Genomic DNA, 110,000 nt, shown 5'->3' on the forward strand with positions numbered 1-110,000 from the left:
TCTCTGACTTACCCATAAGCTGCTATTTTTTGTAACACACAAGCGTGTGTGCTCTAGCTCTGAGGTGTGTCCCTAACACCCCCATGCGTAACACTTAATTCGAGAGAGCTATGTAACCCTGTGACCCCTCATGCAAATCAGTGAGAGTGAAAGGTCAAGAAAGTTCAGACAAATGACCGTGTTGGTGAACTCATCACAGAGTTGGCCTTAAACAAGTCCTGAAAGTTTCACATAGTGCAAACTAACTTGGCTGTTATATAACAGCTGAATAACACTCACTGAGCCATGCATGTCATTCTGGTAAGGAACTGGGTTCAATAAGTTCCACTAGTGTGTGCACTTGACACTGCAAGTTGGTTTAATTATGGTGTTTTTTTTTGCGTGAGTTCAAAGGTCATACCTTTGTGTGTGTGTGTGTGTGTGTGTGTGTGTGTGTGCAGGTGTGTGTGTGTGTGTGTGTGTGTGTGTGTGTGTGCATGTGTGCATATCTGTGTTTGAATTGACAGGCTCTGTTAAAATACCCCTCTTACAGACTGCAGGCTTACACTGTGGCCTAATTATTCTTGCACTGATGCAGCAGCAGTCTGTGAGTGTGTGCGCTTGTGTATGTGTGGGTTCACTTAGTCAGTACTCCACGGAGCCACTACACTAAAACATCAGCATCTTTGCCACTAAAGCACATAAATTGGAAGTAGCGCTGCACTAACGGGAGAAAATATTACTTGGCATAATTCATTTGCAAAAATTTAATTGCTATATTAAGAGTGTCTGGTCCCCACCAACAAGTGCAGTGCCCCTGATAAGAGATTTCTATTAAGTTTACTTGTTTCCATCTTAATCAATTTAGCCAGCCTATTGTCTTGTGGGAAAAGCAGAGAGTACAGGAGGTGAGCCAGACAGCTGGTTGCAGCTTTGCTAATCACAATCACAACCTGCCTGCAGATAAACAAAATGTTGCTCCTATAATAACAAGGTCTTTGGGGTACCGGGCTCTGACCCTTGTCATGATGTTGCTTTTCATATTTAAGACTGGCTCTGTTGTGCTTCAGGATACATGTGGGTTTGTATGTGTGTGTCCATAATGTTTTGATGGTGGTTATGTATCTGGACTGTATTGGATTTCTGTAGTCACTGATGCTGTGAGTGACAAACTCCTATGCTCAGTCACTCTGTCGCTCTTCATGTGAAAGTGTTATATAGCGCTGTCAGACTTTATCTGAGGTGAGCTGCAAAACTCCTGACAGAAGGAATACACCACTGTGCACATATACACACACAATCTTGCTGGCAAAAAGACAATCGTACCGGCTGGGTATATGTGTGTGAGTACAAAGCTCTGGATTCTGAAGCTCTTTCAGGGTGATTTCTGCTGTTTACAGACATGAGAGAAACTGATCTATCACTCCGAAAGTGTTGTATACACTTCACATCCACTGCTGTCTTGTTGGCAGTGTTTACAGTCAGGGCTTGTGTGTGTGTGTGTGTGTGTGTGTGTGTGTGTGTGTGTGTGTGTGTGTGTGTGTGTGTGTGTGTGCGTGTCTTTCTTTTTCAATTGTACATTCCTGTCACTGAAAACCATTCAAAAACACATGTAATTTCAGAAACACTGAGGCTTTTTTAAGAGTTAATCTGAGAAACTCAAAACATTTCATGTTACACTGTGTGTCTGTCTCTGTGTCTGTGTCTGTGTCTGTGTCTGTGTGTGTGTGTGTGTGGGGGGGGGGGGGGTAGATGGGTATGTATGTAAAAAAAACATCTCTCCCGCACCAATGCTGAACTCAAAACAGCACACGAAATACTTTCCCAATACAGTTTCTGTTGCTTACAGTTACACAAAACTCATTTATGTTTTATAGTCTTTGTAAGTGATAAATATATAATTGGATTATGCATAATTTATGATAATAGTAACAAGCAATTCTATAAATTATGTAGGCAGTCAGGCTGAAGGTACTGACACAATGGAATTTTTCTGTCTGAACAGATTTGGTTTGTGTTCTTATGAGATGCTTGGCTCAGAAAAAGTTGCACTGATGAGCATACCTTATATTAATGCATACATAATGATTTTAATATACCATAACCTAACCCTAACCCTAACCCTAACATTAACCCCAACCCTAACCCTAGCCCTAAATAACCCCAACCCTAACCATAACTCTAACCCTAACCCCAATCCTAACCCTAACTCTAACCCCAACCCCAACCCTAACCCTAACCCTAACCCTAACCCCAACCCCAACCCTAACCCTAACCCCAACCCTAACCACAACCCCAACCCTAACTCTAACTCTAATCCCAACCCTAATCCTATCCCTAACTCTAACCCTAACCCTAAATCTAACCCTAACCCCAACCCTAACAATATCCCTAACTCTAACCCTACGACTTTTATATCTTTTTATGGTATTTCTTACTTTGTGTCTAATTAACTCTCATCCCTGTAACAGCAGCAACAGAAGATTTTGGAGAGCTTTTCGCGACTCCAGTATTTGAAAGATACATAAAAATTTTATTGTTGATTTTCCTTTGTAGACTTGTGAAAAATAGGTAGCTAAATTTTTACTCAGGGGAATACTTTGCTAAACATTAAAAAATAAAACATATTTTGCTAGGTTAGGCAAACTGTGGGCATGATTTATTATCTATCTTAGATTAAATAAATGTGATAACATGCATAGGCTATACCTTTTATTGATGGTAGCAAGATTTTTTATTCTTTTTTTTTTTTTTATTCTATTCTACAATAATCACTGAGCCTACATTATAGTTATATCTATTAGGTTACTGCTGGCTTTAACCCATTTTCTGTAGCGTGTCTAATCCAGGCTTTCCTCCTTGTACGCATATACTGAAATAGCAAGCTCTACCACGCCTAACACTATATGATTCCCTACAGCCTAAACAAAAATCGCGAACATTTACATCATACTTTTCAACGTAGCTTGAGGACATGCTAGGTTGAAAAGCCTGGCAACGAAAAGGCAACGAAATAAGAATATGTATCTCTCTCCTGTCTGCTCATCGTGTAATAGGAATGGGGTTTTACCTCACACGGAATTTGCTTGTGCGACCTCGTAGAAACGGAAGCGGTGCTATTTTAGCCGCGCTACAGCTCCTGCTGCAGTCTCTCTCTCTGCAGGTCTTTCTCTGTTATTGCTATCATTGCTCTCATCTCCTCTCGTAGACTGTGTGAAGGACAACTTTTTCTCTTCACATTCAGCCTGGCTCGCCCTATTGCATGATGTAATATATATATATATATATATAGATAGATATATATATATATATATATATATATATATAGATATAGATATAGATATATATATATATATATATATATATATATATATATATATATATATAGATAGATAGATAGATAGATAGATAGATAGATAGATAGATAGATAGATAGATAGATAGATAGATAGATAAAATGATTTCCTTCTCTCTCTTTCTATCTCTCTGTTTCTTACGCATGCACACACACACACACACACACACACACACACACACACAGGCAAACTTTTTGCTCATAGTCTCCAAGCAATAAAAAACTTTGGTAATGTATCTGTTTTAATAAGGCCCTTAGCCACTGTCAAACTGCTTATAACATAAGAAGCAAAAATGCACTGCTGATCAGGGACAGGGTGATAAAACAGGATTTATGTAGCGATTACTGAGTCCCACAGCTGATAGCATCAGTGGTGTCTGATACAAGCTTCTTGTATACAGCTCTGTCCACAACTCAGGTACACATTTCTCATGGTCTGTGGTTCATCTGCAATGATCAATAAATCAACCCAACAGAAAAACTAGCTAACAGTAATTGTTTGTGACTAATGTCTGACTACAGACTCGTTTAAAAACGTAGACAGTGCATTTAGATAGAGTTTAGCAGTTTTCTCTGTCACTTTCTTCAATGCCACCCTCTGGAGATATGCTGTGAATGTTCAAAATGCGTCTGATTTTTCATAATGAGCCCTTCTGGGGGGTTTTATTTGCCAAGAACAGCGTCCTTTTCTCCATTTTGTCAAACCAATCAGAATGATGCCTCATTCTTTCAAAAAAAAAAAAAGTGTTAGAAAAAACTTTTAAGATACAAATATAAAGTTCAAATTCCCTTAATGCCACTCATCTATCAAACATTTGCTACAAGGGTGAGGTGGATATGCTCATTGTCTTCTTTGGGTTAATTAACAAACCGTTTTAGGCAATCACCAAGTAAAATAAACTGTTCTACTTCCAACACTGATACTTCATACTCTTTTTCACACATGGAAGAACCATGATATCAAAGGTCAAATTTAGAAACTATGGAAACAGTGGTCTCAGTAGAGACCTGATGCATGCAGAATATAGAGGTTGCATTGTGATTAGTTGTAATTACTGAAAGAGTACTCACATTTTGTCATAGAATTACTGCAAAAAGTGCTTATTGAATTAATTTCTCATGTCCAGCAACACAAACAAAATCTAAACAATGTAGGAGAGAGAGTGAGAAAGAAAGAGAATCCCAAATATTTCAAATGTATCCTTTCAAAGAAAGAACCTAAAAATCTTTGGTGTCACTGCACAAGCTGTGTGTCTGGATACTGCACATGGGTGTGTGTGGGTGTAAAGGTAATCATGACATTCATGAGGTGTGACATTTGGAGTATTTTCATTTACTGGCATTTCCTCTGACATTTCTGGAGCAGTTGGGGAAGCCTAGTACTGTGTGTTTGTGTGTGTGTGTGTGTGTGTGTGTGTGTGTGTGTATGTGCGTGTGTGTGTAGGTGTGTGCATACAAGATGCATGCCTGTATATGTGTGTGGGGCTGTTAATACACTATGACTATGTTAGACCACCTGTATTAGACCACAGTATAGCCTGTGCCTGTCAGCTGTCCAGATATAACTGACCTCTCAGTGCTACCTCCAAAAAAATGCCCTTCAAGACAATTCCGAGGCAGTGCGTTTTAGTCAGAGCTTTGGCATATATTGTGTAAGACCATTATTAGGAAAGTTTGCTATTTAGAATTTGTAATGTGATGAAACCAGCATGTGATTTATGGGGAAGTGCACAAAATCATTCTGTCATTTTTGCTGATGCCGAATATCTCTGTTTCTCTTTTTCAGCAGTTTCTAAATGGCATGACGTATCCTTCCGATTCCTCCAATCACTGTTCAAATTGCCAGTTGTTCCTGAAACTCCTTGGAGTGTTTAAGTGTCCCCATTGGTCTGGGTTAGTAGTACAGTTAACATGGCTAGACAGGGGGGAGTAGGACTACTGGTGGTACTGTCCCTTCTTCTTGGGGGCTTCGTAGCAGCCCAGAATGGGATCAAACCGGGAACCTGTAGAATTGTATGTGACCCCTTCCAAGCCTGCACACATGGCATGGGTGCCAATGGCTTGGTCATTCCACTCTCTTCCTCTGGAGGGGGTGCACCAGGTCCAGCAGGGCCACCCGGTAAGGCAGGCCCTCCCGGCCTCCCAGGTCCCAAGGGCGAGGGCTCCATAGCGCAGGAGGCTGTTGCCTTTTACGCAGCCCTGAAGGGAGACTTTGGGAAGGACGACGTGCTGAAGTTCACCAACGTCGTGACGAATGTGGGCAGCCGTTACAACCCCTCCACTGGCACTTTCACCTGCCGCTCAAACGGAGTGTACCACTTCAGCTACCACATAGTGAAGACTGGACTCAGCCTAAGGGCTGACCTAGTGGTAAATGACAACATGGTAAGTTAAAGTGGTGACCATTGAGCTCACTTAGCCACCAAACTGCATGTGAGTGTACTATAGAGAAGAACAAGCTCGTGACTAAGAACTTGACTAACTCAGAGCCAGCAAACCAATAATTCATTCAACTGAAAAATGTGTATCAAGAAATCCTGAGATATAATTGCAGAAACGTTTGCTTAAGAACTGAGAGACTGTGTGTGTGTGTGTGTGTTCGTGTGTCAGATTGTGGCCAGTGCAGTGGCCGTAGATGCTCTCCATACAGACACAGCCAGTAACAGTGCAGTGCTGAGGCTGACAACTGGAGATCGGGTCTACATACGCCTGAACAAGAGCGACAGCACCCTCAAAGACACCCAGAACCTCTTCAGCACCTTCTCTGGCTACCTGCTCTACGAACTCTGAGGTGTGCACTGAATAGTTTGCCACACTACCACAGGTTTCATTACACACTCCACCAGAAACCCTAAACATTTCAAAACCTGTCTCTGCAACCTTCATTCACCACAGATGCATGGAGGCACATGTGAGAATAATTTATATGTATTAAGGTTTTCTGACAATTCACATCCATGGTTAGGTCCGTCACTGTATTGTGAGATCTTTTCATGTCTGTATCGAACTGTCCTGTCCCTTGTATGCAATACACCCGGTGCCGTTTTACAATCAGTCTATGAGGTTCGCACTGAATAAAAGAATGCTCTGGTACCAAGTGCCTGACCAAGACTTTCTATTGCCACAGTAGAATCAATTTTCAATTCAGCATTGAGGCTAAGTCTTTGACGTCACTCTTCACAGGACATTGCAAGAGATGTCACACGCTGGCTACAGCACTAGCACAGGGAGCAATTTGACTCTCCCTGGCTTTCACTCACACAAACACTGGCTGAATTGTTAGTAACGGCTTCAAGCACGATTCATTGATATGTTTTGCATGAGGAAGTAAGATCATCAAGTCCATTCCAGGTCTTGGGAAGCAGCCTGCAGGCTCTAGTTTGAACAATCTACTTAGTACAGTATTTGACAATGCTAATCAACAAATGGGTGCTCCACTGACACTGGCTTTTAGAAGTACAACCCAGCTCAGCTACTGCTAGTTTCCTCCAAACTACTCTCCAATATCTATAATGTGTCATTTTCTAGATGGATTAACAATGGTTACAAAAGTTTATCGATGATCTTAAATGAATTCCAATGGGATTCATAGTTCAGGTTAATGTAATAGCTTGTTCCTGAAACCCAAAATTGGGTCTTGAGTATTTATTATTTTGCATATCCTGCTTGTTATGTATCATATTAAGACTGGCTCTACTGTACTTGTGATAGTTTCTACTTAATTCCAGATGGCTAGGACTGTGTTCACTAAGGGTTATAGAGGCTGTACCTTTGGACAGTGTCTGCCTTTGCACCCAGTACTATATAAACAACTTTGCCAATCATTTTTGAATTTCTGAACCTGAAAATGCTGCCTGTGGTCTACATTTGTATAAACTATTACTTTGTGATACTGAATACAGAAATGTCAAATGTGCTTCCATTTAATTACGAGTATTTCTCTAAAAAGAAATCTATTATCTCAATGGTATAATCTTGGAATAATCTAAGTACAATATCATAAACCACATGATTCGTTTTTTGGTTGAATTCACACAAAAGGTTTTTTTTTTATTTTGTGCTCCTAAAAAAGTAATAATGTTACATTTCACACAAAAACAGCTAAGAAAGCAGTGACAAGTTTATGAAGAATTCTGGAAGATTTGTTATGATGGCTTTCTGGCAAAGGATAAATTGCCTCACGCTTACATGTTACAAGATCAGATTTGGCATGGTGCACTTCAAAAAATGTTTATGACCTACAGGATCCAGTGTTCCTGCTTTTAAATTGTATTGAGCAATTAACAAAGAATAAACCCCCATTCTGATAAAAAGGATATAACGTCAAAACTAACACCTTTGGGTTAGGGTTTGGAGAACCCATTAGTGATTAAAAGAACCTCCATGCAAGGATTTTATTAAAACACCAGGAAGATATTAACACCAGCTTCCCCTATAGTGACAAGCTGAAGAAACTCAAAATAGTTCCAAAACATGTCTCTGAAAGCTTTAAATTCATTTTAACTGTTTAATATTAAAAAATGAAGCTAGTTTTAGTACTAGTAAAAAGTAGACATAGATGCTTAGAAGCTGGACTTTTTTGGCTTGAAGCCTACAGTAGAAATGCAATATCATGAACAGTATTACCAGTGTTTCTAAGGTCAAATGGCATCTGCTTGGCCAGGTCCATCCAAAACACTGTGATGTCACTCTATCTCTGTTAGGGGCTGTTTGGCACCCTCTCATTGTGTCTTGTCAAACATGTCATTTTTATTGTACAGAACAGAAATTAGTGATAAGAGCAACATGTACACATTTTCTACATACAAAAATAGTGTTCATCACTTTCTCTGTGAAAGGACCACAGTAGTATATAAATGCAGTAGTACGTGCAACAGCACAACAATCATAAGTACTGTCCAAAATAAAATACGTGCAAGCACACACACACACACACACACACACACACATACACACACAAACATGGACATACATTTTAATCTGAATGGAGCAGTTTTTCACCTCAAGCACCACTCTTAGACAGAGCATGATTAAAAAGCTCCAGGTAGTTACACATTAGGCTTCAGAGTGCTGGTGACAGATTCCAGTGGCTAGTGAGCCAGTGTATCTGCCTCTCTCTCCCTTTCATCTCAAGACAGACAGGCCAGTTCTTACGACTACTAAAACTGATCTCAAGTCATTTCTCACGTTGCCTCGCCCCCCTCAGCCTGCATCTCACTGCCCACGCCTCACCGTTTTGCTCGTGCAGACATCAGCGAGTGTCCTGAATTTGGGGCCAAGCGTATCGAGGAAGTCCAGCGTATCTTGGTCACTGATTATGCTACAGCACCCGACAGACCCTGCAGGAGAGCCCACTCCCTCGTACCCATAAGGCTTCAGTACATCAGCCGCAAACCGCCTGTCGTCCTCCTCATTGAAGTACAACAGTTTCTGCCACAGAGGAAGAGCCAAGAAATCAGAAATTAAATTAGTTGATTACATCAGACATTTAGGACAGACAAAGCTGTAAAGAATGCCAGTAAGATGCCCCAGGCAGAGGAAAAGAATGTTCAGCAATATGTGAAGAGCAGAGGAAGCTGTGAGGCCAGGCCCACTGCACCAAGGCATCACGGCTCAAACGGAATTGTTAAGATAAGATATTCGAGCGCAAGCTCAGGGTGCAGTGCCTACAACCTGGGTAGGGGCGAGCCGAAGAGAAAGGAACTGTGGCCTCTTTTTGCTTTGGTCTATAAGAGCGCCGATATGTCACAAAGTCACCGGCTCCACTTACATTGTCCAAGTAAACTTCGTTGGTCTGCCATGTTTCCATAGTAGCCATGTCAGAGTATTTCTGGAAGGAGTTTCCGAACTGTCCGGTGCCATACATGCCTTGGGAGCCAATGGTGTTCTGCTGCCCATACCCGCCTCTAAAAGAGCGAATCGTCTGATAGTCCAGCGTGCCGCCGCCCTTAGTACCGCTTCCATCCGCCTTGCTCCCAGGTGTTATTAACAGAGGAGTTTCTTTCTGTTGGGGGTATAACATGACCATCAGATTCACGTCAGCCACAGGGGCATTTGGTGCAGGGCTTCTTACCCCTTTTCCTCAGGACCTCCAGCCAACCCTTGTTTTCATTCAGTTTAAGCACCACATGTAATCAAGCTTGTGCTGCATACTAGTGTTTGCCCTGGGCTGATGGAAGTGATCAAAAACGCCGACTCGCTGGAGGATGCTAAGGCTTTGGTTGAGTGTCACCACCGCAGGCAATGCACTGACAGCCTGCAGTTAGGACCCGTGTTTGCATCCTGAGCAAAACATTTTATTCCAATGTTCCCTTATGGCTAAAGGGTGAGGCCTCTAACCACTCTTACCACTTCCTCCCCCGGAGCCTCGGTGTTGGACTTGAGCAGCATGCCGCCGCTTCCATCGTCGTCGGTCATGCGTAGTTTCTCTCCCTTCGTGGTGCAAACAAACAGAAGCAGAAGACCTGCCACAGGAAGCAAGGCCATTACTCAGGCCAGCAGATAAAATCACTATGCGCGTTTAATGGGACTGCTCATATGCCTCACTGACAAATATGAACAGTCGTGATGTTTAAAACTCTGTGTTGATTTAGGACTTTTCTGCCTGTAAAAATGTCAGTGTCATCATGACTCAATAATATCAAAGGTGTGTGTGTGTGTATAACTCAAGAAATCAGTTGGAATCTGCTAAGTTTACAACAGAAAAGGCTTTTCGCAGTAGTCCTTTTTTTCAACCAAGACACCGAGTTTCAATGAAAGTCTGAACTGGGGTGAGAACAGTAAGTTATTCAAGGACTTTGGCAGGATATATATGTTTAAGTAAAGCTATGTGCATGTAAAGCCTAAGACAAACAGCTGCTAGTTAAAGAAACAGATGCTGGAAAGCTATGGCAAATGCCTGACTGCATACGCTGACTATCCATGTGCCAGAAGAGAAGGGTTTGTAATTCAGGCCATGGCCAGGAGTAGGTGCTTACAGAGCAACAGGATCAGCAGCAGGGAGAGCAGCATGGCGAGGATGCCCCAGGCTCCCAGTCTGGCAGAAACACCCTGACCTGAACACACTCCATCGCTGTCACAGTCACAAACTCGGACGGACACCATCTGCTCCTGCCCTACCCCCTGGAGGTCCTTTATTAGCAGAGGGACCTGGTAGACGCCGTTGGGCATGTCCTCAGCCTGCTCCAAGATGATGGAGGTACCTAGAGAAGCAAGACGGGCTGCGTTAGCATTACGATTGGACGTTTAACCTGATTGGACATTAGACATTGAACATGAGGAACTGAAAAACACTCCAATTTCTCGGTCTCACTGTCATCCTGCAGCAACTGAGAAAATCATCCATTTAACAACATGTGCCTTAAGGGATCTCTATACACCAACATACTTTCACTTACTACAAAAACACTAGAAAAAATGTTCATAAAAACTTTAAAGATGGACCGTAAGCATTCCTGTAGCCTCTGTGTACCATTAACATACCTGTGGCATTCTTTAGCTTCCATTTCCCAGTAACCCCGCTGGCCAGTTCAAAAGTGAAAGGTCCCGAGTATGGTGTTTGGTCATAGTCTACAGCATCGACTAGAGTGGAGCTTCGTTTACCATCCATGGTACACACTACCCGGTTCGATTCTGGCACCACAGGAACGTTGTCATTGACATCCTCGATCAGGATCATTACTGTGCCAGTACCTGTCTTCTGACCTGGGGGGGAGCATGAGATTATTCTTTGATTGTCTTCATTCTATTACAAGCATTAATGACTTTCACAACTTCTGCATACTAATGTTAAAGTGATATGGTCACTTTGATTGGACAGTCATGTCAATGGTAAAAGCAGAACAGCTGTATGAATGCTGTATAAATGAATACATCAAATGGTTTGCTCCTTTCATCACAGAATGCGAGTTCTCACTGAGACCTAATGCTTTTGTATCACCTAAAGGGTTTGCCAAACAAATGTGCAGTTATAAGGACAATTAATCATAAAGACAATGTGGTCTGGACACTAAGAAGTTTCTTTTTTTCTAAGTGGTCATAAGGCTGAAAGAAGACAGCTCATTTAGGAATGCAATTCTACAACATTCTGTGGTGCTGAGTTTCACTCTTAGATACTAACCAAAGATATGACCCATTAACCGAATATGAGCAACTCTTAGAGCTGGGTCATGCCCTCGGTAAGCATGTTGAATCAGAGCAGCCAGACTGGAATGAGTGGAAAACACCACCACTTTTTTAAAGGCTTTTTAAAAAAATTTGGCATTATACCTTTTTGCAAGCCCATGTTCTGCTTCTTGGACATTTCATATAAAAACTATTACAGCTTCATTACACGCACCATACATTATATTAAAAACACATTTGTGTAGTATAAAATCATTTAGGTGTCAAATAAAATGCTATAAGAGGATATTATATGAAAAATGTTATTTTATATGATGGGGACATCATGCATGCAAAACAAAATAATATGTTATATTTATAACCAGCATATACGATTTCATGATCTTAGACTTGACTAGAATCATGTCAGCACACTCACTCTGATCCACAGCTTTCACTGTGATGTTGTACGTATTATTTATGACAAGATGTGACTCTCGGTCAATAGTGTTTATAGTCTTCAGCTGGCCAGTGCTCTCCTCTACTTTGATCCAGGAGCCCGGGTCTGACAGAGGGATCTTATAGTATCTGAGAAAGGAAAACAATGGGTTATTTCCCCTTGGAGCACTCACTACCAAGACTACGTAATGGCCCTCAAAATCACCGGCATTGCAAGCTTCATTATTTCTTCAGCTTATTAAAATCAGCTCAAGCTGGTGTATAAGCCTAAATATATCCTTACCTGATACCATTGCTGCTTTTGGTCTCTGGATCAGTGGCTGTGTAGGTTCCAATGAGTGTTCCGTTGGGCACGTTCTCCTTGACTTTAAGCCGCAAGATGGGCGCCGCGAACTCTGGCCCTTCGTCCACATCTCCCACATTCAGCTCCACCAAAGCCGTCTGCCAGGTGCCAGTGGTTGACACCAGGGGAGCCTGGTTACGGGCCGTCACCTCCAGGTTTAACTTCTCCTGCTTCTCCCGATCCAAAGGCTAAGGAGAGGAGAGGAGAGGAGAGGAGAGGAGAGGAGAGGAGAGGAGAAAAAAAAGGTGAGAAAACTTATCACTGTGGAATTTCTGCTGAAGGCATAGATAATGAATACATAGCTGAATGATACGTGCATTTTATATTTATATATATTTATATTTACGTGCATTTTATATTTGTCTCATTCGTGGTCTTCAAAAAAACATTTCTCATTGCTCCATTTTCGTGTTTTTTCCCCTTTGATAGTATAGGAATATGGCTTTGTTCACAATGGGACACACTAAAGAGACCTAATAACTCAGTAAGAGTCTCTGTTAAAATCAGTGCACAATAGCAACCTATACAGAGTGCCAAGCTTGACAGGGAAGCAGTAATGATTAGCATAATTCCACTTTCATTTTCTGGTTTACAATCAGCATGTGTTCTGCAAGTAGAAACATGGTTGATCTGATTTATTCGGTGCCGACGTCTTAGTGCTTTCAGACATGAGATACTGTCGATTTTTCTCTTAGAGCAGAGAAACCGCCTTCAGGAAATTCTACCTGTGTTAGCTTGCTGGTCTTAGGCAAGGGCGTGCCTGCAGACACACACAAACATGTCAGACAGGCCGACACTAGCCTGTGTCTCTTTCCCTCTCTGCTTACAGATAAGAGGCCAACAATGTAACGCTGCTATAAATAATACACACCTTAGCAAAGATACAGCGCCCGCCACAGCAGATTCAGGATAATGCCACTGTATATTGAAAGCAAATGAATTGCAGGTAAATATATCTGTAAACAGCATCAAAATACTGACTGAGGAAAACCAGTCTTTAATTGGACCTGCAATTTTTCACAAAAAAAACCAAAACAAAACAAAAAAAAACCCCAAAATATTTGTTTTTTGTTCTGGTTTTTTTTTTTTCTAAAATCTTTCTAACCCTAATTAAAATGATTCATATTGGGAAACTGAAGTCATTTCTCTTGGTGTTTAGCACTTTCTCGAGGCATTATTACGCACAGCACAACAGGGCAGCGCGGAATGCTGCACACATGTGCTGTATTCTCTCACTGATGTCCGAGGCTCAGAGAGGCGAGGCGCTTAAAGGCAGCACTGAGGCGGGCGCTTGCCATCAGTGTCTTTCAGCGCACCATCTCCTCCTTTTCTGTCCCTACCTTTGCGACGTAGAGCAGGCCTTCATTGGTGACGGGGTCTGTCGTCATCCAGAAATTGCCGCTCTCGTTGCCCTTGGTGATCTCATACACCGCATTCCAGTTGGGCGTTCCCTTTAGGTCCTTGTCATCCACTGGGATACGAAGGACCAGCACACTTGCCTGGTTCTCCAGCACCTGAGCCTTGAACTGTTCCACAAAACATAATGCCAGACTGTGAGTGGCAGGATACATACTGTGGCCAGGGGACAGAGCTGTCGGTCGGATGGGGACACAAAGCCCTTGCATGTACTGCTCACATTCTGGCATTGACGGATTCTTGATAGCACGAAGTGAGTGGACTGAGCCTTATGCGACACGATAATGGTTTGCCACAGGACATCTGACATCTTATGCTGTGTATAATTACTTGATTTAGAACAGGATGCTACGTTGAGAATATGTAAATATTTCCCTAACCTGTGTTATGGGTACAATAACCCTTTGCTGCAGCTGGAACAGAAAGAAGGACTGCATTTTGACATATTTGACCCTCATGGTCATTTCACAGATCAGTAACTACATGATAATTGCAGATGAGAATTTGAAAAAGTCACCTTTGATTCCACTCTAAGAAATAATTTGGGGGTACAGTAGTGGCTTGGTACTGAAAGAGAAAGATACTTCCAAACCAACCGTTGATTGACGGAATGTTGGTGGATTGTCGTTGATGTCGGTCAGAGAAACAATGGCGACCCCCCTCGCTGACAGACCATCCATGGCTCCATCCATGTCTCTAATCTCTATATTAACAAAGAACCTCTCTTGTGTCTGTGGGGAAAAGGCCAGACTTGTAATCTTTTTAATACCACTACCAAACATCTTCATTTATTCAAATATATAAGAGTTAGAGAGGTATGGATCAAATATGTCTAGCTATACACCAAAGTGCATACAGACTCATACCTGATACATGTAGTGAGGTAAATGTGAAGGGGGAAATTGCTAGACACTACATACCTCTCTATCCAGCTGTTTGTTTACAGTTCTTATAACTCCATTAGATGGGTCAATGGTGAACAGGTCGGTGTAGTTCTGTAGAATGAATTTGATCTTGGTGTGAAGGGTGTTGGGCTCATCCTTATCTGTGGCATTCACTTTCCCTACATAAGTGCCTTGACATGGCCCAGAAACAGAAAAAGAGATCATTCCTGGACATAGGGTAACACCAAATACAGATAACTCAGTGTACCAGCTGCACGTTTCACTGGACCCAGTTTTCTCCCAATTTAGTCAATGCCAATTCATGCTCATCTCATTGTGGTTCATGCAGGTCTCCTCCATCACATGACAACAACCAACCTGGGAGCAGGACAGCTAACAAATACTTCCACAAGCCCTGTGAAGCTGACTGTGGCGTCTTTTTTTTTTTTTTTTGAGCTGCTGCTCACACAATGAGGCGAGAGTGCTGGAAACAACCTGAGGAGAGGACCAAGTGCTCATTTCTGTGTGCGTGACCTAACACGTGCCCCAGTGGTTCGTAGTATCACACTGAGTATCACACTGAAAGAGGGAGAGAGGAAAACGAGGACATCTTTCCCACCCAACAAGCAAAAGGCTTCAGGTTCTCTTGCTACGAACGGCTATTGCATTGCATGAGTAAACTTGTATTCTGTGAATCTGTTCGTTAAGAATCCCTACAATTTAGTTTAGTGAGTGTTTCTATTTTATTTATGACTTTGACTGCTTTAAAGCCTCAGCAACAATCTAACCTGAAAATGGATTTGTGAAAATAATGTGCTGGCAGCAGGTACTACATTTGTGGTTCAACTGAAATCATGCAACTGTAACATGCAACTCTCTTTCTCACCTTGTTTGCTCTGTTCCGTCACAACAAATAACAGAGGATCGGAGAACTCTGGAGCATTGTCATTCAAATCCAGTACATTCACAATGATTGGCAGAGGGTCATCTGACTCAGTTTTCGTGAACTTGTCGTATACGTGAGCCATGAACTGAGGAAAAAGAGCAACGAGTGAGCAGCAGGAGAGGTGAACTCTCTCATGGAGCACCATAAAGAATTTTATAGCAATGTTCCCACCTAAAATACAGAGGAGCCTCTGAATATTAGAGATGGCTGAGATTTAAGTTTTCATACGACTTGCACCATTGCTTTTAGTTATATGAATAGACAAAAATTCAGTGTAGGACAGTTCAATTGAACTCTGTCCACTTTTTTAGTACCTGGCCCTGAGTACAAGAACGGAGGAGAATAATTAGAAGAACTCACTTCAAATTTAGGGTACTGCTCACGATCGACGGTCTTGAGCACTCGCACCAAGCCGGAGTCTGGAATGACTTGAAATACGTTCTCAGGCTCAGTGTCAACGCCCATCCCTCGGATGCTGTAATAAACCGTACGATCTACAGAGGAATCCGACGCAATCTGGCCCAAGAGAGAAGCAGAGCAGCATTGATGTGAGCAGTATTAACCATGGATGAAAGACTCCAGGCATAAAGCATGGCAGAAGGGAAACAGTGGTGGAGTCCACCACCAGAGTGCTAAGAAACAGATGGCCAGTATTGTTAGGGCAGAGGCTGGGACCGATGCAGGATCGAGTGACATCCAGAAAGACCAATGTGAGCTCGTGACTAAAAATGAAAACGTCTGGTGGTCTTACAAGCTCCACATCCTTAGGGAAAGGTCCTTTATCGTTCTCAGTGACAGAGAAAGGCAGAGGTCTCCATCGTCTCTTAAAGCGCTTCAGAACTGCATTGCTGGACTTCTGAGACACCTGCAGTCCCAAGCAACAAAAATATTGTCTGTAAATCTTTTGGCTGAGGGAAAAGCCATTCATCTCATTAGTTTATCTCCAGATTTTGTAGGGATGTTAGAGAAGGAAAATCAGCAAACTGTGTTCGACTCTGGTCATCCCTGACTTAAGTATTACACCCATAATGTAGACTTTGTTTCCTAGGGAGAAATCTTCTCTAACACTGCTAACAATCTTAACACTATGGTATGCATCACTCACTCTGCAGCATTACCTGATCAGCCAAGGAAAGGGTAACGTCGACCTTCCACATTTCACCTGTCGCATCCTCCACCCATATCCAGAATGATTTGCCATCATCTGGTACTGTGGTAAGATGGGAAGTGAAAATGGTGCCGTCTGTCTGCACAGTGAAGTCTGGGTCACTGCAGGTCAAATACGTATGCCTCCCGCAATCAACCAGATTCACTATAAAAAGAACATGAGAGAATGCCGGAAATTACTGGTCATTCCTCAGCATCAGTAATTATGGTGATACATTCTGAAGAAAAAACATAAACAAAAGTGTAAATCCCAGAAGAAAAAAACATGAAAGTGCACAACAGAAAAGGTTGCCAGCTACAGATCTTATTTATGTGTGCATGTTTTTGTTTGACAGGCTGTGTAAGCAATCCCTTTACCTTTAGAGATGACATAACCTGCCTGCAGCTTCTGAGGAACTCGCACTTGGACATGCCTCTGAACACATGACTCTGCAGAACTGCACAGGAGCTGAAGGAGCAGAGAGAAGACTCAGTACCAGCCAATATTTATTTTTGCGACAACTGTCACAGTGCAAACTCCACACAGTACGCAAAACAATTTCAGTGAAAGTGCCTCCCACTTACAAGCACACATACTGTATGTTTCCCCTTAAATCAACGCTGTTATCATTCATTCAGCACTAGTGCTAATGCTATGTAAAAGCAGAATGTAGCACAGGAATCAAAAAGCAACAGATGCAGCCAAAAAGCAACAGATGCACAGTTAAGTGGGTGAAGCTGCTGTTTCGTAAGCACATATTTTTATGAAGGGAGAACCTTCTTTATTTGGTTTTGAATTTTTTTGTTTTGTTCTTGGCACCCATATTGTGGTTTCAAAGGATGGGATGATTTTTTTTTTTTTTTCATCCTAATGAGAAGCAGATGTTGAAAGTGGAAGCTGCTACTCCCAGTGTCAGCAGAAGTCATGCACGTCCTCCCTGCTCCCAAATGACCTGTTGACACCGTGTGTTCTCTGTATGACCTGCTTCTACAGGGGGGTCTAGCAGTCATGAGACTGTTGCACAGGAGACGACAGTGATACACTTCCAGTTTAACCTTTTATCAGTTGTTTGCCTAAGAATACACATCACTCATAGAACATAAACTTCTCACGACTGGGTAATCATGATACATCCCACAAGCTGTAAAAAAAATTCCCATGCAGAAGCTTTCTGTCTTGAGAAGTCCAACAAAAATTAGCTACAATAATAATCAAATGAAACAAGAAAACGCTGTATCATAGCACAGAGGCTTTGCCCAATTTTTCACTTGCTGTTGTGCATTGATCTTAAGGTGAAAGAATGCTGTGTAAATGCACTGGCACTGTGAGTATATTCACTTAAATGAAGGTGCAATCAGAAATCTTAGCTGTGACGTCCTGCCTTCAGACTTCCACTGGCAGATTCCCTTTCGGAATTTTATGAACCTCTTATTCCTTATTATGATTCGGTCTTTTCTTATTGAGTTTGTCTGAGACAAAGTTTACTGATAATAAAGCATACACAGAATACAAAGAATGTGCAACCACAGAAAACTGATTGCATGTTGTACTCACAATAATACATTTATTGTATTGAACACACAAAAAAAAAAATCCAAAAGGAGGGAAGACAGTAATATTAATAATGTGGGACCCTTTTATTTCACTTGTACATAAAATGCTTACTGTCTCTATGCTGTTTGTCAGTCATTGACCAGGATTCAGTTAAAAGTGTTTAGAGGTGTCTCTAGTGTGTCTAATCGCTCAGAAATTAAATTCACTGACAGCTCAGAGCCTCTTCCCCCCCGAGCTTTGGTTCTGACGTTTCTGTAGTTTATGGCAAGATCATTATTTGGTGCCTCGCCTTTTCGGAACACAAAGCAACGTGCTACTGAATGCAGAAAGACTATCTAACTACAACTAGGAAGGTACCTTGTACAATCATTAACCTAGCATAGTCGAAAGGGTGCCAATGGCTAAGGTCTTGCTAAATAATAAATATGTGAATTGCATGTGGATTTATTTGTTAATCCGCCCACGATCGTGAAGGTTGACGGTTTTATAATAGTCTTGTAGATTTAAAATGCGCGCTGTTGTTATCCGATCGCCACATTCCGCAACTGACACTGTAAACTGGTAGAGCTTTGCAAAACCCACCATGCCACCGAACAAAAAGAGTTTGAGGATGTTTTGTCGTTACCAAACCCAGGTTAATATATACATATTATATCGCTAGAATGATTTAGGCAGATCGGAAGATAGCGATAGGTACAGATAGCTTAACCTCCTGACGAAAGGTAATGGCCTAATAAACCACACATGCACTAGACATTATCAAAACTAAACAGTATTTTCGGTTTTAAAGTTTAAAAAAAAAAGTTAGAGCAGACTTACCACAAGGAGCAGGCAAACAGAGACTAGTTCGTTCTGGGACATGTTTATAACTCGGTTTCTTTAGCCCGTTAAAAAGCAGCGTACCGCAGAGCCGTAAACTGTTGCGGTAGCCAGGATAAAGTCCTTGGGCGCGGTATAGCGGAGAGGAGGCGGCCAACTTTCAAACCATTGTAATTTGTACTATGGGTGTGACGGGGCGTTAGCTGCTCTGCCGGGGTAAACGTGCGGGTAGTGTACTCAGTGGGGGCTACCTTTTATTGCTTGCGTGTTGCAGCGAACTCAGGAGTGCGTGTAAGAGAGAGAAACGGTGGGAAATGGTGTGCAGACAGTCGTTATAGGCAACAAATCTTCCGACACAGTTAAGGGAAAAAGCAGGCGGGGTGCGCACTGAAAGGGAAGTGTGGTTTGGTTCACACGGGCCAGTGTGTGCGCTGTTTCGCTGGCCACTAGACTGATGATAGAAGGTGTTGACTCACGATTGAAAACTTTGCGAAACTACAGATCAAACGTGTTTAAATTTACAAGGATAGAAGTACTAAACACCTTAAATTGGGAATATTACAACGTTACCGTAGAAAACGAATGTAATTAAAGTACGTGACCCTTTGTGAAAGTGTACACACCAGGAATGATGTTATTTTAAGCATTTTATGTTTCATGTTTCTACTAGCATCTCAGACTAGTTGGGATGGATTATCTAACAGGCCTGGCTGCTGCTTGTCTCCTGCAATTAATTTAACTATTATATGACAGAAAGAAAATGGTAATGTACTGTGTCTAGAAAGACAACACTGCCATTGTATTTTGTAATCCCAAAAGTACATCGAATTATTGAGCCCCCCAGAACAGAGCAGAGCAGGAGAGACAGTAAAGAGTTGCTGTAGTGTCTAGATTATTAGCCATAGGTGACTCAGCTTTGGTCCTTCCTCTGTCTCTCTCTCTCTCTCTCTCTCTCTCTCTCTCTCTCTCTCTCTCTCTCTCTCTCTCTCTCTCTCTCTCTCTCTGTGTGTGTGTGTGTGTGTGTGTGCTGATAAGTGATATTATTCATCATTATATATCTGTGTCTGAAAACCTTAATGGAAAAGGATGTTTTCATGTTTACACCTGAGGTTTAGCATGTTAAACATTTCTGCCATAAAGTTAGGAAAACGTGCTTAGCCTAAGGAGGTCTTGCATTTCAAGACATACCCACTTAGTTCCCATAATTCAGAGCTATGAATGTTTGGGCATAGTGCAACTTCACACATCAACACTGATTAGTACTGACAGGCAGCAACATACATGAGTTGGGCAGAGTGTAGTCAGGGTTCAGTGGGGGGCAATTTCAAGAAAGGAAGGAGAGGTGAGGCAGTAACTGCACCTAAAATAAAGAGTTGACAAGGACTAATATATCACACTGGTGGCAGAACGCTGTTAAAACACAGTGGACATTTGACACACTCAGTCAGGCCCATGGAATGGGACTGTAGAATTTGGAATGTCAGTGTGAGTGACTCAAAACCTTTTTCCCCTGAAGATCTGGCCACGCTTCAGACTGACCACAGCATATTCAGTTTAGATAGATAGATAGATAGATAGATAGATAGATAGATAGATAGATAGATAGATAGATAGATAGATAGATAGATAGATAGATAGATAGATAGATAGATAGATAGATAGATAGATAGATAGATAGATAGATAGAGATATTTACACATACACCATTTATAGTCTTTGTGCTAAAACAATGCCCATAATTATTACCTTCACCTTTCTCATATACACAGGACAGTGCCATACAAAAACAGTGAGACGAGGTGTATAATCCTGGGTGACTTTCCCATGGCTTCAGACACACCTGGTTAACACCCAAACACCTGAGGTTCCATGTGTTCTCTTTCAGTTCACAGGTAGATTATCATAGCTGAATCACTTGAAACCTGTGTGTGTGTGTGCGTATGTGTGTGTATGAGAGCGAGAGAGAGAGAAAGAGAGAGAGAGAGAGAGAGAGAGAACATGAGTGAAAGTATTGCACAAGACTGCTGTTCACACATTTGCCCTGTTGCTCATCAGTGTGCACCTGCCCCCTAGAGTTTACACTGCAGTAATTCAACATTCAGCAAAACACATAAAACAAAACATTACTCTGTAAGGCTGTCATATAGGCCATGTAGTCTTAGAGAAGTTTAATAATGGATTCTTAGCCTGCTATCTTATGACCTGGCCACTAATGTGCAGTGGTAATTCTAGAGCTGTGACCTCAACAGACTGTCTCACCGTATTTTCTCACTCGGCCTTCTTTCTGAGCTCAGGTAACAAGGACTGCTTGCATGACTGACTTTACTGGATTACCACCTGCCTCTCTCTCTCTCTCTCTCTCTCTCTCCCTCTCTCTCTCTCTCTCTCTCTCTCTCCCTCTCTCTCTCTCTCTCTCTCTCTCTTTCTCTCTTGGATTGCTTCCCTCCTTCCTCACTGTGTTGCGTGTGTGTGTATACTTGGTATTAAGCCAAACTTGACAGATGTAATGTGCACCTTACTATGCTTTTTTGATGGTATGTTTTCAAGACCTTCGAGTTAAAGTGGTTATGTTGAACAACAGTGTGACCCTGTGATAAGGAGCCACACTTCACAAGCCACTCTTATACGAAAAGTTCAAAGAAGTTCACCTGTCAGCTACATTTTGAACTGATGAAGTTGAAAGGTGTACCCTTAACCTGATTAACCTGCATCCATGTCTATGTCCCAGTAACTCTAAAGTCTCTACAGTTAATAGAGCTTGAATTAGACACCAGTGGTGAAGGCAGTCCTGCCCAGTCAGGGAAATTTAATCATAGGAAAACAATCACAGTTACTGCTAATTTGCTAATTATGTTGTTTATAATGGGATATTAAACAGGCAATAATTACATAAAACCTGAGTTTATTAATTTAAATCTTAACTGTACAAATATACAGACATAATGACTACTAAGCTTTCATTACTGCCCAACACTCAAAAATCTTACACATGTTGTTGTGGTACTGAAACAATACTGCCATTGGTCTATGTATTTAAAGTGTGTGTTTGCATGCAGGCATGTGTGTGTGTGTGTGTGTGTGTGTGTGTGTGTGTGTGTGTGTGTGTGTGTGTGTGTGTGTGTGTGTGTGTGTGTCAAAGAGTGAACAGTTGTGATGCTAGGTATACCCTGCAGGTATATGACAAATATCACATTATGTGCTTTAACTTATGCGTACAAACACTCTCACATTCACAATGCAAGCATTTCCTCTCTGACTACCTCACATTCCTAATGACGCATTGTCTGAAAAAGCCTGGTCATAGTTTGGTGTCAGTATTGTGTAGTCACCGTCTTGTGTTTGCTAGACCCCGCATAATAGATCCCGCAGGCTTCTGAGACCAAAGACAAAACCCACACAGTTTCTGAGAACTAATAATCACCTTCAACATAATTACTGTAATTTCTTAATAAAACGCACACACACAAAACACTTTCATGTATGCTTTTCTTAGTCACTGATCATCATTCCCATTAAATTCCCATTCTCTAATGAAATATATACTCCATTTGCATTTCTTTTACCTGTGGACTATTCGAGCAACATGTCAATGTAGGCAGCTGCAGCCATCAGTGACAGCAGCCAGTAATGAAGACCAGCGTTACTACAGTAAAGCCTGAGACCAGTGTTACTACAGTAAAGCCTGAGACCCATGTTACTACAGTAAAGTCTGAGACCCATGTTACTACAGTAAAGCCTGAGACCCATGTTACTACAATAAAGCCTGAGACCAGTGTTACTACAATAAAGCCTGAGACCAGTGTTACTACAGTAAAGCCTGAGACCCGTGTTACTACAGTAAAGCCTGAGACCAGTGTAACTACAATAAAGCCTGAGACCAGTGTTACTACAGTATTGTTACTACAATAAAGCCTGAGACCAGTGTTACTACAATAAAGCCTGAGACCAGTGTTACGACAGTAAAGCCTGAGACCAGTGTTACTACAGTAAAGCCTGAGACCCGTGTTACTACAGTAAAGCCTGAGACCAGTGTTAGTACAGTAAAGCCTGAGACCCGTGTAACTACAATAAAGCCTGAGACCAGTGTTACTACAGTAAAGCCTGAGACCCATGTTACTACAATAAAGCCTGAGACCCATGTTACTACAATAAAGCCTGAGACCAGTGTTACTACAGTAAAGCCTGAGACCCATGTTACTACAGTAAAGCCTGAGACCAGTGTTACTACAGTAAAGCCTGAGACCCGTGTTACTACAGTAAAGCCTGAGACCAGTGTAACTACAATAAAGCCTGAGACCAGTGTTACTACAGTAAAGCCTGAGACCCATGTTACTACAATAAAGCCTGAGACCAGTGTTACTACAATAAAGCCTGAGACCAGTGTTACTACAGTAAAGCCTGAGACCCGTGTTACTACAGTAAAGCCTGAGACCAGTGTTACGACAGTAAAGCCTGAGACCAGTGTTACTACAGTAAAGCCTGAGACCCGTGTTAGTACAGTAAAGCCTGAGACCAGTGTTACTACAGTAAAGCCTGAGACCAGTGTTACTACAGTAAAGCCTGAGACCAGTGTTACGACAGTAAAGCCTGAGATAAACGGGCTGCTCTGCTGAAACTATTCATACTACACAAGTCAGGTAAAGAGCTGTAACATTTATTTAAAGAAACACTATATATATACAACATATAGTTCCTATTGCAAACCTGCCAACTGTCCGAAGCATAATTAAATTGAATGATCCCCTATAACTGAAACTTTAATACACCCTTAAAAGTAAAAAAAAAAAAAAAAATTACCTTTTAAATAACTTTTAATTTTAAAATTAGAGTGCTAAAATGTCTTTAAATTGCATTTTTTATGTGACCCTGAGAAAAAAATGTGACCCCCAGCCAATCTGTTTCTCTTTCTCTCTGACTCCCTTTCTCTCTCTCTCTCTCTCTCTCTCTCTCTCTCTCTCTCTCTCACTCGCTTATCTGTCTGCTCAAGTTTCACTCACTGCCGTTGCTATGGAGGCTGGGGTTGTTGTTTTTTGTTGAATGGTGCTGTTAAAGAGCCACACACACATTGAGAACGTCTGAGTGTGTGGAGGAGGGGCGTGGCAGAGGTGTGGAACAGAAAGGGAGAGTGAGAGTGGAGGAGAGAGAAAGGGAGAGAAAAGGAGAGAGACGCAGAGATTGATTGCCAAGGAGGGCAAGGTGTCAAAGAGAAAGACACAGGAATGTCGAGGAAGGCGCTGCGCCAGCAAGGCCGTTGAAGGCGTTCCTGTGGAGCTCACGGAGAGACAGAGCAGCTGGTATTCTGGAGCTTCAGTCCTCTGCCAGGCCCTTATGAACAGCCAGACAGAAGGCTGCACACTCACAAATTTAAAGCAAAGGAGGGTCTCTTTGTTTTGTTTTGGGGTTTTTTTTTGTTGTTGTTTGTTTGCTTGTTTCACCCTTGATAAGCAAAGGGGCAGGGGACTGAATTCATGTGCTTGACTTGTTTCTCTCAATGCTGAATGACACAATATGCAGCGATGGGACAGCAGATGGCGGTAATGCACAGACAACCTAATGTTCAGTTGCAACAGTATACAAACTGCACAGCACAGTGACCCATAGACGTAGTGCTTTTTTTCTTCTTCGCTGCTCCCAATTTTCACAGTAACCTACAGCATCTCCATTGCCTAAGTAAAGTGGTGATTAAAACCAAAAATCAAATCCAAACACCAAACCCTAGCAGAACTCCCTCTAATAGACATGTAAAATGCTTTGAAAGTCACACCCTCCATGGGTGTGAACTTTTTTAATTGCAGTGCTGTGCAAAATGCATAAATCTAGGGTTAGCTGACTATGCGGTTAGCGACATAGTAAAACTGTTCATAACTGACATGTCACCACAGGAGAACTGGGTGCTGTCTAGTGTGCTATTCGAGCCCCACCCAACAGATATCACACCCATCTCCCCCCTTCCATTCTTTCCACATGTGATCTGTCTTTGAGTCATCCGTATGTCCGTAAACACATTAAAGGCATGTTCATACAATGAAATCAACAGCAAACATGGCCATATTTGTGTCTGTTTACCATTCAAACATGGGAGGTTCCTGCAAGACTGGTTCTCTCCATGTGTTGCATTTCTGTGTACTTTTCCCTCATCTCTAATTCTTTTTCCATGCTCTGCTCAGAGGTCAGGCTTTGGGGGCTGATTTGTGGTGGCGCAGCCACTGGTAAAGTCTAGTTAACATGCAGGTCTCATTCTGCCTGTCCTCCCCAAACCAGCCCCTCACTGCAATAAGTGCTGTGCTTTGCCTTTCCCTTTGTAAAAACAAAGGTATTTTTAAAAGTTGCCTTTTATCTTACTTAATGAACTTATATACTTTGAACAAGATCTCATGTATTCCATTGGCTAAGTTGGAGAAGAAAGCGAGAGAGAGAGAGAGAGAGCAAAACAAAAAGAGAGGGAAATGTAGAAAGAAACAATATTGTCTGGTGCAGCATGCCTCAGGGTTGGGTATGATAAGTGACTCATTCCTTTTTTGACTGCTTTCGTCTCTTTCTCTCCCTCCTTTATGTTCTTACCAGTCACCTGCCTCCAGCAACCAGACAGCACCTAAAAACAGAGAGCCACACCTGAGTCAGAGAGACACACCCTCTGCCTCACCCATAGTTCCCAGTTTCAGCACTTGACCATTGGCCTGAACTCTCCTTATATAGCAATTCAAGTGTGTCCAGATTTTGATAATGGATTTAAACAGAAATTAAATTATAAAATATAACATCTCAACTCACACATAGCTTTATTTTGTACCCCCACCCACCAGACATTTGCAAGTAAATGTTATTTTCTGGAAATGTGCATATAAAGTTTAAAAAAAAAAAAGTTTGTGTGAGAGTATGCATTGCCCCTAGGAACATCTATGAAAACAAATCCGACTAACATTGCACACAGACATGAGGCACTCTTTAAATTCAAGCCTGCAGGATCCTTAATGCCCCGAACACAGTAACTCCTAAACCTCCACGTGTGCTAATGCAAATATCTGCATGCTTGCAATTGTAACAGAACTGTCTTATGGAGGATATTGTACGAATTTGCTCATGAAGAACTTTAGACATGAAGGGAGACTTCTAGAACTATGCAACATTGTCTACTTATTTATGAATTTTTTTTATAATAAAAGCTGACTCATGTGGCAGGCTCTAAAATCTAAAATGCCCTGACAAATAGTACACCAAGAAACCTTTAATCAGAAATTATTTAGGCACACCTGACTGAGGTTTTTGGGTGTGTCTGAACTCTAACCTCAGTTTTACACCACCTGGGCAGTTATGCGACATACCAAACCGAGCTTACTGGAAAAATACCAATTTATCTGGTATACCCTTATCATTTCCTGTCGTATTATTTTTGAAATATTGAGAGAGACAATATTTGATTTGGTGTGTGTCGAAGTACAACTGCGTTTCGCCTCACTGATCATGAAAAAAGAATTATAGCCATTGCCAATTTTTCTTCACAGTGCGTTACAATACAACCCGAAAGGTCCATGAAATCATGTACAGTAGCTAAAACATAGGATGAATTGTTTCTTTTAATGTTGTTTTCTGAAGTTATTCTCCCTCACTTTAAAACACACACACACACACACACACCTTTCTCTCTGACGTGAAGGTCCTCCTCTAAACCTAAGTGAGGGTGTGTGGCCACGGTGAAAGTCTTAATCTGAGTCTGACTTTCATAATCTGTTATCACTGAGCATTTGACTCGGACGTCTTCTGTCGTTTGAATCCTAAAATATTTGTAATAAGTGGTTGGTGGATTCTATCGCGGGTGTGTAGGAACTAAGATCGTTCTTCCGGATATGGCCCGGCGTCTATCGCCAGTTGTGTGTCTGTTTTGTTTTGTTTTATGGGTAAGTTTATTTTATTGTTGTTCTTATTGTTGAATCAGATATTTTCCTTATCTTTTCTAACTACCCGATTACTGCCTGTTTAAGAACGCGTACGTCTGTGAAAGTTGCAAGGTTTGAAATATATGCTTTATTTCCTTGCCTATGGTAAATTGTCCCTTTAAGGTGTATATTTGAGCAGTTTATAATTGCATGGCCAGCCATCAAAATTTGTGAATTATTTAATGCGTTTTAAAATAGGCTGTAGCATATAGATATCGGTATTTTGTCGGTAGAACAAATCGACACAACGCCGGCTAGCTCTGTAGACGGATAACTTGTTTTCACTCATGCGTATTGTGACTATACTATGGATGACAATCCGTATTTGATCATATGTAGTGTTGTACTCCAATTATTTGTGACCTGTGCAGATGTCTATCTCAGTCTCATAGCAACAAGGCTAGAAAAAAAAAAACTTTTAAATGTTGCTTATTTCAAATGGAATTGACTGAAGTCTCCCATTCATATTTAATTCACCATTCCCAGTTGTGCAGTTATTGTATAGTAGTAAAGGGTGCTGGCCTAAACTGTCTTGCGCATTTTTGTGGTTTACTGAGCATTCTGTGTAGCATTTTGTTTTCTCTAATTTACATGTCTAATTCGACCTAAGAGGTAATAATCATGACCTTCATAACAAGTGTATTAACTGAGATTTTGGAAAGTATTTATTCCATTAATATGTCATATACGTGGACCCTTCAGTACTAGGGTGCGTGGATGCATGCTTTATTTAGCTTGTAGGAGTAAACATTTTTATTTTTTTTGAGAAATTCTAAAGGAACCTTGAAAACGTATTACAAGACAAGTTCTAAGAGGTTTCTATGATATGACTAAATTATTCATGTGTTGCAATAAACTGTTTTTCAATCCTACAGTGTTGTATGACAAGATCTTGATGTTTGTGTTTCCATTAATGGGGTTTTATAGTCATATAGTCACCTTTTGTCTGAATTGCCGTATAATTTATGGCATAAAAGTGCATGTATTCCATGTTACGTGCTTGTTTATGCCTTATCCATCTGTAACGGGGTCTGAATAAGGTAATTTTGAATTAGATGGCATGTCTGGCCCTAATGAGTCTGATGGTATGTTGGTAGGTGGAATGTTTAACAATATAATTACTGGCAAGCTAAATATGTAAATTAACTGTTGTTACCATTCTCAATAAAGGTAAACAAATAAATAAGTAAAACAAAAATTTCACCACAGTAGCCATTAATACCCATAGTAAAATATGCTAAGAACCAGCAAATTACAAAACCAATCATTTCAAACATTAACCATTTAAGCATTTCATCAAAATGACATATTTGGTTGTTACTGTCTTCACTACCAGACACATTACCTTTGTTGTTTTTTATAATGCAGAACATTAAGACAATTTTATTCACTTGTTCTTATCAGCACGAAAAACTCTGCTTAGTAATCTCTGTGGCTGTCAAGTCTGCCAGCAGGCATCTGCAAGACTTCTCGAATAGCACACGGGCTGAAAGGGTCTCCATGGGCGACCAGTACATCCGAACTGGTTGTTTGTACCGCAGTAATGCTGCTTCAGCAGTTCCTCAGTAGGGATTCAGTCACACTGGTCCTTGAACATGTCAGTGTGCCGTGTTCATATTAGCTGAGGGAAAAGTTTGGATGGGAGGAGCTAATATTGCCGTAGTTTCTTACCTGTGGGTTTTTCCCACAGGCCCGTGCAAGCTCTCAGGACGGCCGCCATTTTGTAACTTCCCTGTTGTATCAGCAGAGGTGTGAAATGTGTGCTGTTGCAAATAGAAAGAGTTCTTCCCATGATATGAGTCAATGTTTACTTTTGCAGCATAGAGCTTGATTCTAAATTAGGAGCATATTGATTTTTCTTTTGAACTACTTTGTGTTTAGTAGATGCAGGATGATCAGTTCCTATATTATTGCCTCAGACGGCAGAAAAAAAGAACACTGTAAACATGCATGATTGATCTGCATGATGGTTTCACAGATTTATGTGTGTGTGTATATATATATATATATATATATATATATATATATATATATATATATATATATATATATATATATATATATATATATATATATATATATATATATATATATGTGTGTGTGTGTGTGTGTATGTAAACCAGTCATACAAAACTATATAAAACTGATTTAAAACTACATAAGCTGCATTAATAAGCTGGTCTTTCTTTGTGTCTTTCCCCAGAGTGTGTTTAAAGCAGCAGATGTTTCTGTAGCTCTACACAGGCAGAAGAGAGAATGGGTTGTCCCACCTAAAATTCTGGAGGAGAATGTGGACTATACCAAAAGCGGACCTATTGCTAGAGTGAGAATGCTCTCATTATGTAATTCTTGCTTTCTGCTGTTTGACTATTATGTAGCAAAATACACTGTTGAGTAGGTAACAACTATTCTCCTGTCCAGTGACTTTATTTTGTAGATTTGGTCAAGCCTGACAACATTAATTTTGACAGATGTTATCGCAAATATTTTTGAATGTGCATTTCAGATTCGCTCAGACAAGGAGGAGATTGGCAGGTTGAGATACTCCCTATCGGGTATTGGAGCTGACATGACACCCTACAACTTGTTTGTAGTGGACGCTTCCACAGGCGAAGTGCGAATAACTGGGATCCTGGATCGAGAGGAAATTGCCCAGTACAATGTAATTTTAATCAGGGTTAAGAATCACTGTGAACTATTAACAGAGGTATTTGACATGATCGCAGTGCTGATAATGACAGTAACTGTTTCATTGACTTTTGCAGATCTCTGGAAAGGCTACATTCGTTAATCGTACTGAGGCAGAGAATATTATTCAGTTGAGGATAAAGGTGAAAGATCAGAATGACAATTCACCCATCTTCCCCACGGATATTTCACCAGGCTCTGTGTATGAACTCTCTGCTTCAGGCAAGTCCCTAACACATTAACCCCTCAGTACTCTGTAAGTACTACCCAAATGTCCTAAATATCTAAGGGGATAAAGCGGAGAAATGAATACTGATAGCTATGATTGTTAGTAACTCTAATGAAATCTTCAGACTCCTCCGTGATGACTATACGAGCAACTGATAGGGATGAGCCTGGGAACATCAACTCTCAGATTTTATATGAAATTATCAACCAGGAGCCTGCAGGGAAGAGGATGTTCAAGATCAATCGTAACGGTGAAATACGGGTTAGTGGCTCTAACCTAGACCGAGAGGTGAGAAAACACATGCAGTCCTACCAAATTTTGGTGTACAAACTCACCTAGGAGTTCAATGTATAAAAAGATAATAAAAGAGATCATTCAGATGTTTGACTGTTGTTAATGCTATAAAAACAAAGTAAAGAAACGACCGTGCTGTATTGTATTCACACAATTATAATTTCATGATGAAACCTACTTAGGTGAACCTTATTTGAATATTGCAGATCTAATTAATTAGTGCAGCCTGTGCTATGATTATGTAGTCGTACGGAATTTCAACAAAACCTTCAGTTCCACAAATGACTATTAAATAAACCAAAGTACAGAAGTCAGTGGAATATCTCATTAGAGAAAACAATTTCTCTGCAGGCTAATGACCGGTATGCACTCACTATAAAAGCTTCAGATCTCAATGGGGCGCCAGGGTGCCTCACAGGAACGGCGAGAGTCATCATCAACATCCTAGATGTCAACGACAACATTCCAACACTGGAGAGAGAATCTGTAAGCAAGGCCGAGTCCAACAGCTAGATTCCTATTAATGCATTTATTGCTATCGTGAAGGCAGCCTAAGACCTTATGTGAGACATGGAAACGCAGGACACGGAAACGCAGATAACAAAGCCATTTTTTCCATTCCATGTCTGTTTTTTCCTTGTATGCAGTACGAATGCAGCATTGAGGAGAACACAGAAGACTTAGAGGTGATGAGAATTAAAGCCAAGGATCTGGATTTGGTAGGCACGGAAAACTGGCTAGCCAAGTTCTTCATTGTCACAGGCAACGAAGCAGGACATTTTAGCATTTACACTGACCCAAACACCAATGAGGGAGTCCTGGTGCTCAACAAGGTAGAGAGATCCCCCCCCACCACACTCCTCCAAATTGTCTCTATACTCATCTGTGAGATTATCTCACTAATGGACGACGAATATGCCAATTTTCAAGACATTATTGACTGTATTATAGACATTTTTATTTCTTGCACCCCAATAATCAACAGCAGTCTGCCCCAGCATTAAGCTATACATTGGAGTCACAGAGCAAGAGTGACCTGTTCCTTTTGCTTTCAGGCTGTGGATTATGAGGAAATCAAAAATATGAATCTGGGCCTTGCTGTGTCCAATGTGGCACCTTATCACCCCTCAGTGGAGGGGGGTGCAGGGACAGTCTCAGTGGTGGTGTCACCAGGAGGAGCCGGAGATGGTACTGGTGCTGGTGGAGGAGCTGGAGCAGGGGCAGGTGGAGGTGGTGGAGCAGGGGCAGGTGGAGGTGGAGGTGGAGGTGGAGGTGGAGGTGGAGGTGGAAGTGGAAGTGGAAGTGGTGGAGCAGTGCCAGGAGCGGCTGTTGTAGGTATCCCAGGAAGTCCAGGACATCCAGGAAGCCCAGGAAGTCCAGGTGGTAAACTTTACAATGTGAATGTCAATGTAAAGAACCAACCTGAGGGACCTGTTTTCAAACCCAAAGTGAAAGCAATTCCCATTTCTGAAGATGGAAAGATGTTTGACATAACAAAGATTATTGCTAAGTACCCTGCTATCGATGGGGATACAAAGTTGCCTGCTGAGAATGTCAGGTAAGTTCATGTTAGAAGTTGTTCCATAGCTTGTACTAGTAGGTCTTTTTTCTGTCATACAGTTTAATATACAACTGATTCTTCTTTTTTCCAGATATGTTAAAGGCGCTGATCCAGACAACTGGTTGTCCATTGATGATAAAACTGGTGACATTAGATTGAACAAACTTCCAGATCGAGAATCCCCACACCTGAAGAATGGAACATACACTGCCAAGATCCTCTGTATTACTCAAGGTAATCTAGCTCTTTATATGCAGTAGTAATTCAGAAAAAAATGTCATACTTTTATTCCCTTTACCATCTACCCTCTTACACATATACCTTTCTACTTTTCACATATACCTTTTCTATATGCTTTTCTATTAACATATATTCAATCAGTAACACACCAAACTAGTTACATTGTACATATATGAAAAAATAAGTGTGGAAAATATCAGTGATTAATGAATTAATGCTTTGATTTTTATACTTTTATATTTGGACTAAAAGTATATTCAGCTTCATACTCTGTTCCAGTGAAATAAAGCTGTTTGTGGCTGTTTTAAATAAGCCAATGTTGAGGACACACAAATTTGGGCACACCATTTTTAGAAAAACTGTGGCAGTACAGTTATAGGTTCACTAGGGGGAGATATAGTTCTGTTCTCTGCTAGTACTGTTGAATTTGGTTGCAAATGCAGATAAAGGGCTATTGCAGAGACACAACTTGCAATGCAGGGGAAGTCATTCTTAAAATTCAAAAAAGGATTATAATAGGAAGGAGAACAGATCAGGCAATAAATACATTTTTAAAATCAAATTATATATTTACATCCCATTACAATTCCATTTTCACAAGCTGTCTACACTATAAAATGTATTGATAGACTGTAGGAACACTGGAGTTATTAACAGGCAGCAGAAATGGAGACAAAAACATCAAAACGTATCTTGTTACAAATTACAAATATTTGCTGTAATGTGACATTTGCAAATATCAAATGTATCAAAATAAAATACAGAATACTGGTATGAGAAATATTTAGTTGAAATAGTTTATAATTTGAAAGATGAGTTCTGTTAATTTCCCACATTATAGTTATCTGAAGTGGCCAATCAGGATTTCTTGGTGGTGGCAGGCTGCAAATTCGGGGTTCTGGGTCGTTTCACGGACTTTTTGAATGAACAGTCATGTGACATGCAACTGAACGGAACAGTTAGGCCACAGTGATGCAATAGTACTTTCTGATGACTGTAAGACTGGGATCAGGCAGATGCCTTTTATGAGCGATAAATATAAGTGAAATGAATGGAGTAACAAGCATCTAAGATCTTCAACAGTACAAGAAACCATTTGAACGAGTGCAAAAGATACAAAACTGTAACGCGTGTGGCCCGAGTGCCGAAGGGTGTGGAGCAGGACGCACAGACTTCCTCGACAAGGACGAACATTTAATCGAAACCTATAAACACAACGGCACTCGCACGTATTACAAACAAGGAACATGAAACGGTGAACAATCAGCAGACACGATAAACAGGAATACATGTAATAACAACGAGGCTACATTAACAATAAGCAGCAATCCTCCACATTATGACGAGGGTTTAAATACATAGACAAGACGAGGTACAGGTGTGTGTAGGCGTGGCCACACACGAGGATCCTCCCACTTTACGTGGCGGGCCAAACCACGTGTCTCGCGGGAGGCGAGTGCACACAATTTGTTTTCAAATTATTTTGTTACAAATGACTTCTTAATTTTTTTTTGTCCAAAATGGAAATGACAAAATACCCAAAAGTACTACATATTTTAAATACATTTAATTGAAATGCTGCCCATCTGTCAGGTGGAGACTAGTTGCTAGTTGCTCTTACAAATAAATCTTTCCGGACATTATTGCATTATTTGTCGAGTGATTTTGTATCCAAGTTAATATATATATATATATATATATATATATATATATATATATATATATATATATATATATATATATATATATATATATATAAATTAAATAGGTAATAATAAAAATATCAATTGTTCTTACACATCATTCCTGACATTTTGTCAGTGTTAATGCTTGGGCTTTTCACCCATTATAAATAGATTTTTTCTAACTAAAAGACCACAAATAAACGATTCCTTTTGATCTCTTATCATAGACATTCCCTCAAAGACTGCTACAGGCACCATCGCCATCCAGGTTGAGGATTTTAATGACCACTGCCCAAGACTGACCAGCCTTGTACAGGACATGTGCACCATACAGGGAGCGCTGTATGTTTCTGCCATGGATGAAGACCCTCCACCCAATGGCATTCCTTTCACCTTCTCCATTGTTCCAGAAAAAACCCAGGGAAAATGGAGCATTGAGCACTTAAATGGTATGTGGTGGTCTGACCAAGCATTCAGGGAAAGGGGTTATAGTTCAGTTTAGGGAAGAATTTAGTAAGTCTTTACTTACCAAAATTTTCTTCTTCAGAACGTTTGTCCAGTATTCAAATGCGCAAGTTGCTAATCGAGACAAATCTGTTTAGGCAACTTGCCCCTTTCTGATATATAGTTACACATGTACTTACAGTGATGCTGTTGTCGACAATGTTACTGTAGATACAACAGCCATTTTGAGGACCCAAGAGACTCTGTGGCCAGGGCCTAAGGAAGTGACAGTGCAGGTGCATGACCAGCAGGGGCTGTCATGTCCAGAGCCACAGGTGCTAAAGGTGGACGTGTGCACCTGTGATATCAGTGGCCATTGCTCTCCGGATGTACGTAAACTGAAGGGCTCAGTACTTGGTGGTGCAGGGATCAGTCTGATCCTCCTGGGACTTCTCATGCTATTACGTGAGTTTCGCTTTATGTCTGGTTGTTTACAGTAGAGGATACTGAACCTACAGATTTTAAAATAGGTGATATTTTAGTATATCTAACAAAGTGAAGTTCTTTAGCCTAAGTAAAGTGAAGAATATGCAGAATGTAATAAAAGTCTGTATTATTTCTCAGGGAACGCGTAAGATGCTGGACACTTGAATTTATTCCTGTATCACTTTGTTCGTGTGCTGATCTACTCCCATAGTACAAATAACTGATTGGAAATGTAATTACACAGTTACTTGTCACCATGCTTTAGCTCAGATGTATGAATCTGCTTGCCTCTACAGTCATCCCACTCTTGCTGTTGTCCTGCCAATGTGGAAAAGCTGGTTTCGGAGGAGGCTTTGCCGATATGCCCTTTGACACCAAAGAGCACCTGATCTCCTACAATACAGAAGGGCAGGGAGAAGACCGGGTAAGACTGCAAACTCAGCTTCTCCTGGTCACCCTCAGTCCCAATCAGTTACTCCCATTTGTGGGATGAATAATGAAACTGCTAAACTCCTAAGCCATGTGCAGTCTAATCTATGGCCAAACATCCTTCTAACTGCTTTTGATCTTTCTTTTGACAGGATGTGCCTTTATACATCAGACCAGGAACTGATGCAACAGATGTAGGTGGCTGCACAGAGAATGGCCATTGGATGAATGGCCAATTCATGAATAACCAATGGGTGACTAACCATTTGGGGATTAACCAAACGGTGACTGACAGGACAAATATGGCCTGGAAAGATGATGGATTGGCCCTTTCTGAACAATTCTTGAATCATTACTACTCAGGGGTAAGTTGATATTTATGAGCAAGGAGCCAATACATAACCAGAGTCTTACATTCTCCAAGGCAAGAAAGTTAACATAGGAGCTGGAGGAAGACAGCATTGCACGGCTTTATATTTCATACAGTTGTAATGTATCAGTCATACAGTTGCAATTCATTGAAGCAGAATGCTATGTCCCTTCCAGACGAGTTTGACACCTCTAGAGTTTTATATATGGTAAAGGACAATGTAGAGTGCATCCTCCATTCTAAGTTAGATCATTTATTTTTAAATAAAGTTTTAAAGTTTATTTTTCTTTATGTGTTCTGCAGAAGTGTCAGGAGCTAGATAGCACTGCCATGAACTCGTTGCTGGTGTACAACGAGGAAGGTCGTGGGTCCCCTGCAGGTTCTGTGAGCAGCTTGAGCTTCCTTGACTCTGGCAATGATCTGGAGTTCCTTAATGACCTCGAGTCAAAGTTTACCACTCTTGCTGAGATATGTGGAGGGACAAAGTTCATGACAGCCATCTCAGCTCCTGCTCCTGCTGCTGCTGCTGCTGCTGCTCCTACTCCTACTCCTGCTCCTGTTCTTGCACCTCCTCGTCCAAGACCTACTATAGAAGCAGTCTCTACAAACATCAACACCATCAATGCTGTTAACACCACCAGCACTGTCAACACTGCCAGCGCTATTAGCGCACATGCCAGACCCGCCCAGCCTTCATCTGTGCATGTGGAGAGGAATGTGGTGGTTAACGACAGCCATACTTCGATAGTGACCGATGCGACACCGGCCCAGACTGTGCTGGTGCAACAGCAGCCTTTGTACTACGTGGTGGAGCCACAGGTCCCCAGCACCGTCCTGCTGACCGAGAGGCCTGCCGTCGGCCTGGGGCAGGGCATGTATGTGCTGAACGGGGCCGAGGGGGTTCTGGTTCAGGGCTCTGTTGGAGCCCAGAACACAGGCCTGCTGCGGTCAGCTAACCTGTCTGGATCGCAAGTGCTGTTGGTGGAGAGGGGTGCACAAGGTGGACAGATCCTCCAGGGCACACTGCAGCGAGGAGGGCCCACTAGCTCTCAAGGTCTGCTGCTAGTGGAGGCGCAGGGTGGCTCTGTGATAGATGGAGCCTTGAAGAGAGGTTTTACTACAGCTGGTGGGTTGCACGTGGAAGGGGCGGGGGGGTCATCGGGAATTGTTCATGGCTCGCAGCAGAGGGGCATGACCACCAGCTCATGGTCACAGAGTGAGACTGTGGGATTGAATGGAAATTCGTACCAGGTAAGCGGACTTCCAACCTCACGGAAAGTTGTCATCCAAGAAAAGAAGGTTGTATCAAGTCAAGGCAATCTGTAATGATATGTATAACATCTTGAAAAAGAGAATACAGTAACTCCAGTTGTTTGAGGTAATGTTGTAAATGCATTACTATAAGATTCAATTTTTTATGTTCAGAGGGGTTTTTTAGCTTTGTCTACCTTGATTACACTGCAAACATTATATACACTTGTCTACCACTGGAAAACAACATTCAAGACTTTGGTTTGAAAACAATACATCCTAAGTGTTTATTTGTAACACTTTCACATAATTGATATAGGTTCTGATTATAGTTTTGTTTTGTTTTGTTTTTTTGGAATGATTTGTTACAATTTGTTCTTGAATTTAGCTTTTTTTGGGTTGGTTGTAATTTAGTCTATGCGATTTTGCAAATGTCATACTGCAAGTAATAGGGATTAACTTTAAAAAGGTTATATGTAGACTACCTTGGAAATTATTACATTTTCTACTTCCTCCAAATGATCTGCAGTGTCAGTATTCAGCTCTTTGATCCACAGTAACAGAGGTGTTTTCAGGTAAAATTCAGAAACATGTCAAAAGGCAGAAAAATTGACTAGGCAATGTTAGTATTTGAGTTTAGTCCAGCACGTATGAGCTCTACTACTGTGTACAGACAGAACATAGCAAGTCCTGTGTGTTTTAAAACAGAGAAATCCTACCATTGTATGATGACTCTCATCCCCCATGCACTTTGTGAAAGACACAAGCGCTTTCATTATTGTTTTGCTTACATTTGCTATTATGAGGAATAGGTGACTGTCTTTTAGTTGTTGTTTTTTAGGTTTCTTATGAATTTGGGTGTGGTTCTTCTGTAATTAAGTGAAATGAAAAGTGGAGTCATGAAAGGGTATGGAAACACCAAACATTATTTGGATATCTCACTAATGCAGTAGTGGGAGTAACAAAAATACAGTTTCATGTCAAAGTATTTTAAAGGCTCGGCAGGGCTTAAAGATGTTTTACAACTAATTCACTGCAGAGCTTCATTCTTTCAGACACTGTTCAAATGTTTTGATGTTTTTGTGGTGTATTAAACCACTCTTCAACAACAGCAGATCTCCCCATTTGTTGACCTGGTGGGAGCTGATAATGAGGACTCTCAAAAGAAGAAACCCTTCAAGATGTAAAAAATTACGATCACATCATGTTATGTTTGTTCATTCCTCCAGCAACTAACATTTGCACGCATTACATAATGTGCTTTTTAATTATAATTTTGTTTACAGGTGGCTTCTGAGTTGTAGCCCTATTCTAAACATTATCAATCTGACGATGAATGGTTTTGAATTTAAATGGGTCTTAAAAGTAATTCTGAGGTCAATTTATAAACCAAGGTTAAGTGTTTTTACAGACTCTATTTTTGATGTCTTTCATTATATTGTAGCATGTCCCACTAATACTTAAAATTCTTTTGTTTGTTTGTTTTTTGCTTGTTTTTGTCCACCACCTGGTTAGATCCTAAGCTATTCGGTCTTTTTTTACAGTGTTAATTTGTTTTAAATATTAGATTTTACTGAGTTATTTTACACTTTGTCTTGGTTTTGCCATGCCCCATGGTTAAATTAGAACTGGATTATCTGGATTCCAAAGCCTGTTGCTGTTTCTAAACCACATTCAACTGTTACACGCCAAAAGTCAAGCAATGCTAAACTTGAAACACAAAGACATGTGAAAATCAGATTTAATGGCTTAGCTGATCCATAGGTGATTAATGAAGATTCAAACTGTGGAGAAATTGGTATTCATGTATTAAATTAAACAAAACACAAGAGTAATGTATGGTTTATCATTTTTATGCTTTAGTTCTTGTTTTTGTAGCACTGCAAAACATTCTGTCAAGATAATGACGTTTCCATTTTAAGGGACTGGATGTGCTCTTTAAGCAGCCATTTTTCTACCAGAGCGCCAAAAGTGTGGCTGTTGGACTTGTTCCACATAGATAATTATTTTTTCTCATTTACTCAAATGTATAACACCAAAAACAATAAAGTATGATTGAAATAAGATCTTGTTGATACAGTAATATTGGCTTTATTAATCTACTTATGCCTTCTGGCTAATTAGATGGGCTTGACAGATTTCGCTTTTGATTGCATTTGTTTAGACATGTATTTTTATTTAGACATGGGCTGGGTAATGAAAATAGGCCTTTCATGCTGGTTAAACAAACTATGCTAATACAGTGAGTCTTCTAAAGAGTTTTCTACTAATACATTTTACATTACATAGTTGGTTCTAACCAACAGCCAGACAAAATCACAAAATAAAGGTAGATTATAGCACCCTAGACATCGCCAGGCTTTAGTGATAATGTTTCCTTTCTTTATTAACTTCTAGTAGGTTTTGATACAAATTTGAGGCCACACAAATTTGTATTTTTCCATACAAATTCTTTTTTAGTGTACTCATTATATACATCTGACTTCTAGTGCAATAATAAGTGCAATAATTCTAAATACTAGGACATATTAATCATTATAAATAAATTTCCAGATGTAAGGTTTATGATTTTATTTTTTTATTTATTTTGACCTAGTTAAAACAGAGTTTCTATATAAATCAGTCATGACAAAACACCCATCGTATACCTTATATGTACTGGGGAAAAATCGGATACACTGCTGGTCAAAACCAATTCAGCTTTGTTCTTCTGAGTTCTGTGGCGAATGCCGAAGGGCGTGGAACAGGCCGCACAGACTCCCGTGAATGTGAAATACATTTATTAACGCGCAACGTAACTGTGGCACTCACATATAAGAGTAACGGATAACATGACTTCTACAGTTAACACGGACAACTCACACGTAACCGAAGACAATATACACAGGCACAACAGCTAAACAAACATTAACAAGGGCTACACGAATATGTACATTAGCATTATGCGCAGACGCTAACAAACAATGACCAGCAGTGAGGGGTTTAAGTAGCCCAGCGACCACTGACGCTTAACCCTGTACAGGTGCGTGGCCACAAGCAAGCGTAAACCCCTACCACGTGAGGGGGGGGGGGGGGGGGGGGGGGGGAGCGTCCTGTGACAAGTTCACAATATTTCAAATTATGAGAAATTTTAACTTTTACTACCTTAACTATAGAAAAAACGCATTTCTCTGAGTACAAAGCATATTTTTCTTTATTTATAAAATAAAGATTTCTTAGTTTACTCCCTTGTGAGGATAAAATTGGAGGTGACCATAATATCTGTTGCTTGTATTTATAATTTACTTTATTTTATTTCCCTGGCATGATTTACAGAGCAGGTGTCTACACACAATTCTCTTAAATTAAATGTTAAAAAGGCTGAATAATATTTAACTAATTCCACAATCACACAAGTATAATTCATTCAAATGTTTACCTGCTCATCACCTGAGATGAAATGGTGCAATGCTTGCTATTCCGGTGTGAGCCAAAACTAAACATGCATTTGACCAAACTAATTAACAACATCCGCTCACATTGTAAGTAGTATATAATTATGGAACGCATACTTCAAGACTAAGAAACCTACTGGTAAAGCATTTCTGTTGAACTGTTCCCTGGAATGTGGTTTAGTCAGGGCTGTAGTGCCACATACACTTCTCTAGAATAACCTTTCATCATTAAAATGTTTTAGGTGTAACCCTTCGTTTTTGTTTTATACATCAAAGCACAGTATAGGCAGTTTGTGTAGAATTATTAAAAATATATATATATATGCAGTGGGAAAAAAGAGCTGAGCTTTGAATGAGGAATGTAAAGGAGAGTGGTGAAGAGATTGTGTCCCATAACCTGGGGAACATGACACTGAGAGATGCACCTTCAGCGGTGACCAATATGAATTTTGGGAAAGGCAAAAGACTTCAGAGGGCCTGGGTGTTCTGGACAAGGATGGAAGTACAGCCATTAATGTGAGGTTTGGAAGAAAGTGTGCCTAGGTTACAGACTGCTGCTGAAGATTTTTACAGTGACACCATCTAAGCTGATTGAGAAGTGAGTGAAATTTGTAATGTAGGCTAATTAATACAATTTCGGTTTTAGCAGTGTTTAGTTTCAGAAAGTTACTCTTCACCCATTGTCCGAGGTCTTGAATACAAAATATTAGGGTAGAGGTTGACAAGGTAGAGATGGGGCTGACATAGATCTGAAAGGCTATTTTTTAAATAATTCAGTTTTTTAATTTTGGTAAAAATTTGGTAAAAAGTTAAATTAATATTTAATATTAGTGCCCTATGCAAACTTGCACAGAGCAACTTTAACTCCAAGACTATGAAGTAGTTTTTATACTCAGACTATTTGTCCTTTGGTACATATGAACTTTGTCTCATTTTATTGCTGCCATTTCCTAATATGTTTATTGTGCTCTAACTTATGTTTACTGAACTCATGCGCTTGTTACAGTGAAGAAAAACAATACCTGCCATACACTTTTATTTTGGGCATTTCTCTGTCTGTTTATGTACTGGAGAACAAGCACTTCCTCATACCAAATCAATTCCTAAGAAGTTCCAGAGAAAATATAAAGGTGCCTTTATATAGTTACCAAGAAACACACACCTGCACCATACCCATACGCACGGACGGGACATTACAGGTCATGCAATAGTTCGAATGCCACATGGGTTACATATATACACGATCTTTTTGAGGGCTCCAGTCATAACTGTTTTGTCTTAGCTTGGTTTTCTTTTAGCTTGTTTCTGGAACACTAATGTGGATGATGTCCTGCTCTTCACTGAGCCAGGTTCTGATCCTCTTCTTGGCTGTAAAGGTAAGAGAAAATTTACACAACTCATGATTTTGATGTCAGGATTAGGATCTTCACAAAGTAAATACACTTTGTGTACAACTGATATGCAGTGTTATCTGTACAGTCTTTTTCCTTGGTAAAATCTAATCTAAAATCTAATATTTTATAACAATACAACTACTTTTTTTGCAAAGATGCAGAATACAAAGAATATTTTTGTGAACATTCGACATTCCAACATCTGGACTTTTGAACCCTCATTTCTTACATAGTCTAAATTGTTCCAAAAGTTGAAATTATTTAGTCTTCTTCCATTTACAAATAGAAACCAATCCATGTGACTGCTGTTGCTGTGGGGGTTTTGTGTCAATTGTACATGTGAATTCCATTTACATTTACAATTACGGCATTTGGCAGACGCTCTTATCCCCGAGTGACTTACAAAAGTGCTTTGTTATTCATCATTAAGTCAATAAATAACAATACCTGAAAACAGATATTCAATCCTTTTTCCTGCAAGATGCTTACCCTGCATTACTCCAGTTTTGCATTACGTACCACCACAACCTGGGAACAGACGCGTGAATATTTAGAGGCAGAAACAAAGCTGAAAATGTGACAATGATCGCAATATTGCTTTTATTCCAGTCACAATTGCTCTTTGAAACAAGACTGGTGCTGGGATACCGCCAGTCACCTCGGGAAACTAGCTGCAGCAGACTACACAGTGTACGGACTCACACTGATTGTGTGGGGTTATTTTATGGGTTTTCAACATTTATGTATGTTGTATACTATGTCTGTTTGTTCCATTTGGGAATAACTAGATGGATCCTAGTTTTACATTGTAACAGTCAGACTAGAACAGAACTAGAACAGAATGTGTATTGACTTGGCATGTATCGCAACAGGGAGCCTTTAGTCATACTGCAGCATGTGGCCATGTGTCATTTTTCCATACTTATGTCCAAGTGGTAATCAGGGTTTTTAAAACCATCTACAAAACCACAAATTCACACTGCCTGATATCTGAACTAATACATTTAAATATACAAGTTACAGTTAATAGGAGGGGCAAGTCCCTGTTATCAGTTTGTTATCAGTGCGCAAGGTTTCCAGAGGAACAGAAAGTTCCAGACAGAGATCCTTAATCAAAGTACTTAAACAAATATAGTGTCCGTGTGAGTGTAATATACAGACATTAATCCATATACAGTGCTTTTAACAGTTTTAACAGAATGCAAAACATGATGATTATACCTCAGATATAATGGAGTTAAATAGGCAATAACCAAGCTGAAACAGTCCTTAACAATTTGTTTTGTCTCAGGTCCTGATTGCTCCAGTACACTGCCAGAAGCAGAGAAGGAGCCAGCGACTCAGGCGGGAATGGGTGATCCCTTCCATCAAGCTTTGGGAGAATAAGAGATACACTTTAGATGATAACATTGGCAGAGTAAGACAACCACGATCTGTAGTATGGTCTGTGTCCAGGTGTGGCTTACCACTGATCACGGAAGTGTTGTTACAGAACAGCTGGATAGTTCAGTTTCCAGGTTAAAAAATTATAAAACAAAATAAATATCCCTAGAATTTTGGCCTAAGCACCAAACTTTGCTTATTAGGGTGGCATCTTGGTGACACAAAATTGTGGCAAGACTTTTACTTTTTGGGCCAGAATCTCTTACCACAGTTAATGATTTCACAAGTACTATCACAGTTACAGGTATTATTTCTAGTATTAACAAAGAATATAGGAATGTAAATTAAAACTGTAAATCTTTATTGTAGATTTTTACATCTAAAATGTAAATCTAAATCTAAAATGTAAATCTTTGCACAGATATATGTTTTACTGTGTAATTGTGTTTCCATGGAATCTCTTTTAGATCCTCTCAGATATGAGTGTTGACCTGTACTACACACTGAAGGGTCCAGGCGCTGACCAGCCACCCTATAATTTATTTCTGGTGGACAAAAACGGAAATGTTCACGTTACAGGCATTCTGGATAGAGAGGAAATACCAGAGTACAATGTGAGGACAGTACACAAGAAAACACATGCACACTCAAAACAGACACACAATACGCACACCTAGCTTCAGTTATAACCATGGTTCTTTCTTTTCACAGCTTGTCGCAAATGCTTGGTTTAGAAATAACACCATCGCTGAAAAAAACATGAATTTATTCTTTAAAGTACTTGATGAGAATGATAACCCACCAGTGTTTACTGAGCCAGAGCCAGTGAGCATTTATGAAGGCAGTCCTGGTGGTGAGTGCACTTCTCCTAGTACCATTTACGCACCTGGAAACGACTTAGGTACAGCACAAACGTTTGATGGTGCCACCATCTCCTACAACACTGAAGGATGTGGGGAACAAATAACACACAAGTTTCCTTGACAATTCCAAATTTTTATTTATTTTTTATGGGGAGAATGTCCATTGAGAGTGTTTGACCTTGATTTTATAGTTCATGTTTCTTTACTCACAGGTACGTTTGTAACTCGCATAATTGCGACAGATGCAGATTTGCCGGGATCTCTTCACACAAAGATATCTTACAAAATAATCAACCAGGATCCAGATAATGGGAAGCTCTTCTTTACCATTAATAAACACTCTGGAAATATCTACGTAAAGGACTCATCACTTGATAGAGAGGTATTTATTTTTAATCATTTTGTGTATGTAACTGCACTCTTTCTGCAAGCACACTGAGGTGCCATTACACTAACAACCTGCTTGTAAACACACTTAAATGTGCTTATAGATGTTCCTGCCATGTATGCTAGCCTTTTTATCCCATTCTAGCACTTAACCTATATTCAATGTTTCTCATCAGACCCAAAATTCTTATGTTCTGACCGTGAAGGCCACTGATATGGATGGTGATGAAAATGGCAACTCTGCAACAACCACAGTACAGATCAATCTCTTAGACATTAATGACAACATGCCCACTTTGGACAAGGATGAGGTTGATTATTTTTCATATTGTTAGCAGTTTCAGATTTTGATACTATTACAATCTCTTGCAATCTCTACAATCTCTAGCAAATCACCACTGTTTTTGTTATATTCTTTCTTATACAATATACATTCTCTATTTCTGCTTACAATTATGAATATATGTATATGTATAAAGTTATTTTATTTATATATTTTTCAACTGATTATACCGTAAGAAAAAAAAATTATTTGAACAAAAGATGTTGAAATCAGGTGCCATCTCACAAATTCCCGTTATCACAAATGGAAGTGGGTATAATAGGTGATATTTTCTTATTAAGTATGTAGTGTCTGTCGATGAGAACATGGCTGATGCAGAAGTTCTGCGTATCCCGGCTATGGACAAAGATGAGGAGAGGACAGACAACTGGTATGCCATATTTCAGATTGTCTCAGGAAATGAGGATGGATATTTTGCCTTTAAAACGGACCCAAACACAAATGAGGGAATCCTGTATGTAGTCAAGGTTTGTCCATACCTTCATCCTTGAGTTGAGGTCTTTTAAAAAAGACAATGGCCGAAAGTATGAGCAGAATTAAGGAATGTTAAAAAATGCTATTTTCAGTCATTACTGAATAAATGTTACATTATGTACTGACAATTTAAACTTACCATGTATTATCAATTTTGTCTTGATCTCTTCTGTAGCCTATTGACTTTGAGACTGCCCCTAATCTGCAGTTGGGTGTGATGGTTGAAAATAAAGCCCCTCCAGGGCTAGGAGGAGGGGTGGGATCAGGGGGCGGGGATGGTGCTGGAGGAGGAGCTCCTGGTACAGGAACAGGCAGTGGAGTGGAAGGAGCAGGTGGTTCAGGAAGCAGACCTGGAAAACCTAGCACTGGATTTACCAACACAGGCCTATTAAAGCAGAAGATATATTCTTTGAAAGTCAACGTGAACAATAAGCTGGAGGGACCTAAATACAATCCAAAAACTAAACATCTATCTATGTCAGAGAACAATAAGGGCAATTCCATTCCAAGGGTTATTGCCACTTACCCTGCCATAGATGGTGACACGGGCAGAAATGCAGAAAATGTCAGGTTAGAATTTATCTGAATTCTAGATTTTCAGGAATTTACTTTATGCATCAAAATTCAAATAAATGCACTAGACCATTTCAATGAATGGAACCAGTTCAGATTATTCAAAAGTAACTCTAATTTACATAATAGCAACACAGCTTGCTATAGTTTATTATACCATATCTTGCCTATGAATTTTTTAACATGTACCTAATTTATTTTTAGATATGCTAAAGGTTATGATCCTGCAAACTGGCTAGCCATTGATGAACAAACAGCTGAAATCACACTGACTAAGGAACCAGACCGAGAATCAACTTATCTCATCAATGGAACCTACTATGCAAAGATCCTCTGTCTAACAAATGGTAAATGGTGACTGTAAAATTCTAAGCATTTGAAGCACTAATCCTTAGGGTAATGTAAAAGAAAATTAAGATTGGATAAAGTTTATCTAAAGATAATAAATACATTTTTCTCTTTGATCTCTTATCATAGACATTCCCTCAAAGACTGCTACAGGCACCATCGCCATCCAGGTTGAGGATTTTAATGACCACTGCCCAAGACTGACCAGCCTTGTACAGGACATGTGCACCATACAGGGAGCGCTGTATGTTTCTGCCATGGATGAAGACCCTCCACCCAATGGCATTCCTTTCACCTTCTCCATTGTTCCAGAAAAAACCCAGGGAAAATGGAGCATTGAGCACTTAAATGGTATGTGGTGGTCTGACCAAGCATTCAGGGAAAGGGGTTATAGTTCAGTTTAGGGAAGAATTTAGTAAGTCTTTACTTACCAAAATTTTCTTCTTCAGAACGTTTGTCCAGTATTCAAATGCGCAAGTTGCTAATCGAGACAAATCTGTTTAGGCAACTTGCCCCTTTCTGATATATAGTTACACATGTACTTACAGTGATGCTGTTGTCGACAATGTTACTGTAGATACAACAGCCATTTTGAGGACCCAAGAGACTCTGTGGCCAGGGCCTAAGGAAGTGACAGTGCAGGTGCATGACCAGCAGGGGCTGTCATGTCCGGAGCCACAGGTGCTAAAGGTGGACGTGTGCACCTGTGATATCAGTGGCCATTGCTCTCCGGATGTACGTAAACTGAAGGGCTCAGTACTTGGTGGTGCAGGGATCAGTCTGATCCTCCTGGGACTTCTCATGCTATTACGTGAGTTTCGCTTTATGTCTGGTTGTTTACAGTAGAGGATACTGAACCTACAGATTTTAAAATAGGTGATATTTTAGTATATCTAACAAAGTGAAGTTCTTTAGCCTAAGTAAAGTGAAGAATATGCAGAATGTAATAAAAGTCTGTATTATTTCTCAGGGAACGCGTAAGATGCTGGACACTTGAATTTATTCCTGTATCACTTTGTTCGTGTGCTGATCTACTCCCATAGTACAAATAACTGATTGGAAATGTAATTACACAGTTACTTGTCACCATGCTTTAGCTCAGATGTATGAATCTGCTTGCCTCTACAGTCATCCCACTCTTGCTGTTGTCCTGCCAATGTGGAAAAGCTGGTTTCGGAGGAGACTTTGTCGATATGCCCTTTGACACCAAAGAGCACCTGATCACCTACAATACAGAAGGGCTGGGAGAAGACCGGGTAAGACTGCAAACTCAACTTCTCCTGGTCACCCTCAGTCCCAATCAGTTACTCCCATTTGTGAATAATGTTACTCCCATTAGATGAATAATGAAACTGCTAAACTCCTAAGCCATGTGCAGTCTAATCTATGGCCAAACATCCTTCTAAATGCTTTTGATCTTTCTTTTGACAGGATGTGCCTTTATACATCAAACCAGGAACTGATGCAACAGATGTAGGTGGCTGCACAGAGAATGGCCATTGGATGAATGGCCAATTCATGAATAACCAATGGGTGACTAACCATTTGGGGAATAGCCAAACGGTGACTGACAGGACAAATATGGCCTGGAAAGATGATGGATTGGCCCTTTCTGAACAATTCTTGAATCATTACTACTCAGGGGTAAGTTGATATTTATGAGCAAGGAGCCAATACATAACCAGAGTCTTGCATTCTCCAAGGCAAGAAAGTTAACATAGGAGCTGGAGGAAGACAGCATTGCACGGCTTTATATTTTATACAGTTGTAATGTATCAGTCATACAGTTGCAATTCATTGAAGCAGAATGCTATGTCCCTTCCAGACGAGTTTGACACCTCTAGAGTTTTATATATGGTAAAGGACAACGTAGAGTGCATCCTCCATTCTAAGTTAGATCATTTATTTTTAAATAAAGTTTTAAAGTTTATTTTTCTTTATGTGTTCTGCAGAAGTGTCAGGAGCTAGATAGCACTGCCATGAACTCGTTGCTGGTGTACAACGAGGAAGGTCGTGGGTCCCCTGCAGGTTCTGTGAGCAGCTTGAGCTTCCTTGACTCTGGCAATGATCTGGAGTTCCTTAATGACCTCGAGTCAAAGTTTACCACTCTTGCTGAGATATGTGGAGGGACAAAGTTCATGACAGCCATCTCAGCTCCTGCTCCTGCTGCTGCTGCTGCTGCTGCTCCTACTCCTACTCCTGCTCCTGTTCTTGCACCTCCTCGTCCAAGACCTACTATAGAAGCAGTCTCTACAAACATCAACACCATCAATGCTGTTAACACCACCAGCACTGTCAACACTGCCAGCGCTATTAGCGCACATGCCAGACCCGCCCAGCCTTCATCTGTGCATGTGGAGAGGAATGTGGTGGTTAACGACAGCCATACTTCGATAGTGACCGATGCGACACCGGCCCAGACTGTGTTGGTGCAACAGCAGCCTTTGTACTACGTGGTGGAGCCACAGGTCCCCAGCACCGTCCTGCTGACCGAGAGGCCTGCCGTCGGCCTGGGGCAGGGCATGTATGTGCTGAACGGGGCCGAGGGGGTTCTGGTTCAGGGCTCTGTTGGAGCCAAGAACACAGGCCTGCTGCGGTCAGCTAACCAGTCTGGATCGCAGGTGCTGTTGGTGGAGAGGGGTGCACAAGGTGGACAGATCCTCCAGGGCACACTGCAGCGAGGAGGGCCCACTAGCTCTCAAGGTCTGCTGCTAGTGGAGGCGCAGGGTGGCTCTGTGATAGATGGAGCCTTCAAGAGAGGTTTTACTACAGCTGGTGGGTTGCACGTGGAAGGGGCGGGGGGGTCATCGGGAATTGTTCATGGCTCGCAGCAGAGGGGCATGACCACCAGCTCATGGTCACAGAGTGAGACTGTGGGATTGAATAGAAATTCTTACCAGGTAAGCGGACTTCCAACCTCACGGAAAGTTGTCATCCAAGAAAAGAAGGTTGTATCAAGTCAAGGCAATCTGTAATGATATGTATAACATCTTGAAAAAGAGAATACGGTAACTCCAGTTGTTTGAGGTAATGTTGTAAATGCATTACTATAAGATTCAATTTTTTATGTTCAGAGGGGTTTTTTAGCTTTGTCTACCTTGATTACACTGCAAACATTATATACACTTGTCTACCACTGGAAAACAACATTCAAGACTTTGGTTTGAACACAATACATCCTAAGTTTTCATTTTTAATACTTTCACATAATTGATATAGGTTCTGATTTATGGTTTTTTGTTTTTTGTTTTGTTTTGGGTTTTTTTGGAATGTTTTACAATTTGTTCTTGAATTTAGCTTTTTTATGGGTTGGTTGTATTTCAGTCTATGCGATTTTGCAAATGTCATACTGCAAGTAAAAGGCGCAGGGTGCCTCTGTGATAGATGGAGCCTTCAAGATAGGTGTCACTATAGCTGGAAGGTTGCACGTGGAAGGGGCGGGGGGGTCATCGGGAATTGTTCATGGCTCGCAGCAGAGGGGCATGACTTCCAGCTCATGAGTAAGGGATTTAATGAAAATTTGATTCAGGTAAATGGACTACAAACCTCAAGGAAGGTTGACAGCCAAGATAAGAAAATTGTCTCTAGTCAAGACAATTTGTAATGATCTGTGAACATCTCTTTTACTGCATACATTATATACACTTAACTTTGGAAAACAACATTTGTATTTTTTGTACATTTGAAAATAATTTTTTTGCTTTATACTTTTACATATTGGTATTCATTAATGCTTTTATAAATGTTTTAGCAATTATTCTTGAATTTAGAATTCTTTTTACGGTTGGTTCTGTGTTAGCCTATGTGAGACCTTAACATTTTCAAGGTTATATGTAGACACCCTTGTAAATTATAAATGTTCTACTTCTTCCAAATCATAATTTGCTGTGGTAGCATTTAACTCATTGATCCACAGTAACAGAGGTTTTTTCAGGTAAAATTCATGTACATGTCAAGAGGCAGAAAATGTGAATACTGAATGTTAGCATTTGACTTTAATCCAGCAAGGCTGAGCAATACCTAACTTGGTTATGGTTAACAACGCATGTTCAATGGAGATTTAACTCACCTAATGACAAAACTTATTTGTGCTAAAGCAGTGAAGGGTGGATAAATCAGGGATCCTTCTCCAGTAAGAGTGGATCAGAAGTTGTAGTTGTTACTAATGTTTATTCTGTGCACACCTGGTTTTCAGAGTGGAACCTTATGTAAGGACGAGTATGGCTTCCCCGTGGAGAATGCAGCCTCGTCTTGATAAAGAAATCCTGGGAAACTATTATAATATAACAAATTGAAGGGGCATCTCATACCTTTAACTGTTCATCATCCTTTCCTTTCATCCTTTTCTTGCATCTTAGTCCCTTAGAAACAAGGATGTGAGGAAAAGATGCGAGGACGAAGGAATCAACGTTAAAGGGATTTACGAATTGAGCTGTTCTTGTTCACTCCATTGTCACTATCATCACCTGCTGATGACTCGATGCACGGCTGTATCTGGACTTTTACGGATCTGCCGAAACCCAAAGAGCTTATTTTGTTCTTTTGATCACACACCCACCACACACCCATACGGTTCTGTTGCACTGAGAAACACATACACACGAAAAGGACATGCTTAATGTGTGCATTTACAAACTTGCACATGAAAACCTAAATGGTAGTTATTATATCCATATGACATACAGAACAAAAAATTGAAATGCAAAATAAAGTTGACAATAAAAAAATTGAGCTAGAGACTTGGGGTGGCGATTGTGTAACCTGTCGTGAGCATACATCACACATGTGATGTGGCACACACCTGTGCCTCCTCGCTCTGCAAGCCTGCTGTCGTGGTCTCCTCGAGTTGACCAAGTGCGTTTACAGAATCGATACGTCCTTAAGCATGGTGGAGCGCGATGGATATCTGGGTCGTGACGTAGGACAGAGCAAGAAGTTACAAGATATGCCCTGAGTGCGTTGCTGTGGATAAGTAACTTACTGCACCAGTTTGTAGTTCAATTAAAATCGAAATAACGGTGCAAAGTGCAGTTATATTACCTTTTTATATATATTGGAATTATTTAAGTAATTTTACTATATTTAGGCAGATAAGATAACCAAATAACAAATAGTTGCCATACTCACTGCAGGTAAGTGAGGTTGTATTTCGTTATATTTGTTCTTCTATTTGTGCTCTCATTGTAGAGTAAACTCAACATTGTCCACAAGTGAGTGTCCATGTCTTTTTGTGAGAGGAATACCACAATAGGCTACACTAATACAGTGGTTTTTAATAAAATGGAGAGTGAAGGTATATGCATTTTGAATGCTGGAAATGAATCTATATAACATGTATGTTGAAATGCTTTCCTTATTCATGTCCTGCATGTTGTTCTTGTAAATCTAAGATGTATGAAGATGTACTTCTAATCTTTGTTGTAAATTTGAATAAAAGGCTTTATTTGAACAAATCACACTGTGTGTTTCATGATGATCCATCATGAAAGGATTAAGAAAGGGAGAAGGGTTTTGTGTGTGTGTGTGTGTGTGTGTGTGTGTGTGTGTGTGTGTGTGTGTGTGTGTGTGTGTGTGTGTGTGTTCTTTTATTGACTGTAAATAGTACTTCAGTACTGCTATTTGGAAGAGGGCACCCTGTGTTTGGATGAAAGGTTTTGTTTATGGTTTGTACCTTCTTGTTTTTCACAACAACAACAAAAAAACATTCTTAAAGTATGAAAATAGATTTCTAATGTGGTAAGGAAAATGTTTTTTATAATTGGCAATTTTTCATTCAGTATAAAATAACTGTAAAATATAACAATTTGTCCATCGTAATTATGAAATTTGTCCTTATGTATGTTGATTGGTAATTATTTTATTATGTGGGGTCAGCAGTATTAGCAGACACTATATAACTCAATCACTCCTGTAGGGCTACAAACAGAAAGCTTCTCTTCACCAGGGAAGAACTGGTGCACTGTGGTTAAAATTAATCACAGGTCACAGGTTACTTTTTCATGTTCATACAAGCACTCAGCAGCAGTTTCTTTCTCCTACTTACCAAAAGTTCAAACAATTAAGAACTATTTCTTCACATTTATATAGTACTTGTTTTCTGTTACTGCTTTGAATAGAAGTGGAAGTGTAAAATTTGAATATGACATGTAACTGACATAGTTTCTAAGAATAGTCTTCAATATTACGTTTTATATTATTATAAATTATATATATATATATCTTGGATAAATCTGTAGTTTAGCAGCTAAGCTCATTTTTGCATAAGAATTATTTACAATAAATATTTATATCAGTGTCAGTAGTAAACCCATTAACATCCTCCAGCCAGTGCTGCGTCTTGCAACTGTGTGTGGCGTTTGGCACTATAGACCCAAACATTCTACTAGACTAGCAAGAAAGTAATGTGGCGATAATGGTCTGATACTCTCCTGCTTCCTGTCTGACTGACCTCTGAAAACAGGAAACACAAAACAGAAACAGTTCACTGACCTTAAGACGTTAAACACAGCGCAAAGGTTACAAATAAACAGAACTCCATGAGTTGTATATAAGTGCAATAATGTACGATATACTGAGCTTGTCATTTTGAAATGAATGTTGGAAGCAGATGTTTTAAAAAAATAAGCCTAGCAAAAACGTTTAAGATTTGTGCTGTATTTACCTATAATTGTTACATACATTGCGTTGTATTCTATAGTAGAATCTTACATTTAGGTGAGAAAACACTTTTTCTTTTAAATATAAAAACAAAATACAATTGTTAAAACATATAAATGTGTAGCCATTATGCACTTTTTAATATTTTTAATGTTTAATCTGTTTAATGTTTAAATAATGTTGTGTCTATTTTCTAAGGCAAAGAAAAAATAAGAAAATAATTGAGGATGAGTAAGAATAAGTGAGTCAAAGACTGAACCTGTGGAGACCTGTAGCTCACTAAGCTCACTAAGTGTGTGTGTGTGTGTGTGTGTGTGTGTGAGAGAGAGATAAAAAGACATAAAGAAGAGAGTCACAGAGAAAGTGACATTTTTCTTCTTAGCAAAAAACACTTGTGAAACAAAGTTAATAAAACTATTTGTTTTCATTATTATGAAACTTGAACATTAGAAAATAATTAGACCAAAATTTCTAAGGGCTCATGACCAGATAACGATAGCAGATTTCACATAAAAGAAATATAGACAATATATCAAAAATAAATACTCAGTTTTAATATGCAATAACCACTGAGTAGACAGATATTGATTTTGTTGTAACATTATTTTTTTTTAATCTCACATTTGAATCCAAACAGAAATGTAATCCATGCAAAGGAACAAATATTCAGCTCACAGAACAATATACTGCAAAATTTACAGAAAACTGTAGGGCAATAATACCAACATGCCAGGTTTTTTCTACATATTGGGTATTTATACTACCACAAAATATGAAAAACCAGACAGTCCACTTTTTTAGCCTGTATGTCCAGTTGTCCGATATCAGGTGGAGTTCTTGAACAAGGAATACAATCATATTGATCAGTTTATTTGTCCCTACATAGGCCAGTCAAAATTTGGCAGGCAAATGAAGGATGCAGGTGGAAGAAACATTAGTGGTGAGTTTAACAGAATGGAGCTTCTGGTTTGGGCTTGTTGACGAGCCTAACCTCGTGACAATGTTTGGTGGAAGCCTAATATCATTTGAGGTTGATCTATGTATGTGTCAATGTATCCAGGAATCCAAATGATTTCACACACCATGGGAACTCTTTAAGCATTTAGTAAGGAAAGGCACACTGCATTTCTCACATTCATATGTTGTACATTTATCACATCTATGTCTACATCTATAGAAAGGTTCCCCTGTGTTTACAGACCAGTGAAATGTATCATACCTTGCTGTGCATTGATTGGCAGCTATAAGCAAAAATCTCCTTCCTGACCAATTTTCAATTTTTTTTCAATCGCTCTGTGTCATATGCACTTAACAGGTCAAGCTCAATGAAAATAAATGTCACCACCAACGTCTTCTCTGTTAAAAACCCAGCTATTCACCACTGCATTGCAAAGAAACCATGAGAAGATTGGCCAACACCGCTTTGTGAATTGTAAAAGAATTGTGGCTTTGTACATTGACCCCTGGAGATTATGTATATCCACACCACCTACTTTTTGATTGTATTTGAATATGCACACAGGCTGCTGAATTCTGTATAGACTAGCTTTTCCTTGTTCCACCTGTTTACATACGCACCAGAGTACTTAATCAACAGTGCTGTTGCCATTGGAACAACATTGTTATCCTTCTTGTGCACTAAGAGGAGTTTCTCTTTCGCGTTTGTGAAAGGGAGAGCACACAAGCAGTAACTGCGGAGGGTTCTGCTACTCTCACAACCTCGCTTTGCCGTTCTATCCAGTAGACTAAAGTAGTGAAAGTAAAAGGTTGCGATGTGCACTCTTGAACTGGTGAGGCTCCTCTGCTAGCGTGGCCAGACCAGGCAGTACACTTGAGTCCTACCTTAAGTCACTCACAGTGACTAGCATGTGCACTCCACCATATAGATACATACAATACTTATAGCCTTCTTCACACTGGCTCCCAGCCAAGGGCCGGGGGGAGGTATCTCCTGAATATCAGCGCTGTGATCTCCCCCCATTATCTTCCATGTGTTTCATCTGTGCCTTCTTCGTTTTCCCACCCTTGCATGTATTTAAGCCTTATGCGCCCCAGCTCCCTTCGTGGAGTCTTGCCAATCTGCGAGTGTGTCCATCTCGGCGTGTTTACCATGTGTTTAGACTTCCGTGTTTTCACCTGTTTTTGCGATCGGTGATGGCCTCACCGTGGCCACGTCATCCTTATTCAGGTTTAGCTTCTTAGCTTTGGTTTGTATGGCATAAGGGTTTGATATTTCAATTTGATCTCTCTCAGTGAAGACGGGTACAGCAGGCACCACACAGTGAGTCGGGTTTAGTTAGCTTAAAGCAACTTGCTGCTGTGGTGCCATAAGTAATAGATTCTGGAATCTCGAATGACTGTGTTTGCTTTTGACTTGCATCTGATGGACTTAACGAATAACAAAATTTGGCAGGCTTCAAATCGTCGACAGCAAACATGCGCATCCTTTATTATGTAGAGCATTACAAATATAAGTGCTACACCCATGATGGGATATTTTATTTAGACTATTTAATCATTTCACTACATTTACACAATAAATAAAACATGAAACATAACTTTTAACAAAGTCATGGAAAATAAAAACAATATTAAAATATTTTTAAGTCATAACATTGATAGCAGATAAATCGACTACAACTTTAAATATATATATATATATATATATATATATATATATATATATATATATATATATATATATATATATATATATAACATGTAAAATATCAAATGAATAGAATAAATAATAAGTGTGTAAGCACAGATGTAGGGGAGGGGCCGACAGGGAACATACTGCAGGAGGGGTGCTTGAGATGGGGGGCCCCACCGGGGGGCCCCACCCGCCCAAGAGGGGATCGTCAAGGGAAAATGAGCATTATAAAAGGGCCTACACCCTGCCACTTGCGGTGGGGCCCCAGAATTTTGTGCTACATCACTGAGTATAAGTAACTTCATCTTACCTATATAAAGCAAAAGCACTAGTGCTAGCACAAGTAGTAGGAAGAAGAAGAAGAAGAAGAAGAAGAAGAAGAAGAAGAAGAAGAAGAAGAAGAAGCCGACGACGGCAAAGAAGAAACGGTCTCAGTACATTAAATTAAATTTCGGCTTTTCAGTTGCATCAATGGAAAAACAAGCCTAACAAAAACAGTTAAAGGTTAGAGATCATAAAGTACTTACCTACAGTTCTTACTTATTATTATGGATAAGTTTTCTAGAATGAAATAATGAAATATTTGATAACTGATTTTTGCATGCCTTTTGTGGTGTTGTCCTGTGCATGTCCTAAATTATTGTGTGTATTTCTTATATTTAACCTGATATGCTGTGATGTCAAGCATGAATAGAAAATGCACATGCACACACACTGTGAGGCAGGCCTAGAGGTAGCCTCTCTCTTACCTAAAACAGGCAAGTCAGAACATTAGTTTTTCAGTACATCTGCTGATTTGTATGTACAGTGTATGAAGGCCTCTCATTATACTGCCTTCCAGTTTCTATGTGTGTTTTCTAACAGATGCCATATAGCACATTTCAGACTAGGTTTAGGGTGCACATCTGCATTATTGTGCAATTTGTGAGATACTAGCTAGGAAATGGTACTCTGCTTTTTTATATTGGTTTAGTCAGTGACAGTTTAGAAGAGGCAGGTAGTCAGAGGCGGCACTTACATTTCCTATTATGCAGCTCAGTTATAACACATTGTCCAACTGACTACATCTGCAGAAACAGACGTTTAGCTGACCTATTTCACATAAAGAGAAAATGAAGGCTGAAAGTAAAAGAGAGAGAGAGAGAGAGAGACAGAGAGAGAGAGAGAGAGAGAGAGAGAGAGAGAGAGAGAGAGAGAGAGAGAGAGAGAGAGAGAGACAGAGAGAGAGAGAGAGAAGTGGAGGAATAGTATAGGAACACTATAGAGGGGAGTGGTACGGGGAGCCTATAGAAATATTTCAGTACCTGTGGGTGTGTCTAGTGCAAGTGTCTAGAACAAGTTCAACTGCAAGATGGTCAGCATCTCTTCTACTGACTAACAGACACATAACCAGGTCTGATCATCAAGAGTAAAAGAGCAGAGGAGCAAAGCACCGTGACTTCCGCCTGCCAGCCTGCGCAATCATGGCTGTCCAGCTTGGGAGACTCTGTTTGATCCTGCTATTGTGCATGACTGTGGTGGGTAATATTAATCAGCTTGCTGAAATGTTCCTACTTTTATTTAGTATGGTTTGATTTCTTCTCAATTGGCTCATGGTCATTTGCTTTAATTTCAGAGCTCTTTTTGATTCAAAAATTAAAGTGCATTTTGTGTGAACAAGAAATTGTAAAAATATAAGTAAATAATTGCGCAAATTATCCAGAAAGAGTATATACACATATATTCATATAACTGTAAGGATTGTTTATATATATATATAAAAGCCTGGTTCTTGATTTGTGTCAATGGGGGAAAGCCAGTTCTAAACAATTTCAACATAAAACTGTTTTGGTTGGTAAACAGGCTCATATGTAATTAGCTAACCTATGTGAAGCCAACTTATACAAAGCTAAATCATTAGATATAAAAGGAAAAAAAGCTCAATTGTTTGCTTAATTAGCCACAAATTGTCGCCTGTTGATATTTGAGATAGTATAAAAGAAGCGTATACCACACTGTGGAAAAAAAGCCTAAGGCATTTTAAAAATCACATGACACTGTGAAACTTAAATTTGTTCTACTGATACAGTTGTTTCTTCAGAGAGTAAAAAGAAAATCATTCTTCACATTTCCGAACACCGGCACGCTGTGAGAAATTACTTAGGCCATTGGGCCATGACTGCTTTATGTGTTTAGGATATTGTCTAATATGTTAGTACATCACATGTGCACTCACCACACAGATGTGTATCATACTTTTCAAATAATATTCTATTCACTGCAATAATATTAAAAAATTACATTTTTGAAAATTGACATTTAGGAAAGACCTGTAGAAATTTCTGAGAGCCCTCATATTCGGAAGGGTAGTGACTACTAAATGTATTTGTGTAACACAGGAGAGATGTGTTATGTGGCCAATAGTATGTAGGCTTTGGGGTGTGTTCATGCTTACAGGTAAATACTATAGACAGGCTGTCTGTGTAGTCTTGATGGCTAATAAATCACCCTGAGAAAATTCTGGAAAAAACTTCTTTATTTATGGATTTTATGTATTTTGATTTCTGCTTCTGAATTAGTGATATATAATTAGTGGTAGATTAGTAGCATTAATAGTACTACTACTAGCAGTAAGAATCATAGCAGCACTAGTCCATCCATATTGTATGGTGTACAGCAGGCTGATTAAAATGACAGAAATAATGACCTCTTTTTTTTTCTTTTTTTTTTTTAAATATCTAAATTCTACTCTCTCTGAAAAAAAAGCTTAAGCATATTTAGTAGTCACCATATTTAAGCCGATACCACATACTTGTTGTTTGTTGAACTGGTGGACCTTAAAAATGTTGGCACACCTTAGACTCTGCACTCTAGGTGATCTGGATTAATCGAAACACTAACTGTTGTCACAGGTCAGTGAACACATCCAAGTTCTATTTTATGATGCCAGCAACATGACAATGCCTAATAGGTATCTTTTAACTCTGGGGATGTTAATAATATATGCGCATACGCAAATATGCATATATGTGTATAACATGTCTAAAAAAAACCTTTTATTTCCAAGGCAACAAAAACTGCCAGTGGATCCAGACGAAAGAAACGGGAGTGGATTCTCCCACCGATAAAACTCATGGAGAATGTTGACTACACAAAGAAGCAATCCATTGCCAAAGTGAGCACACACTACTCAAGCTTCTCTTTTAATTTCACACCTGTACGCACATATCTCCCCTTTTCCAGGGCCTGTATTCTATATACATAATTTGAAGTAAATGTCAAAGACATGATGGGTGTGAGAGCAAGCCTGAGAGAAAAGGCCTGTGGCGAGATGAGAAAGGAACAAGACCAGCAGGTCTTCCACTGCACCTGACACCTGTTCCATGCAATGACATTGTAGTTTTGACATTTATATCTTGAAAGCATTACATTTTTACTAGGCCACACATTTGTGAGATTAAGCTACATTATTGAGGTATTATCCCAAATTTGCTCACTTGATGATAAGAAAATTAACATGTTTCTAATACTGCAAGCTTGAGTTGGCGGTAATTATGGCAGTAAACAAGACTGGGGTACACACCTCTCAGGCAGAGTTGATGGCTGCTTTGTAGTCTCTTTACATGAACTTCAGATTCACAGTGTGGTATCCTTCATCCTGGCCAGGAAAAGAGGAACAAAGAATATTAAAGACTTATTCAAGAAAGTTTTACTGTTGACATAAAGCATTTAATAGCCACGCTCAGGTATGAGCTCAGTGACCTCTCGATTCCCTGTAGTCCATCCCAACCACTTTGCTCATTTGAGACCTACTGTTCATTCGTACTGCTAATTATTTGCAGCTCATTAGGTGGACAAAAGTAACTAATGTAGATCCAAAGAAAGCAAAAGGAATGTAAACTATAAATGTTTTATAGATGTTTTAGTGTATAGTGAGATATACTTGTTTAGTCTGGCTTATATGTAGTTTATTGGGAACTTTATTTAAAGTGCTTTTTAAAAAAACTTATTACTATTATTATTATTATTATTATTATTATTACAGCCTTGTTGTTGTTTTAACTGGTGTTTAATATTAGTATTATGTACCTATGGCTACTCAGTATGTGGTTTCAAATCTAATGACTGTCAAAACCTAATTTAATAATAACATTCATGGGATTTTATAATTAGAAGGAAAAAAGCATATAATTCCCAACAGTGCTTTAATTCAGTAATGTCTCCCTGGTTGATAGATCCGGTCTGATAGAGACAGTGAAAGCCGGTCACTGGAATACTTCCTGACAGGTCATGGTGCAGACAAGGAGCCGTATAACCTCTTTGTCGTCAACCCCAAAAATGGTTTTGTAAGAATCACTGGACTCCTAGACAGAGAAGAAATATCCCACTACAATGTGAGTCTCTGACCAACTAAGATTATTTCTAAAACAGCACAACATTGTTATAGATAATTTTCAAGGTGATACATACACTGCCATGCAAGGATGATGGTCATTTTGTTGTTATCGTTTTAAGATTTTGAGAACCTTAAACCCAGGCAAGGTGCGTTATAATCGCAGTTAATTTATAGAAAGATCTTTTAGCTGACCATCATTTCTAATGAATGTGTAATAATACTATACGGTGTTTGCTTGCAGCTGACTGGAAGAGCGCGGTACAGGGATGGCTCAATGGCAGAAGCAGATGTTGAGCTGAAAATACAGGTGGAAGATCAGAACGACAATCCCCCAACGTTCAAGCTGTTCACTGGGGCCGTGTCAGAATGCAGTAAAATAGGTAGGTAATATGAATCCGTACCTTAACCCAAATCTTCAGACTATGGAAGAGTACCACCTCCAGACAAAAGTCAGTGGATGCCAGCATATGTCTTCTGTGTTTAAGGCTAAGATGGGGATTCATTTCTGCAAAGGGCTGGTGTGGCTGCATTCCAAACACGCAGAAGCTCACCCGATTTCACTTTTTTTAACTGCAGTTTTCAAACAAATGATCAGTTAGTGCTTGAAACCCTGTTGCCTCCCCACCCCGTGTAACGGCCCGAGTGCCGCAGGGCGTGGAGCAGGACGCACAGACTCCTTCGACAGAGACAGATGTTTAATGACATACAACACATACAATGATGGCACTCGCACATAACATGAGCAGTGACCATGAACACACATATAACTAATGTGAAAATTAACAAAAGCAACATAAACAATGACCCACGATGATGCACACACCAACAAAGGTTTAAATACACACAAACACACATCGTTAAACCTTGTGCAGGTGTGTGCTATCAAGGAGGGTGTGGTTACAAATAAGACAATGTGACTTCCACTGCACACGGCGGGCCGAACCACGTGACCAGTGAAAAGGGGAGCGTTCTGTGACACCCCTGCTTTAAGGCCACAAACAAACAAACAAACAAATAAATAAATAAATAGATTTAAAAAGGTCACACACACTAATATTTCGTTGGACCACCTTTAGCTTTGATTATGGCATGCGTTCGCTGTGGCATCATTTCCACAAGCTCTTGCAATGTCACAACATTTATTTCTGTCCAGAGTTGCATTCATTTTTCCCCAAGATCTTGTATTGATGATGGGAGATTTGGATCACTGCGCAAAGTCTTCTCCAGCACATCCCAAAGATTCTCAATGGTGTTCAGCTCTGGACTCTGTGGTGGCCAATCCATGTGTGAAAATGATGTTTTATGCTCCCTGAACCACTATTTCACAATTTGAGCCTGATGAATCCTGGCATTGTCATCTTGGAATACACCCATGCCATCAGGGAAGAAAAAATCCATTGAGGGACTAATCTGGTCCGTCAGTATATTCAGGTAGTCAGCTGACCTCATTCTTTGGGCACATAACGTTTCTGAACCTAGACATGACCAACTGCAGCAACCCCAGATCATAGCACTGCCCCCACAGACTTGTACGGTGGGCACTAGGCATGATGGGTGCTTCACTTCAGCCGTCTCTCTTCTTACCCTGATGCTCTCATCACTCTGGAACAGGGTAAATCTGGACTCATCAGACCACATGATCTTCTTCCATTGCTCCAGAGTCCAATCTTTATGCTCCCTAGCAAATTGAAGCCATTTTTACCTTCTTAAGGCTACACAGCAGTTTAGTCCCAATCCCTTGAGTTCCCTTCACATTGTGTGTGTGGAAATGCTCTTACTTTCACTATTAAACATATCCCTGAGTTCTACTCTTGTTTTTCTATGATTTGATTTCACCACACGTTTAAGTGATCACCAATCACGATCATTCAAGATTTTTTTCCGACCACATTCCTTCCTCGAAGATGATGTTTCCCCACTGTCCTTCCACTTTTTAATAATGCGTTGGACAGTTCTTAACCCGATTTTAATAGTTGTTTTAGATGTTTTCTCTGCTTGATGCATGCTAATAATTTAACCCTTCTGAAACAGATTAACACCTTTTCCATGACCACAGGATGTGTCTTTCGACACGGTTGTTTAACAAATGAGAAGCTACTCACTGCATCAGTTAGGGTTACATAACTTATTGCCAGCTGAAACATAATCATCCCTAAAGTAATTATCCAATGGGATGATCTTACCTATTTGCTTAGTTAATATAAGTGTGTGTGTGTGTGTGTGTGTGTGTGTGTGTGTGTGTGTGTGTGTGTGTGTGTGTGTGTGTGTGTGTATATATATATATATATATATATATATATATATATATATATATATATATATATATATATATATAAACAATAAAGAAAAAAGTAATTAGATCACCCCCTGGTGTCTACATTGAAAAGGTGCATTAATAGTACATTGGGTGTTGTGCACATGATGCGTTGTCCAAACAACATGCTATGACACTCCCATTTTGAGTTAGATATATTACTATTTTTTATCATTAACATTTTTTAACATAAAAAACAGAAATGAAAGTTTAACAACCTTTTTTTTTTATGGCATTTTTGTTGGCTTATGAGATACCTTAAGAGCACTGTAATGTATTCACTATGGCAAAAATATTTACGAATCGGGATTGTGAAAGAGTACATTGAGAGCTTACTGGTTTAGTCAGGGCAAACATGAATGATAAAAGCTGTCATGTAGGCCCATCAGTGAGTGAAATGCAGCTTGGTAGGGAAACATTCATAGTAACATTAGGTGAAGTTCTGGTACGCTTCTTACCATTACAGGAGACAGTGGAACAGGCAGAACAGTGGGAGCATGTTGGGGAATAGCCACACGCCTTCCTGCTTTAACTAGAGATGTAATAAAACAGCATAAATTGCTGCAGTTCTATGGTATTTTATTGTTCACCGTCAGATGGTTTAGGAAAATACCCTCCTAGTATATTGTATTAGCAGCTAATGTAAGGCCTATTTGAACTGTTACAAATGGCTGGTTCATAAAAGTTTCAGAAAATATATTTAATCAGTTTTTAAAAATTCACTCAACACGAAATGGTGATTCCAGATATTGTGAATGTAATCGTCATATGCTGCAGGTAATGCCTCCATAGCAAGTTTATATGTTGATAAGCTTATATGACATCATTTTAATGTCTTGACAGCCTTAACAATTTCAGATGGAAGCCACTGGCTTGAGACCCATTCTACCAATCCCATGTCATCAAACAACTGTACTCTGAAAAGCAAATAGTCATCGCTATTTCCCTTCACTACAGCAATGTAGTTATTCTGAAATGAACAAAACTCACTTCTGTTAACGTGAAAGTACTGAAAGGCTAATAATTACAGAGGCATTTTATCTTGGTTCACTATTGCAAAGCAGTCTGATTCAGCACACTGCGCAAAGCACACTAATTTGACTTGAGGCTTGCTCAGCTTAACATGGCCGTGCACAGACCGATTGCCGCCTGCTTTACAACGATGCACAGCAGGTTTTGTTTGTGTGTGCCCTACTTGTGGCAGACCCACTGTTGTGTCATGATTACTTATGGCATTTTAACCATTTTAACCAAAACACTTCGTCTCATCGCTTCTGAATACTATTTTATTAGTTTACAAGGGGGTACGTTACTGTATTTTCACATAAATATATTTACATCTAAATACATGTATTTTAAAAAGTATACATTTATTGCATCATGACTAAACCTGATAGCTGATCGTTATTTTTATTTTTAATTAAATCAATGGACATTTGTAATAAGCTTACTTTGCAAATATTATGAGCGCTCTAATTTTCCAAACTACCAGATGTCACTGTTCTAGTGCTGTCTTTTAATGCTCCTATGCTTCGATGCTTTGAAAGAGGACTCTTTAGCACTGATACGATCTCGCTCACACCGCAGCGCCTTCACAACTGCTAACTGTGTAGCATAGAATTATGGTTAGAATAGTCAAGGTGTCCATTTTTTTATGCTGCTGTTATTGGGCTCTGCAGCATTTTCATGAAGCAGATCAGACGAGAGAATCAACCAATCAATCAAAACACTCGTTGTCACAAATGAGATTTACAAATGCCTGGGTCCAAGGCCCCAGTAAGCACAGCAAAGGAAACTGTGACAAGGACTCCCTAAGAGTGTGTGAGTGAAACCTTATGAGGACCCCACAATAACGCAAACAAAAATAATCACCAAGAAGCCAAGAAATGCAACAGAAAAACAAAGGGGGGGGGGGGGACTAATGCCAGAAAAAGCAGGAGAAATTACACTAACATTTGCATTTGTATATCAGAAAAGATTATGACAGTACTCTAAAAGCACATAACATAAAATGGCATTGCTAACATGTGAAAATGCACATTCTGCACATCTGCACATTCTGTACATTGTGTACATATATATACACAACCATATACATTGTACATTGTGTATATAAACATAATATACATATATTGTACATACATTGTTAATATATTTTGTACATATATGGAATATATATATTTCTCTATGCATATATATATTTCACATATATAGAATATCTATATTCCTCTATGCACCCCTGTTTTCTTTTTCCTCAGTGTGGACAGAGCACTCTCAACCATTTCACTGCGAGTTATACTGTGTATGATTATGTATGTGACAAATAAACCAAACTTGAACTTGAACTTGAACTTGAAATGCAGAAAAAGTGCATGACGTTAGAAATAATCCAGATTCTTGGGCAGTTATGAGGTTTTCCAGTCTATATTCGATGATTATAAATGTGTCTGGTGCAGGAACAACCCAGGAAACACTCAGGTAAAGAGAGAAACAGTAAATTAGAAAAGGCACATAGAAGAGGGTGGACATCAGAGTACAGGAGCAAAAACTAGCGAGAACAAAGACTGCTGCTGTGTATGGAAAGCCTCAAGGTCTTCTGTAAATAAAAATGGGCCGCTTTGTTTTCAGAATTCACAAATGAAGCAGACGACACCACCTTAGGAGGTTCTCTGGGTCCTTTTATAGAGGTCTGAGTTTGGTTGACATATTCACATATGTAAAAGAAGCCATGGATCAAACTCTGTAATGGCCCAACTGTGAAAATATCCTAAGGTCATGGTGCAAAACATTCTGTACTTAATGATATTGCCAAACTACATGCGTGACACAATACATTCAGCTGACTGCAGTTCAGTTAGCCCTGCCCTACCAGAAGGCCCTGACTGGATGATTGGTGGAAACACAGGGAAATGCTATAACATGTACCACATTCATATGTGCACAGAACAAGGAAAACTATTCAGGAAGACTCATTTGTTTATTTTAAAAGGGCACACAAAAGCGTTTTATGCTTGAAAAGTAATCATCTTGATTGTATTTCAGTGAATGTTCAAATATTATGGCAGTGATGTGGCTCCTAGTGGGTGTACTTGACATCACCCCTGATCTGAATATTTCCAGTAGCCCCTAGGCACTGGTTTGTTTTTCAAATTGCTCACCCTTCCTGTTCTCCTCTGTAAAACAGTAATGGAATGTGTGGTTGCCTGTTAATCTTCAGTCCTCTGTTCAGTTCAATTAAATTCAGTTCAACTTCATTATTTTTATACCAGTACAGTATAATGAAGCACTGTCAGGTTATTGTCTAGTGCAACTGTCAAGGCTACGAGAAGTATATGGTCCAAGTAAGAATGGGGAGAAACTATCTTGTGTCTAGCAATGATGCATTTAGACCAATGAGGAAGAGAAAGAGCGGCCTTCCAAGAGAGGCCTTCACCGTGGGCCACCCTGGCCAACCACATAGCTCCTGTCTAATCCCATCTACTGATGAAGGACTTCCCTACAAAGCACTCCAAGACACCAAGTCCACCATCTCTCTTGCTACCAAATAGGAGGAAAGCTACATCAGCCAGCCTGAGTTCTTTGAAAGGCAAAGACATCTACATGTGAGGGTGATGGAATTTAAAGCTCACCTTGTAACTAGAGGACCCGCTGGTTCGACTGATCCCTGACCAAGCTTTGGGAGGTAATGATACCAGAGCAGTGATAAGTTGAGACACATAACTGTGGCATCCACAACCCGACTGCATATGCCAGATCAGAGTGGGACTTCTACAGCGAAGATGTCAGTTAATGAAATGTTTTTGCTAGCATCAGAGGAACTGCCCAGAAACCAGGACAGCATGGAAGAAGACTCTCACTAACTGGGAGTAAAAAAAAACACCCACTACAGCAATGCACATTTTATAGAACATTTCAAAATGTTTGCTTTTGTGTGTTTCCTTTTTATTTGGCATTGACAGTCTTCCATACAAACTCTTTTGAATTACATCAGATATAACACAAACTATGATGGATTTTTTTTCTTTATATAAGTAACAGAACAATTTAAGCCGTATTTGTAAAATGTATGTCACCATATTTAAATCGGTAGGTGGCTTTAAATATTTGGTCATGCCAATCTCTGAGCATGTTGTTTATAATTTGATACTATGTCTATACATAGTAATGTACTATTAACTATCAATATTTGATACTATGTCTATACATAGTAATGTACTATTAACTATCAATATTTGATACTATGTCTATACATAGTAATGTACTATTAACTATCAATATTTGATACTATGTCTATACATAGTAATGTACTATTAACTATCAATATTTGATACTATGTCTATACATAGTAATGTACTATTAACTATCAATATTTGATACTATGTCTATACATAGTAATGTACTATTAACTATCAATATTTGTTACTATGTCTATACATAGTCATGTACTATTAACTATCAATATTTGATACTATGTCTATACATAGTAATGTACTATTAACTATCAATATTTGTTACTATGTCTCTGACACAACTACAGGAACTCCAGTCATGCAGATAAGTGCAGAAGACGCAGATGAGCACGGCACCATCAATTCAAAAATTGCGTACAGTATAGTGAAGCAAACCCCAGAGGGGTCTGGCTCCATGTTCTCCATTGATAGAGGCACTGGGAATCTCTATGTTAAACGGCACACCCTGGATAGAGAGGTAACAGGAATCGAAAACTAAGAGAAAATAAACATTCGGTTCTACTGGGAATACAAAGTAATACTTACTTTTGATCGGTGATGCACATATGGACAGCAAAATGTCTAAACTAAGTAAACTGCCAAGTCATAATTAGTATTAAAAAATTGACAGCAGCAAGAAATCTTAGAATTGTCTTATATTGTTTCTGTCTCATACAGACCCATGATGCCTACGCTTTAGTAGTGCAGGGTGTGGATATGGACGGAGCTGCAAACGGCAACACAGGAACTGGAACAGTGCAGATTCAGATCTTGGATATCAATGACAATGTTCCTACTCTGGAAAAAGATGAGGTAAGAAAACAGCTTAAAGCTTATATGTTTATTTTTACGTTTAAAATAAATTGATAATATTTTAATATATTTAAATAAAGATTTTTATAAATATGTTTGTTTTTTAATAATCGGCATTCGTCAAAATAATGCAAATTGATGAACTAGTCAAATGAGATACATTTATAATGTGTCCAAAATAATAATTTGTTCATAAGAAACTTGGTATTGTAAAAAGGTGGTAACCCTGGATATAAGCACATATATGTTTCATTTTACGTGCAGAACACTTAATTCTACAATGTGCCCATTATCTCTGTATTTCCTATATCAGTACACAGGTAGTGTTGATGAAGGTGTCTCTGATGTGGTTGTGATGAGGATCAAAGCTCAGGATAAGGACATGGAGAATACCAATAACTGGCTGGCCCTCTTCAATATTATCAAGGGCAATGAAGACGAGCTCTTCAGTATAGAGACAGACCCCAAAACAAATGAGGGCATTCTAAAGCTGGTCAAGGTATATATATATGCTAAATTTAAGATAGTTTTAGTTTTTAGTTTGTGTTTAATGTAATTTGTCACATTTTATTTGTTTTTCTTTTCTTTTTTCTTTTTTGTTTGTTTGTTTGTTCGTTTGTTTTTGCCAACTTGCTCATCCCATAAAGCCTGTGGATTTTGAAAAGGTCAAAGAACTGGATCTGGGCTTGGTCATTTCAAATGTAGCTCCTTTTATAAATGGAACTGCACTATCCCTTGGCTTGAACGTAGATTTAGACAGACCTGCAGGTGCAGGAGCTGGGGCAGGGGCAGGTGCAGGAGCTGGGGCAGGAGCTGGGGCAGGAGCTGGGGCAGGTGCAGGAGCTGGAGCAGGAGCGGGGGCAGGAGCTGGGGTAGGTGTAGGGGTAGGGGTGGGATTAGGGGTAGGAGTGGGTGTAGATGCTGGTGTGGATGTAGGGGTGGATGCAGGGGTAGATGCAGGGGTTAAACCTGGTGTTAAACCCGGTGTTAAACCTGGTATCAAACCTGACACAAAACCAGATACCAAGCCTGGAATTAAACCTGACACCAAGCCAAGCCCCAAACCAGGGACTAAACCTGGTGTTAAACCAGGCACAAAACCACTGGCTCCAGGAGGAAAGAGCTACCCAATCAAAATTGGCGTAAACAACTTACCTGACGGTCCAGGTTTTTCACCAGCAGTAAAAGATTTGCCTGTGTCAGAAAATCCAGAGGAGGTTCATGTTCCTGTGGTCATCGGTTCCTTTCTTGCTCTGGATGGTGATACTGGAGAAACTGCTGAAAATGTCAGGTATGTTTGAGGACTATTCATTTGCTTTCTGATTTTTTTAAAAGTGGAGGACATTCTGCATTAAGTCTTCTAACTGCCCAACTCATTCAGACAACAGTTTATCAATAGTTTATATTTCAAATTCAGGTATGCTAAAGGACATGATCCAGACAACTGGCTGGCCATTGATGAGGACACTTCTGAAATTAAACTTCTAAAGATCCCAGATCGAGAGTCAAAGTTACTTGTCAATGGAACTTATTTTGCAAAGATTCTCTGTATGACCAAAGGCAAGACAATTTCAGTCATGCAAACAAAATACATTTACTATGAGAAGTAAAAAAAAAAGAATCAACAAGGACACATACAATATACATTTTGTTTGTTTGTTTGTTTAGATGTTCCACCCAAGACAGCTACTGGGACAATAGCTCTAAAGGTGGAAGACACAAATGATAATTGTCCCAAGCTGACCAGTACATATGAAAATGTCTGTTCTGATACCAAAGTAGTAAACATAAGTGCATTTGATGAGGATGTATATCCCAATGGAGAACCTTATACATTTGTTCTGATAAAGGAGGAGACTCGTGGAGAATGGGAAATAGCTCCTATAAATGGTAAAGCAAAAAGATTGACAATTCACAAATCATTATTTTTTTCCACTTACTGAAAGAACGATAATCAGTAAACACCACCAGCATATACAAATTCAAAGAAAGACGTGTAACCTATTTTCTACTTATTTTATTTTTCATTTAAGGAACATCAGTGAGTTTGCATTCCAAGGACCTGCTGTGGCCAGGCTTTTATGAACTGACTATGGAGATTTCTGACATGAAGGGTCTAGCCTGTGAGGACAAGCAGAAGCTTCAAGTGGAAGTATGCACCTGTCAGAAAGGTGGCACCTGTGGTGTCAGAACAGGCCAACAACAAAGCGTTTTATCCCAGATTGGCGTTCCAGCCATTGGGCCACTCATAACAGGCCTAGCCTTGCTCATAAGTGAGTTGAAATGTGTGTACACATACACATTAATCATGTGTGCTCCAGTTGTGCAGGTCAACAGGCTGCTTGGAGAATTGTCCATGTTACAGTGCAAACAGCAGAGAAGGTTTTGCCCTCATACTGATATTCTGTTTGGTGGGCTTTCAGTGGTTCCTATTCTCCTGCTGTCATGCCAGTGTGGAGGAGGGAGCAAATTCGTAGAGCTGCCTTTTGATGCAAAGCAACACCTTATCTTATACCACAATGAAGGCAAAGGGGAAGACAAGGTATGATACAGCCACTGTAACCTTACACGTGCATTTTGGACACAGTTTAGGCACTCAGAAATGGGTAAATGTTCATGGTAAGAACATGTGTGTGCAGTGGAAGTAATGGGGGGAATATTTGAGATTGTAAGGAACTGTAAGAGACGTCAAAGAAGCTGCAGGACTGCGGTGGATAAGACTCTCTGCCTATCAAACTAATGGCGTTCCATAAGCATTTGAATCTAGCCATGTTGGAACATTGTTGTGACTGTGCTGGGAAATTAAGGAAAAAGAAAAAAAAAAAAAACCTCTCACAAGTCGTAACTTGCATGCACATGATATACATTCGTGCATGATTAGGTATGCTATGCTTGTGGTTTAATAGGAAAACATGAGAAGACCTTACGTAGGTGTACATGGAACACTGCTTATTAATTCTCTTCACATCCATTTTTTCATATACATTGTGCAGTCTTATGGACACAAAATGTACACCAATGACGTCGCAGAGAAAGATTTTCACGTTTTCCAAACATGACTGCGCTGTTTTCTAATAATACTGACACCAAGCGCCAAAGGAACATTTGCTACCTTTGCAACCTGTGACCTTTTTGTGAGTGCAAACTCTTCACTTTCTCCTGTGCCCCTTGTAGAGACCTATGCAGTGATTCTTTTTGGACACAGGCATATGTTAGGTGTGGCTACTTCAATGTTTCTACACTTTAAACATATTCGAGCCAAACATCATTCTCACTCCTGATCTCATGACATATTTATAGGTGTTGCCTCTTCTCAGTGCTCCTGATGTCTTGAAAACAACACCTGGAATGGCGCATGGCAGCACAGTGGAGTTAAATGGAAGGTTTATTCACAGCACGCATACATACCAAAGCAATGTTCCGTCAGCTGGGAGCATTCACTATAATTCAGTGAAGCACAAGATGCATAACCTTTATGAAGGGATATCCCTGCCAGATGACTACCTCCATGAATATTTCTCTCAGGTAGGGATTCAAAAACAGGAACAGTCATGTGTCTTTTTGACATAATCACATATTAATGTAATCTCTCACCAACGTTAGACAAAAAAGATAGAATTGTGTTATGGGATAATAAGAGTTTGGGAGAAAGACCACACCTGAAACTCCACCATTTCTCCTCCCATTTTATACCCCGCTACTTCTCCCTTTCACATCTGAGATGACATTTTTATACCCCACCTCCTCACCATCTACTCCCTGCCCCCCCACCTTCTTTTTCACCTACCTCATTCCAGCTTCTCCCACCTACAGAGGCCATTCAGAACTCTGGCCCAAAGTTCTCTGAGTTCTCCCCCCTTCTAGAGTCACACAAATACCTTCATCCTAAACAGTACAGAAGGTGTGGTCAGCACTCACAATTCTGTTCCAAACATACACTTAAGATGAAGCCAATCTGTGCTGTCCACTGGTAATACAATGTTCGTCCAAGTTGACATTTTCCAGATGGTTAAAGGGTTAACTGTTCATCTATAGCCAGCATAAGAGCTTATGTATGGGAGTAACAGGTCAAACAAATGAACCAGTTACAATATGCAATGCACTCATTGTTTGCTTCAATTTGAAATTACTTCATGTTCTTTCCAACATTTTAAACAGTCCATTTTTCTCCCACAACCAAGTAACAAGTGTCAACACTTTCTTCAGAAAGTACTGGTGTGGGAAGGAACATATCTTAGAGGCAGTGGTAGCTCAGTGGTTAAGGTTGCTGATTCACGCCCCACCACTGCCAAATTGCCACTGTCAGGTCCCTGAGCAAGGCCCTTCACCCTCAATTGCTCAAGTTGTACTCAATCATAATTGTAAGTTTGAATAAAAGCGTCAGGTAAATGAAAAATCTTATGTTGAAATGTGTTGCGAAAGCAAAACAACTTTAGTAAAGTAGTACCACTACTTAAAAAGTACTTATAGTAAGTACAATAAAAAATTACAATGTCCAACACTCTCTCATTCCAATTCTAAACATATTTCTTACTTTTGTATTTCAGAAGGTGAGCTCTGCAGCTGGGAATCCTCAGGACAGTCTGCTGATCTACAACTATGAAGGTCAAGGCTCACCTGCTGGTTCAGTGGGTTGCTCCAGCCTCCTTGAGTCAGATAATGACCTGGAGTTCCTCAGTGACTTAGGGCCGAAATTTATGACTTTAGCAGAGATTTGCAGTCCTCCAAAGCCAAGGTCACCACCTACCAAAGTTGAATACATTGTCAAGTCAGCGGATACCAGCTTCAAAAGTGAGACTTCTGTCACCACTAATACAATTCAGACTCCAAAATCTCCAACACCTCCACCACAGCAAAATACAGCTGTTAGCAAGACAATCAATAATTCAATCATTACTGAGACTACCAACAATTCAGTCATTACTGAAACTACCAACAAATCAATCATTACTAAAAATAATGAGAAATCAGTCATTACTGAAACTAACAACAAATCAGATGCTCTGTCCATCATGAATACTAGTCAAACACTGCTCGTACAGCAGCAACCTCTGTACTATTTGGTGGAACATCAGGTACCACACACTGTGATTCTTGCTGAGAGACCTGCACAGGGTATGTACCTAATCAATGGCCCCACAGGTGTTGAGGGTCTAATCCTCCAGAATGGTAATATAACACAGGGCACTCTAGAACAACAGGGAATGTACATGATTGATGGAGCATCTATAATGCAGGGAGGTATTGTGTTGGATGGCGGTCCGAGTCCAACCAGTCCAGGGAGACAGAAGCTCAAGGGTACAGGAGCTCAAGGCATTCATCCAGGTAGAACAGGAGAGGGTACTGGTAAAAAGTAACGTAGGAAATGATTAACGTCTTCAGACTCAAGGACAGAAATTATCTCAAGTATGTATGATCTTCACAACGGAACAATATATAAAGAAAAGGGGGACGTCATAGAGAATTTTAATGATATCAGGACATCCTGATCTCATTTTACTCGGATAAACACAATGGTCATTATAAACAATCAGTTGTATTGCTATATCAGACCAGCTAAGAGCATTTTGCATTGCTACACAATCATCATGTCAAGCTGAGCTTAGTTTTGTCATACTGGAACATAGTGTAGGTGACAGTGTAGGTTTTTCTGCGCAAATATGGTTGTTATTTTTTAACCATTCATGTAGTTATCAGATGATATTAGACCATTATTCAATATTGGTGGACCATGCTGCAATGCCAAAATGAATGTTCAAGGCTGCTAAAATCCTGAGCAATGCTCACCAACTATTACACTCTGTGTCCCTGTTTTCCTGATGTGTCCTTCTTACTAAAGAATATGTCAGTCTGGACACAGGTCTATGCATTTGCAGAAGGTCCTTAACCAAGTTCTTTCAGACTTAATTTGAATTTTATGTAGAGCATGAAACCTAGTACAAAAATGTTATCCCTTTTCATTTCAGTGTTTTTCACTCGTGCCAAATTCTCTAAATAATATGATAAATGTTGGCGGTAATGTAACACCGAGTGCAGGGCATACAAGATTTTGCATCATGTCTATTCCTAAAGTGGTGGCAGTTGAAAATGTATGCAAACAAGAACTAATAATTCAAGTGTGTATTTTCTTGCAGTATAACGCTACTGGAAGCTGAGAGACTCACTGACTCTTGCTAGCAGCTGTTCTGGCAGAGTGGTGTCCAGTAGTGACAGAGCCGTTTTCCCAGAAAATAATGGGGTTAAAACAGATATGTCATCATCTGTTTCATTCATTTCTTTTCTTTTCTTATTGCTCAACTGTGGCAGTCACATACTGACATCTAAGGTGTTTTTCTAATACCTATCTAGAGAGATCTAATTATCATAACTACCTTTCTTTTCTATTCATTTGGGCTGTTGTAACAAATATGAATCTGATATATACATATGGTGTAATTAACAAATAGCATAGTATTGCATACAAGTACAAAGAAGCATGTAAGCAGAACTGTTTGTGTAATGTAGAATGCATGTTACCATTCTGTTAAATTAAAAGGTTTAATTTTCAATTTTCTCCCCCAGGCACAAGGAACATATTGCAAAATGCAAAATTTCTCAAAAGCTAAAGTATGTAGAATATGAACATTTATGTACCATGTTAATGGATTCTGAAAACCCATTCTGTACATTAGTACATCCCTGTGGAGTAGTTTTGTTAGAACTTTCTTGTTTATCCTGGTCACAGAAACATTATCATTAAAACATTGGTATATAAAATATGAATATATATTAAATCAAAATGTGTTATTTCATTTTCTAATAAATTCGATTTGTCAGCATGTTTAGTTTTCAATAAAGAATACCTGAACTGATGCATCCGGGCAAAGAACTGTAGGTTCTAAATGACCTAGCACCCAGGGGCATGCCTAGACAGCACTGACAACAGGAACTCGGGGGAGAGAACATACGTCGCTGTATGAAATGTTTACATAATGTTGTGAAATCAGAACAAGAATGAAATCAGATCTTTGCTGGTACTATCCTGCTGAAACTATATAAATCACAACTACATTGCTCAAGTAAATTTAACATGGGTTTTTTTTTAAATGTGAGTACACACATAGACCAAAATTGTGAGGTAAAAATCCATGACATCAACAAGCCATCAGAATGGATGTGGAGCTCACTACTTTTATTGTACAATTTTATTATTCATTTTGGTTTATATTATTTTCTGGCCAAAACCTGTTCACTATAATATACTTCCACTGGTACACACATTGTTTTATGCATGAATCATTAGAATTCAGTTGACTGGAAGTGTTGACTAATGTAGCTTGACTTCGGTTTGAAGTGGTCGGGGCTCAGACATGCAGCATTCTTATAGCTAATGCTAGTAGTCAGGTGTGACAAAAATATATCACATTAGGCCCGACCACCTAATAATCTAATCATTTTTAGAGCCCGTCAGAGACAGGCTCTTACACTGGTCCTATGTCATGTCGCACGTAAATTCAAAGACAAGATAAAGATACAAAGGGAGGCACATTGGCTTAGATAGTCATCAGGATTGGTACATCATTATGACACTTAAATATCAAAAATGACCAAGGGCTACAGTCCCATAGCCAGAATCTAGGCATGCTACTCCTGACAGAGAAGTAGCTAATGATAAGCCACAACCACATTATTAGGTGCTTATTATAACTGCACAGGTCAGTCATAACTCAAAAACTATCTTATTTTATTTCTTTATTTTTAAATTTGAGTATGCTAATTTGGATAGCAAATGCAATTTTAAATGGTAGGGGTGAAGCCTTCATTGCATAAAGAGTAAAATTGGAGTCTTTACCATTTTAGAATTCCCTTTAAACCATCAGGTGTTGTAGTTTTTTTTTCCCTTGAGGAAGCAATTTGTATTTTTGTTTCTGTCAGCAGTGATTTCAGTTAATATTACAAAATATCCTTAAAATGAGAACGTCAAGGTTTGAGTTGGGACACTGGGCTAACAGAACAGTGAGTGAACACCTATTTAGGACAACCCTAAGAAATTCATTATTAGGCAAATTCCATGCCAGTATATTTACCGGTTGAATAGCGAGAAAGCTAGAGAAAGGATGAACACCCCTTCACTGATCTCCACACCCATTTCTGATCAGCATAAAAAAGGAAGAACAAAAGCCTGAGCGAAAGGCGAGCTGGAAGACATTAGCAGAAAGCAGTGGCTGTGAACTCCGACCCCAGATGACCATGGTTTCCCTCCGACTAACAAGGTTCTCTCTGATCATGCTCTTGTGCATGACTATGGTGAGTCACAATTCTATTATGAACACCTGAATTCCAACAGAATATTTTGAGAAGTATAGCTAGCGCTATGGGGAGACTGGCTCCATAACTTACAACGAAATATTGTTGTGTCATAATAATATTGTTCAACACAGCCGACAAGACTATGTATTTGAGCTAAATACGAATATGTGAATATGAATATGGCACACAGAAAGTAAAGTCTGAATTTAAAATCCCTCCTCTGTGTAGTCTACTTTTAATTATTTTCATAGATACAGCTACATTTAAATTTAATATGTCCACAGATTGCTTGGTGTCAGATATGTAAACATTACTGAGTGGTAACACATTCTGTCCAGTCACATAAAAAAAAAAAACATTCTAATATTTTAAATATTTTTTTAATTCAAGTTTTACATTACCTTAATGTATTAAGACAGTGATACCCTAGTGATGTTTAATTAAAGATAGCATATTAAATGGTAAGGACTGTGCTGTAAGGTAGAAAAAAGATTTATCAATATTTTGATTAGAAGTACAAAAAAACATATGAATTTGGTTTGCAAATATTTTAGCTAAAGCACAAGATTAGCAAACTGTACTGCTTAACAGTACTTCAGAATTAGTTTATAGAGAATTTTTGTAGGCTATTCCATCTGCACATGCATGCATATGACTTGCCTGCAAGTTGTAGCATGCATACATGTTCATTGTCATTGGTCACAGTATATTGCACACAGTATAGTGCACAATTCTACAAGAGGCAGGGTGGAAGCCCCTTTTTTATCATTATTATTTTTAATTAACGGTCTACTCTTCCCTCTGCTTGATGCAGCTCACCCCCACCAACACCCCCAGTGAGTGTCCTGTGCACCCTTCCGATACATCAGTAGCATTTGTGCATCTTAAAATGTTTGTGGTATTCGTGTATCTTAAAACCAGCATCACTTTGATGATCAATCAGTTGCACCCATTAACCCACAATGTTATCTGTAGTTGGAAACTCTTTGTTTTGGACAGTCTGTTAGATGTGCTGCATATTAAACACACACCTTTGGACCAGTTACAAATAAAAACCATGTTTCTTTCAACATTTAACAAAAGCAACACAGCCGTTATCTCAACCATCTATGCATGTCAGTACCTATCCAGTTACTAAATTATTAATTTCAGCCAATCACAGAAGCTCCAGCTTTTTATGCCCACGGTGATGATGTGTGAGTCACTTTTTACTAAGATAGAAATCTGTTTTGTCTGGATACTTTATATATCTTCTTAAGATATTTTTTATGTTTACATGATTTTTAATATTTTCACATATTGATGCCTTTAATCTTTACATGACTCCTGAATAAATTGAGTATGGTGTGTTGAAATCTAATGAAAATGTGTCCTACATATAAAACATTTTATGTTTCAGGTATCCAAAATTTGGGAAGGGTTTCAACGAAAAAAGCGAGAATGGATTTTCCCTGCCTCAAAACTCATCGAAAATGTTGACTACACAAAACATGAGTTCATAGCCAAAGTAAGAAATCGCAGAATGAGTCTGTCAGTTCATGGTATGACATGGGAGAAATTGCCTTGGAACATAGATGAACTTGAAGGACAGGTTTCAAACGTTGAACACATCACCGTCATCACAAGCTTTTTTATTGGAAAAAAAAAAAGCTTGGTAAATCTTCATTGTTTAAAGTTTAAGAAATTCTATCTCTCTAAGATCAACTTACTGAAAATGTAAATCTGAATACAATTTGATATTTTACATTCATATATAGTGCCTTTCAAAAGACTCCGTGTTGCTTTACAAAACAGAAACCAAACAATGACCAGAAGAACAAATAAGCAAATCAAGTAAAAAAGTAAAATCTTGTCAAAAAGTGAAAAATTAATAATTGGTTAGGAAAAGTGTTGAGGAAAGAAGTTTTGTAGTGTTTTAAAGGAAAATCAGAAGTTCAGGCCATGAAAGGCTATGAAGGGTTTTGACTGCATTGAGCAGAGGTTTGTGTTTAATATAAGCAGAGAACTAATGTTAACCAGTGGAACTTATAAAGAACAGGGACTATATGTGTGCATGGCTTAGTGTGCCATCACTCTGACAGCTGAGATCTGAAGAAGCTGAAGTCTGTTTGTGCTGGAAAGAAGGCCAATAAAAAAGAACATTTTAATAATGAAGATGGGAGCCAGTGAAAGCATGGGTCAGCATGCTAAGTGTAGGGTGAAGACAGGCAACAATACCAAAATGATAAAAGGCCAATTTACCCAGTGCATTAATATGGGGTTCAGATGCTAGTGATGGATAATGTAAGATGCAGAGAGTTTTAACCACTTCACAGGGTTTAACAAGCACACCATGCACAGCTATTGTAAAATTGGATAAAATGGATTTGGGACCTACCAATAAAATATTCAAATGCCTTTGGGAAAGAAGAAGATTATGTAACCCATAACTTGCTATTACCAGAAGTAAATATTTTCTAAATATTTTCCAGATAAATTCTGATAGGCATACAGAAGACAGGCCAGTGGAGTACTTTTTGAAAGGACCTGGTGCAGACCAGAAGCCGTATAACCTCTTTGTTGTTGACCCCAAAACCGGCTTTGTAAGAATCACTGACATTCTGGACAGAGAGCATATAGCACAATACAATGTGAGTTCCAGGATTTTTCTACTATACAGAATAGATTTTAACTCAACTTTGACAATGATTAACTGAAATTGTGGTAAATACTGGCATCATGTCTTGCTTAGCTAAGAGGAATCGCAAAGTACACAGATGGCACATATGCAGAGGAAGAAGTGCCACTAAGAATACTGGTTGAAGATCAGAATGACAACCAGCCAAAGTTCAAGTTTTTCGAAGGGTCTGTGAATGAATCAAGCAAAATAGGTATTTAATTTAAATCTTTACCTTAACCCAAACAGAATTGAATTACTTATAACAAAGTATAATGCATACTTTTTTATTTATATAAATATGAAAACAGATTCAAAGAGTGAACAAGAATCCATTATTAGTAAAATGTATATTTCTGTCTTAAAACAGTAGTAGATACATTACTTTTTAAATAGGTGGCCATATTATTCTCAGTTGGACATAGTAATGTACTATTAACTATCAATATTTGATACTATGTCTATACATAGTAATGTATTATTAACTATCAATATTTGTTACTATGTCTATATATAGTAATGTACTATTAACTATCAATATTTGATACTATGTCTATACATAGTAATGTACTATTAACTATCAATATTTGATACTATGTCTATACATAGTAATGTACTATTAACTATCAATATTTGATACTATGTCTATACATAGTAATGTACTATTAACTATCAATATTTGATACTATGTCTATACATAGTAATGTACTATTAACTATCAATATTTGATACTATGTCTATACATAGTAATGTACTATTAACTATCAATATTTGTTACTATGTCTCTGACACAACTACAGGAACTCCTGTCATGCAGATAAGTGCAGAAGACGCAGATGAGCACGGCACCATCAATTCAAAAATTGCATACAGTATAGTGAAGCAAACCCCAGAGGGGTCTGGCTCCATGTTCTCCATTGATAGAGGCACTGGGAAGATCTATGTTAGACGGCACACCCTGGATAGAGAGGTAGGCATTACTGGGGTAGGGAGCTAATGTTAGGTTGTAATCAGTTAAATTAGTATCTATCCAATATTAACAAATTCAAAATCTAATACAACAATAACTTAAGATGTCTTCTTCTTCACACACTCTGTCTCATACAGACCCATGATGCCTACACTTTAGTAGTGCAGGGTGTGGATATGGACGGAGCTGCAAACGGCTACACAGGAACTGGAACAGTGCAGATTCAGATCTTGGATATCAATGACAATGTTCCTACTCTCGAAAAAGAAGAGGTAAGAATACAGCCTAGCAAATCCCACAGTGTATCCATTGGCACCCATTATGAAGAACGCTAAAGGAAAGATATTTCATCTTTAAGGTCTTTCTGGTATCAGTTTGCAGGCACTATTGAGGAAGGCATTGCTGGTATGGTTGTTATGAAAATCAAAGCCCTGGATAAAGACTTGGAAAACACTGATAACTGGCTTGCTCACTTTGTAATCACTAAGGGTAACGAAGATGGGCTATTTAGTATAGAAACTGACCCTAAAACCAATGAAGGCATTCTAAAACTCATCAAGGTAAAAATACTCAGATTTACCCAAGGACAAGTGAAATAATGTACAACTTTGTTTAGCAAATATTAAAATGGCATTGCTTATGTCTTCTCTTTGTCAACGCCACCGCTCTGCTGGATAAACACAGGCTGTGGATTATGAAAACATCAAAGAGCTGAACCTGGATGTGGCTGTTTCAAACGCAGCACCTTTCATCGGTGGAAAAGGAATAGGAGCAGGAGCGAAACCTGGCAACCCATCAGGAGAGACAAGCGTCCCAATTAAAATCACTGTAAACAAATTATCCAAAGGCCTAATGTTTTCAGATCTTGTGCTGCCTGTGTTGGAGGACCCAAAGAAAAGTAATCTTCCCAAGATCATAGGTTCCTTTCCTGCTGTGGATCTGGATACTGGAAAAATTGCTCAAAATATCAGGTGAGTTCTGTTCCAGTGCAAAAAAAAAAAAATCATCAGTTAATAATAAGAGATATTTAAGGACTAAGAAGTTAAAATCACAGTAATATTTAATCTGAAAATGTTCTTTACCTTTTTATGAAAACACATTTCATGCAGATATGTGAAAGCATATGATCCAGGTAACTGGCTAGCCATTGATGAGAAGACTTCTAAAGTTAAACTTGTGAAGATTCCAGATCGAGAATCAGAGTTTGTGGTCAATGGAATCTACATAGCAAAGATAATCTGCATGATTGAAGGCAATTATGACCTATTGTTTTTTTTAAAAAAATCCAATCTAACAGTCTTAAAAGAATGTTATATTACAACAGACCTGTACTGTAATTTTATTTTTTAATTTATTTAGATTTGCCATTCAAGACAGCTACTGGAACAATAGCTTTAAAAGTTGAAGATTCAAATGACCACTGTCCCAAACTGACAAGCACCTATGAGAATGTATGTTCTGACACTAATGTTATAAATATCACCGTATTCGATGAGGACATTTATCCCAATCAAGAGCCTTACAAATTTGTTCTGATAAAGGAAGAGACTCGAGGAGAATGGGAGATGGTTCCTGTAAATGGTAAAACAAACAGCATTGCACTTCACAAATCATTATTCTATCTCAAGTTTCTTACATACTTTTATTTTTTGCTTCTATGCTTACCGAGAATCATCAGTGGTAAACTACAGCATAATTCCTTCATTCACATAGATCCAGAAAGATTTTTTTTTTAATGTGCACATGTAATTACTTATTTGTCATTCCAAGGAACAACAGTGAGCTTCCCCTCCAAGGAGACGCTGTGGGCAGGTTTATACAAGCTGACTGTGGAGATCTCTGACATGTAGGGTCTAGGCTGTGAAGAGAGACAGAAGCTTCAGATGAAGGTATGCACCTGTCAGGAAGGTGACGTGTCTGAAGCGTGCAAGGAAAACCGACATTACGTGTTTTCGGTCAAAGTGGGCGCTCCAGTCCTGCTGATGCTTGCCACAGGCCTGGCTCTGATTATCTACATAAATACTTCTCTAAGGTAGAAGATCTATATGTAAGTTCCTTTTTAAGTATTTTAGTTTACAGAATTCTAACTGTTTAATTTACTTTGTAGAAGGCAAGCTATGCAGCTTGGGATCCTCCTCAGGAGGACAGTCTGCTGATCTTCAACTATGAAGGTCAAGGCTCAACTGCTGGTTCAGTGGGTTGCTCCAGCCTCGAGTCAGACAATGACCTAGAGTTCCTCAATTATTTGGGGCCAAGATTTATGACTTTAGCAGAGATTTGCAGTCCTGCAAAGGCAAGTCCATCACCTACCAATGATGAACACATTGTCAAGTTAGTGGATATGAGCATCAAAAGCATTATCACCGGTAATACATTTCAGCCTCCAAAATATCTAAGACCTCCACCACAGCAGAGTACAGCTATTACCAATATAATCAATAATTCAGTCATTACTGAAACTAACAACAAATCAGATGCTCTTCCCATGAATACTAGTCAAACACTGCTCGTACAGCAGCAACCTCTGTACTATTTGGTGGAACATCAGGTACCAAACACTGTGATTCTTGCTGAGAGACCTGCACAGGGTATGTACCTAATCAATGGCCCCACAGGTGTTGAGGGTCTAATCTTCCAGAATGATAATATAGCACAGGGCACTCTAGAACAACAGGGAATGATTGATGGAGCATCTATAATGCAGGGAGGTATTGTGTTGGATGGCGGTCCGAGTCCAACCAGTCCAGGAAGCTTAACTACACCTACCATAGTAGTTAAGAGACAGCAAGGCAGACAGAAGCTCAAGGTTACAGGAGCTCAAGGCACTCATCCCTGGAAAACTTATGTTTGGTTTCTTAAATCAGAATGAAAGTTCACATTAAAAAAAAAAAAAAACACTAAAGGGGCATGTAAAATTAAGTGAGTTGCACGGAAAGAATCATGTTTCCCTTCTTTATTACAAGAAAACATTAGTCAGGGAAAAACTCCTGCCAGACCTGAAGACCTCTACCATACCACTGAAGAGGCCTACCTGTTCCTTTCACACATGATGCCTGTGTACATGCATAATAATTGACAAGTAGGGAAGAATGCCTACTTATAGAAGTTACCTGATCAATTAATGCAACCAAACCACGATGCATTTTTGGTTGCTGATTACAAAGCCCAGGACAGTAACAGATAGCATCTATTTCAATCAGACCTATCAGGACTTACAAGAGTTTATATTTATGGCATTTATGACACTTTTTTCCAGTGACTTACAATTATGTCTGAGTACAACTTGAGCAATTGAGGGTTAAGGGCCTTGCTGAGGGGCCCAACAGTGGCAGCTTGACAGTGGTGGGGCTTGAACCAGCAGCCTTTTGATTACAAGTCAAGTACCTGAGTCACTGAGAGCTTACAGACTCTTTTTATTAAGTTTATGCAAGGTAGCAAGTGAAAGCTAACTAATGAGCAAAAGTATATACAGGGTGTGTGTGTGTATATATATATATATATATATATATATATATATATATATATATATATATATATATATATATATATACACACACACACTTTTGTCAGATGTTTATATGGTATAGTGAAGTACAATTATAAGCATTTCATAATCGACAAATACATCCAGTTTTAGCAAAGACTTAACATTTAGTGTTGACCCTTTTTTTTAAGTCTTCTGCAATTCGCCTTGGTATGCTGGAAATCAGCTTCTGAGCTTGACTGATGGCAACCCATTCTTGCCTAATCAGTGGTTGGAGTTGATCACAGTTTCTGTGTTCACAGTTTTTGTTTGTCCACCCTCTTTTTGAGGCTTCACCTCAGGTTCTCAATGTCATGGACATCTGGGGAGTTTCCTGGCCATGGACACAAAATTTCAATGTTTTGTTCACCAAGCCCCTGGGTATTGCCTTGTGACATTGTGCTCCATCATACTGGTAAAAGCATTGTTCATCACCAAATTGCTCTTGGAGGATGTTTTGACACCATTCCTTATTCCTTATTCATGGTAGTGTCCTTAGACAAAGTTTTGAGCAAACCCACTCGCTTGGATGAGAAGCAACCCCACAGATGAATGGTCTCGGTATGCCTCACTGTTGGCATGACACAGGACTCATGGTAGCGCTCACCTTTTCTTCTCAGGACAATCATTTGTCCAGATATCCCAAATATTCTGAAGGGAATATTCAGTGGAAAATTGTTGGTTTTAAGAGATAAAACTTATTTTTATATTTACAGCTTTACCAAACTGTACTGCTGAAAATCATTTTTTGGGTTCTTCCAATTCAGTGTTCTTTCTTTTGTATCTAATCTTAATTGTTGAAATAATTGGTTTAATAATTGGGTTATGCATATTTATAAAAATAAACTTCAACGATCTTTTAAGGTCAAAAGAAACTATTACAAAAGTATCTAAATGTTGGCAAGGCACTTGTAAGCAAACTGTAAAAAATATGCATGTTTTGCTCATTTAAAGCAACGTTTTGTAGTTTTTGGCTTTGCAATCAATAAAGCTTATTTTCTCCACAAGAAAAAAAGCATTTGCTATTTCCTCCTGTAATGTTGGGTCATTAAGTATTTTGGCATTTACTGCTGCTGTAGTTATTAGCTTTACTGGAGCACCTTCTCCTTGTCTTTTGGAACTGCTTCAACTACTGTACAGCTAAAAACATACATGGATTACTGAATTTTTATTTTCAGATAATCTGTTTCATAAAAGAGCCCAGAAAATAGAGGGCGTGTGAATGCTGCTCACTTCAACATTACATCATTCAGTTTTTCATTGATTCTGTCCGTCACTGGATATGAGAGGAAATAAACAGGATTTCCTAGCTACAGACAAAAGTTAGAAATGATTTTATAGATAGATAGATAGATAGATAGATAGATGTGCATGTATGTGGAGTACACACACCAAGAGTAGTATGAAATCATTTTACAGCATATCATTGGTATTATGGTGAAGGGACTTTTTTTAAGATTTTAGATTAAAACTACATTAGAATGCTCAATATGCCTTATTTAGACTTCCTTAATGTGGGCATTTAAAAATAAAACTTGCAATCATTTATTTTGTAGAATGTGAAAGAATAGTATATGGATATGTATGTCTTTTTGTTGCAAGGGCTCAACTGATGCTCTGACACTTGATAAAGAATCACAGCTCTTATTATTCTAGGATTCTATTCAAGATCAGCCATCTTTGGAACATGAATAATAAAAATGTCAGCACCACCCAGAGGCAGAGATGAGAGAGCAGAGATGAGGTTATAAGTTTAAAACATAAGGTTACATAAAAAATAAGGTTACTAATGGTTACTCAAGCTTTTATTGCAGAAGCCACATTTTATTCCGAGAACAATGATTACTGATTCATATCTTTCCATTCTGGGAATGTTCGTTTCTTGGGAGACTTGTTTCTCAGTTGAATGAAAATGTATGACTAAAATGTGTGGGTTATGATAGTCAAAGATTGTACTGATAAGCAAATTTCACAAATTTCTTTCAAGGAATATCACTGCCATGTCATGTAGTTTCTATGACACACCTATATAACAAATGTTACTGAACGAAGTTAACTGAAAGCACCCACATAGATGACTGACTGGAATGACACATTCCCTGTGTCAACAAAACGGCCCAGATTTTCCCTGGAGTCACCTGACGTGGGGGGGGGGGGGGAATCAATGTGTGTATAAAAGGCAGAACTGTCAAAACATACTGTTTGTAGTCCTACACCATGGCCAAAGCCATGATTTTTTCCCTTCTTGCCTCCTTGTTGCTCTTCTGTCAGGCTGCCCCAGTGGTAAGTTACTGAATCAACCAAGTGAACAGGTAGCAGGTATTCCATGTGATCACCACACTCCTGAAACTGAAACATTCTGCATGCACATTTAAGCAAAAAGTAATAAATTTGTAAGGTTACTGCTAAATACGCCATAAAATGTTATTTTGAGAACTGCATATATGGAGAGTTGCATACTGTTGTGTGAATATAATATAAATGGAATGGAAAAGGGCTGGAATAGCCAAGGTAGAGGTGAACCTGCCAATTGTAATAATATATTGCTTTATGCAAAGTGCTGGATTTGAAACTTGTCAATGTGTTGCTGGCTGTGGGAAAGGCTTGGAGCAGAACTGGAAGTATAACATTATGACTGGAATTGTACTCAAGGAGCTAAAATTCATCGCGAATGTTTACATGTAAACGCTTCCTGCCGATGGTTCCGACTTGTTTGTTATATAAGCAAAAAAAGGATATTTGGAGCCCCCCCCAAAAAAGGATATCCGGTGGCAACATTAGTGAACAGTATGATGATCACTATTCATCATTTAAATGCAAGACTTGAAGAATGGAACACAAACTTTTTGGATTCAGGAGTGGATTAACCCGACTCGGCACCACTTTTTTTTTTTTTTATTAGAACGAAAAAATAATCTATGTGAACTAAGAGCTTACTAGAAAACGCAAAGACCCTTTAGCCTATTTTAACTGAGGTGGAAGAACCCCTTGTTCCTCCAGTTTTATTCTCCCTTATGTAACATCACTTCACTGCTAACAATGTAGCTGATCAATGTCAGTTAAGTAAAGTTCTATGAGCAAGGCACAATGAGTAAAGCAACCAAACAAAGAATAAAATCTGGCATTAAACATTGAAACTTACATTAGGAAAAAACTATACCATGATGCTTATAAATGTACCAGCTCTGCTTATAAGCTATACAAAGCTGATTTTGCCATTTACTGATCTAGAATCTTCATGGTGGTTCGGATACACATTGCCCCCTGACAGTGAAGATGTTGGATGCAGTGAAAGGCATACCTATAGGAGGCGTGGCACTCCAGGTCTTTCGCCAAGGTGCTGACGGGACATGGGGAAAGGTTGCCCATGGGTAAGAACAAAATGCCACGCAGCAGAAAAACAGCATGCAAACATGACTAGAAACTGAATACTGTAGAAACAAAATAATCATACCCACCAAAATGTAGCACAAAGATTATGGAAGATGGTGTGATCACTAATAGTTATGATGGCCTCATCAACATACTTTATGTAAAAAGGTAGGCTTTACAACCATTTTCAGCCGTTCTCTTAAATTTCACCCACCTTCTGGCTCAATATTTTACTAAACTGTTCCTACCCCCAAACTCCAGGAATACAGATACAGCAGGTGAGGTTCATGAGCTTATCACAGACCAGGACTTTATACCTGGCATATACCGCGTGGTGTTTGACACCAAGGCCTACTGGAAGGCCGAAGGTCGCACACCTTTCTACGAGTTTGCTGATGTAAGTAGACATTCTCTATAAAAAGAAATAAGAACCTTCCTCAGCTGATGACATATGCAGGGGCTCCATTAGTTTTCATCTCTTTTATTAATCGAAAAAGTGTTCCGACAATTGGGGAAGGGCAAATAGTTAGCATGGTTTCCCTTGAAGAGATATAGTGTGTAAACTGGACTCTGATGTTCAACAAAACAAGCTTATTCAGTAAATACCATGAGGGAAAGACAAACAATCCTTTTTTTCTGGATGCTAACCAAGTGCATTTTCCCCCCCAAGGAGGGAAAGTAAATATTTAAGAACGTTTATGTTCTCTATAGACACATCTATCCATAGATAAATGGACCAGTTGTAGATAAGGCCATGATGGACTATTCAGGGGCCATCCATAACACATAAGTACCATGGTTGGATACAGTTCAAGTCTCGTGAGAGCATTTGTGGACTAAGCAACTTGACCTTGTGACTCCAGGTGGTGTTCGAGGCACACGCCGAAGAACATCGCCACTACACCCTTGCCCTGCTCATCAGCCCCTTCTCCCACACCATGACAGCTGTAGTGTCCAAAGTGCATGACTAAAGACACAAATGTCTCACAGGTAGTCAAATAAAAACACACCACCAAAAGATCGGCAATGAAGAGTCTAAATGGAGACCAAGACAAACACACCTAGCCAAGAAGGAGATTGCTCCAAGAATAGGTTTTCAACTATAAACTCTTTTAATGATCATTACAGAGCGTAACGCAGTGAACAAACTGGTAACGCAATGAACAGACCAGCAAAACAAAAAGATCTGGAGCCTGGATTGTACACATCTGTCAAAGCAACTCAAGACATCCTGCCTCTGAAACTGCTGTTCACTTTTTTAGTGTGACCTTCACATACAGACTTACAAAAACATGAAAGGATTACCCTTGTCTTCTGGAACCTGTGACTGATGACATTGAGCAGAGGTCTACAAACATGGCTCCAGATTCAACAAAAACCTTTTAAAAAATAAATGTGCACTCTACATAATTTTTTTGTTTTTCAAACATCATCCACAACCACCTCACTGCATCTCTCAACCAAAAATGCAAATATGTAAGGGAAAGAAAAACTCAAGGCACAAATATGAATACTGCAAGAATTGTAACACTACGTTACAAATATGTAATGGTGAACATATCTTTAAAATTTCTATAAATTTTATTGTCCAAACACACAAATGGAAAACTGATGGGGTGTAATTTCTATTTTTAAGGGGCAAGGGAATGGGGCAGGTGAAATTAAATTGATTTAAACCTGCAGACAGACCACAGTATCGAACACAGGCTTCTTCACAGTTACGACTAAGTAAATATGGGTTCCTCACAAAAGCAACTGCTCACAAACCCTTCTAAAAATACATGTATACAACACTGTGGGCATAATCCAAATTAGAAATGTGGGGATACACCAGCAGGCTAAACACCTGGCTGTGAAAATGTACCCTTTATTAAGACATTTATAACGAGATGAGTGAGATGTAATGAATTTTGGTAGATTACTAAATGTGATTTGCACATTGTAAACGCCTTCATTAAGAAAGGTTTATACCTCATATCTAACCATTTGCGTGTGTTGCTTTCAGTTATTTTATATTAGGTGAAAGCTCACCACAATTACACAATGTTGATGTAAAGGTTATTATAATGTATGTCAAGTATAAGTAATGTACACATTTTGCAGTTTGAGAAAGCAAGCTCTCCTGACTATGTTCCATCAAATACTACTGCTGAGTGCCTGTAGAATAGAGTACTGTGCCTTAATCACCATAAAAATTAGAACAAACAGCAATATGTTAATTTAACATGTTGCAACATAAAATGTTCTTACACTATCTCCAAAATAATTCTATTATACAATTCCCCAGATGGCTGCTTTCTCCTGCCCTTATGCCAAACAAAAAGTGTGATTTGAAAGCCTGCCTTTACAACACTAAATAATTAAAACAACCCAAGTGAAGTCAAACCAGCATAGTTCAGGTGGAGTTAGAAAATCAATCGTAATGGAGTTTTTGTATACAATAACGATTTTATGTAAAAAGGTTAATAGTTAAATATTGGAATAGTTTTGTAATGTATTTTTCTATTGGCCACAGTAATCTATTCTTACAAGCTAATCTCACACAAAAAGCACACTGCAACTGTAAGCTCCCAATGGTTGTACTGGTAGAGGAATGTATGAAACAAATTCAATTCAACATTTTACCACAGAAATCATTGAGGCAAAAAGAGTGAAAAGGACAGACAAAGAAAACGGTAAAATTGAGAGGAAAAGGGGGATTTGGCCCCAGCAGTCGCCTTCATTTCAGCTTTAACCTAACCTCATAACTAATATAATAGGACTTTTAAATTCTGTATGTCAACTGGTCATATGTTCATGGTTCACGTAACCTTTAACCATAGCAACTGGGCCTCATCAAACACAGACTTTAGTCTGCAGGTTTAAGGAAGGAAGGGGGGGGGGGGGGGGGAGATAAAAACCTATCAAAAAAAAAAAAAAAAAAAAAGACTCTGTAAACAAGAGACTCAACACTGGAGAGTACTTCAGACAAGCATTCACTCACTGAGCTCACACTTCAGCCCAAGTGGCTCTCCTGGAGGAAATGGCTCAACCACTGGGCACATGAACACAAACACAGGCCTTCGCTGCGAGGATGGCCCACAGGAGCGCGTCGGGCCGCCGAGCGCCCAGAGCCGATCAGCCTGGTGCAGGCCTGAGAACGCCGCTGGTATCACTGGTAAGCGATTGCTCCCAAGCTCATTCTCGGCACTTCAGGTGCACGGCTGTGAGCATACCACAGCTGCAGGGAACAGTTAAGCTGGTGCCCGGAAGTGCACCGTTGGTACAGCCTGACCTCTGTGGAAGTTGATGGGTGGTCCTCTGAGCCTCCACCCCCACCCCACCCCCCCACCCTCAAACATACACAGAGGGAACATAAGAGAATACCAAACAGTAGTTCCGTTTAGGACAGACGTGATAAATTAACAGAATAAACCACAAAGCAACTCATGGTGCATGAAAATCTCAAGACATATACAAAGACAAACTATGTACAAACAAAAGTGAACCCTAGTTTGTCTTCAAATCGGTTTGAGTGCTCGAAAGTGTACAGGTGTAAAGTTCTCTCAAACACAGTTCTGATGCCATTCAAGAGCAACACTGACATCACTCTCTCATCCAGGCCCAACTTACATTCCAACTAGAGTGCAACATCTCAAGCTACTTCATGTACAGAGCTAGGGCATTTCCAAGACCCACACCTCCAACCACCCACCCACCCCACCCACCCACCCACCCACCCACACAGTCATGCCAGAACCCACTGAAGGGCATTTTGGCTTTTAGCAGCTGTGAACCCACCTGATGAGCAGGTTTTAGTGTGAATGACCTGCCAGAACCCCTCATCCTTCACTCCCCCTACCCTCCCTAAACAGTGCACTTCAAATGAGACAAGAAACTCCTATAAATTTAAGGAAAAAAAAATAAAGTTATACAAAACTTTAAAAAAAAAAAAAGGAACAAAAATGTGCAACAACAAAAAAAAATAATAATCACATAAGGCATGCAGCTGCTAACGGTTTCTTTGTTTTTCATATTTAGTAGACCACCACATGCCTACTCCTTTTGTTTTACATACATCCTCAAGTTGCAAGGTATCCAATTCTCTTAAAGAAAATAAAGAATGAAAGACACAAAAGGACAAAAGTGGAAAAACAACAAGACAGACAGAGACTTAGCTGCCAAAGTAAGAGTGTGTGCACTAAGATGATGGGCGTCATTCCGAGACCATGCGAGCATCTCCTTCACGAGGCCTGGGCATTTTAGACCAGTCCCCATCATGCAGGAGATAACGGCAGTCTTCTGCACAGCCAGAGGAATGTGGAAAGAATGACACTCACATGACACACCCCACTGGAGTGCTCCACAATATACCTCAATATAAGACAGAAATAAATATGAAAAACAAAAATAGAAAATTTACAGTACACGAAATCAAAACTTCCACAGTTTTTCTGTAGAGAAAAAAAAAAAAAAAAATACTATGCTTTAAAATACTACAATATATACAAAACGTGCCACAAAACGTTTATTGGCGTCTAGGTCGCTGTTGGATTGTAAAACTGAGCTTTCTACGTTGTCAGCATGAATGAACACGGTGACAGTGATGACAGCCTACGAAAATCAGTTAAGGCTTCGCAGTAAACATCTGATTTGTTGATGCTGGCACTTCCTGCCTTCCCCTTTTCATTTTGTAGCATGATGGGAGTAGCTAAAGCCAGCATGGACATAGAAACATGCAGTGGGACACGCGCAGCCACACCCATACCCACACACACGGGTTAAGACCACACACACACAGTCAGTCACACACTCAACTGTTCAGGCCTTTAACCTCTTGGTTCTTGGTTTTAAGGTTACTTGGCAGCAGTACATCATTTTGCCACACCCCCACTCCATGGGTGTTGGGTCATTTCCAGGTGCCGAGGGTCAGGTGATGTTAGTGAGCGGAAGGGACGTCAGTACTCTGCTATGGGGGCAAGTTCAGGGCTCAGGTTAACAGTGATGTTCTTATACAGACTACTTAGAGAGACCTCTGGAAAATACTGGAGGTTATTCAGGCCATCCAGATGCTGTCTCTCTTTAGAATATCTTAACAGCTTATACCTGAGAGAGAAAAACAGAGCAAGAGAGAGAGAATCATGCATAAGTCAGTATGCCAATCCGTAAAGAATATTGCACACACTGCTGCAAATAAGATGCGTCAGCAGTGGGTCAGGCACACGTTTAGTTTAAAGGGTCATTATGATATAAATAAGTCTAAAGAAGTGGATCTCATCATCCACGTAGTCAAAGATGGCACAAGCATAGTCACTTTTGACCCTCACCTTTTTATCCGACCAAAATATTACTGAATTTTATCTTCTTTTTTTTTGCACAAGACACAAAATTGTGCATATGGCAGGGCAAGAGCAAAAGTGAGAGAGAGTCAGAGACATATGGCAAACTGACCTCCCCAGGAACTGCACTTCTCCTCTGTGGTGATGTGGAATTGATTTGTATTTGCCGATCTCCCCCTCAGGCCTGGTCACATTAAAGCTGGCAAAGTGCACCCTGGTAAAGGCACATAGAGTAATGCACCAGCCCACACAGCAATGGACATTGAAAACATATGCACTGTTTGACCTCTTGAAGCACACACACACACACACACACACACACACACACCTGTTCCACAGGTCATCGTCCTCCCCTCCCCAACCCCAGAATGCATTGGGGAAGCCGTTGATCTTGTGGAACTGCTCCACCGTAAGACCACTCACTCCTCCGAAGAACTCACTGTAGGGTAAGCTGAAAACACACAGAGACAACTACACAACTCAAACAATATATTTCAACAGCCAAATGACATCTCAAACCTCAATCAGGTCAGATATTAAAAGGAGCAAATAAACAACAGCCTTATCAATTATCTCTCAAAAGTACCAAGAAATAAAGAAAAAGTTTATTACAGAGGTGCAACACATCACTCCTCCCAGGAAGAGGGGGTGTACAAAGAATAAACACAAATAGCCTTGATCTCCTCTCAACAGCCAACAGCAACATGGGCCAGCATGACACCCTTCATAAATCAAAAACAAAATCACAGCCATTTCTCTCCTGACTGCAAAACATGCAACAGGCTTGATCTCACACACACAGAGAGAAAGAGAGAGGACATCCTGATATCCTCAAAGATCAGCTACGGCAACTGGAAGAGAGATGTCTGCACTTGAAACTAAGCATTCACCAAAGCACAGAGTACAGCAGGGATCGGAGACCAATACTGCATGTGCTGAACAGTACCATACATAAATTGCGTTAACAGTACAACTGCATCTATGTCTAAAACTTCATATACGCAAGCACAGAATGAACTAAAACAAAGACCCCGTAAAGTCAACATTCTAATCAAGAGGAAAGAGAGAAAATGCAACAGAACGAAGAAGAGCCAGGGTGAGGGTTGGAGTGTGATCTTCAGGGCTGCTGTGTTCCCGCTCACTTACATGTACATGTACTTGTCGAGCTTTGTGGCGAAGTGTCGGGGCATTTGGCCACAGCCATAGTAATTCCGGTCATTTTCAGGGATGTGATCAACGTCGTGGAACACCATGCAGTCCCAGTCCAGGTCTTTCATCGCCTCTTTAAAGCCCACGTTAAACAGCATGGCACGGTTAAAGGGCTGTGTGCCCGTCTGAAAACAGACACGTGGAGACACACACACAAACAAACTAAATACAGCAGTCTGACCATTAATCAACTCATTAGCACAAAGTAAACAAGCAGAAGTGAAACTGAAAAATGGCAAATCATTAAAACACAAACAATCCAAAAAACCAACCAACAGCAACATCATGCCCCCTTTAACAGCCCAGCAGAGGGCAGCATCACTCAACATGAGTGTGTTAGTATGTGAATACCTGCTCAATTACATAAAAAGCAAACTGCAGGCGCTGGCGCTGAAGCATGGGGGCGAGGTGCTGAAACAGGATGGGGAGATGCTCATGACGATTCCTAAATGGAATGAGAATAGCCACCTGGAGAGGAAAGAGACAGAGAGATATTCGTTCATGTCATCTGAATAAGCATATGACACCATACACCGGAACCATACACCGCATTCCGAAAATTTTGAAAACTCAAAATGCACTGTTCCGAATTATTATGCACAACAGAGTTTCAAAACATTTTATAGGTTGTAAAGAACTGAAAATGGTCATTTGTTGAATTTGCAGCATTAAGGAGGTCACATTTACTGAAATCAAAGCTATTAAAGTTTTTGGTTTTTTTTAAAAACCCATCTTAACAGGCCAAGTTACATGTTAACATAGGACCCCTTCTTTGATATCACCTTCAGAATTCTTGCTTCCATTGAATTTGAGTTTTGAGAGTTTCTGCTTGAATTTCTTTGCAGGATATCAGAATAGTCTCCCAGAGCTGCTGTTTTGGTGTGAACTGCCTCCCACCCTCATAGATCTTTTGCTTGAGGATACCCCAAATGTTCTCAATAGGGTGGAGCTCAGGGGAGGATGGTGGCCATACCATGAGTTTCTCTCCTTTTATGCCCATAGCAGCCAATGACACAGGTATTCTTTGCAGCATGAGAGTGCATTGTCATGCATGAAGATAACAGAAGGCACGGTTCTTCTTTTTGTTCCATGGCAGGAAGTAGTCAGTCATAAACTCTATATACTTATACTTTGGCAGTCATTTTCACACCTTCAGGGACCTTAAAAGGGGCCTACCGGCTCTCTCCCCATGATTCCAGACCAAAACATGACTCCGCCACTTCCTTGCTGATGTTGCAGCCTTGTTGGGACATGGTGGCCATCCACCAACCATCCATCCATCCATCTGGACCATCCAGGATTGCACAGCACTCATCAGTAAACAAGACTGTTTGACAATTAGTCTTCATGCATGTCTGGGTCCACTGCAACCATTTCTGCTTGTGAGCACTGGTTAGGGGTGGCACGAATAGTAGATTTATGTACAACTGCAAGCCTCTGGAGGATCCTACACCTTGAGGTTCACGGGACACCAGAGGCACCAGCAGCTTCAAATACCTGTTTGCTACCTGAATGCCTGTTTGCGGCATTTTAGCAGCTGCTCTTTTAATCCAATGAATTTGTCAGGCAGAAACCTCCCTCATAAAGCCTTTATCTGCAGAAACCCGTCTGTGCTCTGAATCAGCCACAAATCTCACAAATCTTCACAATACGATGATCACGCTTAAGTTTTCCTGAAATATCTGTTTTCATACCTTGTCCAAGCCATTGCACTATTTGACACTTTCCCATATTGCTTAAAACCTGTGGCCTGCTTACTAATGTGGAATGTCCTTCTTAAGTAGTTTTCCTTTAATTGGGCTCATCTGGCAAACTAATTATCACAGGTGTCTGAGATTGATTTCAGTGATCCAAAGAGCATTGAGACAATACCATCCATGAGTTTAACTGAAAAGACAAAGTTAAATCTTTATGACACTTAAATCCAATTTGCCTAATGCTGTGGAATGCGGTATAAAGTAATACAGCTATAAAATAATCTGGAATGTGGTTATAGGTAAGAGTGTCTACTGCCTATAAGAGACCATTTTGGACCTTCTCAGTACAACTTGCTTTACCAGTCACAGCAAATACATGTATATCACATTTAACTGTATATGTTTCTCCTAAAAGGTAAAAGTTTGTCATCATTAGCTGAGTTAGTTAATATCTAGCTATAGTGTTGAGTAAGATGCTATACAGCTAGTCACATAACCACAGAATGACTTTACGTTGTTTTTATCTTTTCTGTGTGTTTCCAATGAGTATGCAGTAGAAGTTACGCCATTACGGTTGTGCTTTTCAGCCCAAAACACTACAGCTACATCTACCAACACCAATGCTAAAACACTTATTCATGTTTCAACATAAATGACAACAATTTTGACAGTAAAGCAGAACACTTTTGGGGAAGGAGCATACTGTAAATTCAAGATATTTAAGACTTCTTGCCTTGGGAAGCTAATGATATAATCAAAAACACATTTATAATATAATTGATTATGATCGATTTAGAAACAAAGTCTAAGAATATCCAAACTTTTTGCTTGATCCATTTCATATTGGCCCATCAGATATTCAGTTCCTAGCATGATATTTGAGCGTTTGTGTTTTGTTTGATATTTATGTATATGCATTTTTTTAAGTCTTCTTTTTAAAATTTATTATAATTTAGCACAGTGCAACTTATTTCCTTTATTTTCTCAGAGGCATCAGACTCAATTACCCCTCAACAATGCCATTCACTAAGACAGACATCAACATCATCTGGTGTTGCTACTGTGATTTCTGAATGCTGCGAGATTATCCACCTTAAAGCTGCAGTAACAGAATTAAGGTATTAAATTCTATGGGCTACAGAGAGGTAGGAAAATGGTTGTTAAAATGAATTGGTTTTGGATCATTAGGCCACACACATGTTGTAAGTGGACATGTAGGAAAAACAACATATCTAGGACATGGACACCACGTGAGGTTAACTCGTCCGCTCAAACATGTGCCTCTTCCAAGCTGTTTTAGCTAAAGGCTCAAGAGCCTGAACAGCAGACAAAGACGTGCTCTGAAGGCTTTACTGGTCAAGACACAACTATTTAAAAATGCAACTAGAGATCGTCTCAATATCTCGTATCTGAGAAAAACAGCTTTGCTTGGAGCAGATGCCACTTGACAACAGGAATGGGGGCTGAATTTGTCATCAGTTAACGCACGAAGTTAACAACCATCCCATAGACGTGATCTCCCAGCAGCCGCTCGCAGAACCAGCTCCGTTTGGACTGGAATAACTAGTTATGGAAGGCATTATGGGAAAGTCTAAAAAGGACTATAGGTTTCATTAATTCAGCATTGACATTGTCCCATGACATTCACTCATGTTACCTTCCAACATTTCATACAAAAGTTCAGGCAATTATTGTTATTTTTGAGGCAGCCAAAACACACACACGCACGTACACATCCCTACCTTCCACCGCGGTTTGCAGTCTTTGGGTTTCCAGCGGCCCCCTGACTGAATGCCCAGCTGTGTAAGGTGTAGTTCTGCTTCCTCCATAGGAACCTCAGTCATGTTCACTTCCATTGGACCCTCTGCACAAACACAGCGCAGCAGCAAATATCACTCAGCAGCTGCTACAGGACAACAGCTAACAGGACAAATGAGTCGCTCTGGTAATAATAAAAACAAACAATTTGAAGGTCATAGATCCTGTGTGTAAGAATCAGGGACAACTTGAAATTGTTGAAAATATCTCTTCACATTATGAACATAGGAAGGTACAGGTAAACAGCTGCATGACTACCTACACACACACACACACACACACACACACACACACACACACAGGTTCTCAGACTATAATGTCTTGTCCCATGACACAATCACAGCATTCCATTACAGTGTTTAAGTGTGTCTGCTATAGCAAGAATGCCTGGTTACATCAACAATGCCCCAGTGAGTTAGAAGCACAAAAGCCATTTTGGAATCAACCTCAGAGCATCTTTATCTTTCTCACACACACACACATAAACAAACACCTTCAGCCCTGTGCTCTGTCATGATGGAATGGCAGAAGACATATCACTGCAGTTTTATCATGTGCAGGTGAGCTTGAACAATAAACCCATGTTAAAAGCTCTTCTGAAAGATTCCTGTCATTTTATCAACACTTCATCCTATGAGTGCCACTAGATCAACAAGGTCAATCGATTCAAATACGTTATCCTCAGTGTGCATAGGCAAAGCCCACGTCATCGCGTACTGTGATATCAGCCTGAACACAACAGGATCATGCTCTAATCTCTTGTAGGCATTTTTGCACTGCAGCTAAAGAAACTCACTCATAGAAGGTAAGCGTTCCGGGCAGGGCAGGTTCTGGGCGTAGGTGAAATTCTCAGGGAGGTATGTTGTCGGCTGAGGGAAGTACTCACTTGAGTTGTTTCCATCTGGATAATCTGTGAAAAAGACAACAGAGATAATCTGTGCAATCTAGGGACCTAAATACTTAGCACCGCATGCTTGTGCGTCATTCCAGTGTATGTCTCAGTAGAGGTGAGCTAAAGGGGCATGTTTGCAACTTCTCACCTGTGCCATTAAGCGTGGCGTTCTTGTTGGTGTACGACCTGATCATCTGCCCAATTGTCCGCACGTTGTCCCGCAACATTATACCCTGAGCCTGCACCATGAAGAAGTATGTGTTGGCTGAAACAGGGGAAGGGGAAGAAGTGAAAAAAGGGAGAAAAAAAAAGTAACATAACCAAACAATCCCTCAAGACTGCTAAGAGTGCAAAACAGTGAAGTTGAATGGAACACTGGATGCCTCCCACACACAAGCCGTAGAGACAGGCTACTCAGAAAGGAAGCATCTAGAAAGCAACAACAAGCCAAACAAGTTCTGTATGCAAGCTGTTCAGTGATTGCACCCTGTAATCAAAGAACCAAAAGTGTGTTTCTTCTCTGTACAGAAGACCTATGATCAATTCCATGACATGACAAATTCCACTCCATCCCATTCCATTATGGTGGGATTTTTTTTTTTTCCATGCAGACAAACAGGTGCCTTAGATGGAACTTTCTATTGCCCATGCTCAGCTTTCAATACCGCCAATTTTTTTTTGTCCTGCAGACATGTATAAATTTTATTTATAAAACTTTATACAAACGATGAAATGCTTATTAGACTAAATACTAGGAGAAATGTAATAGTCTATAAAAGTCCCAAGTAAGCACACTTTTACAAGTCCCTTTTGAGAAACCAAGCAAACTCACTCCAGGGTACTTCTACATACAACTGCAGGGGCAAGCCTTCTTTTAAGGGCACTGGAAGAGTGTATGGACATGACATGTTACCTTGCAGGTCCATGCTGCAGTTAAAGCAAACCGCCTTATTGCACCATAGACAAAACTGATGAAACTCTGCTGACTCCTACTAAATGAGTCAGAATTTTAACCTGAGGTCAAAACTAACCAGGTCACTGAGTCTTTGCATGTTTAGCTTGCTCATAACTGACACCGATGCTCATGAGTTTTTCCTCACAACCGACCGAATAAGCAAGTGATGGATTAGGGAAAAGGGTAGGGAGGGGAGCAGAACTTCCTTTGCACAGACCACACTATAGTCTGGCTGTCATGCAAGATTAAAGTAGCCATACTACTGGCTTCTAACAAAAATACGCATGCTTGTTGAAAATAAAAAAGGGATATGACGACAGATGATGCAGACTCCCTTTAGATATTAGAGACTTCAACACAGGAAAGTTATGCCTCAAAATTTAAATATCACATAGATCAATCAGCCATAACATTAAAACCAGCTGCCTAATATCGAGTAGGTCACCCTCATGCCCCCAAAACAGCTCTGACATGTCAAGGCATGAACCAAGACATTAGTAGCAGATCCTTAAAGTGTGCCAAGACGTGAGGTGGGGCCTCCATAGATCACATTTTCACTTCACATCCCAGAGATGTGCAATTCTGCAAAATTGGATGATTATGTTGTTATTTGTGTCTTTATTGAAAGCACAATACTGACAGTGTAAAACAAATTATGTTATCTAGAATATACTAACATTTTTAAGATGTATTTGCACAGTTGTACTCAAAAGCTCATATAAACATTTGATGGAGAATTGCTAAAGGGAGAATTGTGATGAATAATAACCGATACCCCCATTCCTTCTAGGGAGGGACAGCATATTCTGCATGCAAGGATGGTGATGATTCCTACATCATGTCAATAAAAAAAAAATTTTAAAAAAAATCACTCTAGTATTCACATATTTAGGTAAACCTGAACTCGGTTTCATTGCTTGATGTAATCGTAGCATTTGTACTGCTATGTACCTGAGGGCCCTTTGGGTAGGGCACATAGTAGTTTGGTGATGAGATTCACATTTCTGAAGTTCAAAAAGCACAGCCTTTATGAGCATGTAAGCCATTACGCATTACTGAACAGTAATTTTATAATTTCTGATACATTAAACACTATGTTTTTAAGTTTAGTTTCAAAATAACTTGTATTGTGCAAAGTATTGTAAAAAGTACTGAAATCTTAATTCAATTGAATATCTCTAAAAACTGCCAGATGTGATTTTTCCAATCCATCTCCCAATTTCCGACACATTCATAGCCTAGCACTCAACCTTTTCAACTCGTCCCTGACAATACTTTCCTTTAAGGGACTCCGCATCCACATTAGCCCATCATTTATCAATTAGTCAGTTTGGTGAGACATTTTGTTCATCAGTCACCTTAACTCAGGGTTAGTACAAACTACAATGTTCAAGGTGCAAGAACTTTAAAATAAGAGACCAATTCTGGCACATAATCCACAGGGGAAGAATTAGGCTCCATCAGAATCTTCCCTAAATAGAAAGCAAAAAGTCTGACTTGCATCTCATCATTAGACTTGATTATTTTGTAGTCAAAGAAAAGGAGCCATCACAAAGGCATGATGGTTACACGGAAACAGCAAAGCCATAACGATGATCACCAGAGCAACCACACTGCCAGCTCAAACCCAAAGTAGTGACACATATTCAAGTCATGTGCACTAATTCCAGAAAATGTTCACATGTACCTGCATGCCAAACCATATTTTGAGTGAACTTAACACCAACAGCTTTGAATTAGTTAAAGTTAGCAGCATACAGTAGTGAACAATTGTAAGCTTACATGCATCTTAAATGCAAATCCATCCGATATGCATCTCATATGCAAATATGTGACTTATATGCAAATCTAAACAAAAACAGTTCCTACACTAGGCAAGTGGTCTAAAACAACAAAAAAATAAACCTACTAAATGACTATATAATAAAAACACATACAATTTGAGCTTGAAACCACAGCACTTTTGTTAGAAATACTTTCCTGTGCAGTAGGCTATACAAAGTTAAACCAAGCAAGGTCAGTCAACCTGTCCATACGATCACTGACATTTCACCAAGACACTGGTGTAAGTTATATACAACAGACCCTGATATCCACTATACGAATATATGATACCAGTATAAAGATGCATTTGTTAAAAAACATTAACATAATAAATGAAATGGTGATTTTAAAAGTGCAATGTAGGAATTTCGGCATTACTCAGAGCACTCACTCCTTTGTCTTAGCTTCATCATTTTCACACTGCAAAATTCCATATTTTAAGTAACAGGTCAATATTGCACAAATCATGATTGCAAAAAGCCAATGCATTATTTTCTATGCAACAGCACATAGTACCGGTACGACTTCGCCCAGTCCCAAATGTTCAGGGGGTGCTCTAATAATAACCAGAGACTACGTCGCACGATGTAGTTTGTGCGGCATGTTTTCAAACACAAAATCATACTTAAATCAGAACTACGCAGGAGTTACGGCAATTTGCTTGACCAACTCAATTAAACATACAGTTAAAACATCCAAATTCTCGCTCATGGAGAATAACGACGTTAGTTCAACACACACTAATAGTTTTCTCTGCTTCAACGCCCTTAATTAAGTGGCCTTTCTGGACAGCGGCCCTGGAAAATAATTAGTCCACCATCTAATTAATAAAGCTGGTGATCTGTTATGCTCTCGTTATTTCATATAGCGGTTAGGCTTTCTAGCTGTTGTTTTTTTTTCTTGATTTTGGCTCATTTCATCACGTTATCATGTCTCTAGAACCAAGAAAAACAACCTACACTGCACAAGCTTATAGCAACACTGGTCGTGCGATACAATTTAGATTATTTGGGTGTATTCACGCCTACACTTGCTGGTCCTAACCAGGGGCCGTCTTTGGGGTAACCGTAGTCACATCCAGCTGCTTTAATAACACGTTACTGAACTAAACGCCGTGGAAAGGGCGCTGGCTAGCCAACCAGAGATCACTTCCTAGCCCCGAGTTGTGCACTGCACGACAAGACCGTCGTCAAGAGTCAAGCATTTCACGGAGGAACAAATTAAAAAGTTCAAATTAAAATGCTGCACTTCTTTCCACGCGTGTGTACAGGATAACTACACGACACATCACAGATAGCTTAGCTAGCTAAGATTCATTCAGCAACGTCGTTAGCAGTCTAGTTAGCAACCATCAGCAAATGTCGTTTATTTTGCATGTACATACACAGATCTTATAACCCGACACCTACCTATTCCGGGGGCGACATAGATGAAGTATAGACACGTCGTAGACATGGAGAAGAAAAAAATGAAGGCCAAAAACGAGCGGTTGGACAACCGCAAAAGCCGCCTCGAATTTAGCATTTTTCTTTGCTCCGAGCAAGCAGGTACTAGCTAACTGCCAGGTCCATAAAAAATGTGTCGGTGGCTAACTTAAAGTTGTTTTTTAATGCTCTGAAGAAATAACGACGATGTTGTTCGGCGTCCCTCAATAATCAAGACTGTAAACGCGTCCGCATCGCTGTGGCCAGCACAGGAGGGATGCGACGGTCAGGTAAGCGACCTCGTCCAGGGGAAAAGTGCTGCTGAAGTCAAGAAATTTCCAGATTTGAAGAAAAAAAAAATCAGGCCTGGTAGGTAATTATATTAGGCAGTGTCACGCCGTAACATCGTAGGCGGTACGTTTTGGGGATACATGGCTCTTAAAAAAAGTATGTAAACGTGCTCATTCAGAGATGAATGAATGAATGTTTTGATGTGGAGCCTGTTAGCTGGTTAATAGCGAGGAATCCACACCATGACGGATGATGTCGGTCTGCCCTGCCTCCTCCCACTCAAACCTCACTCTAACTACAGATATCAGTCCAAAACAATTTCCTTGTTACGGGTGAAACTCAAGGCACTACAGCGGACAAAAAGTAACAAACGACGGGAAGAAGACAATTAAAACCAAAAACACGAAGCCGCTCCCATTTCATTCCTGCTGTCGCCGCGGTCATTGCTAGGCTAAATTTCCGGTAAGCGTCACGAAAAGCCCCAAGATGGTCGGCAAGAGAAATGTTAAGGGTCACTGATGAGTAAATACTTTTCCAAAATAAAGGTTTAAATGCATCTTCTATATTACGTGGCCGACATAAAAAAGTAATATCTTTACAGCTTTAACAAATAATCAAAATGGGGAATCATAGCCATAGACTGAGACCTGTCCTGTCCAAAATTACTGCAAACCGATATCAATACCTAGTGAAATCTGTGCCACAACAAAGTGCTAAGGCCAAAGGAGATCCAGCTTGCTACTACATGGGTGTCTTTTTAAGTGGCTATTCACTGTGTACAAAACAAATCCCCAAATGATGTGATTTGCTTTTCCCATCATCAGAGAGTCAAGGAAAATCCTATTGTTTTTACTTTTGTTACAAATGCATTTATTGCAATAATCTCTGTCTAATTAGATCACCAGGTATTATAAAAGTTAGATATATTTAATATAGAATTCTGATATATTGATATAGATCTGCATTTTCCTTTTGGAGGTTTGCATTTAAATGGACTAGTTTACACCTCAACTAGTTAAACAGTTCTGTATTATTGCAAGATTAAGTGCAATATATAAATCTAACCTCAGATATGGGTATGAAGTGTTCGAGCATGTGTGACTCTCTTGTTTCAAATTCTCGTCGTTGGTGAGATAGGCGAGATATATATATGTATATACACATATGGAACAAGAAGTGAGATGTAGATGTAGAAACAGATATAGATATATGTACTGTAGTAAGAGATGTTGAAATATTTAAAATTGTAGTGCACAAAGTTTCCAGAGAAACAGGACATTTTGGACAGCTGTCCTTTATCAGCTGTGCAAGCAAAGTGCTTCTGAATTAGTAGGAGGAGGAGCCAGTTTGTATATGGAAAAAGTATATCTTTAAATCATAACATCCATTCCATGGGGTTCTAAAGTTCGAAGAGTGTAGATGAGTTCTTTTTCTTTGAGTTTCCTAATTTCATTGCTGCCAGAACTGGCAGTACAAACAGATAATGCCTTGCCACTGGAAATGACAAATCCTTCATTCTGATGGTGCGAAGGTATTCAACAACCGATCAGCAAGCCTTCTCTTGGTTTCTCCAATAAAAATCTGATTACATCTCTTACAAGTAAGACAGTTGACAACTCCCACAGTTGAAATGGGAGAAATGGGTGATGACAACTGATCCTTTTTGACAGTTATTTTAGTGGCTGTGTTAATAAATTTGCATGCAACACATCTAGAGCAGCTGCATGCTACAGTATCAGAGATATTATTTGAATGATCATTTATCTCAGTTTTGATGAGCATGTCTTTGATGTTTTTGTCTCAGTGGAGGATCTTTAAAAAGGAATGTGGTCTCTGCATCGTCCTGGAGGTTGAAGTATATTATTAGCCACTGCCTTATTCGTAGGATGATAAGTCAGCACCAAAGGAATTATTATTGTCTTAGCTGTAGATTGTTTATAGGTCAGTTCATCCACCCACTGAAGAGGTAAAACACGTACAAAGACATCCATCACTTCCTTAGGAAACCCAGTTTTTAAAATATTTACACATTTCCATACTCTTCATTCACACTGCAAATGTGCTTAAGTCTTAGTAGCTGTAAGGGATGGAGTTTTTTAATGCCTTGGAGAGTTGTATTGCAAATAGGAATGAGAATCTGTAGCTTTATTATAAAGGGTGGCATTTAAACAAGGATTTCCAAACTTCACAGAAACATGCAAAAAAGTTATCATCAAACCAGGATGTGCTATATTGCATATAGAAGTAAAAAGTGATTTAAAAAGTCAAAGCCAAAGGTCTGCAGGTAGGCTTAGAATATACGGCTCTGGCTTATAAATACATTTTCCTAGAAAACAAAGTGTAAGCGCGTAATATTTATAAATATGAATTTTCCTTATGAATTTCAAACAATTCATTTAAAGATTTCTCTTTTTGCGTCCCTGTCGCCTACCAGTAAGTTCAGAGCGGTTATGTTAGCTAGGTATGTGCGAGTCAATAACCTTCCTAGTGGAACTAGAGGTAGGTCGCGTCGACTCCAATTCCGCCTAATAAATGTTTAGACAAGTCTAAAGATTGTGATTACTTCCTGTGTGCGGAGAACGCTGGCTGGGTGGCGGCTGGGGCGTGAATGATTTTTTTCCAGAACGATATACTTACTTTTTAAGTACAGTACATAATCTGCAGTAAATAATACTTCCGGTGTATATTATACCTTCTGCATCTTTAATTCACTACGGCTATGGCGACCAGTAGCCTGCATATAATTTTCCTGGCTTTAGGGAAAGTCAGTGAACCAGGACATGGACAGCGTCAATGTAGTGTTCTTGCAGTATTATGAGAAAATGATATCTGTAATATACGCATTGATGCTCATAGATACTTAGATCGTGACATTTCTGTGTTCTTGTGGTTCAAAGTATACCTCTCTCAGATGTCCCATATTGACTTGTGGCTTGTTTCAGATTGTCTAATACCCTATTTTATATCCACTGGCAGTTCTCTTTGACCACTATCTGATCATGGTTTTATTGATATTGTTTTATCTGATTCTAAGATAAAGCCTCAGCAAACACTTCCTTGCTGGAAAACCTCCTTCCTGCTACTAGAGTCCTATTGTATAGGGATAAAGAAATTATCAGACAGCATAGCATCTTTATCTGGTATGTCTGTGATTAGAGTGGGAATTATTCCAGTATGAATGCAGGAACTCCCTTACACATGTCTAAAGAGAATTTGATTATTATGAAAACGATGCATGATCTTGATGGTGAAGACAGAAATTATTTTTATATTTTACAAGGGAAGGTAGATGACATTCTTAGAGAATAATCAAAGGGGGCTTTTAAATTATGCTGTTGGGTTTTTTTAACAGACTACTTAATAAAGTTGCTTGTGGGAGGTTGGTAGGTTGAATGATGTTAACTTCAGATTCCCTCAACGTAAAGGATTATTTGAATGATCGCACATTCGGAAGAGTGTTAATGGAAATGGGTATCCAGTGCTATTTCTCTAAAGTTACTCACAGCTCTGGTGTCAGCCTAGTTTTAAGTGAATCCAGGAGTCCCAGAAGCATGGCCTGATTACTTGTGCCAAAGCCTGCCTCCCTATTACCTGATATTCCATCCAGGTCTCTGTTGCTCACACTACAGCTGCAAGTACCATTAATCATTTAGTACAAACATTATATGCACAATAAACCATCAGTCATTAAAGGGTCACACTGCACTTACGTTATCTAGGTCCTTATGTGTTAAGTCCAGATATTGGCACTCAGAATATACAGGACATAGTAGGGGTACAGAAAAGTTTCCTTTTCAACTCTCAATTTCAGCACAGACAGTTTAAACAATTGTATAGCTCACCTTTATTCATTATTTTTCAGTCTGTGGGCATGGCCAAAAGACCACTGCTATTTATTATGTCATGGATGTTATCTCTCTTTTGGTCTTTTTATATCATGTATCTTTTTTTATATCCACATGACACGGAGGACACTGGAATTTGCAGTAGGCTGATGGTGGTAAAACATGGGTGACTGGCAATTAATATACTGCAATTATATTTATGGCATTTAGCTGACACTTTTATCCAAAGTGACTTACAATTATGACTGAGTACAACCTGAGCAATTGAAGGTCTTGCTAAGGGGCTCAACAGTGGCAGGGCTTGAACCAGCAACCTTCTGTATAACAAGTCAAGTACCCTAACTACTGAGCTACCACTGCCCCAGTTAAGCTTCTAAACATCCATTTATGCATCTTTAGTATTGACATCCCTGGAGATCAAGGCGTTCCCATGCCCTGCAGATTGCACCAAAAGCATTTCCCAACATCCCAAGACAGTAAACCATCCATAACACAACTATGTTGGGAAGGATACCACTTTAGGACCGTTTCTACCAGTGTATGTGTATCACCCTGCTAGACCAGGCAGACTGGTACATGATCTCCACAGACTGAAAGTATTCAACGGAGAAAAACACGTTCATAAGAATGATAATTTCTTTAACAACACTGAAATGGAAATTTCACAAGACATTCATAGCATGCCGAGACAAGATGGTTTTCAAAGTTGTGTGATACCCCTGTTATTGTAAGGACGCTTTACATCTTGTAAGGACATGAAATGATAACAACAGGCCTGTGAGGGTGTGATGGTAGGTGGCCCACAGACCACTGCTGCTAGAAGGAGAACCAGCCAACACGGAGAACATACAAATCACAAAACCTCTTGTTTCAGGGTGTAGTTGATAATTAGAGGCCGGTTGGTCTCTGATCATCAGTTTTGCAATTAGGAATCATTGGCCTACTAGTCTCTAATCAACAATGCTCAGCTGAACCTTTGCTTCCCATTCCTCAGCTGATACCATCCATCAGTCTGGAATAAGTCCACAAGGATTTGTTCCTGTGATTCGCAGAACATCAGTCATGAGATTGAAGCTTCTGCCTGGGCCTCTCAGTCAGTTAACTCAAGGACCATACTGGATGTGTAGGTTTCTTCTTTAGTAAAATTAAAAGTAATTTCTAACAATAACAGTAATAATTTACTCAGAACAACGACCCAGCAACTTGGCTAAAGTGCACGCCTGCATACATACAGGCTTAACCTCTGTAGTTTGGATAATTATTATTTAAATTGGACTGTTTTAACTGTTGATCTGGGTGCCCATCACTTTAAGATGTGTAAAAATAGTTTTATAGCATAACTATTTTTGTTGACATTTTGTGATAAATATATGTTTATAGTTGGCATACACATGTAAACAAAAGTTTGCGTATGAAAGAATACATGTACCCCACTCAGCAAAAATAAGATAACATTTCTAATGGTATAGCATTGTCCTAAAATTCCTCATTTTTGATTTTATTGTGATTACACATTGTTAGGGTGGTTAACTTTTCACCTATGCTTCCCAAACGTATATACTTAAGCAACCGTACCTCACAATTTAAGGTGTAAGGCATAAATAACGTATGCCAAAGTTCAAACCTAAAACTCACCTAGAAGCTTCTAGATAAAGGAAAAAGGAAGAAGTGCTTCAGAAGTTTCATCCACTGCCAATATATGATGTGCCAGTTTATGTGTGTGATTATGAGACAGACAGACAGAGATGCACACCCCCCCTCAGGCCTGTGTGTGTGTGTGTGTGTGTGTGTGTGTGTGTGTGTGAGTGTGTGTGTGTGTGTGTGTGTGTGTGAGTGTGTGTGAGTGTGTGTGTGTGTGTGTGTGTGAGTGTGTGTGTGTGAGTGTGTGTGTGTGTGTGTGTGTGTGTGTGTGTGAGTGTGTGTGTGTGTGTGTGTGTGTGTGTGAGTGTGTGTGTGTGTGAGTGTGTGTGTGTGTGTGTGAGTGTGTGTGTGTGTGTGTGTGTGTGTGTGTGAGTGTGTGTGTGTGTGTGTGTGTGTGTGTGTGTGTGTGTGAGTGTGTGTGTGTGTGTGTGTGTGTGTGTGTGTGTGTGTGAGTGTGTGTGTGTGTGTGTGTGTGTGTGTGTGTGTGTGTGTGTGTGTGTGTGTGTGTGTGTGGACTCGTGGATTTTGTTTCATCTGCACCTCAGTACCAGGATTCCTTGTGTGCCAGCTTGTTTACACCTGGCATTGCTCTCTTTGTCTGTTTCTATGTCGAGTGTGTGTGAAAAGCAGGAGGAGATACAGAGAGGGTTAGCGCTGACATAGAAAGACAAAGAAAAGGTGAGACAGAGACAGCAGGTTCTCACGTAGAATAAAAAGATCTGGTCCTCATTTGAAAAGTTCAGTTTTTAATGAAGTGTTACTGTGAGAAGCTGTGAATCTGTGCATAAGCTTTTTTGTGATGGTCTGGATGTGTGTGTGTGTGTGTGTGTGTTTATTATGGATGGGGCAGCACACTTTGTGGCAGCAGACAGTGCTGACTGTAATGAGAATGAAAGAGCAAATGCCAAGGAGAATGCACAACAGACACAGTCTTCCTGTTCTCACTCACACACACACACACACACACACACACACACACACACACACACACACACACACACTCACACACACACACTCACACACACACACACACACACACACACACACACACTCACACACACTCACACTCACACACACACACACACACACTCACACTCACACACACACACACACACACACACACACACACACTCACACACACACACACTCACACACACACACACACACTCACACACACACACACACACACACACACACACTCACACACACACACACTCACACTCACACACACACACACACACACACACACACACACACTCACACACACACACACACACACACACACACACACACACACACACACACACACTCACACACACTCACACACACACACACACACACACACACACTCACACACACACTCACACTCACACACACACACACACACACACACACACACACTCACACACACACACACACACACACACACACACACTCACACACACACACACTCACACACACACACACACACACACACTCACACACACACTCACACTCACACACACACACACACACACACACACACTCACACACACACACACACACACACACACGCATGTACACACACACACACACACACAAACACACGCATGTACACACACACACACACACACACACACACACACACACACACACTCACACACACACACACACACACACACTCACACACACACACACACACACACACACACACACACACACACACACACACACACAGAGACAGACAGAGAGAGGAACATAGAAAACTGTCAAAATGGGAAAAATCATGCATGTGCTTTTAGGCTGAGATTGAAGATGCAGAATCACAACAGAGTCACAAACAAATGAATAGACTCAGAACTACTTATCCACCTTCTCAGTGTAAAAGTCTCCTCTGTTTTCTGTAAAATCAATGCAGTTTGTGTATTAGAGATTTCACTAGAACTAACTTGTGCAAACATTTCAATTGAGACAGAGGTGTTCCGTACAGGTTAGGTAAAAAGCCAGTTAGCTTTTTTTTCTTAGATGCACTGTTAGAATGTCCCTTTGACTTGTGTGTATGGATGTAAAGCTCTTTGAACAATCCCATTGCTCTAGCCTGTACAACAGTTTCCTCAGTCCCAAAGTGTGTGTGTGGAGGAAACCAAGTTACTGTGAGGTGTACATTAAACAGGGAATCATACATACACGGCCTAATGATATTTATTTGTCAGTTAAAGCTCCTGATCTCTGTCAGACCCCCACACACACAAGCAGCTGCTGGGTGATGGAGATTTCTTCTTCTTGCACTGCCATTACATTTTAGCATTTGAGGTCTCACAATTCCCAAACATATTAGAATAATGTTCTCATTTTCTAACAAGGTGTTATGAGCAATTAAGCCACTGCTACATGAGGTAACTCGAGCTCGCATGAAAGAGGAAATTGAAGATGATGTGCTGTTTTGGATTCGTGTTTTCAGAACCGCACTTTCGGCTCCCTTACGAGTATCCCTTAGTGACAGATTTCGCCATTGCAGTTTCACTTTCGGCTGTCTTATTTAAAAAGGTGGATTGAATTTATATTATATTCATACCATTTGTAATTTATTAAAGCATGGATCGAATGTATATATTATTCTTCTTAGATGAGAAAAGCCATTTTTAACAGGAAAAATCACACTTGTAATATTCAATACACTAAATACACTAAAACATACAGTAAGACTACTGTAATATATGAGCCAGTAAAGAAAATAAGACCTCAGTACCAACCGCTGTTTATTTATTTATGTCATTTATAGGCAAAAGATGTTTTAATGTTCAACAGATGTCAGTACGCAAAATGTCCCTGCATGCCCCTGCCACAATGGCACTCTCAAAAAAAAGTGTTCTTAAATTTTAGCATCACTAATCTTACCTGTGTGCACAGCTTCTTTCAGTTATCTACAATAGGAAACCACGTCCCCCTTGTTCACACAGAGCTGAGGAGGCCCGTTTGCTGCTTGAGAAAGGTTGGAAAACAACATTTAACGGAGGCTGCAGTTTGAGATTGCAGGGGACAATGTCGTCTGGTTTTCTTAAAATAGCTGTTTGCATAAAAAGCTTTACAGGCTTTTTTTTTTTTTGGAGTAAAACAGCAGTGTGTGTGCATGTGGAAAAATGAGAAGGGATGGGTTCATAATTGAGCAGTGCGACAGCGCACGTGCTCGCTGGGAACTGAACCCATGACCTTGGAGATGATCACATTGCTCTGTCAGGTTAGTGGCAGGAGTGTGATTACATGTAGGCTCACATCCCAAAACCCCACATTCAACACGTGGAGGTCATCAAGACAATGTGGGTTCCTCAGGATTAGCTATACTGAAGGGAGGACTAAAGAGAAATCCTTAAAGTGGCATTTGAAGGTGGTGGCTGGTCTTTGCACACCTTTATGCGTAATTGGCATTAGGTCCCAGTTTGT

At 39.6% G+C, this 110,000-nt stretch overlaps 8 protein-coding genes across 9 annotated transcripts; 6 read left to right on the top strand and 2 right to left on the bottom strand.

Annotated features, from left to right (window-relative positions):
- Positions 1–5,203: 5,203 nt before the first annotated feature.
- si:dkey-5n18.1 (complement C1q-like protein 3) lies at positions 5,204–6,432 on the top strand. Its single transcript, XM_035524285.1, has 2 exons — positions 5,204–5,719; positions 5,945–6,432. Exons 1-2 carry the CDS (start codon positions 5,246–5,248, stop codon positions 6,122–6,124), a joined length of 654 nt encoding a protein of 217 aa, XP_035380178.1. The 5' UTR covers positions 5,204–5,245; the 3' UTR covers positions 6,125–6,432.
- Positions 6,321–19,323, bottom strand: dsc2l (desmocollin 2 like). Its single transcript, XM_027023814.2, has 16 exons — positions 19,006–19,323; positions 17,010–17,100; positions 16,604–16,797; positions 16,237–16,350; positions 15,846–16,001; positions 15,426–15,570; positions 14,576–14,730; positions 14,252–14,386; positions 13,580–13,765; positions 12,180–12,427; positions 11,877–12,025; positions 10,817–11,038; positions 10,312–10,536; positions 9,683–9,798; positions 9,105–9,338; positions 6,321–8,764 (listed from the first exon to the last, which is right to left on the bottom strand). Exons 1-16 carry the CDS (start codon positions 19,045–19,047, stop codon positions 8,549–8,551), a joined length of 2,628 nt encoding a protein of 875 aa, XP_026879615.2. The 5' UTR covers positions 19,048–19,323; the 3' UTR covers positions 6,321–8,548.
- Positions 19,324–26,692: 7,369 nt separating this feature from the next.
- dsg2.1 (desmoglein 2, tandem duplicate 1) lies at positions 26,693–38,680 on the top strand. The gene is made up of 14 exons (XM_035524777.1): positions 26,693–26,900; positions 29,143–29,262; positions 29,446–29,601; positions 29,705–29,849; positions 29,981–30,144; positions 30,502–30,636; positions 30,798–30,983; positions 31,206–31,708; positions 31,803–31,945; positions 33,864–34,085; positions 34,312–34,545; positions 34,863–34,990; positions 35,148–35,360; positions 35,669–38,680. Exons 1-14 carry the CDS (start codon positions 26,850–26,852, stop codon positions 36,689–36,691), a joined length of 3,423 nt encoding a protein of 1,140 aa, XP_035380670.1. The 5' UTR covers positions 26,693–26,849; the 3' UTR covers positions 36,692–38,680.
- A 2,692-nt stretch (positions 38,681–41,372) lies between these two features.
- LOC113585997 (desmoglein-4-like) lies at positions 41,373–49,172 on the top strand. The gene is made up of 14 exons (XM_035524489.1): positions 41,373–41,426; positions 42,736–42,861; positions 43,295–43,441; positions 43,539–43,680; positions 43,903–44,072; positions 44,254–44,388; positions 44,702–44,887; positions 45,070–45,464; positions 45,672–45,814; positions 45,945–46,166; positions 46,393–46,626; positions 46,944–47,071; positions 47,247–47,459; positions 47,768–49,172. The coding sequence occupies exons 1-14, from the start codon at positions 41,373–41,375 to the stop codon at positions 48,788–48,790; spliced, it is 3,318 nt and encodes a 1,105-aa protein (XP_035380382.1). The 3' UTR covers positions 48,791–49,172.
- Positions 49,173–50,700: 1,528 nt separating this feature from the next.
- si:ch73-74h11.1 (desmoglein-2) lies at positions 50,701–72,213 on the top strand. The gene is made up of 15 exons (XM_035524398.1): positions 50,701–50,733; positions 58,172–58,279; positions 59,340–59,498; positions 59,742–59,880; positions 66,352–66,521; positions 66,722–66,856; positions 67,170–67,355; positions 67,504–68,147; positions 68,274–68,416; positions 68,525–68,746; positions 68,890–69,129; positions 69,280–69,398; positions 70,157–70,381; positions 71,404–71,721; positions 71,821–72,213. Exons 1-15 carry the CDS (start codon positions 50,701–50,703, stop codon positions 72,211–72,213), a joined length of 3,234 nt encoding a protein of 1,077 aa, XP_035380291.1.
- A 2,920-nt stretch (positions 72,214–75,133) lies between these two features.
- LOC113585987 (desmoglein-4-like) lies at positions 75,134–81,640 on the top strand. Its single transcript, XM_027023809.2, is given in 12 exon segments — positions 75,134–75,142; positions 76,545–76,652; positions 77,617–77,775; positions 77,877–78,015; positions 78,602–78,771; positions 78,909–79,043; positions 79,146–79,331; positions 79,456–79,742; positions 79,881–80,023; positions 80,131–80,352; positions 80,542–80,732; positions 80,879–81,640. Coding segments are annotated over 12 exon segments (2,511 nt in total).
- A 2,871-nt stretch (positions 81,641–84,511) lies between these two features.
- Positions 84,512–86,688, top strand: ttr (transthyretin (prealbumin, amyloidosis type I)). Its single transcript, XM_027023817.2, has 4 exons — positions 84,512–84,577; positions 85,526–85,665; positions 85,928–86,063; positions 86,530–86,688. Exons 1-4 carry the CDS (start codon positions 84,512–84,514, stop codon positions 86,635–86,637), a joined length of 450 nt encoding a protein of 149 aa, XP_026879618.2. The 3' UTR covers positions 86,638–86,688.
- A 2,706-nt stretch (positions 86,689–89,394) lies between these two features.
- b4galt6 (UDP-Gal:betaGlcNAc beta 1,4- galactosyltransferase, polypeptide 6) lies at positions 89,395–101,546 on the bottom strand. Of its 2 annotated transcripts, none has more exons than XM_027023806.2 (9): positions 100,789–101,546; positions 96,749–96,865; positions 96,505–96,618; positions 95,633–95,754; positions 92,557–92,661; positions 92,131–92,318; positions 91,313–91,435; positions 91,097–91,198; positions 89,395–90,751 (listed from the first exon to the last, which is right to left on the bottom strand). In XM_027023806.2, the coding sequence occupies exons 1-9, from the start codon at positions 100,901–100,903 to the stop codon at positions 90,604–90,606; spliced, it is 1,134 nt and encodes a 377-aa protein (XP_026879607.1). In that variant the 5' UTR covers positions 100,904–101,546; the 3' UTR covers positions 89,395–90,603. The 2 variants fall into 2 exon arrangements, with proteins under 2 accessions (XP_026879607.1, XP_026879606.1); XM_027023805.2 differs by having other exon boundaries at positions 92,545–92,661.
- Between the last annotated feature and the right edge of the window lie 8,454 nt (positions 101,547–110,000).

This window comes from Electrophorus electricus, chromosome 3 (genome assembly GCF_013358815.1).
Source record: "Electrophorus electricus isolate fEleEle1 chromosome 3, fEleEle1.pri, whole genome shotgun sequence".
Classification (NCBI taxonomy): domain Eukaryota; kingdom Metazoa; phylum Chordata; class Actinopteri; order Gymnotiformes; family Gymnotidae; genus Electrophorus; species Electrophorus electricus.

Bases quoted from the DNA above. Each gene is read 5' to 3' on its own strand.
- LOC113585997 (XM_035524489.1), top strand. From the start codon at position 41,373: ATGATGTCCTGCTCTTCACTGAGCCAGGTTCTGATCCTCTTCTTGGCT. The intron at 43,442-43,538 runs GTGAGGACAGTA...TTCTTTTCACAG, and splicing joins AGGAAATACCAGAGTACAAT to CTTGTCGCAAATGCTTGGTT. The intron at 44,073-44,253 runs GTATTTATTTTT...GTTTCTCATCAG, and splicing joins ACTCATCACTTGATAGAGAG to ACCCAAAATTCTTATGTTCT.
- dsc2l (XM_027023814.2), bottom strand. From the start codon at position 19,047: ATGTCCCAGAACGAACTAGTCTCTGTTTGCCTGCTCCTTGTG. The intron at 16,798-17,009 runs GTAAAGGGATTG...TTCTTTTTATAG, and splicing joins AGGTTATGTCATCTCTAAAG to TGAATCTGGTTGATTGCGGG. The intron at 12,428-13,579 runs GTAGGGACAGAA...TCCTCTCCTTAG, and splicing joins GCCTGCTCTACGTCGCAAAG to CCTTTGGATCGGGAGAAGCA.
- b4galt6 (XM_027023805.2), bottom strand. From the start codon at position 100,903: ATGCTAAATTCGAGGCGGCTTTTGCGGTTGTCCAACCGCTCGTTTTTG. The intron at 95,755-96,504 runs GTGAGTTTCTTT...GTGTTTGTGCAG, and splicing joins GGAACGCTTACCTTCTATGA to AGGGTCCAATGGAAGTGAAC. The intron at 91,436-92,130 runs GTAAGTGAGCGG...GTGTGTTTTCAG, and splicing joins CTCGACAAGTACATGTACAT to CTTACCCTACAGTGAGTTCT.
- si:ch73-74h11.1 (XM_035524398.1), top strand. From the start codon at position 50,701: ATGGTGGAGCGCGATGGATATCTGGGTCGTGAC. The intron at 68,417-68,524 runs GCAAGACAATTT...TTGTTTGTTTAG, and splicing joins GATTCTCTGTATGACCAAAG to ATGTTCCACCCAAGACAGCT. The intron at 68,747-68,889 runs GTAAAGCAAAAA...TTTTCATTTAAG, and splicing joins GGAAATAGCTCCTATAAATG to GAACATCAGTGAGTTTGCAT.
- ttr (XM_027023817.2), top strand. From the start codon at position 84,512: ATGGCCAAAGCCATGATTTTTTCCCTTCTTGCCTCCTTGTTGCTCTTC. The intron at 85,666-85,927 runs GTAAGAACAAAA...CCCAAACTCCAG, and splicing joins TGGGGAAAGGTTGCCCATGG to GAATACAGATACAGCAGGTG. The intron at 86,064-86,529 runs GTAAGTAGACAT...TTGTGACTCCAG, and splicing joins CTTTCTACGAGTTTGCTGAT to GTGGTGTTCGAGGCACACGC.
- si:dkey-5n18.1 (XM_035524285.1), top strand. From the start codon at position 5,246: ATGGCTAGACAGGGGGGAGTAGGACTACTGGTGGTACTGTCCCTTCTT. The intron at 5,720-5,944 runs GTAAGTTAAAGT...TTCGTGTGTCAG, and splicing joins TAGTGGTAAATGACAACATG to ATTGTGGCCAGTGCAGTGGC.
- dsg2.1 (XM_035524777.1), top strand. From the start codon at position 26,850: ATGGCCCGGCGTCTATCGCCAGTTGTGTGTCTGTTTTGTTTTGTTTTA. The intron at 29,263-29,445 runs GTGAGAATGCTC...TGTGCATTTCAG, and splicing joins AAAGCGGACCTATTGCTAGA to ATTCGCTCAGACAAGGAGGA. The intron at 31,946-33,863 runs GTAATCTAGCTC...CTCTTATCATAG, and splicing joins GATCCTCTGTATTACTCAAG to ACATTCCCTCAAAGACTGCT.